This window comes from Megalops cyprinoides, chromosome 17 (genome assembly GCF_013368585.1).
Source record: "Megalops cyprinoides isolate fMegCyp1 chromosome 17, fMegCyp1.pri, whole genome shotgun sequence".
Taxonomy (NCBI): Eukaryota; Metazoa; Chordata; class Actinopteri; order Elopiformes; family Megalopidae; genus Megalops; species Megalops cyprinoides.
This window is the reverse complement of record NC_050599.1, coordinates 12,233,241-12,355,405: the sequence shown is the minus strand read 5'-3', so window position 1 is coordinate 12,355,405 and position 122,165 is coordinate 12,233,241. Positions and strand designations below refer to the sequence as shown.

At 42.7% G+C, this 122,165-nt stretch overlaps 5 protein-coding genes across 5 annotated transcripts; 2 read left to right on the top strand and 3 right to left on the bottom strand.

Moving 5' to 3' along the window:
• Nucleotides 1-11,748: 11,748 nt before the first annotated feature.
• cd164 (CD164 molecule, sialomucin) lies at nt 11,749-25,130 on the bottom strand. The gene is made up of 6 exons (XM_036550474.1): nt 24,777-25,130; nt 23,236-23,307; nt 17,552-17,659; nt 16,736-16,840; nt 16,532-16,618; nt 11,749-15,612 (listed from the first exon to the last, which is right to left on the bottom strand). The coding sequence occupies exons 1-6, from the start codon at nt 24,844-24,846 to the stop codon at nt 15,434-15,436; spliced, it is 621 nt and encodes a 206-aa protein (XP_036406367.1). The 5' UTR covers nt 24,847-25,130; the 3' UTR covers nt 11,749-15,433.
• A 2,239-nt stretch (nt 25,131-27,369) lies between these two features.
• ppil6 (peptidylprolyl isomerase (cyclophilin)-like 6) lies at nt 27,370-31,823 on the bottom strand. The gene is made up of 8 exons (XM_036550645.1): nt 31,737-31,823; nt 31,266-31,361; nt 30,794-30,982; nt 30,375-30,437; nt 30,134-30,281; nt 29,116-29,175; nt 27,721-27,856; nt 27,370-27,481 (listed from the first exon to the last, which is right to left on the bottom strand). Exons 1-8 carry the CDS (start codon nt 31,812-31,814, stop codon nt 27,370-27,372), a joined length of 882 nt encoding a protein of 293 aa, XP_036406538.1. The 5' UTR covers nt 31,815-31,823.
• Nucleotides 31,824-33,860: 2,037 nt separating this feature from the next.
• ak9 (adenylate kinase 9) lies at nt 33,861-49,972 on the bottom strand. Its single transcript, XM_036550247.1, has 34 exons — nt 49,880-49,972; nt 49,256-49,319; nt 49,108-49,160; nt 48,764-48,860; nt 48,529-48,641; nt 48,096-48,281; nt 47,398-47,520; nt 47,228-47,302; nt 46,968-47,069; nt 46,530-46,669; nt 45,853-46,169; nt 44,913-45,043; nt 44,399-44,543; nt 43,997-44,111; nt 43,494-43,570; nt 42,339-42,536; nt 41,985-42,112; nt 41,660-41,866; nt 41,026-41,310; nt 40,656-40,774; nt 40,268-40,487; nt 40,079-40,147; nt 39,441-39,659; nt 38,957-39,175; nt 38,395-38,608; nt 38,009-38,210; nt 37,107-37,253; nt 36,611-36,828; nt 36,223-36,419; nt 35,775-35,944; nt 35,353-35,451; nt 35,167-35,269; nt 34,175-34,289; nt 33,861-34,063 (listed from the first exon to the last, which is right to left on the bottom strand). The coding sequence occupies exons 1-34, from the start codon at nt 49,970-49,972 to the stop codon at nt 33,861-33,863; spliced, it is 5,163 nt and encodes a 1,720-aa protein (XP_036406140.1).
• Nucleotides 49,973-50,456: 484 nt separating this feature from the next.
• Nucleotides 50,457-103,864, top strand: fig4a (FIG4 phosphoinositide 5-phosphatase a). The gene is made up of 24 exons (XM_036550181.1): nt 50,457-50,529; nt 51,768-51,897; nt 54,917-55,015; nt 56,002-56,125; nt 58,121-58,277; nt 58,618-58,668; nt 59,568-59,731; nt 60,124-60,252; nt 63,668-63,768; nt 64,637-64,799; nt 67,745-67,842; nt 70,202-70,335; nt 71,495-71,611; nt 72,244-72,289; nt 72,626-72,774; nt 73,323-73,489; nt 80,115-80,253; nt 82,203-82,261; nt 83,150-83,297; nt 84,282-84,365; nt 85,085-85,280; nt 91,021-91,106; nt 94,206-94,292; nt 103,583-103,864. Exons 2-24 carry the CDS (start codon nt 51,835-51,837, stop codon nt 103,758-103,760), a joined length of 2,739 nt encoding a protein of 912 aa, XP_036406074.1. The 5' UTR covers nt 50,457-50,529; nt 51,768-51,834; the 3' UTR covers nt 103,761-103,864.
• A 4,590-nt stretch (nt 103,865-108,454) lies between these two features.
• Nucleotides 108,455-109,887, top strand: LOC118792688 (G-protein coupled receptor 6). Its single transcript, XM_036550589.1, has 2 exons — nt 108,455-108,522; nt 108,884-109,887. Exon 2 carries the CDS (start codon nt 108,904-108,906, stop codon nt 109,885-109,887), a length of 984 nt encoding a protein of 327 aa, XP_036406482.1. The 5' UTR covers nt 108,455-108,522; nt 108,884-108,903.
• Nucleotides 109,888-122,165: the final 12,278 nt, after the last annotated feature.

The window sequence follows — 122,165 nt, the reverse complement described above, 5'->3', positions numbered from 1 at the left end:
ACTTAATAAAAACGTATTTAAAGTTTGTGATTTAGTGGATGTTCAGGAATGATTAGAAATATCTGTAGTCTCACTAAGGATATTGTATACATATTTGCAATTCCCAGTGCGACTGAAATAATGTGACTGGACTTGTAATCATGGTAAATTTGCTACCCTTCTTATTTTGGCAATAGAGTAGCCAAACCGCACAACAAAATTATGATTTAATATACATTGTAAAGGCACTCAACATAGTCAGGGTTTCACAGAATGAGTAAGTTGACCCCTGTATCCGATTGGTGCATACTTCAAATCAACGCCCCTCTGAAAATCTAGTCTACGTGATTCAGTCCTCTTAAGGTTTTGCACAAGTGGTGGGATTCTGAATTGCGTAATTGGCATCCAAATGGTATTTGGATAGAAACAATGTGGCAGTGTTCCAAGCTGTCACAGCAGAGTGTTCAGCTGCTGGAGAGTTAATGTTGGGGGAAAAAAACACCCGGCATACTTTCTCATAGTTCTTGGAATCCCTGTATTATGTAATTTGCCAAGAAACACCAAATTATATTTCACTAACTTTGCTGTTAAAATAATGAACATTTGGGCTTTTTTGTCCTGCATTATCTATGAAAAGGGAAAAGAATTTTGTTGAGCATTGTCAGGTCAGGCAGACATAGAGCAATATTCTTGAAACCATTTTCATTAAAATTCACTCAATACAGATGCTTTCAATGTTGCTATATGGCAGTAGTTTTGCTTTTGAAATGAGTCTGTGTGTGAGAAATTTCACTGAATAACCACAGTTTCTCTCCTGTAGGTGGTGCTCTTTAGCCCAGCACAATACTGAATGTCAGTGAAAGTACAGCCTTAATGTATGCTATACTTTGCATATAAGAGACTGTCAAAATGCAGACCATCTTGGGCAGCCTGTAGAATTTATCAGATTTTTAATTCTATTTTTTTAATCAGCCATGTGTGGTCAGCTGCTACTAGTTGGCACAGTGTAAATATGTGCACAGCAGTAGTTGAGCAGGTTTTGTTGAATTTCCAGGGTCATTGAGAAGTTCCATAAGGTGATGTAAGGTGAGGGAAGGTTTAGCATTAAGACACTGGCTTCGAGATAACTACAGACAAAAGTAGTGGGCTTGTTGGCAAGTTTCCTTACAGCTTGTTTATAGAAACTGTGAGCCATTTCTGTGAGGTCCAGATTGATCATTTGCTATTTATGTAAGGTGTGGTGCCAGAATTTTGTACAGTGCCTTCAGTTGTGCTGTTAAAAGCTCTGTTCGTGAGGTTTTTTTGTTTTTTTTTATCAGCTGGCCTTTTTCTTGTGTTGGGTCAGTGGTGAAGGTAGACTGCACTCTTAAGCACAATGTTTTGAGCACCGTCTGAAAGGTACAGGCATTAAATTAAGTGCATGCTGTAGAATAGTATGAACTGACTGTGATAAGCATGGAATGGAGTCTTTTGCTTACAAATCACATCTACAGTATTTTTATTTTTTCTTTATTTTTCTGTTCCAGAACTCCATTAGAGACTTCCACTGTATTAGCCAAGTGTTAAATAATTCATTGAGAGAAAAGTAGTCACGACTTGCACCGCAGAAGATTAAACTAAGTGAAAATATGAAGCCATTTATGACATCTAGGGCCTTGATAATGTTTCAAAACAATGGATTTTATTTTTGTCAGTGTTACATATTGGAACTGAACTCAATGGAACCGAGGAGCTGCAGTTGGAAATTTAAAGTCTGGTTCAATTCCACAACTTCTTCATTAGCAAAATAATTGTTTTTCATTTATGGTCACTGTAGTGTGTGTGTGTGTGTGTGTTCGTGTGCACATGATCTGAACAGGTGATCGATCGATGTAATTACTGGACTGTAAGTACTGCAGTGAAACTTATGGAAACTCAACAGGGTGACAGTCTGAAACAGCAATTTAGTTAATATGAGGATTGCGCTCAGCAGGGTAGCTGTTTGCAAATCAGCAGTCGTCTGATTCTTGCCACCTGGCTGATGAGGCTGGCTGTGGCGTTTTAGCTGTCTGCTGAAATGGAGGGATAAGGGCACCCTGGGATATCACCAGCAGCTTCAAAAAACTGAAAACCACTGTGAGGTACAGCTGATGTGGTTAGTGAAATTGTTCAATTCAGCGCCTTTGCAAAGGCAGATCTACCACAATTTTTGGTTTATCTTTGCACATTTGCATTCACAGTGAATGAGCGCACAGGTCAAAGGTCGCCCTGGGTAAGAGCACACAGAGAAGACCCAGCGGTGCACGCTGCTGGGGTGCACCGGTCTCCGGTGGAGCTAACTCTCGAGCAGATGGAACCATGTGAAAAGTAACGGCAGGGGTTGAAAAGAGGGAACCCCGCTGAGGAGCGTACCGGGTACAGAAACTCTCTGATCCAAGGCAAACAAATGTGGACAAAAATAGCCCTTCCGCAAGTCCCCGAGGGAGGCTGTCGGAAAAAAGCAGATCTGGTGGTGTCTGCTATCGGGCCCAGGAAAGATGTGCAGGCGAAAAGATGATGACAGGCATTAGTCTGAATTATTCCCGAGTGGAAAGTTCCCTTTGGTCCGGGTTTTTTAATCACTTGTTGAAGCGTGCAAGCACACCAAGGCATAATCCTATGGCCAACAGTCTGCAGTCACGTACAGTATGATGACGTGTTTTCCTTTCAGGGGAACTGCACTGTAAATCAAGTAATCGCATGGTTAATTACACATCAAAGGGTGAACCTTAAACAAGTGGTACCGGTGCATGTTTGAATCAGAATCGAACCTCATCAACACGTCATTATGAAGTTTTGTTGCTTTATTGGCAAGTTATTTTTTCTTTTGGGATCAGTCAGTTTCCAACAAATTTACTTTTCCAACAAATACATTTACTGCATGTGTGTTTGCATGCATGGAAAGATGGATATTAAGACGGATGGATATTTTACAGAAGCTGATAGTGTGTAGCTAGATTAATTAATTTTAATAATGGTTTACTGTGCTAGTAAATGTGTTGCTGTGCTGGTCAAACAAAGAGCAATGATTAGAATACAAGTGGAACCTACTAAAAGGTTATCTGGTCTTACTCTATGGTGATTGCACACATTGCTTAAATATCACACTCCTTTCCAGGTCATACATCACTTGGTTGACAGGTGTCTAATGATGTCTGTAATTGTATTGTAATTTATTGAAAAAGACAACAAATGACAAATGAAAATTGTAAAATGATATATAAATTCATACTAGCTATCTTCCTCTGCCTTATGAGGTAAGCTGCCATTATGTCTCCACTACGTTATAATATATATTCAGTGGTTTCAGGATAGCTGATGAAGAGGTGTTCCAGGGGTCTGTGGCTGTAACACAGCAACAAGATGTAACTCATGTATTGTAGTAAGGCAGTGGAACAGATGTCAATCTAAATATGGTAAATGCTAAATGTATTTCTTGTACTGTATTAAAATGTGTGATTGGCAACAGTTGGTGGCATAATGCATTAAAAAACATGCATATTATTGTCATTTAGTAGACATTCTTACCCAGATAAACTTACATAAGTCACAATTGTACATGTTACCTATTTATACAGCTGGATCTATACAGAAGTGTCCCAGCAGGGAATTGAACTTGCAACCTTTTGACTACAAGCACTGCACCTTGCCACACTGCTGCCCCAAACAAACTAACATGAAAACGATGGTTATGTATTTGACCACCACATGACCTCTTCTGTCCCTCTCAGATGGAATATTTGAAGTGTTGAAATCCTGCCTGTAACTTGTGCACTAGCTTGAGTTCCTCCCATACCCCCCCAACCCCCCACCCCCTGAATGCACTAGGCCCTGATCCAGGCCACCAGGGCTGCCAGTGAAAGGGTGACCCTGGAACAGAGGCTGCTTTTGCAGGTCTGGGAGAAATGCCACATCCTGGCTGCTCCTGAGGCCTGCACAGAGTACCCAATCCCAGAAGGATGTGGACTTCCTCTGTAAACACAAAACATGTAATATCGTAGGAAAGCCACAGACATCTTTATGGCTGCGGGCTGAAACTGCAAACAGCTTTTTTGAGAGGAATTTTTAGGGTTGCATCCTGCTGGGTCAAGGGCAAGTACAGCGCAAAACACAGCGTTCAAGTCGGTCTTTGCTAAAAATGTTGTTTTTTCAAGTCCTGGAAAAGCAAAGTAACATAAGATCTGATGTTTCTGTTTTTATTTTTGTGGTTCCCGATCCTCCTTTAATTGTTTGTATTCTCAGCACGATTTATTTGACTAACTGGTGTTTGCAGGGTTCAGCTTCATGATAGCATGTGCTGCCAGACAACATTTACCTCTTGTGTCTCCATTGCTTTCAGAGGACCCATTCTTCAAAACATTGGCTTATTAGGGCTGGAGTCTGTTCAGAAAACACAGGGCAAGCACACACAGTCTTTCCTTTCATCAGGATCTATCTCATACAATAAATAGAGCAGACTGTAAGACTAGAAGACTGATAGATGCAATTTTCTACTATTTTCTGCGGCAAGTATTGGACAACTGACAATTGTCTGTGGTGGTGTCATGTGAACAGATACACTTACCCTCTACACTCAGCAGCAGTGTAAACATAGTAATTTCCTGTGACTCGGGAGCAGGTAGTGGAGGTCAAAAAGGGGGTTCTTTGTAGAATTCTGTTGCAATATACGCATTTAAGTTGAACGTTTAGTTGATCTGTCTTGTGAGAAATGCCAAGATACTTGTGAAAATACAGGAGAGCTGAAGAACACAACCTGTCACTACTGGACGTAGAGGTGATTCTGGCTGCAGGGATAGTGTGCACTCATTCCAGTCACTGCTCTGCTGGGTCACCAGTCTGTCATGCGGCACTCCTGCTTCAAGTTAGGATAAACACAGAGAAGGATGGGTAATAGGGACTCAAAGGAGCCTGATCTTGGATCTTCAAATGCACTGACACCTTTCAATGAATTCATTTGAAAAGCTGTTCACAGTAGAACTAATAGACTCACAGCAATGACTTCATCTGTGTATTACTGAATAATTATGTATACAATGACCCAGACTTGTCAAAGATGTCAATTTGAGAGATACTGAGGTACCAGGCTGCAGGATCACTGCTCTGTCAGCACTAAAGTGACACCGCAACATCCATCCCACGCAAATTTTTCCCTCCGTGTGTCAGAGCTACAGAGGCCAGTGACACAGGGCGCGTGGCCGTGCCACTTCCCTGTGAATCTTGTGACAGAGACGCAGACAGGAGCCTGTGTCAGAGCGACGGGACGCGCAGAGATAGCAACGCCCTGAGTCACAAGCCACCGGGGTGAGGAGGCCGAACCCCTTGAGCTTCCTGCCCCACCCTGGGGAACGTGCTTGGCAGAAAGCAACATTTTTGCTTAACCTGTGGTTCACTCACTGCATCTCTTAGCTGGTAATCATGTACAAATCCCCAGAGGAGAGACACTGGTTTCCTAAAGCTACTGTCCACTGCAGAAATCAAACATTGGTGTTTAAAAAAAGTCCTATGATGTCTGAGACAACACCGGATTAGAATGCGCTGCCTCAGCTGACCAGATTGTTTCATTCCAAATCTGAGAGACCCTCGAGTCTGCTATTCTCCGAATGACGGGCACACTGAGGCTCTGAATCCCTGGCTTTGTTTCTACAGCTAACTGGATTACAGCGGCTGCTGGAGAAATCGAATTATTCAAATTAAACCTGAGTCTTCTCACCGATGACACAGACAAAGGCAGACAGTGTTCTGGTGGACGGCCCTTCTCTGTTTGCGTGAAGATGCATTGTGCTGTGGATCACAGGCCTGCTAGCCACTAGGCCGGGCCCTTCGGTGGACCCCAAAGGAAGGTGTCTTCACGCCTTGAAATGGTTCATTACTTGGTCTATTTTTCTCACTCAGACAAACCCTTTGACCCACCTGAACCCCAGGCGGCTTCACAGCTCACCACTGACTGACGCAGGTCACAAGAGAACCAGCACCGCCACAGTACGTACGGCCCCTTGGGTTTCATTTTTCATAGTTAGCATGACTAATTGCATTAACCTCTGTCACAAGAGAACATTGCAAAGAGGATATGTTGTCCTCTAGTTTCCATATGCACAATCTGTGTTGATGACATGGCATTTCTATGTATAACCATTTCAAGTTCAGTTAGCAGTCACTGTGCAAGTAAATGTTATATCATTAATAAATATTGTTCTAGATATAATTAATAGTAATTAGCCAGCATAGGATAAAATCGTTGTGGTTTTCTGTTTTGTTTCCTTTTTTCCCTGTTGTATAGATTTTGAATACATAACGTAAGATCACTAAACAAGAACAGACTTGTAAAATGATTGGGCAACCTACTGCCAACCTAAGTGGAACACAAGTACATAGTGTTTTCGATGGTGTGGAACAAATTCTTTTGTTTCAAATGTTCTAATTCCCGTAATCCTATCATCTACCACTACAGCAAAGCAGGAGTCCAGGAAAAAAAAAGAAAAGAAAAAAGTTTCAGCGGCAGTGCATCAAGGGCACAAAAACAGTGCACGGTCTGTGTTGTTTCCCTTTTCCAGGCAGACTGGTGATTACTTTTTGCAATGTTAGCAGGACTTACCATGACCCAAAACAAGCCACGTTTCCTGTTAGTCCGACAAGGATGGGCGCAGTGCCTTTCATAATGTGTATCTGACAGGAGACGAGGAGCACTAGGAAGATGGGGGAAAATGTGTGAAGGCAGGGGAGTAGGTGTTCCCCATGGCTCCGAATCAGGACCTCATGCAGACGTTTTCTTAAACCGTTGTTCCATTCACTGTTGTGGTGGCATCAGAATGTCTTGGAGCATCACCAAGCCATTCCAAAAACTTATCTAAGTCCCCAGTCCTGCGCAATCTCCCCTCAACCCCTCAAGATTCATTGTCGATAACACCATCACTGAGTCCCCTCACCTCTTTTTCATGAATGCACCTTTTAAGTCTTTAATGCTTTCTCTCTCTCCGGGGTCTTTGAACAGTTGTGGAACCTGGAGGAACTGTGAAAGAAAAGCAGCTTTACAGAAATGACTGTATCAACCACAGAAGCAACAGTCAGCTGTCTTGAAATGCACAGGTAGTTGTCTTGGGATGCGTGGTTAGTTGTACTAATGCAAGCAGGTAAGTCAGTGTAAATGTGTGGGTAAGGTAGTTCCAGACCAGAGAGAATGAATCTTTGTCCACTCTGTTTTCAAACAGGACCAATACCTAACATTACAATTACAATTGCCTCAACGGTACAACAATGAATGGGAAAATATCAGCATGTCCACTTAGGCAAAAACAAGACAAAAATAGTCTTGGTTTCAATTCTCAGCTCTTTCTGATTCTGGAAAAAAATCCATTGTGAGGTATTTCAGGAAAATATTATTGGACCTTTTCATAAAGATGGGACACATTAGCTTTATCTTTGCCTTCCAGTGCTACTGTGCACACGCTTAAAATTTATAGGCCAGACATGAAAAAAAATCCAATATGAGTTCCCTTTTTAATATCATGTTGTGAGTATAACAATTAAAGAGAGTATTGTTTTCCTTCATCTCCTGCTGCTTGTCAAACAGAACCCATAATAATCCGCCAGTTGGCCCCGGCAACCTTCAGCCAGCTTATTTTTAGAAACCGCTCTGCTCTCCTTGTAATGTGTTGCTGTGGTGCACTGAAATTAGAGTGGGCGAGTTAACTTTGAACAGCGTGTCACCATTCTCCATGTTCAAGTGGAGAGTTAGAGACATGCTCTGACATTCATGCCATCAACAGGATGTAAAATAAATCGTATACATGGGCACAAAGAAGATCATAATAACAGTGGGGAGAATCTCAGCAAGCACAGGACACTGGTAAAGCTGACACACCGATGAGTTGGAACTTATTTAAATAACTTGTTTATTTAACCAGCTGGCCAGTTCTCCATGAATGCACACCAAATGGAATGTGTTCAGTGTGTGGTGTGAGGATGGTGCATGGTGTTTGTTAGTAGTCATGTTTTGAGTCTTCAGAATGTTGAGTGTGTACAGTGCATGCTCCCAGCTCTGACTTAGCCGGGTGCAACAGGAGTGAGTGATGTGTGCATTGTGTATATAATATTATATAATATAATGTGTGTGTAGCTCTGACAGTGTGTGGGCAAAGTTATCTCTGTGGGGAGTATACAAAGCCAACCCAGTTACAGGTAGAGAAAGTGTTCTTGATTTCCCAGGGCTCTCAGTGCCAAGAGCTCATATGATTATGCACACAAATACACACACGCATGCACACAAATACACAGACACACACATGGACAAGCACACATGTAGTCACATGCATACACATACCCACTCTCACATGCACACACACACGTGCACACACACACACAAAACCTGCTTGCTAATACAAGATAAAGCCACCTACGCACAATTTCTCTTTATCTGTGCTGCAGTGGTAATAATCTCGTTTTACTGTAGGTATAATTTGTTTGTTGGGATCTATTTCTGGAGCAAGTACACTGTCTCTCATTGCAGGCTGTGATAAACATGTCCATTAAAAGGTCACTGATGATAGGGATGGTTATACATGGACGGCACTCCACAAAGCATGCAGCTTCAGAAAGTAGAGCACCACTCAGTCCTGGAGAACATTTTGCAGGACCCTGAGGCAAGTTCAGAGGGCAAAACTTTTTATTTGCAGCTTCACCGATGCAAGATGGAATCTGGAGCTAGAGGTTGTGGGGTTTCAGCCAGCTTTGTGCTTGACTTCCCATCTGCACCTAGGTGAAATTTTACACTGCCCTTTGACTGCTGAACAATGTCCACATGTTCTCCCGCCCGCCTCCAGACCAGGGAGGGAAACAGCCGGGCCAGCCAGCTGCATTAGCGGAAGAGTGATGCAACAGACACACACTCAGGACGGTGGAGGATGCAGGATTCCCAGAGATACTTACATAACACCTTAAATATTCTATGGATATGAAGCATTAATTACGTGAACAGTAACTTCCTTTGATGAGAATGGAGCTACTCTTACGCTCATATAATGAAGTCATAAAAATGGTGTTTCTATAAAGCTCCTATTCGCTGGAAAATCTTTCGCCATTCACCAGAGACACTGCATTGTGCCCTAGGTGACTCTTTCTTTTTTTTTTTTTGGAGGATTTGCTCCATCTGAAAGACGCACCTGTGTAATCTGACACTGTGAGGCAGGGACAGGTTTTCAGAGGGAGCTGTAGCAGCTCTAGCAGTTAACCGCACAGCCTGTTCTGTCCCCGGTGAAAGACGAGAATCCAATTTCTGCAAAAGCGCAGCCTGGAACTCTGGCAGCAGAGCCAAGTCTGCAGCAGCCTCTGGCTGTGCTTTTGACAGGGCTGACCATTTACAGGACCTGGTCCATTCTGTTCTACAGGAAGTGATGCAAAAGTGACCACGAAGCAGGGGTTTGCACAACAGTGCAGAAATACTATGACAATGTCAGACTCTTCATTTCATTTTAAATTTCACTTTCAATTCACGTCATCAGTGCTTCTCACACAAGTCATCCTGGTTTCAAGGAAAGGGTAAGTGTTGTGATCCTTGTTGAGACAGGCATCCCAATGCACCAGAAATCTTAAGCCTGTACAATAAAAATGTTTCACTGTCAGAACCTTCCAACATCTAACAGCCACCTCAGAATGGATGAACGAACCACTGTTGAAATACTGTGTTCTTGAGGTGGTCATGAAGATGACTTAATTGGTCAGTCAACAAACACGCAGTCTACGCCTGTCTCTTACACCGAGGCGGCCATAGTTCCTCTGGGAGGTCCAGAAGCAAAAGTGTCCTCATCCTCCAAATTCATACTGAGGCTCATCCGTGTTTCTCTTGTGTCAGGGAGTAATACTGTAAGAGCAGAATTTTGCCGGTGCAACTGTGCAACAGTGTTACTATGACTACAGTTGTGTTGTGGGATATAAGAACAAAATCAGAATTAATGTGCAATATTCTGCCCTGTATTGCTCAGTGTTTCTGGGTTTCAAATAAAGCCCTTTTGCACAGCAGAGTAAGCTCAAGCATTTCATAAAGGATCCTCATAACATTCTGTATTATTCATTTATTTTATTTGTAACTGTGGAAAGAGTGAGTTACGGTAAAAGACATTTCAGTAGGCAACAGGATGCAAAATATTGAGATCTACCACAGAAACCTCAGGCAAACAGCTAAAGACATCACTCTGGGCAGAGCCGATGGTTGAGAGTGTAAGCTTCTAGAGAGGTCTGCAGGTTGTGTAAGACGACATCAGCATGAATTAACACAGCGTGAAAAGGTTTCTCCTCCTTCATTTCAGAACCTCCATCTTCACAGCAGTTAATTAACCAGTGCGGCAAACACGCTCTGTCCACCAGACAAAGGAGAAGACTCAATAAGGCAGCAATAAGCAATAACAAGGTTACACCACGTAATGCAGAGTCATTGAAATGGCCTCTTTTGTAATAAACGTAATTGAATCACATGCAGCCCCTGGGTCTGTACTGTATGTCTTTGTAAAAGGTCTGCTTGTAAGACAGGCCCCGCGTGGGAGCAGAGAGCAGAGTTTTCAGGCTGTTATACTGCATTCATTCTTGCCACTGACATCAGAGTGGGCTTAGGGCATGATGCCATTTCTGCGTTTTGCTTAATGAGCAGGACAAGGAGTCCGTGCACACCACTTCAGGGGCACCTACGTGTGACTGCAACTGATTGCTCCTCATTCTCTCTGTGAAATGAGATCCACCACAGACAGTGCGTCTCAACATGAAGCTCTGGAGCATAAATGATCTTTATTGGCAACACTGACGCAGTTTGGCCTGTGCCTTTGTTAGCGAACGAAACCTCACCCTCACAATGAGAGGTAGAGCTGGACTTGTTCCAATCGAACTACAGACACAGTATCACACTGTGTCACAGTGAAAGGGGGGGGGGGGGGGGGGGGGGGGGGGGTGGGGGTAAGCAGAGAATACATTCTGTGGAAACAGTTGTGGGTCCAGCACAGCAGCAGACCAGAATCGGTTTTCAGGAAACCCCTGCAGTGTTCCTGGGCCTCTCCACACTGCAGAAAGGAGTCTCACCAATGCACCCCTCTGAAGACCTATACATAAAGGGCCTCATTGAAACTCCCTGGCTAAACAAGTGCTAAACAAGAACCATTTCCACCTTAATGGTTTAATAAGAGCTCTTGTTTACATTTCCAAGCTGGTATTCTTTTGAAGAAATTTAAAGTCAAATTTAAATCCATTATTCTCATTGGACACATTTCTTGGGGTTTTGTCTCAAATACAAAAAAATGCATGTTGAATTTATAGAGCCGCTTTTCAAATTCTTCATAAAGCTATGAAAAATGACATTGATGAAGGTACTACTGCTTTGTGCTGGTAGGAGCTCAGTCACACAGATCCAGGCCAGAGGGATCCATAATGAGCCTTTATGATAGAAGCCCTGCTAGGTTTCACCTTCCTTCAGCAACTGGAAATCACAAAACCAGTGAATAAAGTTTACATTAGCCCACAGTTTACACTAGTTTGAAGGGAGAGACCTTTTTCACAGAACATGATCACGACACTAAGCCCAAGGCTGCAAAGCAAATGACATCAGCAAAGCTGTTTCACCTGCAATAAGTTAAATTATGAAAGGCATTTAACATTACCGTTCACTGAACTGGATAGTTAGTGTGCATACAGCATTGTACACACGTCATGGGTGATGTTTCTGAATTCATTACATAGCTCAACACATGGGTCAGGGCAAAATGAGCAACAAGAGTAGTCATTTTAACAATATCCAAATCTTTATTATTGATTTTAACATCTTCAATCTTTAACTGCGAAACTAGAAAAACAAAAGGCAAAAACAAGACTCATGAAAAGGTACACTTAAAAAGCATAAAACATTAAGGCAGGCTTTGTGGCTACATATGCAATGGCAAGTGTCTAAATTTGAGCACGTGTGGGGGTCAAAGCTACACCAGGCTAACAGCACTACTTTAAGCCTGACCTCCACCTTGGTTGAGCAAAGGTTGAAACAACATTTGCTTACACTAGAAAACAAGAGAACAACAAGGGAAAAAATAGAATTTGTTTTAATATCTGTGGAAAATGTGACTGTCCCATTCAGGCTCTTGGGTACAGTGAAGAAAGGCATACACTACATTGCAAAACCAGCAGCTTAAATTCACTTCAGAAAGGCTGAGTGTTTGTGAGGGTATGAGACAGTTTGAATCCCTTTGCGTTTCTACTGGTGTGTCGTGTTTATCCGGAGACAACTGAAAGTGAGAGGCTGCTGAACCGATTAAGGCACTTTTGATCTGACTATGGACTACGCTCATTCAATGTGCACGTGACATTCTTTATTTCAGTGTAGAAGTGAGAAGAGCACGTTAACACTATCCAGCATTTAGCTTGCAGGCTCTGAAGAATGAGAACTATTTAGTTGTTGTCATGGAAGTCTATTACCCAAGAGGGCACATACAAACTTCCACTCCACCACTTTATATTCCTTGCTGTTGGTTTTCACTTGCCAACATCTGTGAGTAAAATTACTGGTACAAATATCTTGGAATGCCAGCTATAGTTTTAACATGCTGACCAATCAGACTTGAGCCAACACTGTTTGAGATAACAAACACATTGGTTTATACATATCGGTGATGGTGAACTTGTTCTACCTCGGATATTAGAAATCATGCAGATATTTTTCTGAAGGCTGCAAAAGAAACACAGCAGTTTCTGGTGCATGCTTGGTATTGCTCAAGCATTTCAACACTTGCACAGCATCTGTAATGCCTAATATAGCTCTACCTCGAAGAACAATGAAAACTCTGAAGTGCCAGTGTTTTGGCTGTGGACTCTGATGCATATATGGAATTTAAACTAAGGCAGTGTGTTAACTGTACTTGCCGTAGACTGACTCTTTGGATGTAGCATAATGCTGCTCTTACGCAAAAATGGAGGAAAATCTATTTGAAATTGTGTCTTCAGTTAAGTAATAACAAACAATACAACTCTGCCTTTTCTGGCACAAAGACACCATGCACTAACATGTATATTATATTGGTGTTCATTCTAGGCAACATTTTTCATTTGGCAACTTAATTTGCAAAGAATTACCCATCAGGCATTAGTGAAATTTTGGCCACACAGTGAATACATAATAAGAACAATACAATGCAAAGCCTGGTCAATGCTCCACTTTACATGCTTAGCTGTGACCTTACGCTTGAAAGCATTTTTATTGATGAAAATTGGTATGCTAAAATGTTTGAAGCCCAAAAACATCCACAGTTGAAATCTTACAATTCAAAAACATCTAACGTGCTTCTTTGCACAAAAAGAAAGGAAAAAAACAAAACAAAACAAACCTGAGCCGATTGTCTCAACACTAAGACGAACCAAGAGACCACTCCATCAACAGGCTCCCCAAAGGATCCTTCATCTGGCCATTTCACAATCATATCCAGAAAAATGTTTAAAACAAAAAAAAGAACATGAGAAAAACCAATAAATGAACCTAAAGCTCAACCATGGGCCTCTGACCGTTTTTATCTACCGACCACCTTGTCAGTTACGAACTCTGTGGCTAACTGAGAGGAACAGAGGACTTCCTTAACAAATTAACTACAAAAATCCACAACTCTAAAGAGACAGGTTCACATACATTAAGTTTTTTTCCCAAGAAAGCTTTTAACATTAAATGATAACTTGAAGGTCAATTTCAGGGAAGTTGCTCAGAACCTTATTTTAGAGGTTAAATTTAGTGGAAAAGCAAACAATTAAAAATACGGTAAATACCTTCGGTAGAAAACCAAGCAACTACACACATCAGCATGTTCTTACGTTTACCATGAAGCCAACAGGTCTACTGTGAAGACAATTTTACAATCATCTGACCAATGTGGCAAGTTGCTGTAGTTTTGAGAAACGCAGAGAAATGTCTTGACACTTTTCATCATTCAAGCGGCTGAGAGTCGCAGGGGCAGCAAACAGCCAATACAACAAAGAACCTCGACCTCTGTCATGCCACGAACTCTCTCAAAGGAACACAGAACTCCACGCAAATGTGCCTAGACGATGCAGAGGAAACGTGCTCGGCTCTGGTTAACGAGAGTCCATGGGCATCCAAAAAAAAAAAAAAAAAAATCCCACAAAGGTACACTATTATGTTAATCAACAATACAACAATCAGTCCAGCTGGGATCTACTCACCGATATCAGCACAGCGATACAGCGTCACCAGGATTCCGCGTTCTAGAACACTAACTCAACAAAGGGGCAATGATTCCTCAGGAGCTGGGGGCCCCTCTCCTAATTACCTGCCTGGCTGGCACCCCCCTAAGGCACTTTTCTCCCATCATTGTCCACATCAAGAAGGTGCATGCTCTTCGAGTACTTCCCAGACAGGGCCGCACACAGAGCCAGTTCGGGTGCAGACTGCGCCCCACCCTCCTCCACACACAAGCCGAACTGACACACGCCAGTGCCTGCGAGGCTTCTTTTCATCTGTTTGGTGTCAAAAAGTTTACAAACACTCGCCGTGATCGGTTTGCAAGGGGGTCACTACTTTTAAATAATGGGAAAACGGGAAATGCTGAATTTGCTTATTGCGTCGAGGCAGTCTCTAGTGGGCTAACGGCAAGAGGCCTAAACCGGGGCTCCTGCAACCCATGTGAACTAAACGCTGCATTTGGAGCTAGCCTCCTGAGCAGGAGGATATATCTTACATCACCAAAAAAGCCTCCTCTATTAGATCATTTTCTTCCTAATTGGAATTCGGGTTGGGAGGATGGAGAATTGCTTTTCAATATAAAATGTCACTTTGCAGTCTGATGAAAACTATCAATTTGCATAGAAATCGCAAAGCCTTTCGAAGGTGACAAAAGCCTTACAAGCAATGCTGCATCTTCCATATTCAAACACATTAGATTTCAGGGAAGTTCAAACAGTGTTTCCGAAGCAATTTAAGGCTCAGAGACAAGGACACTGTGCTCCAAAGCTGCTGTATTCAGCCGTTTATTATGCAGCTTTCCACACCAACCCCCTCAGGCTTTTATGCAAATGACTCTTAAATGAAGTGCTGAAGGGACGGTCCGCTGGGGAGCAAATATAAGCGTTTCGGTCAGCACTTGTTCATTTTAAGTTGGGGCCTCTGCAGTCAGACAGGGTACTGGAGAGGCTGGGTTGAAAGGAGACGCAATCTATTCTGCCAATCAGCTTAAGTATCTCTGCTCTAGAGCCAGTCATGATGTCACCATAGTCTGACAGCCTTGCCTTGCATGTGCAGCTTGTGGAAAGACTGCATCCAGGTCGTGACCTACCTCAGAGCTAAGGTCAGATCCACAGGCTGCACACGGCACGGCGTCAGGACAGCAAGCGCTCGGAAACACTGTTTGAAAGGAGTGGGACAGTTTGCGTAGGGCAGGACTGGCTGCTGGGGGAGATGGCCGCAGGGCCGCGATTAGAGGGTGTGGTAGTTGCGGTCCTTGGACTTGCAGAACTTGTAGAGGAAGAAGACCACCGCCTGCAGTCCCAGCACCAGCACGATGCCGCCGATGAAGCTGGCCGCATCGAAGGTGGACTTCTTCTGCGGGGCCGCAGTGGGCTGCACTGCGGGTGTGGTGGTGGTGCTGCTGCTGTCTGCGGGGAGGGAGAAAGCAATGGCCCGAATTAGACACTCGATACCTCAACTTCAGTGATGCTCATGCCACACAATAGCACCACGGAGCTTCCATCCCAAGGCCAATTACTTCAGGGACTTACAGGTTATAACCACATCCATTCCTGACAAATTACCTTTTTGATGAACATGCCCACATCTGGGCTCCCGAGTGGCGTACAAGCACTTGCTTCAAGCACATGTTGAGCCCTCCAGCTCGAGTTCCAAACCAGGCATTTCATATGCCAACAATGATGGGCAGTCCACACTGAACAAATTGACCCACTAATGTGGGTGTGTACGGTGGTCAGGATCCCCTGTCCCTCTGCTCTCAGCATGCTGGGATTCACATGGGTGCCTAGGAGGATAACCTATCCTCTGGTGGTGTTTGCCTCCTGCTGCACTGTGGGACTTGTAGTGTGCAACAATGGTTGCAGCAGGCATAGGCCAGCATCAATGGACTGCACACACCTCACCCTGTACTCCTTCAATGCTTATGTTGTACATACAGTAGTATACACTTGAATAGGTGGATATTTAATTCAGGAAATTCAGGTACCTTGCTTGAGTGTGCAATCTGCCACATGCAACCCTCTGGTAAAAAGATTATTCCCCAACAACTATTCCACACACCCAGATTCCACTCACAAATTCTCTCTGTTCGTGCTGAACATAACCACCACTGCTGTCGTTGTGGTTGTCCTTCTACTGAGTGTCAAAGACAGGCCTTTGGCCAGACGTCAAATTCAGATTAGTGACGTAACCAGGCTAGAGCATGAAGCCTCCAAACCTTAGATAGCAACGCAAAAGCACTCAAACCGTACATCTACTCAATAAAATCACATCAAAGTCACGTTGTCTCATTTGCCGCACTGGAGACGAACACAGCTGCCAGCTCACTTGTGGTGGGAGAGACTGTTGTTACAGTGCCATTCTGAGTTGGAGCAACGCTGGGACCCGCTGCGGTTGTAGATGCATTTGCAGAACCTAAAAGACAACACAGCATAAATTTTGTGTTGTGCCGAGTTTGACAAGTCGTTCAAAAGCGCAGAATCACTTCTTTTTTTTTTACACACTGGTAAGTAAAAGCCTTCTGGATGTTACCTGTGGTTGGAGCTATGGTGGTGCCATTGACTGTGGTCACATGGACGGTGGGGGTAGCATGGCCAGTGGGGGCAACTGAGGCAGTGGTGGTGTCAGTTACAAGTTCTGAAAAAGGACAGATCTCAGCACAAGCAGAGGACTGATGGTGTCCAGTCCCATCCATTCAGAGCCTGCTGCTCCACCTACATCAGCATGGGGGAAGCAGAGGATTCCTACAACCTCTCTATTTGATTAACCGATTAATTAAAATCTGCATTTTTATTTCACATGACCATCTGCTAGCAGGCCAGCTTGTTTTTTTTTATTGTGTGTGAAGTGGAATGTACAGAAAGCTAGTGAGCTAGTGATCAATATGTGGCTAATCATTAGCAATTTGGGACTTGAGCAAGTCTCATTATCTTTTACAACCACAGAACTGTCATAAGCACAGGCACCAGTATGTTCACTTGCAATGGCACGCGTAGCCTCATGTACTGGATGTACTCAGAACAAAGCCCAGTTTATTATCTACATAATAATAAAAAAAAGCTATGCTGTGTGAACAGCCATATTCACTACTCATTCTGATCAGGACTAGTCTGATTTAAGATGGCTCCAACAAGGTTTTGATACTGTCATGACTGTGTACAATGCTGTTGTGACCAAAGGGGCTTTTTTAAAATCTGTATTTGTTATAAGAATAAATATGTAAGGCAACAGGTGTCATTTCCCATACTCACAGTGGTGTTAGGCCTTTAACCTGTTATGATGTGCACAAATAAACAGCAGCAGCAACAAAACTCATTAGAAAGCAAAGAGTTCTGTTAAATATCTTACCTGCACATGAGCCATTTGCTACCCGCTCACAGGACTCCGCAGTAGTATTCCCAAGTGCCTCGCTGGCATTCACACAAGAACCAGTCAGGTAATCAGAATTTGTTGAATCTACATAAAAAACACAAAACATATTCATTTCAGAAAAGAAACAAAACCCTCCTCCCTTATTAAGTTCAAATACAAATACACTGATCATTCAAATACATTCACCACTAAAATAGCCCTTACATTTTCCACCCATGTGGATTGAATCTAATAATCATTGAGTCATCCCCTGGGCCACAAACCCTGCCCACTCAGCAATAATCCAGCTCTTTGGTGGGCCTGTCTGTGATTCATTTCCCGGGACCAGGCAGCTCTGTTGACAAGCACAAGCTAACCACAACTAGATGCGTCACACATTAAAAAAAAAATAAAAAAAACGGTGGCCTCTGTCAAGCAGATCAGATAACACAGCACGCAGTTAAACTGCGTAAGGATCCAGGGAAGGAAGGTCACATCACAGAGTCTCACAGTCTGTTTGCTATTTACAAGTTTATGACCTGGTTCTGAAAATGTTTAACCTAAAAGCAAGACAAGACCAAACAAATCATCTGAAGTTTTCATTTTTTTTATTTCAATCTTCAACCTCAGTTACTGCAGCTCAAAGTGTATTACTTTTGTTTCCTACAGGTCAAGAAATACCAGGAAATTTATCTAAGTGTGTGTATGCACATCATACTCACTTTATTACACACAATGCTTTGGTATCAGCTATATTTCCCATGATATTTTGACATTTTACTTGGAGATCAGGGTCTCCTTCTATATAACAGAGACTCCTAACATGTAAGACTGAATCTTGGAAAAAAAAATGGCACCATGGCCAAGAAGTTGATTATTCATAAAAGATAATAAGGAGAAGCCATAAATGTTTGATGCAGAAGTCATTTGCTCATCTGTAAAATTTGTCATATGACAAGTACTCACTCCAAACTCGCTAAGTACCCAAAATCAGCAAAGACAAAGAGCAGGGGAGACGCAAGCCAGCGCCTACCGGATCGAGGCGGCACACTCAGACTCACCGGACTGCGGCAGCCACACCAGGCATCAGTGACATTTCACATGACCTGCCTGATACTCCAGCTGTTTTCTTCCCACTCTATATTATCTGTCAGTTACAGATTTACAGACCTTGGGCAGAGGACCCCTTTTGGGGGGGGGGGGGGGGGGCTTCAACAGGGTCATTTACATGAATGATGAAATGATGAAAATGATGAAAGAAAGGAAAAAAAAACAGGGTCATTTACACACCCAAACCCTGAATATATTAAACAAGTTACCGGGGCTGTCAGTATTATCGTCTTAACTCATGCGATTAATTAAAAAGTGAATCAGGTCATGTTTCTTTTAATTGCAATTAATCACAGTTCACACTCCCTGCCTAGCTACCACAGTTAATTACTCCCAGCACAATGACTGATTTTGCTGGCTTAGGTGGAAGGGAGACAGAGTGGCCAGCTAGTGGAATGAAAAAAATACAATACACAGAGAAAAATCACTTAAAGTACAGGGCCTATCAACAGAAAGTTGAATTTACAACAAAAGATCTAACAGATGGAAATCAGGATTAAAAACAAGCTCACTTACAAGCTCAATTTCCAAGCCAAATGTCAGTCTCAGTGAAGCATATCAAGGCTGCAGCACCTACTTGTACAACATACTGCAACACACTTTTCCTGCTCCAAATCAAATTACCAGTATTTCTCCTTACCCAAAAGTAATATCAACCAATTAATCACCACACTTCTGTTCTTTTATACTGGAAGTCCCTTTGGATAAGAGTGTCTGCAAAATGAATATCATGTAATGTAATGTAATCAAACTACATATAATAATCTAACTAATGCCCTGGATACTGACTGACTATAGGCTGCACGGCATTATGGAAGATAAGGTTAAGTTGTAGTGCTAGTGCTCTCTCCTCAATGATCAGACTCATGGCAGTACCAGTACACATGAAAAATACCGGTCATGCTTTGGAGGACACTGGAGCAGTTCCCCACTGCATTTTCCTGGGTGTTTTTCCAGAGGCAGGCAGGGATAATGGGAACAAAACACAAGGGTCTGCACTGCCAACTAACTAGGACCTAAGCAAGGGTGTCTGGCCAGAACACTTGGGTTAGGCTTGTCTTGAAAAGCAACCCAGTCTACCATAACCAATGAGAAAATACTGAGAGCTCAGTGTTCTGTAACTGTAAAGTAACATGTGCAAATATAATTATGTTTCTCAGTTATATGGTGTTCTGTACAAATCTGTATTGGTGTATAAAAGCTCTGTTGCAATGCACTTCTTGGCCACACCTACAGAATCTTTTGCTGTAACCAGCTCCTTGGCGTATCTGATGGCAGTGACGTGTGTGGGAGTTCTCCTAACACAGTGCTGTGAAAGGTAGCAAAGTCATACATTCCGCTACGTGTCATCTCCCCAAACCAGAGAGGTGTGCGTGCCAGGCCTTGAAGCTCAGGGTCATACGAGACGTCCAATCTGCCACAAACTTACATACTTGGTTTACTACCCGAATTCAAAATTTCACTTCCGATCAACCCATCATCCTGACAGCCAGAAAGTTTCAAGCCTCAGGGCTATCAAATCTGCTTCACAGGGTAGGCCCACACAAGGCAATGGGTAATGCAACTCTCAACATGAACATACTCAGACCTGCAAGATAAAGTTCCTCTGAATGGGTTTACTACATGTGCTTATAATAACAAATAGCCCCATAGGTTCTTCTTTAAAAACAACAAAAGCGTTAAATTGATTACTATACCAGAGAGTGAATACTACCACTGCTAAAACTCCCAGTAAGCTACTTGTAGAATCTTGAGATCACAACGAAGGGAAATGTTTGCAGCTCACTGGGACACGGTTATGTGGCATGTCTCAAACCACAGCAAATGCTATCCCTGCTACTGTTTAAAGCCCTTTGTTGCCACTCCTCAATACAGCTGGGCACCTCTCCCACTACGATATCAAAGCAGCATTCACCCAGGCCAGAAGGGAGGGCATGTTAATTATTCTCAGTCTCAAAACACTTAGTCATTCTCAGCTTCTTAGACACTGCAGAGTAAGCCATTGACCCAAACTTTTATCACATGTGAATTCCTGTTCTCTCATTTTACCTTTTTTTCTAGTTGACATAAAGGAAATCTAGTTTTTGTCAATGCTAGTGATGAAGCTACATAGGGAAGAAAAAAGTGACTGACCACCCTAAGTGTCTCCTCGTGTTCGAACAATGGCTTTTCAATGTAAAATGCACTTTAGAGAAGGACTCTGAAGTGCCAGAGCTAATGTTGGTATAAGCTAAATGTGTCAACTGCCACACACAGCACAAGAGTAATGGTGTTTTAGCAGGACCTGTGAGCCAACACCAGGCACCCCAGCTTTTAAGGTCTGCACTTTCCAACCATGAAAACATCAGTAAACATGATACATTAGCTCTCTAAAGCATTTCAATTGAGCCTATTCACAGAGTAAGGTCTAACAGCAAAGCACATTGTCCTTAACAGTGGTTAACAAATTAAGCAAGCTTCTACCTTTTCATTTTTAATAAAACCTTCTTTGTTTCTTTTAAATCGCAGCACTGGTGCTGTTGTGTAAATTAACTCCACCATAGCTTCAATGTTCACAATTAAGACAAACGTTAACTTGGTCAAATAGTGACCAAGGCGCTTCACTGAAGGTTTTTTTTTTTTGATGATTACGTCCCTGACACAATCTGCACTGCAGTAAAACTGAGCAATCACATGACACACAGAGAGCTATCCTGACTGATTTCAAAACTTCAGAATAGGGTGTCATTCCATCACATGTCCAGCTAGAGGAAGGCTTTACAGTAAGACACTGCTTTGTGATGCAACACCAGTCAAAGGGAAATAACTGTTGAAAACAATAAGGATTTCCATGCATGACCAACAGCTGATGCTGGTGTTCCGTATAACAGTGCCTGATGACCCTGAATACTTCATCAAACAGGCATGGTTCCAGAGAGGGAGGGAAAGGCAGCCAGTTCTCCTTGGGTTTCTTTCTGCGACAGCTGCCAGGCCTGGTGCATGTGCAGCAGCGCTGTGCGCAGAACCTCCCCCCCCAGCCCCCGTTCCCTCTCCGTTTGGTTGATGTTAGACACAACGAGGGGATACGCATTCCTCTCCCAGCTGGAGACGCACTGACAGGAACGATTCTCCGCTCCGCTCACACTTTGCCTTTCCCCTTCCACTTTCTTTAAGGATACGAGCCATTTCCTGGTATTCATCCACTTGTTTCCTCTCCAGCCAGTGGAGAGGTTCCTCTTCAGGCTCCGCATTATCCCTGTGTTGACCGCTGTTGGGTCATTCCAGAGCGCATATGCCTCAGAAAGCTTATACTGACCCTGTGGCACCACGCTTGTTATGACCATGGGGCTCCTCTAAAAGCCACTTTTAAAAGCTGCAAAAGCTACCTGGACTATCCACAAGCTTCTGCCGTGCAGGCCTTTCTGAACATTTCATTTCACTGCCTGTTCAGACGAGCCATTTTATAGTCTGAAATAGTACAACAGCTGCTGCACCAAGTTTGAAATGGGCCTTCTGTGTGTACATTAAAAGGCCATCCAGAACTACACATTGTAGTCCTGATCAGTGGGTCTACCTTCCAATTGTCGTGGGCACTGAAACTGTAATCAAATTTTATGAAAAAAAAATGTGTTTGAAAATGAACTGAAGAAATATTTGGTTGCTCTATGCACACCACTAACACCAATGGCCCTCACTGATCTATAAATGTCTATGATTTGTGTATGTCTAACCAAACGTACTGTACACAACAACCACAGTGCCATTCACTGAATCAAGTGTCAAATCACTGATTAAACTAGTTAGAGTAAACTAAGCCAAACACAGAATCTGTACTCTTGGAACTGTGGCTGTTTACTCCACCTGAAATGCATTTGGGCTAGGGCTAGCTAGTTTGAACAAAAAAAAAGCAATTTCTTCTGCTTTGTCTCTGAAAATGTACATGCAAACACTCTACTTGAAACATGCATAAAAAATAAGGGACATTAATATCTTGTTTTGCAGGTCGTAGTAGAAAATATGACATGCAAAGCAAGAGACCTGGGGCACATGAAGGCTTTCATCTGAGTAGTCAAATAAGAATGCTTCCATGCACAATGTCAAAATGGATAATATTTCTGTTATTTTCATCAAGTCTTTTCACATGGGCTCAGGATCAACAGCAAAAAATGTATATGCCTACAAAACATTGAAATTCAGAATCTTTTTAGTCAATTTTTTGAAACTGCTAATGTGGACAGAGCACTGTAAACCAGTTTTACACAACATCTCTCAGATCAGGGCTTTCAGACTTCTTCAAATAGACAGTGTACAGACAAATCACTGCCTTATCTAGCTGGCTCTGACACCTCTGCCACTCCAACCCATCTTAAATTGCTGCAAATGACTAGCATTGTGACCTTCGGATAATATGGCGAAAGCAAGGCAGTTTTTCATTTTGGAAAGGTTTTACCCCTTGAAGAAAAACCTCCATATTCAACAAAAAACACAGAAACATGATTTCCCCACAAGCACTCAACATCATTTAAACCAAATGCACCACTTACATTGGGAAATATCACCCATGTATACAACAATAATGCCATAGTACTTACTTTTGCACTGCAGCCAGTTACACTGATTGTTCCTCTGACATTCCCCGCAGGTGGACAGCAAAGAGCATCCTCCTGAAAGAGGGAGAAACACATGGGCTGACTGAGCACCAGCAATCTCAGAGGTCAGCTCCTAAGGTATTACCCCACTTAATGACAAATTCTGAAACAAACAACATTAACAAGCATTTAACATGCCAACCTTAATCCTAATTTAACTCTGACCTCACTGCATTTTTTTTATTTTGCATTCAATACAGTAAAATCAAATCTTAATTATGTCTAAACCATTTGAAATATAACATCTTATTTCTGAAGAGCTGTTTCAATGATTGTTACATGTGAACTACTCCTAGCTCTAGGGCATAATCATGATGGCATATGCCAAGTTAGAACATATTTTGTAGTTCACACTGTGGCTTGTATACAAGTTTACAAACTCTTTCACACATTGTGTAAACCGTATACTTTCTAGAAGCACTATCACATGGTGGAGATTGTTGGTTGATTAATCACTGAACCGCACATTAAGTGGAATCCAGTTAACAACGAAACAATGACTGATACCTCTGTGACAGAAATAAACCCCAACAATTTCCGGTTGAACTATGGTTATGTGTTCCAAATTTGAGTTTTTAAATAAGCAAAAAATCTGCCGGTTTAACAGGAGTGTTTGTGGGAAATGAAGTTCGGAGCAGGTTTGCAGCTTCAGCGGTATCTTGGGTCTGGACTTCACCTCCCGTCCCGCCATCCCAGAATGAACTCTCCCCAGGTGTTTTTTTCCGCACAGCGCATGTATATTACGTCAAACGAGGCATGTAAAAAAAATATTGCCCGCTATTTGTGCAATTTTCGTCACCATATCCGTTGGATAATCTTCAGAGCATAATAAAATTCAAAACGAATTAAGAAATCTGACATGATTAGTAAACAGCGTTACAAGCGTCAGGGAATCATAGTTAGGTATTAACGTTACATAATACTAGCTTCCTAGCAGGCTATTTGCTGGGAAATTGAAATTTTAAGATAGCTCGCTAACCAGCTAATCTGCTATATCGATAGGTATGCATGCCTGTTTGGCAGTCAAGGCAGTCTGTTAAACAAATTCATGTGTTTAAAATGCATCCAGGGACCAATCAATAGTAGAAACAGCACGGAATCTAAATTAGCAAATATAACATTATTTCTTAAAATTATTTGCTTGCTAGTTATCCTATTCGCAATGGCAGGCTGGCTGGCTAACAAAACTACCAACCAGACTCGCGAACGGTAACCTAAACCATGCAACGTAGCTTGTTAGACCTCGCTAGCTTTATTTTTTTTCCCCAAACAAAATCTCAAACAAAATACAGTTTGGCACTGTAATTCATGTTATATCAAGCTTGCTAATAAGACCGTTAGCAAATCGATATTGGGGAAAAACCATAAAAGAATGCGAGATTAGCTGTCACGGCGAGCGAATGCTCTCTGGCTAGCTATCGTACGCTAGCAGAGAAAAAAATAGTTAGCAAGCTAGCACGAAGCTGGCCAACACATCAACTTACCCGTTTCTACAGCACTCGTACTTCCAAGCACGGCAAGTGCAAATGTCATAACGAAAAGTCTCCAGTACATCTTCCTAATTTTCTCGTCTCCTTCTTCCAACAAGACCTAACAAGTGCCGAAAAGTGTGAGAGAGCCAAATTTCTGCTGTATACGGGGTTTCTGTGGGTCTACTTCCTGCTGTACAGGTCATGTGGCAGTGCTACTGGTACGGGGAGGAGGCTCGCTGGATTTCTAGGTGCATGTTTTATGATTAACTGGCTCGCCCTGGAATTTGCACATACTAACTAGCGTTTGAAGACGCTTCCTCAGGTCGGTGTTTTATTGAGCTGTTGGGTGCAAATGGGGAAACGGAGGAAATAATAGACATGCAAAATCGTTTTCGTCATGGGCAGTGGAGTTTACTTGAGGCCTCCCTTGAAAAGGTTTTTTTTAATCATCTAATATGTTAACATTAATTATTAATGTTGTGTAAACGTATTTTAAAACATTTAGCCGTACGCTTTATTTTAATACGTTATAGAGAGATGAATCATTTTAAAGGGAGATAGGACATAATGAATGCAGGATTAATTTGCTTCGATTCGACTGTTTGAGGTCATGATGGGCCTACGCGTTTAGTTACCTTCCTTTCCATGTAGATCTTATTACTCGGCCATATCCCAGCTCCCCACAAATCACAAGTGCGCATTGCCAACTGTAGATAAATTATAACACATAAAAATGTAACGAGGTAAAATGAGGCAATTTGACATGGTGGATTGGGTCCTGGGATTGTAACCAGTTTACAGACTTGAATCCTGGTAGGGGCATTGATATTTTTCCCTTTGTCATGGTATTTTGAATAGCTTTAGTCAGCAGTACAAACCAACAATATTTGAAATAATGAATGATGTAAGTTGCCCAATAAGAGGATGTCTGTGAGAAAGTTAATGTAATATTCCTATCCTATAACTGTTTAAGGTAAAGGAAAGGAAGGGAACCTATCAGCCCTATGATTGCTTGGTGTTTCAGAACAGAAGGTGACAGTCCAACCTTAGGAGGCAACTATCTGTCTAATGTTTCTCCTAATATATTACTGCATGTTAGTTTAACACAAAAAGATGAATGTCACGATGCAAGGAAATAAAGGATGACAGCCAAGCAGAGCTGAGCTTTCAGTCGCAGTTTCATCACTAAGAAAACCTCACTGCACACTCATACCAACCCACTAATGCTGCAGTACTATCAATTCATTTTTCCAGGCCATGTCATATATATATTTCATAGCCCCTTTCCTGGCAATGGAGTGATCTGAAATTAAACTTTCTGACTGATGTATTTCTTCTCACTTACTAGTACAGTCTGCACAGACATTTCCAATCACTATAAAGACAATGCAGTTATTTTGTAATTGTATACCCAGAACATGTGCTTTGTTTTATTTGAATGAAATCTGATTACAGTATTGGGACAACAGTGTTGTCAGTTGATGTTCAGAACAATTGTGGAAAATCAATTGCAATGAAATACAAAGAGGGGCATTTCCTGTTCCAGAGAGAAGGTGCATTTTAAACACCTGACATCTGTTAACCATGTTTTGTAAACTTTCATGTGTAGATCCTGTAAGTCCACATTTTTTTATTGTGGCTGCCTGCTATTATTCCCACAGTGCATTGCACCACTATGTAACTATCAGTCTCAGGTGAACAGATTTTGCACCACTGATTTCTTTGTATATAATATTTTGCTCACAAATCCAGGAAGAGGCCATTCATAACCTTTACTCCAGATTTGTAACATAAATAGTACAGCATTAACTTAATCATCTTTGGTTCCCATAATCTGAGCTCTGTGAAATGAGAAACAACATACAGTTTATGTAAACAAAGCTTTTAAAGGATTATCGCTTTCAGGCATTTTAGGTCACATCAGTGTACAATAATTCTCTTTATAACAATATTTTCAAGAATACATCAGCTGATGATACAGTGTGATGGGATCAAAAATTCTCTACAGGAAGATACTAAACTCCACTGTAGTTTTATTATAAATTATATCTGAACATCAGTACAGTATGTGCCTCACTATTTCACAACAGTAGGCTACTTACCATTCATAAGGTGATGTAAGCTCATAAAAAGGTTAAATAGTTGGGGGATGCAAAATGTTGATGTTTTTAATCATCTATAAATTGCCTAATTTTGACTAGTCAGAATTCCAATTTAAGATATCTATAACTGAATTTTGACTAGGGTAATGACATTCTGACTAGTAGAAAGTATGCCTCAAGATATCAATATATATTTGTGTCTAATCATAATTGTATTTCAGATCTCCATAATTGCATTTAGATATGTTGTCATAATTACATAATATATGAATATAACACACACAGATACAAGTATACATGCAGTTTTCCCTTTTCCTCATCATCCTTTTTTCCTTGTGACAAAGTTATCAATTTTAGCAAACTATTAACAAGTGGTTTCATTTAAAACCACATCCCAAAGGAAATAAAAAATAAAGTTCTGGATTATATATGCTGTAAATGTAGCTTTTTGGTTTCATGTCATAAATTTTCAGTACCAAAAAAAGAAAACAATAATTTTGATGTCAAGGTAGAAATACCCCACAGTCAATGACTTTGCATTCCTCTTCAGGTCTCTCATTGTAGGTGGGTACAAGCTCCAGTTTCTTTAGGACTTCTGTGCCTTCAACCACTTGTCTAGAAAGACATGGTAGAAATGATATCCATTTAGCATTTTTCCATTATTGATTATTCCCACTAGAGGTTGGTAATTATTTAGTATAGACTTCAAATTACACTTAAATCTCACATATTTGGAGGGTAACTGTAAACCATAGGTCTTACAGCTTCTAATTCACAGAAATGAACACATTTACAGATTCAAAATAGGATTCTCCTTTTAGCAGCAGGGTGATTGGTGTTGTGGACATACACACCCAAAGGCCACATATTTCCTGTCCATCCAGAGTGCAGGCTGCAGAGTGATGTAGAACTGTGATCCATTGGTGTGAGCTCCTTGATTGGCCATCCCTAAGATACCTCTCTTACTATGAGAAACTGCAAAGCTTTCATCTGGTAGAACAAATGAAACCACAGAATTCATATGTGAATACACGAAAGGAATCATCACCAATGAAGTACACTGACTGTACAAGTGTTTGGCAGCCTTAGAGGGTATTTTTCATCTGAAAAATATCTGCAGTTTACTTCACAATGACAACAAACCTGCATTTTTCATGATTAATAAGCTTACCAGCCTTAGCAAAGCTCACCTATCAGCAGCCAATTCCTTTTGACTAACTGTGTGTAATGTGGTACTTGTGCTTCACATTAAATCATTTTAATTTCATTCATAGAATATTGGGTTACATCAACTCATTCTGATGATAAAATGATCAGATACTGATTTAACTCCACTAAAACCAATACTTTTTATATAAAACTAAAACTCTTTCATGAGCACTGCTAAAAGGCTGAGCACTGCAATTAGATATTAGCAGATAGAAAATGAATTAGCTGCTAATGTGTGATCTTTACTGCCAATGGAATGCACAATCATCTTACAATCAAAGGTTCAGAGTAATTATCAAATAAAGGCAAGCTCTCTGCCTTGCCGATTTGTTGCTCATCCACCACCACCTATAACATTCTTACTTCACAGGTTCCTGCATGCATTCATGTTTCTGAGAAAATATGCCTCTCTCTCATGGAATTAGTTTTCAACAAATTCAGTTAGTACTGACCATATCTGTCAAACATTGCTTCTAGATTATTCTTGACCATACCTCAAAATCGTAAGTGATACTACTTGAAAACCTTGTGGTTCCCTGTAATCTGTAGTTCAAGTTTTGCATAGGATATGTAACTGGCTATGCCAAATATACACCAGGCCAGTGGCCATTACAAGTTGTTATTAATGCCTAGACCCTTGATTTGTGTTTCATATGTTTTAAAAAAACTCGTGTCCATAACATAAATATCCAATCATATCCAGTGAAACTTAAAATAAAAGTTTTCATGGGGATTAAAAAAAAACACTGTAATGTTGACAACAGTATTTGAGGAAATGTACTCAGCTCTCTGAAAACTTAGTCAACTGTCTTTTTTCCTCTTCCCCTTCCCCCAACAAAAATGAAGAAAAAGGTCAAGTTGGTATATGGCAGGGCTTTAAGATTAACTTCAAGAAAACATAGAGGAGGGGCAGATCATGGTCCACCAAGCCATTCCTATCACTGTAGTATTGTAAACTGTGTTAGTCACATTGATAAGAACATGTGTTAAGCAAATGTAATACAACCAGCTGTGATACATAACACAACACAGCACAGTACCTTCAAATGTTGGCCCATAAATGGACTCTCCACCATTTCCTCTGGCTCCTGGTGAAATATCTGCAAGAAGAGTTCCCCCAAAGATAAGCTTAACTGCTAGCATGAGAGTCCAGTATTAGCACTTTGTCTCACACATAAAATCTTATCATCTACATTTAACCCAAAACAAGATGCCATTTTTGCGATAAAATACTAATGTTGACAACAGCTGTGCCATTTATCACCTCTAAAATTATTATATAATACATTATATTTTTGGTATTCTTTCATTCACATTACATTTATTCATTTGGTAGATGCCCTTACCCAGACTGATGTACAAAAAGTGAATTCATTCAAGTTAGGCATGTAGCTCTATAATACTGAATCATCAGTGCCATACTTGTAATACAGCTCTGTTGTGGGAAACATTGTATACTAACATAGACTACTGTCAGCATTTATACCCACCAAGCTTGTAACGCTGCAAGTTTCATTCGCTGTTAAGTTTTGACGACAAAGCTTATGGCAGCAGCAAGGCTTTATACTGCCACCTGGCTTTTGCCTTGCTTATTCCTTGCTTATATTATGCTCAAGTTTTGCTACAACCTTTTACTACAGTCTTTGGAGGGAGAGGGGTCAGAGTTGGGGAAGCCAAGATATAGTCTGAATAGATTGGCTTTCAGTCTGTGCCAGAAAAGGAACAGTAACTCCACTGTTCTGACTGTTGGTGGAGAGCTCATTCCCCCACTTGAGGGCCAAAGAAGAAAAGGGACTTTCACACAAGGTTGACAAACTACATCTTGTGGATTTCTTTAGACCAACAGCTGTGCACAATGCCGGACTTCAAGATACAACTATGTAGTTTTGAATGATGATATGCTTTCACTTTATTTTTGTCTTGATAGAATTGTTTTTTTGTTTTTCCTCCTGCATGTGGACATCTTGCATGTTTTAATTTACATAATTTGGGATCTCTGGTACTTACTAAAGTATTGTAACAGCATTATGAATAGACATGGACCTCTCAACAGCTTACCTCCACCCTGAATCCAGCCATTGGAGACCATTCGATGAAATACAGACCCCTTGTAGGATAATGTGATGTCATTCTTGGACAAACTTGTCTCTCCTGTACAGAGTGCCTGGAAATTCTTGCATGTTTTTGGACAGACATCTGTAAACAGCTAAATGCAAAAACCAATGTCAGTTCTCTGATGGTCACATTTACAGACATTCTGTTTTTTTTTTTTTTTTTAAACAAATCTTTATGGCCTCACCTCAAACAGTAACCTTCCAACCGGCTCTCCTTTGATTTCAATATCCATGAATACAAATGTGTGCTGCATGAAGACGACAGAGGAAACAGTAGATATTTTCCTATTTTGACAATCATTTCAAGGATTCTGAACATCTGTTCTAAATGCCAAATTCAAACAGGTTTTGAAATGCAAATATTGAACAGAATATGAGCAGTTTGCCATTTATTCGTGCCTTAGCCTTTTAATGTTCAACGTGAACGCTACATTTTTCAATAAAAATGACTGACGTTTGCTGGGGCCAACTAAAATAAGAACCTTGAAATCTGTTATACGATTGTGTGTTGAATGATAGTATTTCACCTGCAACACTGAAATGAGGACTACACTAATTTGCATTACTTGCTGTTTGGGAAACGTTTCTGGAGAGGAGTACTTGCCCCTGTACTTCGAAGATGTTTGGAGTAGTAGTCTTCCGTCAGAGCCAAGTACAGCGAAAGTGGCCTAAAGAAGGTGAAGTCCCAGTGTTTCTGAGCCCAGCTTGACAAGTCTTTCTCGTCTCCAAGAAGCCGAAAATTCACAAAACACATCAGGTGGCCGGCGTATTCCCACACCGCACCTTTCAGCTCCTGGTGAAAAACATTGCCATGCAGTGCCAACAGCTTTAGCCACTTGCTTGCGACTTCCTTCGCATAACGCACTAACGAAGTAGTCGTAACTCTACCAAATATAATATATATAAATATATTCAATATAATATGCTAGCAACATGTATTAATGTAGAGTGAAGTGGAACAATTTCGCTGATAGCCATCAAACGATTGGTAAAGTTAATTAGCAAGCTGTTATGGACTAGGATGGTTTGCTTAACAGTGATGTTCGTGTAGCGTTACTGATGTCGGCACTGCCCACCTTTTTCTTGTTGCTTAAATATTCATGCCAGTCACACTCCAGTAATGGACGAATGCTTACATCTGAGAACGATGAGGGGAACTTCTGTCTCAGTCCCTGTTGACGAGAGGCAATGATTGACTAAGTTACTTGGCTACCATAAGCGGTATCCTAAGCAGTACTTGTAGAGGTGGCCGTAGCGACATAGTTAGCAAGCAAGTCCTTTACAAAGGACTAACGCTGGGTAGTTAGGTGGCTAGCCTGCCAATTCAGTAATTAACGGTCTTGCTCGCTAGCTGGAAAAAGTATAACAACCCCACAACTTTTCATATATCACCAGAGAGCGTCGGCCTAGTTAACGGTGCGTTACATTAACTAGTCTATATAATCGAGGTTAGACAACTAGATTATCTAGACTCTTCTAGCCAGAGTGCTAGACGTTATGTTAAACAAACAATATTATGTCCAGTTTAACGTTAGCTGGCTCGTTACCTCTGCCGTTGCTTTGGCGATTTGAAAGTTATGCGCTTTCAGTAGACCAACTATCTCAAGTTGTACTTTAGAGGCCATGGCATGTTCGTACTCATTGATGTTACAGTTTGGCGGCTTGTATGTTGCGGTTCCATGCGACAAACTTGTGGTCTCTATGGTAACAAGGGGTTGCTTTGGGGGCGCTGATCTGCGCAGAGCTCGTAGCAAAACCAAAGATTGTGCATTGCTACAAGATGTAACACTCCAATTAATTTTTGGCTTCATGTTGATGTGAAAACGTGTTATGACTGAGAATAACTTATTTGAAGCAAATCAGAATTATTTACGCACAACTGTTAACACTGTTTAATGTCATATTGACAAGTTTATGACCGTTGGTGCAACATCAGTTCAAAGAAGAAAAATATGGAATTAACATCAAATTAACATTACATCCACATAACTGTTATTGTATATTTATTGTTAATGTTCTACGTCCCCATACCTTATGTTCCTGCTGTTGATTCATCATGAATTCAATGAGCAAACTAACGGTGGAACATTACATTTCAACACTAAATAAATGTTTTCTTTGACATTATCAGTGTCCACTTACAGTTCAGAATGTCCCTTTACACTTCTCTCTCTGACCAATGCACAGGACAGAAAGCCCTGCATCTCGTAGATGCAACTGTGCTGTGCTGTTCTGATGTACCAGTCATGTGGTTAAGTGCCTGACAGTACTCTATCTGACACACAGTGTACATTTTGTAGTTTGATCAAAGCTTTGTAAGTGAAATTAACACTGCAGGTGCCGTGCTGTGCGGTCAAAACTATGGGGAAGAACATTATGTGGAGCCAGCCGAAGAGGTTCCTGTGGACTGTTGTCCTGGACTGTGACTTAATCGCTGAACACATTCAGAAGGACACGGGGTGGGCAGGGTTCAGTAAGTGTGGTGGGTTGGAGAAGAGAGGGTAGGCTTTCTTCTGTATGCATTAAGGTATGCTCTGATAAATTGATAATGGAAGCTTTCAAAAGAGGGAGAAAGCACCCAATACAGAAATGTATGAACTTGGCAGAAATCCATTAGTGCTCATAGATGAACTCACAGAACTGCTCTGCTTGCATTACGTAAAGCCAGGATGGACACAATATGTGTACGTCATGGTTATCTAAAGTCTTTTGTCCAATGTGACTACTAGGTTTAGGGTTGTGTAAGACTGATTAGGAAATATTTAATCAGAGCATTGAACTCCTCCCTTCTATGGCAATGTGGTAATGTGTGACGATAAGAACTGTTTGAGGAAACATTCACGTTTTCTCCATAGGGAAGGAGAAAAAGAGGGAGGAGGCCAAATGAGAAGGAAGAACCACAGAGCAGGTCAATGAGGATGAGGAGGCCAATATGGCCAATACCTTCTAGCAAATAGGGAAAATTACCACAGAGTAAGATCCTCAATTGTTATTGTAACCAGTGCAGAGGTCAGTGGGTCAGAGTCAGAATGGCTGATCTGTACCCATAATGCAACACTGTCAGGGTACTGCTTTGTACAGCTGATGATAATTCCGGGGGTTTAGCGCCCAGTACATCCAGCAGATGGTAGTTCAGGGCTTTAGTGCCCCATACTCACAAACCCAAAGGACAAAGAAATACAAAGTGTTTCAAATCGCTGAAAGTAAATACAAATAAATATATTTGAAATGTCTGGTAAGGGCATGGGAGGGGATGGAATTGAATGAGATTGTATAACACATTTAAAGCAGCAGTCATTTGCAATACGTTTTTCCTTTTATTTGTACATATGCAGAATCACTAGATGAATATCTAGTGATTTAATGACAAGAGGATGTACGTCATGATCTTGAAATGTCTCAGAACATGATGTATGTTTGAACACCTATACATTGCCTGTGTGTATGAGTGTGAACGCAATCTTTAAAAGTTTGTTTAGCTTTTAAAATGATTAATCTAGAAAGAAATTACATAAAAGTGAAAGACTGATAATATAAAAACATTAAACGTGTCTAGAAAACAATTTTCCAATAAAGCAATAAAGATATAATAAGAGATAATAAAGACAGCATATCAGTTAATATACCAATATATCAGTTAAGAAAGGGAGAGAATAATGAACCTCATCATGCTATACAGACTGAGCCCCTGTGCCTTTCAATGCCAGGAACCTGTGAAGTTTTTGATCAAAGTCAATGGGCTTCTCTTCAGGTTCCTTGAATTTCTGCGTCATGGTTGATCCCAGGTAAGCTATAAGTTCACAGCTTTCCACAAAGCTGTCCAGTTTCTTCTTGTACTTCTTGCGAACGTAGTCAGGGTTTCTGGGATTAAATGCTAAAGGAACGAAATTGGATTATTATTTATTTATTTAGATTCAAAACCTGAGCTGTAAAATAAAAGCAGGCCTTTCCCCTGCGTTCACCAACATAAAAGCTGTTCACATACCCTTCAAATGATAAGCAAGGTAAAGAAGACCAGATGTCTTGACATTGAGGTATGGAAATTTCGGTTTCAAACATCCAACTGCTGTCATAGCTTTTATTACTTCTCTTGCCACTCCCTGTTAAAAGGCACAAAAACATAATTGAAAAGGAACAGCCTTTCACGGTAACAGCATGATAATGTATGTAACTATATATGTGGGACTGATATGGCCTCAGCATTATGTTAATAGTAAAAATGAAATCATTTCTGTTTTTCAGCAGAATTTATTAGACCCCACAGTAATAAAGCATAGACGACATAAGAAAACCGTAAACACAGACACTGTAAACGACAGAATTTCGAATCGACTTATTGAAAAAAGGCAGAAAAACAGATGAGGTCTGAATCAAGAGCAAATTAAGAATGCAGTACCTTCGTTCTGTCTATTATCACCTACAGAAGCTAAACGATTAGAGGAACATCCAGTTCAGGAAGGTTTTAGTTCCAAAATGGATTTTCTTCAGAGAACAATACCCATTCTTTCTTATAATGGCATTGACATCATGGACAGCTTAAGAACACAGGAATGTGGAAGAAGAAGATTTCCTGGCCTCTTCGTGTCAACTAATGTGTGGGAGTTCTGAAGCAAAATGGGTGTGCTTCTCTCAGGTGGTTGCTTTTTAACAGGGAGAGCTTTTTCTGTGAGCAAGCACACACACCCATGCACACCCTCACTCATATCCACGCCAACCTATTTTATTTAATTTATGGAACATATTGAGTATAATTATTATTATCAAAAATGTACCACCACTAGTCCCAGCTCTGTTGAGATACTTTTGAAGTGATTACCCTGGTAATGACAGCTCTGCTGCAATAAATGCTCTGCTTAACTGTGATCCCTGACATCTGTACTAATATCTGTAATACAATTTAGATGCCATGGGGGAAAGCTTCCATCCACATTTATGTAATTATCTGTTGTCATATGAGCCCTAGCAACAGAATCTCACCTGCTCCATGTACCCCAGCATTGGCAGTGAGGTGAGCAGCACAGGTTCCTTCATTGGTGGGAGTTTATGTGGGAGCTTCTGGTTCCAGTAAGTCTCAGGTGACCTATTGATGCACATACAAAGCTAAGCTCAGATCAGCACTCCAAGGTATTTGCTGCTACATTGGGCCAGGTTCACAAACGTTACCTCAAGAACTTCTGCTGCTTTTCCTCATCCTCAAAAATGTAGATCCTCTCCCTGTATTCAGCAGCATACTCCGAGTTTCCACGCACAAGAGCTTCATATCTAAGAACAATCACACCGTTCAAAAGTTTAACCGCATAGTGTGCTTGTTCAGTTCAGCTTTCTACTACTTCTCATTACTCGGAAGGCCCGAGCCATTCAAAGAAATCACATTTATTGCGTAAAAAATGCATTATGCATTACGCAAGGGATCACTGATGACCATCTTACTCATCTGTTGGTCAAGATATGTGGATAATGATAAGAAGCTAAGTGGGTTACAACAAGGGCTGTTGCTCTTATCATATAAATAATTCACAATATCTCAGGGAATATCTTACTATTTTTCACCGTTGCCATGCATTACAGTGTGCCCACAGTTGTACCTTTGCTGTCCATCCAGGAAGGTGACTGGGCAGTACCCCTTCATTTCAACCTGCTGGGGGAACCTGGCCTTCACCTGTGGAGCAGTCAGCTTTTTTGGCAGCATGTGAGGGGGGGGGAGAGGATGGGGGCAGCCCGGGGGCACATACTGCTCCGGGCTCTCCAGGAATTTCTTTTAGGAGAAAAAGAACATTATGACATTATAGTAATCATTAATGGAAATGTAGGTTTGTGTCTGCCTTTAGTGTCAAGCAGGAGTAACACACTCTGGACCAGGACGGCCACCATTTCCAGCTTTTTTTAAACACTCTCAGAACTGGAGGAAGGAAGCTAAGGTGATCAAGGCAATGGTTTGTTTAGTCAGATGGTTAGGTAACTCAGAAAACAAAAGCCTGTAAAAACACTGACACCACCGGGTCCATTGCTGAAAGGCTCTAAATCGGGATGTACCTCTAAGGACTCCTTGGATGCCATTTTGTAGTAGCGCCCCCGGAACTCCGCCGCAAGCTCCAGGGACAGTGTGTGAGAACAGTCCACCAGCTGGTGGTGGAGGGCCAAGCTGACCGGGCAGTACTGGCCAAACTCTCCCAGTCTGGACTGAAGTTCTTTAGGAGTGATACACAGCCGGTCAATGCTGGCTGCCTGCCCTGAACAGATGAGAAGAAGATGAGACAAAAAGCACCATAGTGTGAGATGCAGAGTGTGCAAATTCTCCCCTTCCTGAACAAAAAACACATGCCCGGATGAGCTAAAGTGAAGGTATATTTCTCATAATAACATGATTCTTAGTGAAATGAAGATGAACATTAATAAATGGTAGGCCCCGGGTACGTCTTACCTGACCTTATCCTTTCCAGGTAAGTCTCAACGTGTCTCATACTTGTTCTGGTCTCCTCTAGAACTTTACTCCACACCCACCACTTGCTCCTAAGTCCATCTACTGAGACCCAGTTCTGGTACAGCTCCTGATAGTGCTCTCTCACATCCACCACCTCCCGCTTGTAATTAGAGTTACGGATGTTGAGAATTTGGGGACTGTCATGCAGTGGGTAGGGTCTGTACGTGAAACACAGACTATGGGTGTCATTCACTCACACACCATTTGTTGATTATACACAGAAAATGGAACGCATTTCACCCAGTATCGACTGATAAAACTATGGGCTGCCCTAAACAAGTTGACATGCAGCTGAAACTTTAAAAAATTAGTCAAACTGGCATGGTTTGATGCTTTAGGGAAAACACTGATTGTTTCATCCACCTGTTGAACACATGGTTTGCTTACATGGTGCAGAAAGATGATAAGACAGTAGACAGGTGAATATAATTCTCACCTGGAAAGCTTCATTTTATCTGCAAGCCCCCTCTTTAGAACTTCCACTGTGTCCAGTTGCAGCTCAATCACCCTCACTGGTATAATACCGTGAGTTTCCATTAGGTCTGCTTGCTTCTTTGTCATGGGGTAACCATCGAGGATGAATCTGCGAAGAGACACACCATATCGAACACATAGTAAGACCATCACAGTCTAGGTTAAGACAGTGTGGCCAAGGCATCAAGGCTTTGTGATATTCTGACTTAAAGCTCATATATGCTTCCGTCCTCTTCATCCTTTCATCTTTTACTCCCCCCTAGAGGACAGCTGAGGTCAATGACAAAAGTTAAAAGGCATCTAAGGTTAATGCAGAACCAAAAAATATTTGGTTGGAATTACCAAGCTATTTTAAATCATCCTTAAAGACTGCGGAAATGGTGTATGCTTAGCACATCCAACTGAACACTAATTCTTGGGTTAATCTGCAGATACTTATTGCCTTAGTCCAGAAACCATACAATGTGCTGCATGCTCCGATTAGAAATATTATGTGATAAATAATAACTGTGAGGTCATTTTCTCATGTTTGTTGGAACAGTCCTAGTGTCCTACTTGGATCGCTACAAAGCCAAAGCATACAGATTATTGGTACCAGATACCATACAATGTGCAGCAGGCTGCAATTAGAAATATTATGTGATAAATAATAACTGTGAGGTCACTTTCTCATGCTTGTTGGAACAGTCCTAGTGTCCTAGTTGGAGCGATACAGAGCCAAAGCATACGGATTATTTATGGAACTGAAAGGCCCAGATGGCTCCTCCAAGTAAAGTCATAAGCTAAAAATGGACCACTCAATAAACACCATTGCATAAGAAAGTGAAGAATGCCTTCAAATGGGAGGACTGGATAAACTCTTACCCTCTAGTGCTGCAGACAGGGTTCATCAAGGCTACATCCAAGCAATGCACAGCAAGTTCGTCTGGGACAGTCAAGCCTTGAGACAGATGTTTCAGCATCTGAGTGGCCAACTCAGTCTGTGTCTGACTGGTCAACACTGACCTCATGGCCTCTCCAATTGAGAGCCGTTGGAGGCCATATTCACTGGCAAACCTCTTGGCAACTGGACAGAAAAACAGCATAAAATGGAAAGAGCAAAAGAAATGTTTCACTTCTAAAGATGTCCATACACCAGGGGAAAAGAAATGTACAAATCTACTTTTACAGTTATCTGTAAAGTCTGGTCACACGATGCCAAGTTGAAAATCAATTTCACATATTCAGAATAAATTTCACATATGCTCTACCTGTGGTTTTTCCAGATTTAGGTGGACCAATGACTGCAATTTTGATCGGAAGGGACGGTTTGGGTTTGGGCTGCCGTAGATATTTTATGGGGTTGAGCATAAATTTGTTGCGAGTCTCTTTGGACAAAAAGAAATATATGAACTGGTGGAAGAGCACAGGAAAGGTGGGGATCAGGGGACCCTGGACTGGCTGAATCAGGTCTCCTTCACTGTACTGCAAAGATGAAAGAAGTCTTCAGTTACCACACGTGAAGTATAGACAGAAGATGCCAGATCTGACAGGAATCCTAGTTAAGCCAACCTCAAGGCAATTTAAACAAGCATACAGTAGATGTGAGAAAAAAACAGACCAACCTGGACCATCATTTAATCCATCAAGCAACTAACTGAAATTGTGCCTTATGAATGGAATATGAGAAACCATAAATAAACAGGTACAGCTGAGGGAAAGGAGCCAACACAGAAGGCTGTCCAATCATATTTCCCCACATCCAGGGCAGTGATGTATTCAATGAGAGAGGGCAGATATGAAGACAGTGAAAACGGACACTAAAATCCTCACCCTAACAGGGTCCCAGCACCCAAAGGCACTGTGGTATTTGTAGTTGAGATGTAGAAGCTTGCGTGCGAGGCTGGCACTCAGTGGCTGACACTTCTCAAAGAGAGCCTCTCTGTCATCCACTAGGGCCCTCAGTTTCTGACGCATCTGATAGCTGACGACATGGGGCTTTCGCCCAGCACTGACTGAGATCCTGGGAATCTGATGGTCCGCTAAGAGGTCCTAAAAGAAGAAACAAGAGCTAATATCACATCCATAATATGATTTAGTCCACCAGATTTAGCTTAAAAGATGATACAGTATGTCTACTGTATACCGTCCATGATTGTTTTTACTCTTGTCTTTCTGTGCCCAACTGGGTGTCTTGAAAAACAGCCTTTTCAAATGTTTGTCAAAACAGACTTTCTCCATAAATTGTTGTTCACATGTAACGAACACCAAAGTGCACTATTAAAGCAAGTGGATGAGCTTGTTCAGTGCCCTGTACCATCGTCCTCTGGAGGTTGTTGTCATCATTCTCGAATCTCTCCTCTATCTCCATCTCTAGACGCTCCTCTGCGGCAGCCTCTGTTTCTTCGTCCTCCCCCTCCTCCTCTTCCTCTGGGGGAAACTCCTCCAGCAGGAGGGCCTCGATCTCATCTTCTATCTCCTCCATCTCCCTGTTAGTCTCATCGTCCTCTTCATCATCTTCTTCTTCCTGCTCCTCCTGCGCGACATTCACAGCAAAGGACGAGTTACCATCGGTAAACCACAAACAAAAACAGAAGAAAGGCTGTGATCCAGCGCTGATCAAAACCAGTTTACAGTTCAGCTTTAATAATGCAAATAATAATGATTAGGAATCTCAACTTGACTAACTTTACATTACATACATTACATTACACATCATTCCCTACTTATTCCATGTATGTATCCTGGACTACTGTTGTTGTTTGTTGTAATACTACTGTTGCATGGTATTTGTTGTCACTTTGACATTGTGTGCAAGCACTATGAGAGACATTGGAACTGTAGTCAAATTCCTTGTATTTGTAAAAGCACGCTTGGCAAATAAAGTCCAATTCTGATTCTGATTCTGATTTTGACATAATGGGGAAATTTGCTTTTAAAACAAATATCCCTTACCTTTGCTGGCAGTTGTTTACCAGTATGTTCAGCCCAAAGTTCAGCTCTTCTTTTGGCAATCGCTTCCTCCTACGTTCAAACAAGGGGCAATTCTCAGCTGTTTGATAATTGGTGGTGTTCAAGTGTTTTACAGATGTTGATTTTGCCTGGGCCTCGCAATGCCTGGCCCTGCCATGGCTCCATGCTCACCCTGATCTTACGCTTGATCTCCCGCACTTTCCTCTGGAGCTCCAGCCTCCGGTCCCTCCTCTCTCTCCAGCGCTCCAGCCTCGGGGGCAGCTGACGCTTCAGCACGTCCGTCACCTCCACAGACATGACCAGCGCCGCGTCCGGGAAGAGGCAGCGCTGCACCAGGTACTGCACCTCCTCCTGGTTCTGGGGAAACCCCTCCAGGATGAAACCTGTGGACCTGCGGGGGAAAGCAAGCCAAGCTCATCAGCTACACTGCACAGCTTCAGTCATGGGAAATATGTGGCAGGACCCTTCTTTCTTATGCAAGCAAGGCAGGGTTACAAATAAATGGGTAAATGGGTCTTTCTTTGGCAGCTGAAAGGATGACAGACCTATCTCCTATTACCTGTAAGGCTCCTCCTCCCACCATTGAGGGAGGACCATGTCCAAAACCTCTGGGGGCAGAGGTTCGCCATTAGACAGGTATGACTTGATCGCCTCCTCCTCGGGAGTCAGCACAGTGTCCTATCCAACACGGAAAAGATCGTTCAAGGGATCATTACAAAGATGACAGAACATGTGCAAGCACATTTTTTTATAATTCTCATACCTTCAGTGGAAATCTTCACTGTATCAATATGTATACAATTTACACAATGACACATTTATGAATATTAATATGAAGCAGAAGCATGTTGGACTACAGATATGTAATAATGCCTGCATACTTTTATGGTGATAGAGGCAGGAAATAGCTAGAGATCAGTGTTCTACACCTCTGCAGTGGCTTCCTGTGGGCTGTTCTTGCCACTGTCTGAGGTCTCCAAGTCAGTAGGGGGCACCACATCCTCAGCCTGTAGCAGGGTCTCCATAGACAACTCTTCTGTAGGCTCCGTATCATCAGCATATGGGATCTGCGTCAGAGTCTTACTGATGATCAGTTCCTGAAGTCGTTCACGAAACTGGATGTGGAAAATGCCCAGTTCATTGGCCAGCCATCGGCCGTGTGTGGTTTTCCCAGAACCACGAGTGCCTAGTAACAATATCCTCAGAGCTGGAGCCTTGGGCATCAAGGATATGAGAAAAAAGCCATTCATGAATATACATTGAGTCATTTCATACAATTAGTTTGACCAGTTATGCAATCATTCTTTTTGGCATTTCCAAATCAGTAAGTCATTTTGGATTCAACGTTTTAGTCAATACTGACTAATTTTGGCACAATACTATGAATTAAAGCAAAAAGCCCCAAGACATCTACATTATATAACTTGCTACTAATACATCATGACTTTCTTGGTTTAGGAACAAGGATTATCATGAGTGGCTTTTTGAGTTTTTTGAGATGTTATAGCGAAATGACTAAAATCCATCATGTATGTAATATTTACTTGATCTGTGTTTTCTTACCTTCAGGAGCTGGGTGTGGGAGACATACTCCTCTGGGTTGTGCAGAAATTTGTCACGGGCCTCTGTGCTGGAAAGGTAGTAAGCCCTCTCTCGGTACTTTGCAGCGCAGTCATCCGTACACGGCATAAGGATGCCGCTCTCCTTCAGAATCACTGGGCAAAAGTGCTGAAAGGCTCCTAATAACCTCTTGGAGGAGGCTGTCTCTTCCTTCAAACAGCAGAAATATAGTGAGCAGGAATTGGGCAATCACTTTATGTAAAAAGGTGTTAATAAATCTCTATGTCTATGTCTTGCATGTTAAAGATAGCAGGTGGACATGTGTCACCTCCGACTCTTGCTCCTCCTCATCCTCCATCTCCTCTGCCCTCTCCCAGTCTGTCATGGCCTGGGCATCCTCCTCTTCCTCATCCAGGTCTGCTCCAGTCAGCTCCCAGGCAGCATACTTAAAAGGCCCTGCCAACAGGCAGTCAGTGCAAGCCGTTCTATGCCACATGTCAAAACTGACAAAAATCAAAACTGACATGCACAGATACATACAAACACACAGACATATTGGCACATACAGACACAAAGAAACACACAGACACATATACACACACAAATGCACGCATACAGAGAGAAAGAAACACTGGGACAGACACACACTAATCAAGTCTAATCTGATCTAGCAGCCACTCACTCTCCATCTGGTAGACAACCTCGCTCAGAAGATCCTCTGGTGTTTTTCCTGATATTTCTACTATGCTGTAACTTCCAGTGATGGAGGACTGCGTGCTCTCCCAGTCCAGCCAAAATTGTTTCACCTGCTGTCTGAAGACGTTCATCTCTGGCCCATCCGGATAGCCATTCTCCCACACTGTTGGCAACGTTACTTCTCCTACAAGTCCAGGCATGGGATGTGAACTTCAATGATATTCTTACAGTTTATTTTGGCAAAACACTACAAGATATCAGAATATTTCAAACTTCCTTTGTTTTACAGATCTTCTATACAATATGCATTTCTAAAACAGTAATATTCATACTGCCTTACCTTCATCTTTTATTCCAGTGACAGCTGACTCAGCTCCATTGCCATCATCATTGTCTGACCTGGCTAAGCTGTCTGTGATAAAAGGGGTGTAAGTGGCCAATTTGAACACTTGTTACACGCTTCCAAGCGTTCCTAATGATCCATGTGAATTGGGACACCAGAGGAGGTAAGTGAAGCAAACGGGTTACTGGAGGATCAGAACTCACAAATTACTCTCCATAGTTACACAATAAAAAAATGGGTCAGAGGTAAATGGAGTCCATCAATTTTGGCCTACCCCTATCCCCCTGTGAAGGACATCTCGACACAATTCTCCATTTCACAGCATACAGTGTGATCCCCATTCTGCCTCCTTACACGAGTTACCTTCCCAGAATCATGATAAAGTTTCACACAGAGGGAAAGAAGAAAGGAAGAAACAACCAAGAACAAACAGCTACGCGAATGAAAAATCTAGCTTGATCCTCAAACCTATACATTGCTGTCTATAAGCATGAATTACACCCATGCCTGCTTATATAGGACAGGATTGCAGATCACTGTGTCTGAGCAGGATGAAGAGACTCCATGCACTACTGTGAAGTGGCATAGTTAATCATTTGCATGGCTGGTCAGGTAGCTACCTTTACATTTTTTTAATACAATGCCCTATATATTCGTAGGAGTAGGCTACATAGGACTTCTTCTCATCTGATTATATCTTGTGCTACACACACTCCCTTTGTGAAGACTGGGGTACAGGTTGTGACCCAGTTTTATCAGTGTGATTAAGTCCACTGAGTTACAGGACTGCAGTGATACCTTCTGTCTCCTCTGGCACAGCCTCCAGTTTGGTGGGACCTCCAGCAGCCTTAGACTCAGAACCCTGCAAGTGCTGCCTGTGGGATCCACAAAAAAGAGAATCAAAGCAAAACATTCTCAAACATAGTAACAAGGATGGGGCTAAAATTCACACCACACCTTATTATCAACCTAACCCTGAGGGTACTGAATATGTCTGTCCCTGTCTTTCTGTTTGTCTGCGAGTATAGCTCCTAAATCCTTCTTTCCTTTAAAATCATCATGCATGGAGGAGTCGATTCATGGACACAGTCTTCAACAGGTCCCCCCTCTGCAAATTGGGCCTACTGTAGTGATGAAAATCAATCAATATATCACAGATGTGAGGCCACGGGGCATCTTCAATTACATAAATTGCCCCCAGAAAGGAGCTGACTCAAAGGGGCGAAGGTGCACCCGCTCGGTCTGTGAATTTCTCAGAATCCCGGGCGGTATGTTCCACCCCCTCACCCCGTCTCACTCACATTGCCTCCTGCATCTCCAGCGCTTTCTGTCTTTCCTCCTCTCTAATCCTTTTTCTGATTGCAGCGTCAACCTCTTCTTTGTGGCACTCGTAGATCCGCATCAGTAATGTTTTTCCTAATGGACATGTTAGACCATTAATGTAACAGTACTGGCGGAATAGAGTGATGACAGCAGCTTATGAACTACACATGAACAAACTTCAAAAACATTTCAGAAGCATCGCCAGACATTATGGTCATACTAGATACGTAAAACAATTAGATATTGAAGTATTTTGGGCTAACTAGGTTCCCAATAAGACAGAGAACAGTAGGCGATGACATGCAGGGTCCTTGAAAAGCTGTCAACTGCAAAGATATCACCGTCATTGTCCAAGTGTATTGGACCTGAAATCCACCTACCCTCTCCATCACTGTCCTTCAAGCAGAATATCATGTCTGGCATGAGCTCGGCCTCCTGTGCTGATGCCAGCTGAGTCCAGTTTTTTGGAAAGCCATCCAGCACCCATCCTCGTTTTGTCTGATCTTCAGCTGCAGAGGATTCAATCTGGAATAATACATTATTACATTACATTAATGTCATTTTAGTAGACACTCTTATCCAGAGCGACTTACAAATTTTACATGTCATCCATTTATAGAGCTGGAAATTTACTGAGGCAATTGTGGGCTAAGTACCTTGTCCAAGGGTACAGCAGCAGTGCCCCAGCTGGGAATCGAACCAGAAACCTTCCAGTTACGAGCCCTGCTCCTTACCACTATATTACACTGCCGCCCCACAAAGTTCTTTGAACCTTGAGCTCCCGAATCTCTGCACCATGTATATATTGTCTGTCATGCTTTGACACGTCTAACTGCCATCTGGTCTCCCATGATTGAGAATCTTGGTGTAAGCTGAGCATGTGTATGGGCATACCTCTTTAATGTGCTTCTCCAGCACCTCTGCGTACAGCTCTGGGGTAGGCGGGATGGCAGTCAGCTCTGCCTCTTTCAGAGCATCCCTCACCATAGACTGCACCAAGGGATGCTGGGACGTCACCTCCAACCCTGCAACAACAGCAGAGCTAACTTCATCGCTACACCCATTTAAAAGACGCCAAGATAGAACTAGACAACTCTGACCATTTTGAATGTGGAGATGAGTAATACTTTCCTACAAGAAATTGGCCAATTAAGGCCTCCAGTAATGACAAAGGGAAGGGAGGTGTATTTAGAGGGTGAATTAATCTTGTGGTCTGTGAATGATGCTAGGTTCCTCACGTAGGCCCTACAGTTGGACTGGCGCATATGGATACGGCTTCATTCTGAGAAAATAAGCTTCCTGTGCATCCTCTGTGTACAGGGTCACTGTTAATACTGACTCTCATTGTTGGAGGATAAACCCCATTGTATCCAGCACAAGGACAGTATACTGCAACATGACAGTAACAAAATAGCTATGACTTTGAAAATAAAGTGGGAGCAGCTACTTTTCTCTAAGAGACTACTCACCTTCTTCACTCTTCACACTGGAGGACAGTACACCTGCATCTGCTGCGTCTGTTGAAAATAGGACACAATTCGCAAAAAATCATGTGTTCAGCGTGTGTTCAGAATTTGCCCTCAGACAAATGAACACAGATGAATACAGAGAAACAGACTGTGGACTCACTCAAATCATCCTGTTTTCCAGTAAGGCCTTGATCAGACGCACTGCTGCCAGGCTCACCTTTCTCGCCTATGTTTGACAAATCGTTCTCTGCAAGATTACAAATTTACAGTGAAATGTTTCAATTTTGCACTGTGGTATTAAATGTTTCTGAGCTGATCCTAAACCCTACATGTGTTCTTCACTGGCAACCTGCAGCCTCGGTCACCTGTTCTGTTCGAGGATTCCAGCTGCATCTTGACTTTTTCGATTGCGGCAGCCGTTGCCTCCTCCCGAACTTTCTCCAGCATTGTCTCTTGGGCCTGGGCAATCCTTGGCTTCATCAGGGCCTCCATGTCCACCACCTTAGAGCCGTAGTGACTGGCGATTAAATGGCAAAGCGTCGTCTTCCCTGACAGCGAGGGGCCCACCACGGCTACTTTGCACGGGGGTCGCGGCATTGGAGGGAGGAGGTAGCGGCGTGGGTTTACCAGAAACTTCTGCAGGGCTTCCTGGGAGGACAGGATGTAAATCTTATCCAGGAATCTAAAGGAGACAGACATTTAATCAGTGAATTATCACTATCATTAACAAAAATGTTGGTACTTTTGTTTCAAGTTACTTTACATTATTATGTTATTGTCATTTAGCAGATGTTCTTACCCAGAGCAACTTACATAGGTTACAGTTATGTTATCCATTTATACAGCTGAATATATACTGAGGCAATTCTGGGTTAAGTATCTTTCCCAAGGGTACATCAGCAGTGCCCCACAGGGCACTGAACTAGAAACCTTTCAGTTATGAGCCTTTCTCCCTACCACTATGCTACACTGCTGTCCAGTTGACAGAAAGTCGTCAAAACCATGTGTCTGCAGGGTTGCTCATAAAGACAATGCACTTAACCCAACAGAAAACTCTTGTTTCCCCTTGGTGATCTTCCCTTCTTTGAGGGCTACAGGACAGGCATGCCCCCAGCGGCTCCGCCTCCACCTAAACCCGGGGGCCACAGTCTTACTGCCAGAGAGAGTGCGCAGCAGCTCCTCCTACAGGTTAGCAGGAGAACACACAGATGTATCATGGATTAAACCAGTCAGGGCTGTAACACAATCTGAAACTGCAAATGTACCTCACATTTCAAAGATTATTATGCTTGTTAGCCGATGAAATTACTACCAGTAAAGTGTACAGTTACTGAAAGCTATGCTGTGTACATTGCATATATGTATAGTGTGTTGTCTTTGCTTGTCAGATTATCCTATATTCTCTAATACGTCTGGAAGTGGTAACATCGTCTGTAGTTTCATAAACTGTGGAGTAACTGAACACATCAAAGCTGCTCACGGTGTCCATCTCATCTGAGGCCTCCTCCTCCTCCGTCTGCATCAGTCGGATGGGCACCGCAGCTCTCCTTATCGCCATGGACTCCAAACGGGACATCACCGACTGCCCCGTGGACACAGTGTGGTCACCGTTGTGGAGGGAACCGTTAAACGAGGGCTGGTTAATGGCTAGCAAATGGTTTCATTGAAAACATAGGGTAGGTGATCTATCAAATGCATTGCTGTAAAATATAGGGTCTGATGCCAGGACCCAAGTCTCACCACAAAAAGCTCTCCAGGGTCGCTGTTTCCGTCCAGCTCGAAAACACAGAGGGGATCATGGCCCACCATATAATCCTGGAGACCAACAAAAAAAGGTTACAGCTAAATAACAGTAATCACAAAATCCATTTACATTAAAGACATAATTTTACCTGTTCTTAATGCCTTACCTCTAAAAGCCTGAGCATGGTGTCTTTGTACAGAAGAATCCTTTTATGAGCATTTTCTGGGATGTTTTCTGGCAATCGGACAAGTTGTGAGATCAGTTCACTCTGAAGTTCTTTGTCTTCAATCTATAATAATTAAATAAAATACATTAATACATTGCCTTTAAGCAAGTCTAAAAATAAGAATTTGAAGTGTCACACAGCATTTTGAATAAAATCCAAGACCACTGAATGAGACCAACAAGACACTATTTGTACCTACAACAAAATGGTGTCTATTTCATCTGCAGCAAACCACAAAAATCTTCAGTACTATATAGATATGAGCTCTGCCCTACCAACAGATAACAATAGACTTGTCTTTTTGTTTAACTGAACGGGGTCCATCTGTTTTAACTAAGATGAACTAACAGGTTAAAATGACTCTGCAACTATGTGATTCGAACCCTGTTTGTTTTAAACCATATGCTCTAAGCAGTAATCTCTTTCTGTGTTTTTAGTAGGAATTTTTGTGTTTTTTGTTTTTCACTTTTATCCAAAGGTGAACAGATTATTAAGATTCCTGTCAATTTTTAATCACAGACAGTGATCTTATGGCTCCAAAGCAAGGAAAGGGTCCTTAAAATATATAAATACACAGTGAAACAAATGACTATTGCTGATTCAGGGCGACAACACATTCCAAGACTCTATAGGATCACCTCCTCTTCTGCCTCCTCTATCGGCTCTTCTTCCTCTTCTTCCTCCTCCTCATCCTCCTCTCCATAGCTCCTTTTCTTTTGTGTGCCCTTTTTGATGGGGTCCCACTCTTCCTTCTGGAAGACCCGGCCTGTCTCAGGATGCTGCCGCTGGCCACTGAGCCGTTGCACCAGGTCTCGGTCAGCACACTAAAGGCAGCATGGGAATCATGGGCCATCACAACACTGATCCAACACAAGGAAGTACCACAGCTCACTTCGGTCTTCCTATCATAAAACACTTAGCAGGTGATTTCTCATATGTAATGGACCATATCATTATGTGTGCTACTTTCATGCAGTATGTTAGCAAAAGGATTTGCAACCAAATGAAACATTAAGAAAAATGGTGATACACAGGAGAACAATAGTGAAAGGCATGAGAGGGGAGATGCACCTTAATATTTATGATGAAATCTGGTGACAGTGCTAGTTTTTTTATAAGCTCTATCTGTTCCGATATCTTCAGGTAGTCCTCCGACAGTGAGGGAAGGCAGCTCAGAACATATCCTAAGAAGCAATATTCCTGTTATTGCAAAACAGTGGCAAACTTTCTGCTCAAATTCATGAGCAGCATTTTTGAATGATTTTCAGAAGTGATTGAAAATACTGTGAAACAAAGATTTGAATACCGTAATGTTCCACCTCAGGTGACTGGAGCTTATTAAGAATCAATCTGAAAACCATTTCCTCAGGAAGACTCTTCCCCTCATTAAGAATCTCTAAAATCTAGAACACAGAACAAGTATGCAGTGCATGAAACACACAAATACTTACAGCAAAATTAGATCACGACAATGTCAAGGTTGTTCAATTTACTTATTTAACATTAAAAGGCAGTTACAGTTACAATTTTGCTTTTTGCATGGGCTCACTATTTATTGATTCTATTTTGCTAATATTCAACACAGAACCAAACTGAATCCTTCAGCACGCTTACCACAGCATCAAACATGTATGTGTTAATGTTACTAACCTTTAATCCTTCCTCTGTTTGATTTGAAATGTGATAACTGAGGAGTTCTGTATCTGAAAATAATTTATAAAGACAGGTAAAATACATAGGCAATGTCTAATACATTCATGCGGTGAATAACAAACAATGGTATCAATAGGATACTTACCATCAATAAGTATACACTTCCAAGACTGGGATATTTTTTTGGCAAGTGTTGATTTTCCCAGTCCCTTTGTGAAAAAGACAGTAAGCAGTATTTAACTCATAGCATTTCCTTTGAAACAAAATCAACTATATTCTCTGAGGCAAAGTAAAGCATGTAAATTTGCCCACTTTACACAAAACGAAATGGCTTGATAGGGTGTAGGCCTATATATTATACACCCATAATATAAAATATTATATAGTAGGAAAGGTTCTTATATCCTTATAATGACCTTGGTGACTGTTGAGAACCAAGTAAGCTTTATGTTTAAAAGTTGAGATCATTTTTAACACAGCCATCTAAGGTAAACACATAGGTGGATCTCTCTCTTGGTCTGTCATGCACGCAGGAAAAAAACAGCCTACGTAATAAAACGCTCCATAACAGAATTAATTCCCCAGAATGTGTCCACAATAAACTCCTGACATCTGGCTCCAAACATGGGGAAAATTTAAGTCAATACCCACTCAAAGGGTTGTATGTGTCAAGTTGATGGAAGCCAATTTCTTGATTTGTGGATGACTTATTTCTCCAGTTACCCAGATAAAAAGAGAAAAAAAAGCACAAATGATATTGACAACTTACTGGCTTTCCAATAATGATGAAACAAGCTGGTTTTTCAAGAAGACGCTCTCTCTCTGCCTCATCCTCAATGAGGTTGTCAGCAAGAGAGATCATATCCGAGTTTCCTTCAGGTACAACGGAGCACATTTTTTCCTAAAATGAAAGACAGACAGACAAGACTTCATAAAAAGACACGAGTGAAACCAGCTTGTTAGTTATTAGTTCTTAGCTAGTTAATTAGTCAACTACAGTAGATAACGTTAACAAGTCTAGCTAAATACCTAGTCATTGTCAGTGCTCAAAATATGTCTTTCCTCCTTTATGCGCTTTGATGGCCTGAGGCAAGCAAAACATATAGGATTGTTCACTAGATTCAAAATAAAACCAGTATACCAGTGAATCTGTTAGGTTCGCTTACCATTTATTTAAACAGAAAGCTATTGTAGCTAGTCGGCTAAGTGCTTTACTCTTTTCGACTCAGCGTGTTGAGCGGTAACCATAGCGATACTTCATACAAACTAATCTCCCGTCGCCGTCGAGTTGCTCGTTCTGTTTGGCCTTTACGGCGACCCGTCTCAGCTGCACTCCATGACAGTCACCTGATCGAAACAAACGCACAGGCTGCTTTTGTACAATTTCGTGGGCTGTGCCAAAATACACTACCCTTGATGGTAAGTTCGGTTTGTTGATAGTTTTATTTGAGTTAGAACTATTATGCTGTTCTCTTAAAATAGGTTTTCCAGTGCACATTTCTTAGCTGAAGTTATGCCTCCTCAGTTTATTTTAAATTCGCGTTGTGTCATGGTAAAGTGCTCGCCATTTCTTCGATCAATACTCAGTGTGCTGGCCAGGTGCAAAATAATAGTGGAAAATTAGCTAAGTTATCCAGATAGGTTGTTAGTCTATCTTATTTTCCTTACTGGGAAGTAATAAGGTAACATTACTGTCGTGGCCGTATTGGAGAATTTTGTTTTAGATTTTCCTGATAGCTGGCATCCGGATAACTAGCTATATTTCTACCGGTAAGGCAAAATTTCACGTGTATCTGTAACTTCTGAGAGGTGATCATTTGAAGCAGTTCGTTTTTTTGTTGCATAACCATTTTTATGAAAAACACAAAATCGCCACAGAACCACCATCTTGGCTACATTTCAGGGGTGCTCACGTGCCCCATATCAGTGGCTGTTGAAGTTCGCGGTCTAATGTCCAAAATAGTAATGATCAGTGTGCTCATGTGGTCGGGACATGATGTGGACATGGGTGTCATATAGAGAAAATGCATTGACTTTAGTATTATTATTAGTATTATCTAGTGTAATGATTGACATATGACAAAGGTATGACGATTAAGAGGTCAGGAAAAAGCAAGGAAAATTTGTAAACTGGCAATTTAAGTTTGGGTCAGTTGTACTCAGTTGTACTCTTGAATCATATGATTTCACATGGAATGTCAAAGCTGCATCACTGTAACATCCATCACAGCTAGTACTGTGTTTGTTCTCCAGATTTTGAGTTTGTTATGATAGCTTTGCTCTTGCCTATGACTAGCCACCCACAGTGTCATTTACTTCAGGTAGCGTATGACCAGAGGTGGACACCCCGGCTTCAGAAAGTAAAAGTCCTGCCACGTATTTGTTCCACCCATGCACTACACCAGCTGAATTTAACTAGCACAACTCTTCAGCCGGGTAGAGGAGCTAATTAGTGAAATCACCTTGTTTAGTGAATGGCTAGAACAAATACATAGTAGGACTTTTTACTTTTCTGAAGGATGTCCACCTCTGCGTATGCCCCAGTGTTATCTGAGTGACTAGCTGGCTAATCAATGAAAATGGAATGCACCACAAAGTGATTCTGCACAGTAGCTAGAGGCATTTAACAGTAGGAGCTCTGCTTGCTTCTTCACCAGAATGGGCTTTTGAAGGTCTCTGTTCCACGGACTGGATGGTGTGTGCTGACATCACCGATTCACCACCATGCCGTCGACAGCTGCCATCGTCAGCGGCGTGCAGAAACTGGTCCTGTATGAGACAAGAGCGGTAAGTAACAGCTTTACCGAAAAAATAACTGCGTCTGAAGGCAGTTCCGTATAAAAGAATTGTCATTCATATGACCCTTGAGGGTTGGGTGTACAGTCCACTGTATTTACTTGTGCAGTTTTACTGCAACATGCATTTTTGGATTTCAGTGTTTCCTCATAGGCAAAGCATGCCATGCCTGCACAGAACATGACTGTGCATAGCTTGTCGGTGAATAGGTAGTAGCTGTATGCATACTGGGGTTCATTATTAAAGCACTAGATGGCAGTATCTAAAAAGATGGAGTCTCAAGCTTCAAAGATATTCATGACTACCAATCACTTTGTCGAGTATCACATATAGCATGTAACAGTTTAATCAGCAATAATCTCTGTGTATGTCTGCAGCAGAAATCTCTAGTCATGATGTGCAGCTGCTGATTTCGGTTTTCGGACACTTCTGCTTATGAACTTCACTAGACCACTAATGATTTGATATTTTCAGAACGCTCCAGGCAATATGTGCCTTTGAAATGTGTCAACTCTCACTAAGATCCACTTCAGCAAAGTATGAAATGAACACTTTATGACAGACCATAAACTGCTAAATAAATACATTCATTCAGCCTCTAAACAGTATTGAGTATGACTCTTTGGGGGTGGGGGGCAGAATCATGTGAGTCATCATTAGCCACACAATGACCAGCTATGCACTGTTAACAATACAGTGATAACACGCATTGCAAGTAACCATCAAAGACAATTTACTCAATATATAAAAAAGCTCCAGCAATTTGTGACATACATATGCACATTTTAGTTCCTACTTTAGTGAGGTTGTGTCACATGTCTAGTCTACTGTAATCCACACAAAAATCACAACACATGCTTTCACTTATTTTTAGATATTATTATTTAATTTTTACTTTTGTGGCTTTTGTTTCAGGAAAAAGGATAGCCGCCAGAATGTGAGGAAGACATGTCTTCTCTCTCTTAAAAATGCATTTACTACAGATTTAAATGGATTGACTTGAACTGAGTTACAGTTGATTACCATTTCTTCTGTTCAGTTCAAACTCTTTTAAAGTGGTCAATATCTATGTGTAAAGCTGATGTTTTTTTTGCTTGGTTACAAGCTTATAGTTACCCTATTGACAGAAGCTAGCTGATATGCAGTGTATTTATCTGCCACACATGATTTTCACTACAGCAGGCTCGGCGTTCCTCTTTCACGTTCCTCTTCACACAGCAAAGGCAGTGTAAGCCCATAAACTTTGGCCCCAGATCAGCCTTGCTGTTTAGTATCTTATTGTTAAGGTGTGGACTCGAAAGGGAAATCTGATCCTGTTCCAGCACGTAGGGGCTTTCTCGCTGGATTACGCTGTGGCCCTCTGGTCTGACCCATGCTTAACATTAAAAAAATCTTACACAGCAATACTTTATTAAGGCAGTTTGAAATGATGATGAAACTGCAGGATTTAGGACACATTTTTGACAGGGTGTTGCAAATTCACAGCTAGGTGGGTCAGTTGGTGTTTATACAAGCAGGGAAAACATAATGTGCTTTGAGAATTAAACTATATGTGATGTGCATGCTTTTATGTTGCTAGAGCAACAAAGAAGAAAGTAACTGAACACATGCATTGGAACAGACAATGATAGCTCCCGTACGGTCAAACATTATCTTTGCAGTCCATAGGTGATGGTCTTTGATAAGACCACACAATCTACTGAAGTTGGAAGATGATTAAAGAAAAACCACTGCAATGCGGAACCTTTTTCATGCAGAAATACTCCATGGCCTCAATTAGGAAAGCGATTATTTCCCTTTGCTCCATTCTGCCAGTGATGATTGATAATTGTACCCTTTAAGAGTAGTCCTGGGAATTCATTTACAATGCTATGGTTAGTGTGTCATTGATTGTTATCTTTCTTGCTGTTGCTGTAACAGTTTTTCTTCTTGGTAATTAACCTACTTTTTCTCTTTGTGCTTCAGTGTCACACTTTTTTTCTGTTAGTAAGGTGCTAAATGGGTTTTGCATAGTCTGTTAATAGGATTACAGAGAAGGTGTGGATGATGAGTTTATGCATCTGACATTGGAAAACAGTGCTTTATTATGAGGGACTAGAGACCATTTGTGTATTTGGTACTTGTGTTTGTGAACTGTTACCTCACGTTATGCCCGGTGACATATCCACTTTCTGATAGAAAGTGTTTTGAGTGTGACATTTGTTTTTGCAGTGTTCTTGCAGGGTAGGAGACATTACACTTCCTATTTGTATAGATACATATAAATATTTTGAAGATTGATTGACATTGTTTTGGCTTTCGTATGATCCTGAAATTAAGATCACTCAATCTAGGTTAATACACAATGCATGTATTAATCCAACTGGCTATTTTTTTCATAATGTACTACGTTATCGTTGGTACCAGATCAGAAAGATTCACCAAGTGAAAACTTAAGGCCACATTTTTCCTGCATTGATGTTTGATCTTGACATTTAAAATGAAACAGAGCTACATCTTTTCTGTTTTCAAATGTCTTTTTGTTCCAGAAAGTCACTATTCCCTTGTCCTTGCTGTGTGCAGCTCTTGGCAATGTAAATTCTCCAAAATGCCATGCTGTGTAAAACCATATAGGATAACTGTGGGTTTACTGCACTTACCATAGTCTACAATGGATATACTGCCGCTTTACCTCTGTAAAGTGTTCCTTATAACACCTCCAAGCAAAAACTCAAATAACTATTTGGGTACATAATTTGGTACCCACTTAATAGCAGGGTCAAAGACATAAAGGTGTTAACTACTTTTGAAAATGGTCTTGTTCACCACACAGGCCTAAACTTCATCCTCTTTCTTTGTTTTGCTTATGTGTCATACCTTTTGAAGTCAGCTTGGTTAAGCTATTTGCATGTTAACTGTATTAGATATGGTGTAGTTGGTTAGGAAAAACAAATGTTGAAGACAAATGTATTAATGCTGTTAAATTGAGCCTTTAGCATTATGTCAACTCACACGGTTTGTTTTATTTCAGCGGTATTTTCTGGTTGGGAGTAATCACGCGCAAACAAAACACCGCGTTTTGAAAATCGATCGCACAGAACCTAAGGACTTGGTGATTATTGATGACAAAGTAAGTATGCGGTTGTTGCAATGCATTTGGTGTGTCCAACACTTATGTAACATGCTTCAGGGAATATTACACAATATTCCAGCTTCGTGTGAATATAAATGGCCAGCCATGCTCTTCGTGATGGCAGAGCAACTCTGAATCTCATTACTAGTCAATCTAATAGACCATCTGTTTTCCCACTTCATATGCATGAGGATATTATGATTGTTATAATGGAACATCAGGATTGTCCTCCACATAGCTTTGCTTTGTACAAGAAAATGTATCTCAAGGGCTGTTATGTGATGGTTGAAGCAACTTCTGTTTGCTGTTCTTTACCTAAGAAGGATATATTTTAGACAGTGACATCCTGTATTGTATTTAGGTAACTATGGTTGTGTGATATGTAATATAACTTACATTTTATTCAATTATTGACTAACAGAAACACTTAATTGTCAGCAAAACATGTTTGAACATGTTTGAAGGCAATGCTATATAACAGTATATACAACAAGATCTTCAATCCAGGTAGACTGGAGTGACAAATATAAATTGACTTAAAATTGACTGAAGAGCTCATGTGTGTGTGTGTGTGTGCATGTGGGTGTGTTTGTGTTCACATGCATGGGCATGTGTGTGTGGTTGTTTTTATAATTACTGGCCCTTTCCAGGAATTTCACAAAGCTGTCCTAGTTTTACTGCCTCCGCTCTGAGCCAGAGGGATATCAATATGTGACAAAATGAAAGGAGCAGAAGACAGGGCAACTGATCAGCTGGAAGATGGAGGGGAGGATGATAGCATAGATCATAGAGAGAGGGGCCCTCAGGAACCCTCTGGGGGAAAAAAAATCTCCCACTGATCAAATCTCTGGGGGATAAAAGTGCCACATCTATATGCAAGGTTTATGTTAATGCTGGATGTTACACACTGAGCATGCAGTGGTTAATGGTGATTCATAGATTTAATTTTGCATTTCACACAATGCTTTCCTCATAATTCCCAGCATGTTTACAATCAACAAGAAGTGCGAGAGCTCCTGGGACGCCTGGACCTGGGGAATCGGACCAAAATTGGCCAGAAGGGGTCTTCGGGTTTGTCACGGGCAGTGTCTGCCTATGGCATCGTCGGTAAGATTCGCCCATGTTTCTCACATTTCCCATCCTTCTTCCCTCTCTGATGATGCTGTTCAAAAATGTCCCCTGGTACTAGAGTCACCTGTAAAGGAAAGGACGTTTTGTGGAGCACTGAGGTTGAATTTACAAGGACTTCAGCTTCTGGTTGACTATAAGTGATAATCGTCATTTTGATTTGCAGTTACTGGTTCATTCAGATTAGTGTTGACATGCCTAGTAGTCTGCCTGGCTGCCTAAACCTGCATTATTGCTTGATTTAGTAACACTCAGCTATTAAAAGTCAGGTGTTAAGATGATGGGTGTGGTTTTTGTCTCAACTATTTGAACAAGAGGTGCATTAAGACAGCATGTCAGAGAGTACAGCTTAAGAGATTCAATGCCAGTATTTTTTGAGCAGCTTATGTCCTGACATTGTTTAGGCTAAAATGAAATCTATTTTTTCTGCTCTATTCTTCTAAGTGTTATCTAAGATGAAGCTGACTCGTCATTTGGCTCTTTTTTTTTTGTAACCGGAGTCAAGGAAAATTGAAGAGGCAACTGGAAAATTGAGGAGACATTCATTTTCAGTCTTCACGTCATCCAAGTCAGAAAGCTTAGCAAATTTGCTGAAATGTCAGACTGTATGATTGAGGTGACTATGAATAGTGAGCGAATAAATGAATCACGCTGCACAAGTGCGGTTCCAGACAAACTCGTCACCCTCATCTCTAAAGCCCAGATTTAATGTATGAGAGGCGCAAGACTGATCAACCTCTTTGTTTTGTTTTTTTTTTTTGTGTGTTTTTCTTGTTTTGTTTGCATGTGTTCCAAAAGAAACATCTCCTGGCCACGATTTTGATACCAATGTTCAGGGAAGCATGTTTTCTAGTTTCGACAGGGTGGGCGTAATTGCGTTCACGGCGTTCTGGCCGATTGTGTGTCCCCTTGTCAGCAATGACCTACATGCAGTGACTGGGAGAAGTCACAGCTCCTGGAGTAATTTAACCCGCTATCAAGCTCGCTGCCCCCCTGTGATGTCGGTACAGTTAGTTTCCCCATTGTCGTTCCCGGCTTGGATTATCTGCAATGGAAATAAGACGCAGGACAAAAACAGCCCTCCAAACAGAGTGTGGAAGTTGAATAGGAGTGAGGGGGAAGGACCGGTCCCGGGCGTGCCAACTCCAGAGAGCCTCGCCGATTAGCTGCCGGCGATGCTGACGTGTGTCCCTGGCATATTTCTCACTGCCAGAAATTAGTCTAAGAGATGTGGTTTTTACGGATCTATTTCGGTCCTAGAAATTGACTGTGGCCAAAACAACATAGAAGAGACTGAACAAACATGTAAAAATAAAGTAAAAGGACATTGACCCAACAATTAGGTTTGTTCCACATGACATCAGACCCATTTTTCGCATCCGTGTCTTGTCCCCAATAGATTTTCAGTGGGTTGACCCACAATGTACATAATACCACTGAGGCAAAATTTCACATTTGTACCTGAATTTTTTTTTGTGATTTGATTAATTGAAGGAGCTAGCTTTGGCTAATGATTTTTTTCTCCTGAGACTTTGTCACATACACATGATTCAGTATTTGTGTGTATCCCTTGATTATCTAATCCTCTCCTGAGCTAGATCAAGCTTAAAAGTAGTGTTTAATGTTTGCTTTTATGCCTCAAGACTGCTTGCAGTAAAGTTCTTCATTTTATCTGGAAAGCTACTGATAGTTGTGTATAGTATCCCACCAAAAATTTGAGTGGAAGATCTTCTGTTATTTTCTGTTATATCTTCTGCAGTTTATTCACTTTTTAGAAAATGCTTTTTCACTCAGTTGGAATGCCTCCAGATCCAGATCTTCATAAACTGAGCAACTGATTTTGAAAGTCTTCATGACTAAGAGGCATCTGCCTACCTTGTTTAGCATCCAGGATACATGTTTGGACGCTTGGTGTGTTTACTGGACTCTGGAGAGTAATGAACTGGCACCTGTGTTTTTGTCTCCGGATTGCAGGTTTTGTCCGTTTCCTGGAGGGCTATTACATCATCCTGATCACGAAACGGAGAAAGATGGCTGACATCGGGGGACACTCAATATATAAGATAGAGGACACAAATATGATCTACATTCCCAATGACTCTGTGCGGGTCACCCATCCGGATGAAGCCAGGTAACACAACCCTGAGATTAGACATCTGCATATAAGAATGAACCTTCAGTGTTGAAACAGAAACAGGACACAAGCAGGAAGTCACACTGGAACCAGGTTATAGTGACCTGAGAGTCATTTATGCCACTCCTGTGTGGGTGCTGTGAAGTGATGACACCCTGACCTGAAAAACAAGTGACCTCTGGTTAGTCAATCTTGTTATGAAAGTGCTGTGCTGTGCAGTCACTGTGTGTTGTGAAATGGGGGGCATGTTTCAGATAAGCAATACACAATTACTGCAGCAAAAAAAAAAAAAAAAAAAAATCAATCAGTGGATGCTAATGAACTGTGAACTCCATAGATACGTGAGGATCTTCCAGAATGTGGATCTGTCCAGTAACTTTTACTTCAGGTAAGCTTGTGTCTTGTGTCAAACAGGATGTTGTGGGTTTGGTTTGGTCCTGTTGTAATGCTCCATGCTGTCATCAGTTCTGAATACCTCGTCTCTGGTTATTGTGATGGGACCTTGGAGCTCACCTCCTAAGACTTAACTTGTTCAAGGCGCTTCCTGGCTTTGTAATACTGCTCGTCACGACTGTGTTATCAGCCACGTGTATCTTCCATGTTACAGTAATCCAGGGGACATTTATCCAGTGCTGCTTCACAGAGTCAGAGACTTGTACGTCCTTCCTTAACATGTCTGATTCCTGGGGTTGTTCCATAAGTGGTGTTTACTGATTCATGTGGACTTGGACCTCATGAATATTTTTCTCAGCTCATGTTGTCTCATTGGAGTTTGCTGGTAAATGACACCTAGTACTAGTTTCCTCTCACAAAAACAAGGACCTGTATGTAGAGGAGTGGTTGTAGAGCAGCAACCAAATGCATAGTGTATAACAGCATGTTTTGTCTGTGGTAACCTGAGATGAAATAAATAATATGTCATCCTTGGTTTCTGTTGGTAGTATTCATTACCTTCCATAGACGTTTGCAGTCCTTATAATGTACTTTTAAAATTGCCTTTCTTAAAATTGTCTTTTATTGCATTTGCATTTAAAATCTTTCAGTTGCACAGCCGGGTGGCTCATCACTAACAAATTTTATATATGCACTTAATATAGAACACAAACTGAATATTCTCTTGCAGTTTACAGATTGTTTAAAACTGATCTCTCAGCTGCAGATCTTCAGTTCTGTTCTTAAACAAGAGTAGATTCTTTGTAAAATGTTTTCCAGGAGAGGCTGTTAGGGTTTTGGCTTGAAAGCAGGAGCGTGCTGTTCTCTCACTGCTTTGTCGACCTGTGGTTGTAGCTACAGCTATGACCTCAGTCACTCCCTGCAGTATAACCTGACCCTCCTGAACATGCCCTTTGACCTGGGCAAGGGGGAGTCGGAGGAGGAGGAGGAGGAGGTCCACGAACAGAGCCGGCAGGACAGTTTCGACATCTTTGAGGATGAGGGCCTTCCCACTCAAGGTACACTAGAGAGACAATATTATTTTATTTACTCCCTTACCAGGCACGCACTGTGTATACAACAGGAGCTGTGTAACTTACATAGCTGGGTACTTAACAGAAGCAGGTCAGGTACAGTACCCTACGATTCCAACCTCGATACCTGGATACACTCTGAACTAAAGTGGATCAAAGAACTAAAGCATACTAAAAGCTGCATTAGATTCTTCCTCTGAGCAGGAGTAATTTAAGACAGTTTGTGTGTAACAGTGTTAAAGAGTAGAGAAGAGTAAAGAGAGACGAGTTGGCTGCAATTGATGTGATGAAAATGCATGTGTGTGGGAGGCCTGAGTTTCTTAGGAATGCTGCATGTATATTAACTCATGGCTTTGTGTTGTATTGTATCCCCTCAGTTGTTCTTGGGATTAGGAATGAACCATATGCCAAGTATGTGTGGAACGGGAAACTTCTGGAAAAGATCAAAGACATCGTCCACCCTGACTGGCTGATGTACATCATCCATGGATTCTGTGGCCAGTCCAGTATCCTTAATCTGCACCCTTGTTTGGTCTGTGCCTTTCCTGTAAATCTGTACTGCTCCTGTTTACCCAGAGCAGCTGTTTCAACATCCAAAAGTAAAACCCAGGTCCAGGAAAGGCAGAATTACCCCCTCTGTCACCCTTCCCGCTAAGAGATCTTCCCACGCATTTAATGAGTTAGTTCCATTCCCACTGAAGTTGGTAGACCTGCCTAATTGGTCATAATCTGGATACTACGATTCAAGAGCAGATGCGTTTGCCACTGCCTTGGTCTCGGCTTCTTGTCAGTAGGATTCATTTTGATTTATTTTGAAAATTACATTATGTTGTTGTCATTTACAAGATGCTCTTATCCAGGTCGACTTACATAAGTTACAGTTTTTCACGTTACCCATTTATACAGCTGGATATTTACTGAGGCAATTGTGGGTAAAGTAACTTGCCCAAGGATACAGCCGCGGTACCCCAGCAGGGAATCAAACCAGCAACCTTTTGGTTACAAACCCTGCTCCTTACACTATGCCACAATGGCTGGAAGCTTCTTGTAAGCTCCTCTTCTTCTGCTGGATGTAATGGTGACTGCAACTTTATCTTCCTCAGCTGTCCTCATACTGGGGTAGATTCACCGCTGTGTGGGCTCCTTGCGTCTGTCTCACACCCAGCATGCACTTCACATGGGGGGATTGTAGCAGGTCAAGACGGGCACAACCCCTTGGCACAAAGGAGGTGGGATTCGCATTTAGAAAATTGCTGATCGGTTCTCATGTCCACGACTCACTTTGATTAGGGGAAGTAAAGCCAAGCCGGGCAGCGCAGGATGAGAGGACATATGTGCAAAGTGTGTCAGTGTGTTTCCTTGGGAACTGTGACACGCTGTCCTAGATGAGCTGAACATGACATGTCTCGGAGAGCACGTTCTGTGTACTTCTGTGCAATATACAGCAGTGGAGTATTTGATGGGCTTTTAAGATTTAGAGAGACCGCCAACATCCCCCTGAAACTGGACTCTCGGATGTTGTTTGTTTGCCTAACAACCAACAGACTCTTTCAGGCTTTGTAGCTCTTTAACAGTATAATTGGACCAGTGCCATAAGAAGCAAAATATATTTCAGTTCTTCACAAAGTGCTGAGCTGTGTTGTGTGGAGATTTCTTGTGTGTAGAGAGTGAAGTGTATTAATATACAGATATGTGAACATTTGTTCTCAGGCTGTCGTCCACTGGCATAACACTCCTTCTCCAACACATCTCCCATGGGCCCTCAGTAGAGCTATGCAAAAGCATGGTGTTCTAAATAAGTATACCAATTATACTTTTGTTGAGTGCATTAATTCCCTTTGCAATAAAGCTGCGCTTCTGCTGTTTGCGAAATGGACTGTACTGATTACATAGGTAACGGCCCTTCTCGATACAATTGACCCAGTTTGTATGGTGACATAATGCACTCATTTGCAAGTTGTCTGGCAAGCGCTTAGTGAGTCTTCCCTGCCTTAGATCTCATTGACAAATTATGCTTTTAGCACCAATTTCACTTTTTAAAGCACCTTTACTACAAATCTGGGTGAAATTTAGAAGAATTGAGCCTGGGTTTAGCATATTCATTTGTGCTGTGTGCTGGTCTCTGCAAGTAGTAATAGATAGCTCTTGCGGGCACCTCACCAGCTGCACACAGATATCAGCAGTTCTTGAAATATCATGTGTTCCTGTTTAAAGTGAGAAATCGTAAGTGGTGAGGGGCTGCCAACAGAAAATCAAACGTAGCCATTCGATACAATATTGCACCAGAAACACAAAAACAACTGTAAGCTGTCGCCATTTCCTGTAGAACCACAGCAAAATGCATATTGTGGCGGCGGTGTAGCATATTGGTAAGGTGCAGGGCTTGTAAAAGGTTGCCGGTTTGATTCCCCGCTGGGACACTGCTGCTGTACCCTTGGGCAAGGTACTTAACCCACAGTTGCCTCATTACATATCCAGCTGTGTAAGTGAATAACATGTAAAAATTGTAACGTATCTAAGTCACACTGGATAAGAGCGACATTACTGCTAAATTGTAATGTAGACTGTCGTGGAATAAGGGCAATATAGTGCAAAAGACAGGAGCACCAGGTTGACAGTGCCATGCTTGACAGGTGGAAGGCAAGGAATTTCCTGAGCTGTGGCCGGAGCGCAAGGGTTTATTTGATCCATCCGCAGGCACTTAGCACGACAAACAACGGAAGCCCGATAAGGGGAAAGAAATAGCCGTGTAGCCAGACAGAAACGGCCAGTGACTCTGTGTGTCCTGGAGTTACGGTAAGTGCTTTATGACCTTATAGAGCAGCGTCAATGACCGGTGGATGGCACCTTATGGCTCCAAAGTCATTGCATTGTCGTAAGGTGGTGGACAGGGCGCCATTCCCCGTTTCGAAACTCAGCGTGTCAGCCGCGCTGTCAGCTCTGCGGCAGTCCACTTGTAATCTGTCAGCTTTGCTTGCAGGAGATGTTCTTGTGATTTTTGAGAATTGTGGTCGACATGGGTCCTTTGGCGTAGCCACCTGAGCTGTGTGTATGCCACAGGGTTCTGAAGGTCACTAGCCCACCTCAGAAGTACCTTAATACATTTAGGAATTCGTTTTACTCAATCTACACTTTCATGACGTTTGTTTTTTCAGTGGTAAATCAATGGAGTGTGTATCTATAGGATTTCACACTGGCTTTTACTGTAATGGTGATCTTTAAGGCATCCTGACATGCAATTTTCCATCAGGCCTTTGACAGTGAGAAGTGAGAGCGAAGCCTTTTTTTGTAGCACACCATCTGAACTTGTCATGAATTTAGCTCAGCAGTTTATAAATCCAAATGTGCTGGCCCTGTTCTATGAGTAAATATGGCTCTTACATGAAAAGACACATTGGATATATGAACTGTGAGTAACTGTAAGTGACACTTTTTCATCCAGAAACATTCAGTGACAAAGAGATCAGTACAACTTTGCCTGTTGTCTCCCACAGCGGTTTAAAGGTAAAGTGTCATTCTTACTGTACTAGTGTAGAAACTAGTATACAGGAGAAACTAGAAACTAGTATACAATATCTACATGATACAAGGTCAGCTTTGTTTCTTTCCTCCAAAAAAAACCTGATAAAGCCAACATAGACTTTTGCTTATTCTAGTTATTTGTCACTTATGATGATGATTTTAATAAAAGCTCCCGAACTGAGTTTTTGATTTTTGGTCATGTATTGTGCATTTATATAATGTACTGTACTGCATACATTTGTGCAATTGACATAGCTGGGGTTGCTCTCATGTGGTGTAGTCTGTGGTGGAAAAAGTCCCACCATATTATTGCCTGTAGGCAGTGCTTCTGCAGGGCTTTTTTTCTCCATGGGAAAGCATCACGTTTGAGTGATCCTTCCTTAACCCAGGCGTTTTAAGAGCTGCTCATCTACGGCAGGCCTGTCCATGTCACCCTCATCGCCAGGAGATCCAGCAAATTTGCAGGGACCCGCTTCCTGAAGAGAGGAGCCAACTGCGAGGTATCGGAGTCTTCATTTCGGTTGCTCTGGCAACGGCCCATGAGGCCGCTCATTTCATAATGTCACAATCCGCGGAAGGTCAGGGAGTGCGTGGCACCCTGCGAGCCGGGCTAGGACACTCGCCTCCTCCGTCCCCTCATTTTCCAGAAGCTCCGCGGAAAAAAAAAAAAAACGGCCACCGATGCCATTCCGGGCAAGATAAGGCTAAATAAGTTCAGCCTCACAGTGAGATTAGAAATGTTTTTGTCATGTTGCTCACTGTTTTTGAGAATAAATAGATGAGCTCTTGCTGACAGTTAAGTTTGATGTAATTCCATAGCCCATTCAGGAGGACATGTCGGCTGCAGAGGCGTGGCAACAGAATGCATTAGATGTAGTTTTAAATAGACCTCTCCTGTCTTCTGTCTTGCGTTTTAATGGACCTGTGAGTAGAGAAAGTATGTAAATAAGTAAATAAATCAGGAAAAATACTCATATCTATTTTTATGATTTAGTCAATTTCATACTTAATTTAAAACATAGAATTTGATTATTGCATTTATTTCAGTATTCATTTAATTGTTAAAGTCAAAAATAAGGTTAAAATTATTGTACTATTTATTTCAACATTTAGCAGTGTATTTTTCATTGTGATTCATTCATAGTGATTCTTTTCCTTTGTGTCTAACTTTTGTAATGAGATGTAGATGACTCAGATGAACAGGCTATTGTAGAGACCATATTCAGCAGAAAGGCATTTTAACCGCAGCAAAGCACTGTCATTCATAAAGAAAATTGTATAATTGCATTCTATGATTAGATACCAGTGATTTTGAAGGTTAGGCAATAAAGCACGTTGCTTATGAAATCCCGATGGGGTCTCCAACAGGGCGACGTGGCCAATGAGGTGGAAACGGAGCAGATCATCCATGATGCCTCAGTCATGTCCTTCACCGCGGGGAGTTACTCTTCCTATGTGCAGGTCAGGGGCTCTGTCCCCTTGTACTGGTCTCAGGACATCTCCACCATGATGCCCAAACCGCCCATCCGCTGTAAGTAACCTGTTCCGCTCAATCATTGGTCGCCCACTTAGGATATGGCCCAGGGGTGAGGTATTGCTTAAGGGTAAGCACGCTGCTTGAGGGTGCCACGGTAATGGATTCTGCAAGCGATTCAGGCCTGAAACCTCAATTGACCAGCACACACACCACTATGCGCTCTCAGTTGTTCAGAGTGTGTACGGCATCCCCCACCCTGCCCGTGCAGTTCTTCAGAGGCCTGTGAAGGAAAAAAAATAAAAATTGAATGACCTGAAAATCTTTACAAAGAAGCCCGTAATTCGCTCCTGATTAAAATGTACCTGTATGCAGACGTCGGGGATTGGAGCGGAGTGTAAAGAAAGGGTTTCTTCAGGCGAGAGCTGTGTGAGGAGATGAAAGGGAGTCATTCCGAGCTTATCCGCTTCTTCAGATGATGAAGGCGAGAGGGGAACCGGAGACCCGCGCGCAATGTGTCGGGGCGGCCGGGATTGAAAAGGAGAAACCCGGCGTGTGCCGGAGGCCCGTGTTTGTGTTCCATTATCCGTTTTCTGCTGGCCTCCAGTCGAGTCCTGAGTTTAATTTACGATTCAGAGCATAACTGACCTGGGTGTCCTGGTGCCACCCTGGTGTCCGCTCGTCAACATCCCACCCCTCTGCCCTTCAAACTCCACCATGCTTTCTGCTTTTCCGGCCTCAACACAGCATGCAGCTGTGCTCATGGGGGAGCTGCTTCAGAATGTTAAGATTTTGTAATTACTATATTAGCTTTATTACAGTGGGGAACAATAAAATACAGTAATATAAAGTACTGTATACAATATGAAGTGCTGTTTAATGTTTAGGACATGGCTTTCAGCGCATATTATATAGCTTGTCATCTATCTGTAATCTAGAGTGAGTCCGTCCATGTGTTGAATTTAGTCTTGATGATTTTAGGGTCTCTGGCCCCATTACAGATCCTGGCAGCCCCTCCTACTGTTTGTTAAACAATGCTTCTTAGTGTGACATTGTGTGCTTTTTGGTTCTGTTGGCGTAATTCGGTCCCCTTTCACTTACAGTGATCAAGTATTTTCAGTATTCGTATCAGGAGGAAAATCAGGAACTAGCTGAAAATCAGGAGCTAGTTTTTTCCCTTCCCTGCACTTTTTGTTGAGCTTTGAGGCCTATATCTTTGTTATTACCATGGTGATCATCGTTAAAGCTTTCATTATTATGGTTAGCATAACACTTGACACGTACCAAACTTTGAAGAGTTCCGAAATTGAGTCTTTTTTCCTCTCTGTCCATAATTTCAGTGTGAAAAGACCTGAAAACTAGGTCACTGGCTACCTCCGTACTTCATGATCTGTTCTTCTATGCATAGTTTGCGTGGAATTTCCATGATTCATTTAGCCCACTATTCTAATGCTGGATAATGACCTCTAGTAATCTATAGTAATAATACTTAGATGAGAAACATATTCCTGTTTCATAACTCCCGTAGTCCTTACAGGATGAATAAAAGTAAGAACTGGCGCTTTTGACTCTCAACAAAGCTATTCACCTACATCCAATGAAAATTCCCAATATTGTGTAAGCAGCCTGGTAAGTGTGCTACCAGTACAGAAAGTCTATGCGAGAATGGCCTTGCCTCTACATTATTGATGAATTTCATAGCGTGATGACCTGATTATGTCTGAGAGGAAATAACAGTTTGCTTGTTATACTCGCGATTAATCTGCGGCATTTCATTTTAAAGCCGTGTGAATGGCTTTAAAAACAGGGATACTCTGAGGAGGGATGGATGTGTTCAGATAAGAACAAGCTGGTCATTTTTTTTTTAATCAGGAAAGGATAGAAGAATGGTCATTTACAACCACACAGGAGATGTGAAGATTGCATGGGAAATTCTTTCTAGGCTGGAATATATGCAGAAAAGGTTAAAACTGCAGGAACTGCTTTGTTAATAGGTATAAATAAAGAGTCCTTTTTAGAGCTTTTGTCAAATTGAGGCACATAAATTTATGCGTCCAGCCATAATGGTACAAAAGCGGTGTGTAAGGACAGAGCTTCTCATACAATCTGCAGGTTTCCTGCTTGACCATCGCTCTTCAGAGTATTCCTGTTTTTGTGTTGATCAATGCTCTATGAAATTCATCCGTGATGTAGAGTCAAGGCCTGTAGGCCTTCTGCACTGCTAACACATAACAGGCTACTTACACAACGTTAGGCACCCTTTTTCTTGTGTGTAGCTAGTCTATGTAAATGAAATGTTTTGTTGAGAGTCAAAAGAGCTAATTCTTATTTTCATTCATCCCGCCAGGACAATGGAAGTCTTATGAAACAGTAATAGGTTTCTCAATAAGCATTGTTTCTCTCAGGTTCCTCTCAAGAATTATTACTGTAACTCAATGTGTGATTATCAGTGATTATCCAGCATTCGAATAGCAGACTCAAAGAAACATTGAAATTCCACACAAACTGCATGTTAATCACATCAGAGAGAGGTGGCGAGTGACCTATATTTTTTAGGTCTTTTAATGCTGAAGTTCTGAAATCTCTTGATTTCTGAACTCTGCTGAATTAGGTATGTGCTACATGTTGTGCTAACCACAACACTGAAAGCTCTAATGATGCTTTTATGTTGAATTGACAAAGAAAATACAGGCTGCTTTCATCTGATCAGATGATTTGCCCTGCTTACACCGAGATTTTATTAATGTATCTATTTAAAGTACTGTAGGCCATTTTTTTAAGCTATGCATTTTCCCACTCTGACTTGTGTTTAATTGTGACCTCACCTTTGTCATTTAACTCACTGTTGTCATGTAACTCACTGCTGTGCACTATGCAATGGTGTGCGCATGACAAATGTCAGACAGACTCTTAAGAAATGTTTCCCCTCAGTAATCTCTCGAAGTTGAGACTTTCCATGGCGTGCCTCTGAGCTCAGCCTTTCTGTGTGCCTGGTATTTCAGTGGACCAGGCGGACCCCTATGCCCACGTCGCCGCCCTGCACTTTGACCAGATGCTCCAGCGCTTCGGGTCTCCCATAATCATCCTCAACCTCGTCAAGGTACGGTGGCCCTCCAGCGACCATGCTGCGCCCTTGTGCCCTCCGCCTGGCCCTGTGTGCTTATATAACTGTGATGATAAATCACCTTGTGCATCTGCTCTCCGTAAAGCAAATATAAGCTCTCTCTCCCAACATTGTCTTATTGTTATGGTTCTACTGAAAGAAAAAAAAATTTCAAGCAGGCTATGAAGAAATTGACTTTATTTTTGAGGGCTTGAAGTAAGGTAAACGTGAAGTGTACTCTTTAAAGGGATGTTGGTGTTGTTCGTATGCAGGCTGAGAAGACGTGTTCAGCCATCATGGTGAGCATGAAGAATAACAGTGGCTTTGTAACACACTCACTCCTGAGAGTTTAAAATCGAACTGTGTTTTATTTAAAGTGAGGTACATTTTATTTATTTGTATATTTACTTATTGATTTATGCATTTATTGAACAGAGATATTGCACAGCTCTTCAGCCACACCAGAGTCAGCTCAGAAGTTAATTTACATCTGTAGTCCCTGGACAGCACATAAAAATAAATACAAATATGCATATTATATATAGTTCCACCAGCATAATCAGAAATATTTCAAAAGCAGGTTCAAAATTTGACATTTTGTACCTGCCTTTTTAATTTTGTTAACGATGCAGGCTATGTCTGTTCTTTTTTTTCCTGATTGGCTTTCATTTCTAATGAATAATGGTAGCATACTGAAGATTCTTATCAATCTTTCCGACCGTTGATTGGGCTCGGATGCGGATCCTTGATCTTTTTATCAGCGGTGTCTCGACAGAGGAGCCGTCCGCCTGATTAAATTGGCCGCGTTGCTAAATCACTGCGGCCGGCGGAACAACGGTCTGCCTTTCTCAGTAATTGTCCCCGGTTTCACGGCAGAGGCTCTTCCCGCGGTAGGCACAGGTGTCTGTCTGCTGCGGCGCTAGGGCAGCGAGGGAGATGGGGATCTGAGGGGCGACGGCAGCTGTCTGAGCCGCAAGGGGGGCACCACGCACCCCCCCCGGCGTCTCCCCATCAATATTCACAGCCTGGTGTTAAAGGCTGCTGCCAGCCCGCTCGAATGCATGCTCACGTTGAGTCTCGCCTTCAGCTGGGGAGTGCCGAGAGACTGGGACTGGCTCACAAGGGACAGCCATGTGACTGTAGAGTGGGGTCCAAGCTCTCCCCCCTACCCCCCTGCTCCAATATTTGACAGGAAGAGAGAGAGGGGGACGCGGACCATAATAAGTGAAAAAAAAAAAAAAAAACCCGATTGTGCTTGGTCTGGCGGGCGAGCGATTTGCACAGGCCCCGGCCGGTCCCCCGAGCTGTCCGCACATGGCCAGGACATGCGTGCTAAGCCCCGCCGCACTTCATTATGTGTAAATTACCTCGTTAACATGTAGATAAGTCTATCTGTGCTAATCTATCCACTGAGGACCCCCGTCATTACTGCGCGCCTCTGTTCTCTCAGGAATGATTTAAATGTTAATTAAGGTTTCTCGCGGCTGCCGCACCTCGCCTGTCCGCGGAGGGGCTGTGAGCGACAGGCTGCCATAAATTGCCCTGTAATGCTCTGGTAATTGAACGCTGGCAGCCGCGACGGGCGAAGAAGCTGATTGATGCGTGTATGCAGATATGAAAGGTCAGCCCAGCCGCGGCGAAGCCTCTGTTTTCTTTTTTTTTTTTTTTTTTTTTTTTTGATTTTCCCCTCTATAAGTTAAAGCTTGTGATGATCAGAAGGCTCCTCTGTGAGATGAAAGCCAGGGTTGGTGGGCGAGGCGGATGGCCGGGGTAATGACCGGCTCTCCACATCAAATGGAATTGTAACCCTGCGAGGGAAGCGAGGGCCAATCATTCTGTCAAATCGTTTTTTTTCTAATGCAGCAAAATTTGTGTGTAAAATCTACAAGAAACATCAAAAGGTGGATGGGTTCACTGTTCTGCATAGTGTTGAATCAGGTGTGTAAGTCACGGTTGTGTGGCAATCCCTCTCCCTCTTGCCCTGAAAAGTGAATTCAGCAGTGTCATATAAACACATGTTTGCAATCACTCATTTCAGTTGCCGAGCCAACAGTGTCTTTCGGTTCTTCTCCCTCAGTTCACACACGTGACAGCGATATACTGTTGTGTGTTGTTTGTTCTTTCATCTCTTTCTTTGAGAATTTGTTTTCTGAGCAAATGACAGAAAATGAAATAATATATACCCTAAAAGCCAGAATATGGACATTCTTTCTCTCTCTGCCGTTATACACGTGCAATTGCTTTGGGCACCAAGCCACTCTTGACTTTTTTCCACAACATATTAGGCTTTTGTAGGCTTACGGTAAGCTTATAGTAGGCATTTGTGCATGACTTTTGTTTGTGGTCTGAAACGCAGAAACGAGAGAAACGGAAACATGAGAAGATTCTGAGCGAAGAGCTCTACCCTGCGATCATCAACCTCAACCAGTTCCTTCCCCCAGACCACTGCATTGACTACATTGCTTGGGACATGGCCCGCTACACCAAGAGGTAAGGAACCTGAGAACTGTAGCCAAACTGGCTACAGCTTCTCATCACGTTAAAGCCTAGTACACTTTAACACTTTAACCCGTAACTGGCCTTACTCTTGTTGGCGTAACTCTTAACTGGCCTTGCTATAAGTTTGCTGTGATTGGCTTAACGGCAGATCGAGTAGGATTACTACTACTAATTGCCCTTACTGGCTGCAAATGGATAACAAACAGTCTTTTATTGTTTTGGCTAGCACCTTTTCAGTGTTCAGGACTGAAAAAACATTCAGTAATTTAGTGTTCCCACAAAATACAGCTTTCTCCAGCTTCTTCTCTAAGTATTTACTGTCGAAAAACAATAAAAAGCAGCAGAAAGAACTGTGAAGTAAGAACAATAAAATCTAACAAAAAAGAAAAAAGAAAAATGACCTGAAAATACACACCGGACAGAAGCGGAAGATGAGGAATTTATTGAGCTGTGGCAAGAGCCTGAGTTTATCTCATCCGTTCCTGAATAGCTAACACAACAAACAGCAGAGGCATGACCAGTGGAAAGAAATAGCTGGGTAGTTTGAAAGATACAGTGACATTGTGTGCCCTGATAACGCTGTGGTAAGCGCTTTACAATCTTATACGTTAGTCTTGTAGACTGTTAGGTGACACCATGTAACCTGGGAGCTATCACTGAGGCCTTGTAATGTGTATCAGGAGCATGGACTTTGGAGAACTGGGAAATGTGTTCCGGATTAAACCACTGTGACCCATGACCCATATCAGTGTTTTCCATACATTCCATTGTAATAGCTGGATATTTTTGCTCAACTACTCCAGCTCGGATTCAAATCTGCAGTTTTCCAGTCACAAGCCTCACTCCCAAACCACTACTTAACCCCGCCACTCAAGGGTGGCCAAACGTCTGCATCCACGGCAACGCTCCAAAGTGGGCAGTGCACGGATCAGATCATCCTTCACAGCTGCTCACCTTTCATCTTATCTTCGCCCCCGGGCCTCCAGCTGTGATCCCTGAACCTTCTGTGAGCTGTGCATTTCCTCCTCAGCAGATGATTTGTTTAGAGATGCAGTGTCATGTTTTTTCCACCCTGTTGTTTTAGAAAGCATCAAGCGCACCCTCAGAGTAACTGTATTACGTGTATCCTTAATCTCGACTTTGCCTCTAGTACACTGTGCAATGTGCTGGACCGGCTCAGCCTCATAGCAGAGAGCGTGGTCAAAAGGACGGGCTTCTTCGTCAACCGGTCTGACTTCTACAGCCACGCCCTGCGGCCGGACGAAAGGTGAGCGGCCCCTGCTCACGTCGGATTTTCCCCTGTGTGGGACAGACAGACAGACGCTGTGGGTGAAGTGATTCATGGTGTTTTGGTGTAGGAACCTCCGTGGTGAGGTTTTCTCGCTTATTAGTTGATAAGGAATGGTCTTAGCGATGTGCCATTGGGTGTTCACTGACCTTGCATCCCCGATCAAAAGAAAAAGCATATTTGGTACTTCTATGCAATACCTCAAGTGTACAATTAGGATGATCGTTCCTGTCTGTGTGGGTCCCTGACAAATTGTGAAACATATGCACGCATGCGTTGCTGTTGTTTCTGTGTCCTTAACGGACACATTGACACTTACACCCTCTTAAGCGCTGACTAGTCTAGATGCAGATCATGCCAGGCTGTTCAAATCTCTCATCACTTGGTCATCTTATCTTTCCTTGCTTCCCTGTTTGGCTTAACATTTGAACTCCCATCTAGTGCTGCGGTTTTAAAGGTACTCGTATGAAGCATTGCAGTGTAGGGTAGCAGTCAGTAGTTAAGTGTAGCAGCTGATTCTGCTCTTCTGATAGCAGTGTAAACTGTATGCTGTGAAACTTAATGAGTTGTGTAACTCTGTGTGTTAAATGCTGCTGTGTTTTGGTCATTAGGTGGGGGGATTTGGGAGGATACGTCACTTCACATGGCCGTATGCAGGTAGGCAATGCCAATGCCTGGACACAGAAAGATGCATTGATGTCACATTGATGGTGACAATAATATCGCGTTTTGTATTAATGTTAATTGAATAATCAACATTAATACAGAATTGAATTTATTGATTGAATAATATTGATTGATTGCATAATATTGATTTTTGTATTATTGTTAAAAAAAACCCATTCCCACAGCATCAAGCAGTGTAAAGCCCTACGGCAACTATAATGAGAAGAGTTAAGAGGTTGTCTGAGAGGTGCGCTACCTCTGTAAGGCATGCAGGCCAGGGACCATTCGGTGAGGTAATAAATGCTTCCTGTCTGCTATTCTGGACAGACGGGGGTGCTGCGGACTAACTGTGTGGACTGCCTGGACCGCACGAACACTGCCCAGTTCATGGTGGGGAAGTGTGCTCTGGCATACCAGCTGTACGCTCTGGGCATGATCGACAAACCCAAACTACAGTTTGACACTGACTGTGTCAGGTAATAGCTTACACTAAACCTTTCACTGAGCAGAATAACAGTTTTATTTTGCCTGTACATTACATTATACATTACATTACATTATTGCAATATAGCAGACACTCTTGTCTAGAATGACTGACAGTTTTGTCCATTTATATTGCTGGGTATTGAGGCAAGTACCTTGCCCAAGTATACAACAGCACTATTCTTGTGGGGAATCAAACTAGCAACCTTTCAGTTATGAGCCTTGCTCCATATCACTGTGCCACACTGCTGCCCTGTGTAAACCTGAAAATGGAAGAAATGAAAGGAAAGGAAATGACTAGTTCCTTCAGTACAGCAGGAAGCCCCCCTCTGAAAAATGGTGGTGTACCCTAGAATTTGATGTGTGGCATCTCGTATGAGCTCCATCCTCTTTTTAGGAGCTCCATTTTGGATGCCTAGAGAATGGGTTTGCCCACAGGTGCTGTGTTTATCTATATGCACATGGGGAGTATTTGTATATAGTTGCACTGTAATACAGAAAACGCCCCCTTGAACATGTGCCTCTTGTGCCCGTGTCCCAGGTTGTTTGAGGAGTTGTACGAGGACCATGGGGACACCCTCTCCCTGCAGTATGGGGGCTCACAGCTGGTGCACAGGGTGAAGACCTACCGAAAAATCGCCCCCTGGACTCAGCACTCCAAAGACATCATGCAGACCCTATCCCGCTACTACAGCAATGCTTTCTCCGGTACCCCCCTTCTGTTACATAAGAACCTGATGAACCCAGAGCGTTCCAATCTGTCATCTCTCTCTCTGTCTCACACACGCTCTGAATAATCAATAACGAGTTTCAATCTGCTGTATGGAATAAGCCTCGTGTTTAATGAGGCAATGCATCAAACTAACGGTCGCCCTAGCTATGACAGCACTCACCATTTGGATTTACATTAGAGAAAAATTATGGCACAGATTACGCCGATACAGTGCTGCGCGAAACTTTTCAGCTTGTCTCGTCCATTTTTCTCCCGCTATGCGGCGTGGCTGTCGTTGATCATCTGGTGTGCAGAAATTGCCTCTTGCTTCTACAGTACGTAGGCACGAATGTTGTGACCAATAGAGAATAATGTACATGTACAGAATAATAACTCTTGTAAATGATAGACTGTACTTTGTGTAAGTTTATTTCTGTGGGGGGGGGGGGGGGGGGGTGGGGGTTAAAAAATCTAGTGCGCAACCTGTAAATGCATTCCAAGCATTCATTTTTTTATTTCCCTAACTCTGAAAATCCAAACCCACTCACAACAAGAACTTATGTAAGTTATCGTTAGAAAATCTCCTGGCCTGAGCATGCAGTATTCTCTGTCTATTACAGGAGCGTGACAGAGATGTGAAGCATCCTCTGAGTCTTCTAAATTGTTCTGCAATCTGCAATTGTTCTGTACTCTTCACGCACACTGCCAAGTCTCCTGGTGTCATTAGTTTCATTTATTGCAAAGCAATAAACCAACATTTGAAAATCCGCGTTAGATGCTTTGCTTAAATTGGATGTGTTCAACCTTTCAGGCATTTCCCCACTGATTATCTCCTGATATTATGAGTTAGGAAAAAAAATTTGATTAGCATATTCCTGTAATACATAATGGGTTTCAAGTGACCGGGGTGAGTAGGAAAAGACTGTCTCTCCTCTGAGCAATAACAGTGAATCACATGACTGGCTCCCACATGACACTCTTGCAGCAGCTAATGTGGTGACAAATTATATTATGACGGAAATGGATATGTTTATTTGGGCCCGGCGCTGAATTAATTTCTGCTTCACAGTCACTGTATGAGAACTGCGCAGTCATCTGCGTAGGCTTGGGCGCATTTGCATCACATAAATTTCCAACTTCCCACAGAGAGCCTGAAACCCTCGGGCCCCAGGGCCTTCTTCATGTCCAGAAGCTGCCCTTTTGCAAAGTAATCCCTGGTTAAATATTCGCTGCTGATGACACGCAGCCGGAGAGTTCTCAGGCGGATGCGAGAGCCGCCGCCGGAGAGTTGAGAGTAGTTGGATGGGCCCGCCTCCGGCTTCGGCCCTGCACTCTCTTATGCGGGTGGTGAAAACACGGAGCCGCTCCAGGTCTGAGTCCTGCATGTAGCGGCCGCTTTGAAACGGGAGGTGTTTGAAAACGGCCGTGTTTTCTGTCAGTGAGCAGAATCTGTGTGACTGTTATCGCGTCTCACCCTGTCATTGGTGTGGGAGGGTTCATGATGAGAGGGTCATTTTGGGAGGGGGGGGGCATTTCCTCATGACTAAGAGGGCAGACAGAGAGAGGATGCAGAACAGTGCGGTATGAGGGCAGTAGAAGGAGGCCGAAGGCGATATCGAAGCTCTTAAAAGCTGCTTTCTCATTTCATCCAGAAAAAAGACGGCACACTCAGTTGCAGAGCCTTCCACCTGAACAGTTGAATGGATCCGCGGTTTCACATTGTAGTTAGGCACGAAAGATTTGTGTGACTCTTTAGTCACAGTTGAGGGTGGCGAGCGTTGAAAAATCCAATGAGCCAAAACCAACCAGTCAGCTCAGATGTCAGCATGGTTAGCAGCAGTGTGGGCGTCACTGATTTGAACCTTTACCAACATTTCCGACATATTCAACCGAGGCAAAGGATGGTTTTACCTAAACCAAAGCAGCTGTGGGCACCGCTGTACTTGATGCTCTACTGGCCGTTTTATTGTGGCAGTTGTTATAATCACTGAGGTGTTGTTACGTAAGAGGTGTGTAAGAGGTGACAACCCTCTGCTATCAGCCAGTCTTATAATTGAATGTTCAGCTCTTCCTGTCCCTGCTGTCCAGTACACAAAGTAGTAGTGTTAAAGACAGGGCCAGCTGAAAATGATGGCTCTGTCCATAATTCAGTTTTTCTTCCAACAGCAGTACATTCCTGTCTGTTAGCTGTAATATCAGCTCATTCATCTTCAGCGGTGATGGTGAACAAGCTGACAGGAGTGGCATAGCAAGTACTCCTTTGCCTGTGTTGTAAGTGCCATCACGCATTTTGAGAATCCATTAGCAGGTAGAGTATACAACTTATTCTAGCAGTCTGGAAAGACACCAGTAGAGTCTGTCAAGATCCACATCCCAATTATTTATGCCTTCATACGCATGTCTGTCTGTTGAATCCTACCGTATTGTTCTGTATGGCGATTTAAGACACTTCATCTATTTAGCCTGAAGAAGGCTGGACTTAAGATTTGAGTGAGGTTTGAAAGGGAATTAATAAAGTGCATAGCAGAAGATAGCTCAAGCTGTCAGCAGAACTGGAGCATATGTGGAAATTATGTAAAAATAAAAGTGCCTACTAAGAATTGTTTTTTCCACCCAGTTTTCCCTGCACAGAATAACCTACCAGGACTCACATGGTGAGTGAAGTCCTATGGAGCTCTCAAGATCAGGCTTGACAAAGGACTAGACACTCCATAGCAGCAGTTCACAAACAGTTTACAATATGCCCCCCTCTTTTATGCTTTACAAACATTAAAAAATGAACATAGGGATGCATCTTGTCCTGTGTTTGGGTGTCTGCCTCCTGGTGGGTTATGGTACTTGTGTGAAAAGTAGACACGTGTTAGCTTGTGTACTGGAGGGTTGCATGTGTCTGGGTGCCCGCTTGGGTGCGGAGGTTGTTACGGTGGGGTGACCTTGATGTTCAGTTTGCATTCATGAGTAGTGGGGTAGGAGGCTCACCGTTGGAGGCAGAGGGTCTGATAAAGAAATGTCTTGATCATGAAAGTAATGGAGATGTAAAGGAAAGTAATGGAAAGCCAGAAATGCGTCTGTTTTGTTATGTTCAATTTTAGCTTAGCAAGCAATCTGTCTAACTAGCTAACTGTAGTACTGTATCTCCCTCTGCATTTGTGCAGGTACAGCTAGAACATGATAGGTAATTGGAGGGCAGAAATAAACAGAAAAAATGACAACAAGATCAATGCTTGACACAGGTGTTGTGTCCTGGCAACAGACATTGTGTACAGATTTTCGGAGTGTCACATTACAGTTTATTACTACTTGTGTTCATATTATATAGGGACAATTTTATTGGTTTTTCACAACCTGCAGTTTTGGGAACCACTCCTCAGTAGACTACTAGATAGGCTGAAGGGCGTGCCCTGCCCGTTAATGTTTCTGATGTTTTCGTAGCACTAGCGAAATTCGGGCTCCGGCCAGACAGAATGGGACAGGGAGCCATCAACCCCCGTGCTCCCGCTCTGGCTCTTGAGGAGGTGTATCTTCCCAGCAGTGGCGCCTGGGCCACAATTATGGAAGCAGACACGCCAAATGTCTCCTGTCACTGTGCCCTGCGAGAGGGCCCCATTTCTGCTGATTATTCCCGGTGATTACGCTTCTTAGATCTGCCACATTATCACATTCGGGGCCGGGCGGCTGCCCATGTTTGCTCTGAGAGTTCCTTCCAGGGTGCAAGCTTTTGTGTTGCAAAATGGAGAACTGAAAGCCCAAGTTCTAAGTACCGTTATTATTATAATGAAATTGAATAGGGAAAAAAGGCCTTCCTGAGAGGGTTACTGTGTGATTCTCATTAGGTGGGATAATGGGGAAAGAGGACAGCGTATCAGCCTTGAACTACTTTGTGCCACAGTCTGTTTTAGATTATTTTTTCTTGGCCACTAATGCTAAAACTTAAGGGAGGTTCAAGGTTGTGCAACATGTGCATTAATTGTAACTGCATACCTTAATCAAGAACCTCTCTTATAATTAACATGGTGGTTTGGAGGTGGATCTCTACTTTGGAATGATGTAATGCTGATGTAATGCTTACCAATGTAAGTGGTAAGATTGGAAAAGAGGCATCTCAATAGATCAGGCGGTGGGAGTTGCACGGACTGTTATGCATTTAGCTCACCTGTAAGAATCATACCATAAATGCATATTCAGTGCAGACCACTAATGGTCAGGCTGTTTCTGTGAGTTAAGACAATATATTTTAACACTGGGGTGCTCTGTGCTACAAGATGACAGCTGAATGCACCTTTGCAAAAACACTCATGTTTTAATATAAACAAATCCAATAGAATTATACGCTGAAATTATGCATCTTCAGAATGATGGAAATGATGGACTCGCAACAATGCATCAGCCTTTGAATACTGAACAGCTGTTAGCCTCAAAATAACACTCTCACATAACACTGAACAAGGTCTGACAATAAACAGGTCTCACATATTCCATTTGGATGTTACTATTCAGTGATCTGCTAATCATAACCATGACACTTAGTGACTGCTTCTTTCATCTGTAAGGCCATTAACTGTGCCATTGGGTGTGGTTAGTCTGCGGTCAGTACAGAATTAAACAACAGGAAATCCTTCTGAGGGGGGGACAGGAAATATAATCTCATACTTGAAGCGCGAAAAGGGAAACGATTCTTCAGCTGTTGACAGACTTTCCCTGGGACTGATATGTTGACAAATACATCCCTGCTGTAAGCCTTTTCCATGTCCTTGGGTACTGTATGCATGTGTGTACGTGCAGAAATGGCGCACCAATGGAAACATTGCCTTCTGACTGTTATTTTTACCCCCCTGGCTGCCGGTGGGTTTGCTCTTTGTGTGAACCACGGGATGCTCCTGTCCTCCCAGCTACCTTTAGGGTTTGCCGTTAGGCCGAGGAGGCCGAGGTGAGCGCTCACCGTGAAATACGCCCGAGCGAAAGGAAATGAGATCTCTGCCGTGGTCACGCTTTGTGACTAGGACTGGTTCATGTGTTCTCAGGTGCACACGGTCATCCGGTGTTGCCCGAAATATTAAAGTCTTTTTTTTAAACTCGGGGCAGGCTTTTCATATTGCACATGCTATGTTAACATAAAGGCTTATTTGTGTCAACATTTAAGGTTGTTTCCTTGATGGTACTGCTTTGAAAAAGGTAGACTGATCTAATTGCCTGTTTCCTTCCGGGGATATGGGTGGGTAGGTCAGCCAGCATTTCCTTGTCTCACTGCTCTCAGGCACCATGCTATTATTTAGGTGCTGCGGCACCGATGACGACAGAGTAGCACCTATCCTCTAATGAGTGTCCGCTCTACAACACTGATGTCATGACAGTTGGCAATTCCAAAACATAGTTGCATTCAGGGCAAAAAGCATTGAAGAATGGGTTACTGATATATCCAGAAAACAAAAGAAACAAACAAACATTTGAACAGGAAGCAATCTGTTTGCATTTTGGAATCAGAGCAATGTAACCTGTGTGCATGGTTAGAAAAATGAAATTAACTTCGTAGACGGCCATATTAAAGAATGAGTTAATCACATTGCTTAGGAAACATCCCGCAATTGACGGGAGTAATTAATCTCCGAAGAATAAACAGGAAGTTTTCAGGTGAAGAAAATTGGTCAGGATCAAATTATTTTATTTACGAACCCATTTGGCACCTGCACACCCCTGTGAATCTCACTCAAGGGTCCCCCATTAACGCCGGGGGCGTTAATGCCTGCAGCCTCTCAGTGGCCACATATGTCATTGCACATGGATTCCCACATTAATCAGGAGTCCTGCGTGTAGCGTGCATGTGAGCTGCTTTCTGCGTGCTTCTTGGAATTGCTCTGCAATCATTCAGAATGACTGCAGACTTATGAGCAACTTTCAGCGGCTGGAGGAACCCACACTCCCATGCAGCTGCTGAAGTGGCAATGATTGAACGTGCACGATGGAACCGTGTGGCAAATCGATTTAACCTTAAAGGCATTTCAATGAAATGTCGATGAAGCGTGGCCACTAAACGTCACCCCGAGGAGATCCGGCGAAGGCTAAAGTGTAGATCTACGTGTATTTCTGCATGCGGTTTGCATGGAACTGTCTACCAGTTCTCCTCCGTGTAAAATTGGCATGGCTTTGCTCGTGCCTGAATCCCTTTTTGCTGATTTAATTAATGAATGCGTACAAAAAATTGCCCCCAGAAATTACAGTAGAGAGCCTGTAATTACAGTCTTTATTTACTTCTTAATCATGTGCCTTTGAAGGCAGCGCGGCACGTGTCTCTCCGGACGAGAGAAACTGAAAGGATAAAAGTGGATAATAACCTGTCTCAGCCACCACAGAGGCAAGAAAGCATGTGCAGCATGCTGTGTGTGGATGTCTCAGACAGGGGCCCAGCTCCTGTGTGTGGACATGTCTCCGATACCAGTGGGTTCAGAGTAGAGCGTTCGTTGTTGCTGTTAATGAGCTGGACTGGAGTGGCGTAATCTTTGTCACAGGTGGAGTTTTGGTGCTAATGTTTGAGCCTCACTCTTTTTCTCTTCTTCTGTCTCTCTCTCTCTCTCTCTCTCTGTTTCTTTCTCTCTGGATCTTTCTGTCTGTGTCTCTCTCTAACAGATGCAGACAGACAGGACGCCATCAACCTTTTCCTCCAGGTGTTCCAGCCGTCCGAGGCCAAACCCCACCTGTGGGAGCTGCCCACAGACTTCTACCTGCACCAGAAGAACAGCATGGAGCTTCTCCATGAGAGACGCAGGTGAGGGGAGGGGCTTTCTCTCTTTGTGTTGTTCTCTGTAATATATGTTTGTTATGTTTTGCTTTTTTTTCCTCTTTACAAATAGACGCATACAGTTTCATTTCCAAAGAGGCTGGGGTGGGGTGGGGGTGGCTTAAATGAGGCAAGTGTTGAAAAGGCCCCATTTGCTGTCATAGAAAGAGTAATAGCATAATAGTAATAGTCTGAGGAAAAAGTGTGTGACTGCCATTCGAAGCCAGTGTGACAGACATTATCACAAGACAGCCACGATTTTGGGCCTCTTTTTTTCTGGTCCCTCCTTTTTCCTCTATCATGGGTAGAAGGTTCTGGCCTGTAGGAGACCTCTGTCTCTGGAGTGAGGGACAGACATGCCTCTGTACCTGCGTGTTGGGCCGGTCTTTGGCGGAGTCCTCACTGAGGTCGCACCGAGCCCCAGGCCAAATGGCTCTCGCGTTTGAGCAATCAGCACGTCCCGGCTCTCAGACAGCCACAGTGACCCCTCACTTGCACTCCGCACTGCTCGGCAGACACGGGCGATGTCATCCTTTGGTCATCACGCGGAGGTCTGATCACCTCAAGAGCTAACACTCACCCAAGTTCAGTTTCCCAGCTGTCTGTCTGCTGCTGTGACCTACTTATCAAACTAACCTCCAGCCGACCATGTCCCCTGTTTCCAGCATTATTTTCCTTCCTTTCAACAAATTTGCGTCAAGTCTCACCCAGCACCTCCTCCCCCCCTTCCTGCTTTTGCACCCACTTCTCATCAGTGTTCTTTTATTAATGTTGAAAATGTTTTATTTCTCCCCTTTGCAAAATCACTGTGTGGAACGCCTCGGTAGGAGGTGTTAGTCTTTTGACCCAGTTTTGATGTGCTTTCCTAGCTTGTAAATCTCTTTGTGGAATTACTTGCATAATGGAAACCCAACCACGCTATCAAGAGAAAAATAAAAGAATTGATAGGAGTTTAGCATCATAAGAAAATTGGAATGGCAGCATTATTAAAGCAATTCTGTCAGCGCAATATGCTCTCTGAATATTGAACTCTGAGGGTTCATAAAATATAATTCTGTACAAATGAATTAAGAGTTGAGTTTTTCTTGCGCAATTAGGTACATTTACACTTTGTCACTCAGCAGACGTTCTTATACCGAGCGACAGAGCCTTTGTGTGAGAGCCTTTAACAGTACCTTGACATTTTTGAAGCGCAGCTGACGCTCTCGTGAAAGGCAGCTCCTGAAGTCAAGCAGAAAAGCGCAGCAGACCAAATGACACAAAACGTTACACAAAGAAGAACACAAGCGCCAGTGCCAACCACAGGGCCAAAACCACACATGTACGCTTGGCGCAACATGCAAGAGCAGCACAATATACCCAATAGAAGGACTTTACTGTTCCAACCCAACACCGGCTCATACCCCGAATTGAAACTTCCACATATAATGGATAGGATTAGGGGCATATAGTTAATGAACAATCACAATATGGGATAGTGATGTGAAGGGGTCTCCCCCAGTGGACTCCTGTTGATAGACTTCCTTGTCTTTGTATGACCAAGTCTTCATCCAGCGAGGCTGAGAGGCAAGGCTGCCGCTACTGTGCAGACATATGCAGTAAACGCCCTGTTCATTTAATGAGCAGATGAGCATCCAGCTGGGAGGGGGAAGCCAAAACTACCGGCTAATTAGACTATCAGTGAAAATGCGAGCATGAAACTAATCAAGGCAAAAAAATAAACTGTGTTTCAATGCTATTGTTGTAATCTCATTTATATGGGTTATGATGGGCAAAGATTTTTAGGCAAGTTGTAAATGTTGTTAATATCTTAGTTTTACGTACATCTTCTGTTTTTGCAATAGTTCAGATATGCAACAGTGTATGAACCAAGACATTGCTACAGTTAAACATATTGTTCATTCCCTTTTGCCTTTTCTTATTGTTTTGTTCCCTAGTTACACATATTGGTGGTCTGAGGGGATACTGTCCTACCTGCCTCTACCATATGACGAAGGTATTAACATTTTAAAAACTATCAAGGTTATATTTATGTATGTGACATATGTTTATATATATGTCACATACAGCGTGACCTTCTAGGTTTGGGATTTTAATTTCTATTTTATACCATAAAGACAAATTAAGTTATTTTGGGTATGTGGGCAGTACATTTTTATTTGTTCTGTGATTATTTTAAACATTTAAACTGGTAAAAAAAATAATGAAGGCCATTCCAGCTTTATCGTTCAATGGAGTGAAAAACCTGCAAGGGCTCAACCCGCTATGCATTGGACGTGCTGTTACCATGCGTATGAAAGGACAGGGAACAGGAACTGTTACATGGCTTCTGGCTTTCCTTTTTTCTCCCAGTAACACAAAAACCAAAGTAACAAAGAACAGATAGCGGACAGTGGATGAGTGTTTTGCCCTCCGGGAATAAAAACAGCATTTCTCTAGTAACCCAATAATCTATTACAGAATTACAGGAATCACTCCTGTTTCTGAATATATGCAGCTGGATTGTAAGTGGTACATCAAAGCATGTTAGCAGTATTGGATATATCCTTTTGTAGGAAACAATGTGTTTCATTGGGAGAGGAACAGCGCTGCGTCAGGCAGTTACCAGGATGGGGAAAATCACACCCACAGCTGAAATATTTACTGGAGATAGAACAGAGGATAATAATAATGTTCCGTGTGTGTGTGTGTGTTTAACCTTTAAATACATGTTTATAGACACTGCCATTATGGGTTAGAGGGGTGTTACATATATGGATAGTTAAGTTGCTCTTAGGAGGTTTGTGTGACTGAAGGTCCCAAAAATCTTGGCCTGTTGTGATATTGAGGAACTGTGTGTGTGTGTGTGTGTGTGTGTGTGTGTGTGTGTGTTTCTGTGTTTCAGTTCCTTGTGAGGACAACGTGAATAAGGTGGCAGTGAAGAAGTTGACCCGATATGACGAGAGCATCGACATCTACTCTGAATTCTTCAAGCCCTATGAGCTGAGTTCCTTTGACGACACCTTCTGCATGGCCATGACCAACTCCGCACGGTACGGCCGCCTGTGATGTTAACCTGCTGGAACGGCAGGTCCTTGCCTCATGGCTCATAGGGAGGGACCGATCTTTCGGACCCCACGTCCTCCCTGCATGTGCCTTTTCTCAGACATGCAGGCAGCTGAAGCTGGATCTGATGGCATTCCGCTGGCCCTGTCTTGAATAATTTCGTCTCCTCTGTTTTGAGCTGTCAGCAGATGAAGCCTAGCATCAGCCCTCATTCACGGCCTGTTTGTGAAGAACACTTACTCCCGTTATGCGGTTGATTACGAATATAGGGATATAGAGATATAGGGATATAGGGATATAGGGGTATGGGGGGGGGAGGGGAATAATTGACAGTGATTTGCTGGCTTTTTAAACTCGAACGCGAAATGTCAGCGGTGGCGCTTGCTGAAAGGCTTCATCGCGTTAAATGAAGCGGCGCCCGTCCCCTTCCAGTTCGCCGCGCGCGGTGGATGCTGCGTTAATGTTGTACTTCCACCCACTGACCTGTGGCTGGTCACCGTTTATTGACCGTTTGTGGTCTCGGCCCATGTTCCTCGCTGCCGGGGCCCTCAGGTTTTAACTAGATTTATTGAATGAGCCAGATCCCCGTGTTCTTACTCTGTGCCCTGTCACATGCCGCCTTCATAAAAAACCTCGGATCCTTCTGTCAGGGATTCGGTAAAAAGGCTGTAATGTTTGCGAAGAAAATGGGGAGAAGTGAAAAGATGCAGGTGCCAGAAAGCCTCATTCGGTTCATATTAAGGCCAGTTTATTTAAGAGTTGTATGCATCATCTTTGGTAATCTTTGCGTTATGTGCTTTCTGATTGGCTTGCATTAATCGGAGCAAAGTTCGTCTCAATTCTAAAAGTTTTTTTAAATTGTTGTATTGCCCCCAGTGATCCCAAAAAGAGGATATCAGGTTGAAATTGTCTGTTTTTGCACTGTTCTTTTGGTAAATTCTGTATTTCTTGTATTTCTGTTGGTTTTGAAGGGAGTTCATGCCAAAGACGGTGGGGATCGACCCAAGCCCTTTTACTGTACGGAAGCCTGAGGAGACTGGGAAATCCGTTTTGGGGTAAGACCAGTTTTTGCAACCACGAAAGGCTCTGTGCACTGCACAGGGATGCCGATCTGCCATTAGGCACATGATTACAAACTCACATGGCCAGCACTGCTTCTCAATGAATTATTCAGTCTCTCGTATCCCTTTCACCATGAATATATGAGCCCCGTGATTCACTTTGCTCTACACGAGAGCAGATGTTTGATAAATTTCATAGCCGTGGATTGTTTTGCTCCTGTTTACCGGGACCTCTCTCTCAGCATACTGGTGTGGCTGTTTGGACTGCTACATTTGGCATACATTTCACTTTGATTTCACTATTGCATCACACCACCAGAATTTTCATTGGTGTAACATAATTTACGAGGAGATTCATCACTTTTCTAATTGAGCTTTTCCTGGATGAGAGTCCAGCTCTCCTTTCCCGAATTGCGCATTCAGGAGTGGGGGTACAGTACGAGAAAGACATTCCTCTCCATTTTAGCAATGAGCCCTGGATGGGGTGACACTGACACTCTGACACAGGGCCAAACACATGCAGTGCCCCATCACACGTCTGTACAGTTAGGAGAAACGAGAAGTGAGTGATGGAGGGGGGGGGGGGGGGGCAACATCTTTGAATTCCAACCCCCGAGTGTTCCTGCGAACAGACTGCTTACACTGTTAGAGGTGGCTGATGATGTCACCGCTCTGTCCTGACGCGGTGCGTCTGCTGCCGTTTGGCCCCACAGCAACAAGGCCAACAAGGAGGAGGCGGTGCTGCAGCGCAAGACGGCGGCGAGCGCCCCGCCTCCGCCCAGCGAGGAGGCCATCTCCAGCAGCTCCGAGGACGACTCCGAGGAGGACAAGGAGGACGACGGCACCGTCTCCCAGCGCTCCACGCCCGTCAAGCTGGCCGACTCGGGAGACAGCGCCCGCATGCAGGAGGTAGGAGAGGCGCGGTGCGTCTCACCACGGCAGGAGATCGTCTGCTACACACACACACACACGCAGTCAATGGCTAACAGGTAGTAGTGAAGTGGCTGCCAATTGGAGGATAGGCGGTACTCCACTGATGTCATTTGAGCAACTCGCAGGTCCCTGGTATATCGCGGGGTTCCTGAGAGCGGTGAGATGAGGAAACCATGGCTGACCTTCTCATCTCTATTCCCAGCGGAACAGACAATTTGTTACCCCGCTGTGGGCTCCCTGTCATTGTTGGCAGAGAACCAACCTGGGTTGTACCATAAGCATTTCCTGCATGTTCCAAGTTCCTTCATTATGATGGCCATTGTGATGTCACATTTTCTTGCATGTCACATTTCATCTAAGTATCTGTGGAGGGTGTGCGCACTCAGTATACAAACATTTATGGGGAAAATGCAATTCCGGTCGACTGTAATAGCCCATCAGACTGTTGCATACACTCTACATAGTATGTAATTGCTCACATTTTGCTGCACTGATCTTCCCTACCCCTGTTTTGTTTGCCCTTGGTAAGGTGCATGGTCTTCTGAGCACGTGCAATAATCAGGAGTCCACTGCATGCCGTGGTGCACACCTTGATTTCCTGCATAGGGTGCTGGTCATGTCATATCAGTACTAAACCATGATAAATTTTTTAGCATGCAATTGATGGTGGTCTGTTACTCGATGCTTTACTTTACTTTACTGGCATTTAGCAGACGCTCTTATCCAGAACGACTTATATCAGTTACAGTTTTTTTTTTTTTTTTACAATGTTGCCCAAGGGTACAGCTGCAGTGCCCCAGCTGGGAATCAAACCAGCTTTCAGTTACAGGTCATATTCCTTAACCACTATGCTATACTGCTGCCCACGCTGCAAGTATAACGTCAGCTCATATTACTGTTTGTATTCAAGAAGTCACTTGTCAGTTGCTTCTGCTTACAGGAAATTACTGCCTTGGCATGATAATGCTTTGTCCTTCCCTAGAAATTATTGTCTAGAATAATTCAGGTAGAGCTATATTTGGCTCACTTGCTAATGTGAATAACTCTTAGGTGTCATTTCTGTTCAGAAGTCAGTCTTCAGACATCTGCAGTTCTGAGGAGGAATATGAGCAATCCAGCTATCTGGCTGTCTTGCTGTGTAGTAACGGCTGGGTGCAGCACAAGAAGGGAGAGATACGAATGGGCAACTTTAAGGAGCTACTTTGGGCTTTGTGCGTTCCTGCTGTGATTACTGTGATGAACAGTATGTGAGAGAGGTGGACAGGAGGAATGCAGTAGGTCTGAAGCAGCTGCAGGCGGAGAGAGAAGTCATTCACTGAAGGCTGAAGACAAAAAGCTGTTAACACAGCGGCAAGAAAGGGCAACGGCACGGGAAGGAGAATAAGCAGCAGCAGCAGGCAGCAAGCGGTTCTCCGCTTTAAAAATTTCCCCTTTTGTGCATGACGAACTTCAATACCTGAGCCGCGTGGCAGCATAATAGTCCCAGCGAAACAGAATTGTAAGCACAAGGGCTCTGTCATTGTTTCAGCCGCGGTCGAAAGTGCAGCAGCGGCTCAAACTGTTTTTATGTCTCTGCGTGACTCAAGGTTGCTGTGGGTTGCCATGGCAACAAAAAGTGTGCGAATATTTTTCTGTAAGGGAAGGGGGGGGTTGGGGGGGGGGGGGGGGGGCGCCCTTGCTGAGAGATGTGAATTTTAAGTGTGGTGTCGGCACTCGGCAGCGACGGCGGCACATGTTCAGCTCTCCCAGGATCGACGCTGACGTGATGGGTCTATTTCTGTGCCACATGGGCTTCTACCGTGCCGTGGTACCGATTCATCACGTGCGCGCGGCACGCCTGCGGAAAGGCCCGCTGCACGGCTGCCGCTTCCTCGGCCCCGCGCACGGCGGAACACCTCGCGGCGTCGCTCAGCCTGAACGCAAATGAAGATCCAGCTAGCTGAGCCTTGTTTGGTATTCTGGTGTTAACCTTAATTGTCCAGGAACTGGCTGTGTTTGAGTTATCGAGTGGCTGAGAGTTCCCGCTGTAGATAAATGAGCACCAATGTTGTCGCAGATCAAACTTGCAAACGACGCTCTTCTGAGTTGAGGATATTGCCAGCTTTGTAAAAACAGTGCATATAAGTCAAGACTCACCAAGAGCTCTGATTTGCCTGAAGTCTGTTGCAATCCCATGGGCTCTTTGATCACGTTGCAATTGACTTTCACCACAACTGTTGATGGGTAATTATACAGCTTCCACTTCCTCACTCAAACACTTAAATGGCAGCGCTGAATCTCCAAGCGAATCTCTGAATAGATAATTGTGACCATAGCGCCAAAGATAGATAATACCCTTTGCCTTTCTGCAGTTTATATATGTATATGAGAAGTGACTTAGGTGAGTCATATAAATGCAATTCATTATCATTACATATCCGCTAGGGGCTATCTGAGAGGAAGCTCCCAGCTATCAAAAACATGTTGTTCTAGTTGCCTTCCATTTATTTCTGTATTTTCCGACCTAGGTCTTTGGAAGAGAATTGTTTTCTCCTCTTGTCTCTTGTTTTTTTTTTTTTTTTTTGTTTTTCAGATGAAATATTTGAGCTGACTGGTAGTTCACGTGTCCACGGTGAGCACGTGTCTGCAGTCTGAGGTGGACTGGACTGCAAAATGGCGGGGGAAAAAAAGAGGAGGACTGATGAAATATTTAAAGATCTGATCATTACCTGGTTGACTGTATAATTACAGTCGTGTGTGTGGAATATGCTTTTCTTTTCAGTGATTGATTTTTTTTTTTTCACCCCCATATCAGACAGTAGTACAGATCAGATCAATAGGGTAACTACAAAAATGAAATGAGATGTTAGGAGTGTATTACTACATTTAATAGCCCAAAGGGGAAATGGAGATAAACTGCATTCAACAGGTTTTTTTTAACTTGCATATTGTTGCATAGCGCAACACTTTTGATTCAACATTATTTTGTTACGCAGATATAAAGCACTACATTATGTAGTGTACAGTACATAATGTAATTACATTATGTTACACAAACATAAAGACCTATATATGTTGTGTGGGCCCAGCACAGACAGACTGTTTTTATTGTATTGGTTTGGCTAAGCCAAAACACTTGACATTGTGATTGAAGTACTACAGGTTGGATTCAGGGTGTTGTGGGCTTTGTTTTTCTGAGAAACAGACATTTTGTGCACGGCTCCATCTTTTGATGGTGGGTCAAATGACAACGGTCAAAAAAATGGGATGCAAATGCAACAGGATGGGATTGAATGTCCCTCTCTGCACTGAGACATCGAACTGAATACGTGAGGACTGAATATACAACCAGGATAATTACCATGACAACAACATGTGCTGAATTCGTGCCCGGCCCGCGTGTGTGCATTATTCACCACTACCGCAGTGTGTGAATCCCCGCAGACAGATTTGTACTGTGCATCAGACACGTGTCCCCCCGTCCTGCCATGAGACAGATCCCAGAGCTTGCAGAGGGTGAGCATTGTGTCAGATTTGTAATAACTCGCACTGTTAGACAAGCAGTCGCATCGATTTAAGATGTGGCTTCCCTTGTGACTTTAACTGCATTGAACACCAAATATCTGTCTTCAGCCATTGGCTTAGACGTGGACTATATTGTCATTGCTTACATTTTAGGGTAATTTTATAGAGTTTCAATGATTTGTAAACTCGATAAGTAAAACTGGCACAGAGATTACAGTGGGTCCTCAGCAAACCACTGTTCTTTTTCAGTCCTTGTACAGAACCACACTTGAATTTGGCTATTAGGCTTTCAACCCAAAGGGCATGATAATTTGTCTCACTTACTTCGTTGTAGTCTGCAGACATGCATAAATGTCTGTGTTACTGTGGCTGAAAATCACCAGCCACTCGGTTTGAAAGCTTTGTGTTTTCCCGCGGCTTCCACAGTTAGCTAGCTCGCACTTAAATTCCCAAGCCAAACCATTTATTTATAATAGCTGTATGCAGTTATGCTCGGTTTCTGTTCTGTGTTGTATAACATTGGAGACTCACACAGCGTAACAGTGAAGTCCACCATGGACTTTGTTATTTTCAGTTGTCTGGGGGGTTTCAATCTGTCCAAATGTCTTTTTTTGTGTCAAACCAGTCAAAACCCAGATTGGTACCCCTCATGCCCCTTGAGGACTCTAGATGTAAAATTGGTTTATTATGGGTCCTGTCACTTCCCATTTACGGCCACCTATTCTAGCACACTGGCTGGTCAGGTGCTGAGTTCTGTCTGGAGTCTGCTTATTGTGCAGCGAGCTTTGGAGGCCTCGTAGACCATAATGGAATACATTTGCATTTTTTTAAAACTGCAAAGATCACCAGTAGGAGTACAAGGTGCTTACAAAGTAAGATCTTCCACCGGTGTAACTGTGACAGCTATGATAGGTGAACGGGGGTGAAGCCAGCCTCAAACAGTGCAAACGTGCATCAAACATGCATACGGACTGTGAGCTCCTCACCTTGCAGTTTCAAAGTAAACGTTACTTTCAGCTCATGCTGGACAGTTGAATGCAAACAGCTCATTGTAGCTATCCATTTTGTGAGTAATCTGTTTTCTGCAGACACCTCTTAAATTAAAGACATCATTTCTACAGGCTAATAGCAGTCAGGAGGTTGCTGACTGCAACAGACTTTCAGTTCCAGTGGCTACATGTAGGAATACAATTTTCAGGTTCATATCTATTGCCAAGATGGCAATCTGTCGGGCAGTCCATAAGGAATAGACTGTTTAGGTCATATGTTCTATGGCCGTGTGGACACTTTCTATACGTCAGCTCATTTCTGTATGGTTATTTTGCATTTGATCATGCTTTGATTGCTCTAATTTTAATGGCTTTGTATGGGTGTATGGGTACATGGACTCCATGTACTTCTGTGTCCTTGTATGTACTGTGTAATTTGGGTAATGTTCATGGTCTGCTTATTACGTATGCATAGACGTTTTGTCCCTCTCTGCATATAATGCATGCATACAGGCATTGTAGGCTCTCAGGATGATCTGGTGACCCAGAGCTCAGCTTAATTAAATATGATTTGTAAATGTTGAAATTCCAAATATCAAAAGTATGTCAAAATAAAGTGTCGTTCATTTCAATCTGAATTTTGTGTATGCCCATTGGCAACTTACTGCTGTTCTTCAATGAGCACTGCAACAACCTGAAGAAAACTTGTATTTACTGAATTTTCAGAAGGAAAAGTTTGCATTGCATATACTCCTGGGCATTTTAATGTATTGTTCAGATTAGAGAACAATTTTAGGATCTATCTCTTTGTCTTTTGTTAGGTTACTTTGAAGATGTGTGATTCGTAAGATATATTGACATAAAATGTAGCAGTTTTAGCCTCTCTCGGTGAAAATTATGGGCTGAATCCATGACTGATTGTGTGTGCCCACACAGGCACGCATATGTTTGCATAAACTAAGCCTTAGGAAGTGAAAGCTACTGCGTAAGTATTGAATCGAAGTGGTAGTTTTTTGTCATCATATTTTGCGAGTATAACCTCCACACAAACCTGTCTGTCTGCCAAAAGTCACAGTACAGCTTGTGCTGAGGTGAACTGTCGCTTCCTCATAAGGACGGGAGCGTTATTACAGGCAGCAACCAGTCATCAGCCAATCTATTGACCGGCTGTGTTTCGGTTTCAATGTGAACTGAAGTGGGGGGTGTTTTCTCGCCCCTTGCAGGATGTGCCGCACCACCCGATGAAGGAGACGTATGGCCTCAATCTGTCCGAATTTCCTGCAGAAGACGACATGATGATCTACCGCAGGTGAGGCAACACGGCGTTGGCGCAGCATGTGGCGTTATGATTGACCAGACAGTGGTGGATTCTGGGTTGTTTGTGAAAGTCTTCACCTTTTGTTTATTTATTCATGACTTGCACAACACACCACCTCTCAGGCTATTGAAATGATTGGCACGCACTGTTCAATGTTAGAGTTCGTACTGAAGAGGTACCTATTTATCTGTAATGTGCTGTTCGGGGCGCATTGTAACATCACGGCTAATATGGGTTTTGGTGCTTCACATGGCGGGAGTGCATTTTCAGGACCCATGGCCAGAAAATCAAGAGGCTGTTTCATTTTCAATACTCTGAATATCACCCAGCGTTGGGCAAAGTAGTGAGATGTACAAGAAGCCGGTTCTGTGATTGCAATTCATCTGTAACATTGCAATTGTAATTAGCTTGACTCTTCCTTTTTCTGCTCAGCATGTTCCTCCAAATTAAGTACTGTAACTTTGATAGAGGCCTTGGAGCATAAAAATTGAGCTTTTGTCAGTATTAATGAAAAGTGAAATGGTGTTTTTCAGTGTAAAGTAAGGAAGAATCTCAAAACGAAAGCAAAGTCTGAATGAAAAGCCACTGTTTTAGTGCCTACTTCTATGTTCAGAGAGGTAAACTGAAATATTCCCTCGCAGTGCCAAATGTATTTTCCTAGAGTTTCTAATCAGTTTTTTATTATAATTATATTTGTTAAAATATAAATTAATTAATTCTGTTAAGTAGGAATACATTACATTACATTTATTCGTTTGGCAGACGCTTTTATCCAAAGCAAGTGAGGCAGAGTACAACACAAGCAAAATCACAATATAAGTGCTGCATGACCAAGTTTCAACTTTTTATTTTTAAAGGAAAACAGAGTTGAGGACATAAGATGGTAAGATAGGATAGATGGTGGTGATTCGGGTGATCAGGTGAGTGCGGAAGAGATGTGCCTTCAGATGTTTCTTAAAAATAGTGAGGGATTCAGCAGAATTGATGATGTGTGGAAGGGCATTCCACCACCGGGAGAACGGCATAGTATGTTCTGTGAAGTAGGAGTAGTAGTATGTTTGTGTTATTATTCAGTAATGCACATGTGTTACCTAATCAGTATTCCTACTGTGTGTCACTGTCATAAAATGCATGCCGCAATCTGCATCCTGAGAGGATTCATACAATGTTTATTCACTTATAAATAGCTTACATGTCCATTTGTACAGCTGGATATTTACTGAAGCAATCTGGATTAAGTACAACACGGGCACAGTGGTGCGGGGATGAAAAGGGAGCTTCATGCTTCTGTTGTAGTCTTAAGTAAAAGAATCAGCCTGATTCTCTGCACAATATCCGGTTGTATAAGAGGTGATGTGTAAATGCAAGCTATGTACTGTACGTATGCTTTGGACAAGGATGTCTGCTAAGTAGGTAAATACTATACCATTAAGAGAAATCCAGTGTTCTGACCTGTGCTGATACTAATACATTATCTGCATAAGGAAAATTATATGAGCCATTTACGTACAGTAGTTGGTACCAGAAAGCAAAGACGAGGACAAGCATGGTTAATAAAAGTTATAAACTGGAAAGGATGATTGAATTGGCTGAATAAGATTCATAAGACTCATAAATTCATACTTGAGACTTCAAAAAGTAAACCTTTCTCTGAATCCAGGGTTTTTAGAGAATATTTGAACTTCATACATATTTGAGGGGAAACCCTATCAGATGTACTTAATGAGTACATTTGATAAGAGACAAGAAAGTTTAAGATAAGAAACAGTAAGAAATAAGTACAGTCTTCTAAATAAAAAAACAATACAGTTAATAACAACACTAAATTGAAAGGCTCCACAAACACCTCTGCAGGATTTATGTTGAAAAATGAAGAGCGTTTAATAAAGAAGTTCACTGCTGTTGTGAGAGGTTTTTTTGTTTTGTTTTTAGACAGAGTAAACTACTGGTCTCTCTGCACTTTATGGCAGGTGTAAATGATGCTAACCAGTAGCACCCGGTCAGAGTTACTGTAATAAAATGCCTCATTGGGAAGGCTCCGCCACCATCCGGCTCTTCGGTGCCAATCACAGCTATGTGTCACGAGGCCATTTCAATCATTAGCCAAAGATCACAAGCCTCTGTTATTAATGGACCACATTCAGAAATCTCCAGTTGCCTGTCATTGTCTGTTACTGAAAATCCTCAGAGTTGTGACTGTATAGCCTCTATTTATTGCTTCAGCCTTGTCATTTTAGCTAGATTAAAAGCACAAGACTCCAGGCTGCAGTCAGAATGTTAGTTATAGCAATAACTGGTGTGTACCTTCCTCATGGTGTGAGCTGGGGTCAGTCCTATAGAACCCTTGGTGATGTGTATGTTGTGGTTCCTTTGAAATGTATGGCCTAAGTGGTGCACCTGTTTCATCCATTTTGCTGTGCCATAAGATGTAATGCACTTTGTCACCAGAGGCCCTAGTAGTCCATTACAGCTATCCCTTCTACGGCCATAGCTCCTTGGATTTGTGGGTAAACTGAGGTCTCGGGCCCTGAAATGAATGTCTCTGCAAATGAAATGAATCCCTTACTCTCAAAGATCCTTCTAGTACGCTCTGTGTGCAATCTGAAGCCATCAAAAATAGATCTGAGAGATGACCTTCCAAGGAAATGGACATGGTACCTCCTGGTGAACAATCAATAATGGGTTTAGCTGAAATGGGACTTTCAGATTTCCCCTGTGTAAAACGGGTCTTGTCATATTCTATTTATAATTTCATATGAGTCGTCCCTTTTTAGGTTGTTCTTCTGGTTATCCTTTCAAAAACAATTGACGTGCATGCAACGGAAACGTGACAGATTACGAAGAACTGACACACGTATCGCAAAAGCAACGACTCATTTATATTTTCATGTTTAAGTCATGAGTTGTTTTTTTTTTGGGGGGGGGAGGACTTGTACAGTTTGGAATGGAAATAATGGTTTCTTCCAGGGTAGTTAATTGTTGTGTTTGTTCCCGTGTTCATGTGAGTTGTGTTAAACAGTAACGCCGGGTTCTGCCTGGTGTCCTCAGTATTCGGTTGCTATGTGCCTGATGTGTCTGGTATGTCTACAGGTTTGTCCATCTTGGTCAGAACCAGCATAAAGTGGAGAGGACGGGCCAGGTGTCCGACCCCAAACACCTGGAAAATGTCATCAACTTGTGAGTGCCCCCGGCTTATCTTTTACTGCATCTGTGTTTGTTTGGGGTGGAGCCTGTGCAATAAGATCGCTCTGTGTGTGCACAAAGAGGGGAGGCAATTATGACGTGCCCCCCTGGACAGCGGTGAATCACTCAGCAGCCGTGTGCCGTGGCTCAGGACACATGGCCTTTCTGGGTCTTTCTGAGGGGAACCATCTGGAAAGTAACACCTCTCCCGGTTCCCCGCTGCTGTTAGCTTTTGCTCGGACTCCACCTCAAACAGCACCCTAGCACACCTATCTGCTACCTATTTTTACAGTTATGTGCCATTCCGTTGCCTTCTGTGCCACAAATATACAGTGCAAATATTTGACTCTGAAATGTGTTGAGCTGTGTGGTCACTTCTGAAGCCACAGAGGTATCACGTGGACACAACCCTTGAAGTTCCACCTCGGACTCAAAGCTGTAACCTGGACACCGGTCGAGCTCAGTGGCCTCTGCTCCATCCCGCTATGTCTTTGTGTTAACACGTGCCCAGATCTGAGAGCTTGTCACTAACATCTGCTTTTTTTTATTAATGTTTGCTGCCTCAGTCAGTTATAACACACCCTGTTAATAAATCCTCTCACATCAAAGTCCACATACGCAGTGGGAGTTCAGCAGAAGGGCTTTTGCTGCCAGACACTCAACATTGTGTGAAATTAGTTGAAGAGGAATTTGCTGAAATACCAAGAATTTAAAGCACATTGTGCTTTGGAGTAAATATTCAGCATTATGTTTGGTGTTGATCAACTAAAACTCAATCTTAGCTAGCAGTCACTGTTCAACATGTTTTTATATTGCCCCAGTCCATGATTATTTAAATAACTGCTTTGCTTGGACACATCTAACCATTGTCCCTGGTCTTTAGAAGGGGGGTGGGATCTGTGAAAGTCTGTAAAGATGCTAATAAAGGTGCTGTGAATGGAGTGGGAGCGCTCGGTGTGCATGTGCGGGCACGTGTGCGTGCACGGCTCGCGCGTATGTGTGAGTAGCGGCATTCAGACGTGTGACTCACGTGTTCGGGCGCCGTGTCAGGGGACCGCTGTTCTTTTCTTCCCTGTGCGAGCTCAGTCGGGATTTGCTGCCTGCTTAATTGCTTGGTAATGGCTGCCCTTTGTCTTCTGATGTCTTCTGGTGCCTTGGAAAGAGGCAGTGCACTCTGCCTGCCGAATGATTACACCCAGCTCCATCAGGGCCCCTGCTGCTGAGCTCAGAGAGGTGTAGGAGTAGCTCCGTAGCAGCTTTTGGAACGTTTGCCCATTAATGAATGGAGAGAGGCTTGTGGTTAAGTGAGGTGTTTATGTGAAAAGAGTTGGGAAGTAAGGAACAAACATGCTTTCGCCTCCGAAAACTATAACCAGTACTGGTGGGGCGTTCTGGAGCAGGAATGTATACCAGATATCACCCAGGTGGGTGCTACACATCAGCAGTCATCAGGGTATCTACTTGGAGACTGACTTCGATAAGCAAATTGCTTTTCATATGAAACAAGGAATTTTGGTTTTGTATGGTGCTGCACTCTGGTTAGGCTACAAAAGCATTTAAAACAGGTGTTTTCTCAGTGTCAAAAACTGAGTGCCTGTTTGACATAGCCTCTATATGTAAATCCAAGAATAGGCTGAGATTAGGCTGTAATATACTCCACTTTTATATTAATAATAACCCTAATTATTTTACCCTCACTTACTTGGTCCTACGTTTATAACACTGCTGTCTGAGAGGAATGGTCATCGGAAGGTATGGAAGCGCAGCATATCCTTCGTAACACAGAAATAAGCGCTGCTCTCATGCAGGCGCTGTCCACGGCGACACATGCTAAAGCCACGTGCCTCCGTGTCCAGTCACAGCCTTTGAACACCTCCGGGGGGAAATATGGATTTTGTTGCATCCTGTGTACTCCACATACATTACTCACTTGTTCCCTGCAGCACGTCGGCTTTTCAATCAGACTTGGGCTAATGCGTCTCTCGAGTTCTGGTCCCAAGGTAATCATGGGCGGGGGTGGGGGTGGGGGGGGGGGGGGACCAAGGACGGCCCCAGCGGAATCGGGAAGCACGGACGCGTCTCGATAGTCCTGGCAGTGCAGTCCTTGGGAAATAAATGAGAAATCTCGACTGCTCGTGCCCCCCCCCCCCCCCCCCCAGCTCAGAACCTGCCATTTCATTTTCATCTAGTGGAGCAACAGAAAGAATCGGAGTGAAACTCAGCAGTACAGGATGTATCCCTCTGCCCCTTCTTGTGACCACAGGTGATCAGGATTGATCGTTCAGCAGCCGGGTCCACATGGACACTGACTGCTGAACGACCCGCTGAGCTCCCTGTAGGACATACAGGTAATGCACATGACGAGCTTTCCCAGGCCTCTTAGCTCACATTACCTTACATTGCATTCATTTAGCAGGCGCTCTTATCCAGAGCGACTTCCACTCCTCCTGTCACTGGAGTCAGCGGACACCAGTCAACCCCTCAGTCATTTTCCCACATGCTTCACAGTCAGGCTGATGCATTGCTCATGGTACCCTCTTCTTTTATCCTGTCTCCGGTTAGCGTGCAGCGTCTTGTACTCTAATAGCTTATTTTATGCAGCGCTCTTCATTGTGTGGCACAGACTTGGAAAGGATTTACTGTCATTACTAGAATAAGAACTTTCTGTCTGTTCTGGGCACGTTTGCTGTGTTGAAAACTCAAAACACACACTTTTTGAAAGATGTAGCACTGGTTGTTATGACAACCGTCTTGTTACTTCTGGTTGTCTCTGAGGCGACTTGGATGCATATTGACTGCATTTACTTAAAAATACAGTGAGAATAGTAATGCCATATAATGAATAGGTTTTTTTTTTTTTAATCTCACTGTAGCTCAGTTGCCTGTTCCTATTATGTGGACAAGTACTGTGTTGAAATGATGCAATAGTGGGGTGCTCCTCATTGTGTCTAGTTTAACAGTCTCTGAAAACGTCTGAAATGTTCTTGAATAATGGAATGCATCATTATAGCTGGCTAACCGCAGGTTAATTGATTTGTTGAAATGTTCAAAAGGTACTGTTTTTTGAGAAGGAAGAAATAGGAGAGAGTTCCCCTTTTTGCAGGTGCATATGGAAATGATTGAGTGGTGAGCATGTTGATAAAGCATCGAGTCTGAATGGATGAAAACACTTTGTTCCTTTGCTCAGTCTAAAATGGTATGCACCATTTTGTTACAACTGCTTTTAGGTGCTACATTTAACTGCGGTGTTTGAGGCATCCATATTTTCTGAGGTGTCCACAGGTGGTCGTCAATCTAGTTTCAAATAAACAAGTGTCAACAGAAATGATCTTGGGGGACAAACTGACAATTTTGAAAATGAATAGGTTTGAAAAATTGCATATGGAAAGACAGCCTTTCTAAGAATTTTGAGGGTGAATAAATAAATATATAAATAGATAAACAAACATTTGCAATTTGGAGTGAAAACAGTGTTCAGAGCAGTGCATTGTATTGTAAGTGGGTGGCCAGCTCTGAAATCAAATGAAAAATGTGAGGTTAGTTGCTCTGAAGAGAACAGGAGCAACACAATCCTCCCCAATGCATTTCATAATACTGCACAAAAAAAATAATACTGATAAAATTTGAATTTGTAAATTTAAAATTTGTAAATTCTTAATTTGAATTTAGCTAAAATTGGAGCCATTTTTTGCGGTTCTGCTTGTTCAGCAAAGATATTCAAAATATTCAGTTTCTCTTCTTTTTGCTAGAGAGATCATTATCTCAGATAAGTGACTGTTCTGAGGATGGAGCCAGTTCCTGGCAGATGTCCCTGAATGCGGTACACTCGCCTAAATATCCCCTCTGGTATGCAGAACAAAAATGCAATAATTGGGTGTGATTTTAACAAGGTTTTGTTACTATCCACCATGCAGGAGATCAACTTTAAAAAATCTCGCCAATATTAACAATATTTAAGCTAAGAAATCATTAAATTAATTTAGAATTTTTTTAGCAGAGCCTATCTTCATTTATTCATGTACCGAAGCTTTGCTCATTAGAGAGGATTGTTACATAGTATTGTAATATTTCTGAATAAATATTGACAGTTTTCCTTCACCACCACCACCCGTGGGTGTGTGCAGTATGTGTGTCTGAACTGGTCTGAACTTGTCTGAACTGGTTTAGGAGAGCTCACTGCAGTTGGGTACTGTTTGATAGGCACAGTAAGCATGCCTGTTTGTGGCTTCAGCAGCACAGACAGTGGAAAATCTGTCGGAGGAGGACAGGTTGATGTAAAAACCCAGGCTCTTTCTGAGGGGCTGGTGTCATCTTTCAGCCCTCCGAAAAGAGGCAAAAGGTCACGTCACAGTAAAACCCTGTCTGGGACTGCCAGCACTCTGATCAGCCGCGTCACGTATTCACCGCTTTGCATTCAACAAAATGAGATCCTGACAAGTTTCATCAAGCCTCCCGGCACGGCAGACGCAGCTCACCTGTAAATGAGTTTTTTCCCTGAATACCTGTAGCTCAGCGGTGTGCCATGAGACCGATAGCATCCATCCATCAGCGGTGATGATCACTTCTCACCCACAGGAAGGGAACAGCACGTCAGCTCCACTGTCCTTCAGACTGGATGTCCGGGTACCGCTTATGCCAGCAGGAATAAAATACATCTGATATTGTTACTCATAGATTGCATTTACGCAAAGATTTATGTAGGATTTGTGCAAGATCACACAATGATTCATCACCCCAGTTAAACGGGTTCAGTGGAATGTCCAGATTGTTTGCCTTGCATTGAGGTTGCTGGGTCAATACCAAGGGGGTAATTGGGGTAATTGGGACAGCAGCCTTGGGTTTTTGGCTGGGGTCCCACCCAGGAGGAGGGGAGGGAGCCATCTGAGCCCACACGGCCTCTGTCCCCTTCCCAGCCCCTTCCCCACACGCCTTCTGTCACTTGAATTTCCTTAGTTTGTTTATGAATTATAGATCAATGTTCTGCCTCCTTAGAGAAGATCGCCAGGAGCCTGCCGCAGCTTTGCTGTATCCACGGTGCCCAGGACTGCTGCTATGGACAGCCCCTCTGTGGCACGCGATAGCACGCTATTTTTTTTTCCCTGTGGCCAGGGTATTGATGGGAAGGGGAGGGTGGGAAAACTCTCCCTCGTTCCTAGAGCTGGAGGAAGCAGGTCCATAGGGGGCGCCTTGTGGGGGGGGCGGGAGGGCGGAAGCTCCCGGCATGTCTGGGATCAGGGGCTCAGGCAGGAAACACCTGCCATTTAATGCCCTACACCTTTGCTGCCTTTAGCCAGGGCCCCATGTTGCCCCGGCCTACACCCCAGAGAACCCTGAGCCACACCCCCAGGCCCCACCAAGACATACATTGACCAGACAGACATTGACCTCTCAGCAATTCCATCACGCACGCCAGGGAAAGGTGAGAGCCACGTTACAGAACCCACGTCAGCAGCATAGTGAGCACAGCACTGCTACGTTTCTAATCTTCCTAACCTAGAGGGGCTCATTATACCTTATTTCATTGAAAGTGGGGAAAGGTTCCCAAAGCACAGGGAAAGGGAGGGGGGAATTTGCAGTGAATTCTGTAGACGAGTCTGCGCATCCGTGCTTTCCGCGTGTCCCCGCAGGCTTCGGTGCGGTCAAGCTGTACCTGAATTCAATCAGCGGCAAACCGCTCCGGAATGAACCACATCGGCCGTTAATTAGTTTGCGGGAAACGATTTGTCTGAACGTTACTTGCGCGCGCAAGCTGCCGTGCGCAGCATCGGGTCTTGATGAAATCGAGAGTCATGAGACGGCGTTGCAGAGTGTTTTTGCATTGCCGTCTCCCCGCCGCTCAGCGTGGCTTTCTCTGAAGCTCATCGTATAGTGGGTCTCGGAGATAAAGGGCAAAGAGCACTGAAAATAGATGGGAGACCTTTTTGCAACATGATGCATCTACTTATAAAGCTTATGATTCCAAATTATACGTATGTCTTTATATGAATAGTGTGGCAGCAAAGTACAACTGAATGGACATATTTTTTTATTATTTTTCTTCTTGTGGGCGAACTGTAGCATATTACTGAAAAACAAGATGATGATGCTTTCAACTACTCTGTGTCTGCTTCAACATTTACAGTAGTTACTACTTAAATATGACTTACTCTTTATAAATCTTATTTAATTGTTTTCATGCCCGACCTGTAGCATAGCCAATTGAAATGAAAAAGACAGAGCAGCCACTTTCATGAAAAACAGTCCAGCAGGAACTCCACAGAGCAGGAGACCATAGCTGGGGTTGCAGTTTGCAAACCGCTTATCGCACCTGCCTGTGCACACTTGTGCTTCCAGTGGTGCAGAGAGCACAGCACCTGTTCGCAGGTGGCGAAATGTGATATGGTCAGGTGCATCATCCCTCATCCTGAGTACAGGTGTGCTGTGGCACCAGCTCAAGGAACCTCAACATCCCTGAGTGCTCAGCTCTAAAAGTGAAGGGTTCTGGTGGTTCTGTCATGGTGTGGGGTGCACTTGTTCCCTTAAAGGCATGGTCACTGACAATCATTAGTTAACGGTATTGAGTGATCACCTTCATCCCATGTTACAGCATGTTCATCCAGCAAAAAGGTGTCTTTCGTTATGGCAAAGCCCCCTTTCCCTGAGCATTAGTAGTCACCCCCTGGTTTGAGGAGCGTGACACTGAAATTGTCCATATGTCACGGCCTTCTCAGTCATCAGATCTGAACCCAACCGAGCGTTTATGGGACATTGTGGTACGATGCCCGAGACAGCATTTTCCACTTCAATAAACTGAGTTGATTGACTTTCTCATAGAGGAGTAGTGTCACTATCCTGCTGCAGAAATGCTGACTCTATGCCATGGTACATACAGACCGTATTGGGCGGCACATGGTGACCCAATGCCCCATTAAGTGACTTTACATAGATTCATCTGTTTCCTTGTCCACTCCCTGTATGAACAGATTCCTAGTCATTTCATTTTATTATGTGAAGTCAAGTATTATTTTGGATGCTTCATTTAGACAAGTGTTATCTTTACTAATTGATGTGTTTTGCATGGAGCCTTTGGAACACCTATTTTTTCTGAAACGCCAACCCTGTATATCATCATTGGAAAAATAGTAGCCACCCCATCTCCATTGCTTTGGTGACATCCTAGGTTTCTAGATGTCTAGGTAAATGTCCGGTTTGATTGATCAATACTCTGCCCACCCCAGCCCAACCAAACCCAGAATCACAGGACAAGCCACAGCTTATAGTTTTAAAATGTGGTTTCTGTGCCCTTTGATGCCGATGGACAGGCAGAGGCAGCCATGTTGCCTGTTTGTACCTTGTTGGCAGCTTTGGGAGTTTCCTAGAAGACGTTATGTTTTACATTTAGCAATGCAATAAAAATGGTGAAACGATGAAACCTATCCTGGTTGGTTTACTCTGTGTAGCAAGCCACAGCTTGCGGCAAACATTTCACCTAAAAGGTCTGATTAGAAAAGGCCTATGTAGGCTAATCAAAAAAATCCTACCTTCTCTATCGAGAAATACACATAAGTAATTGTTGACACAAAATATAGTTGTGTCCTTGGCAACATAATGAAAGCTAATTAAGGAGATGTGAGTGTAGCTATAACAGAAAACACACTATTAGGTGACTAATTTGTCTCAAAGCAGTTTTTTTCTCCCTACAAAAATATTCAGCTTTAATAGTTTTGCTTTCCTGTGTATCATTAGCATCAGCATTCCAGTCGTGCTTTTGACCATTTTTGGCTTTTTTTGCTGCTGCTGCTGTTGTTGTTGTTGTTGTTGTTTTTTTTTTTTTTGCTTTGCATGAATCATCCCCATGCTATACAGGTGATAGGCCTGTGTTGGTGTCGTCTCCCTTCACGGTAATGTCACAACCACGCCAGTAAACAGTTCATGAATCATAAAACTTTGGAGGACTATCAGCCCCCTAGCCTACCTTCCTCAAAAACAAGGAGGCCGTGGCTTTACGAGCGACCGCCGTTGTGTGTAATTTTAGAACGGTAAGTAAAGTAGAAAGGCTGCCATTAATTGCATGGCGCTGCCTTAGCAAACACACAATGACCAGTTCAGTCAGCATGATGTTCTTTCTTCTATAAAAGGAAAATATTCTGATGCCCTCCACATGCTTCAGTCTGGCCTTCTGGCCAAGGCTAATCCTACTAATTGTGGCACCAAGGCCGCTTTGGGACAGAATGAGAAAAATACCGTATAGTCACTCTGTACACCTCCGCCACTTTGTACGGGAGGTTGCCAGAGTCGCCGGAGCATGTGACCCCGGCATGACTGGACACAGTGCACTGCTGTCTCGTTCGACGGCAGTAGATATTTAGTTTAACACATGCTACATTTTTTCCCCCCCCTTTCTCAGTACCATATTCTTCCTTGGCTTATTCCTTGTAGTGTGGCTTCATCTCCACGGGAAGACTTGAGTAATCACAGCGTGATATTGGTAGGGGGCGGAAGAGGGGGGGCAGGTCATGAAGAACTGTGAAACTTCTGTGTGCTTTCGGAAATGAGAGAATTTCCCAGAACAACAAAGAGCAGCATAAACAGCAACAGACTGTTAAAGCCATCGGTGGCTCATCTATTTTTTTTTTTTTTTGCTTTACTTTTTTTAATTTATTGCCATAACAGGCTGACTTTGAAAGGGGCTGATTTTCATAACCTTTGCAAGCTGTAGTCTTATGTGTTGCTTGATGTTTATAGAAGCTACTTTAGTAAAGTGTCTGGCTTTAAGCTACGACTACAATGGATTCAAAATAAGACTTCAAACCTGCAACTCTCAGTCTCTAGTGCTCTAACAACTACACAATAATCCTAACCCTTGAACCCTGACCACTAAGAAGCGGTATTGTCCCACATGGTTACATACTGCCATATTTGCTGTCAGCCTCTCTCCAGTCTTCTCCTTGGCGTTGTGTGCTGTTCAAAAGGTACAAAAGTCTGTTTTCTGGAAGAAAAGAAACATCAGCAGTTTATTTTACAGATGCCATTTCACAGATATGCATATCAAATTAGTACACAGCATTGTTTTTTGTCTTGTCAATATGTATTTGAAAAAGAATTGCAGGGAAACTGTTTGGTGTATTAGCTTATAACATGCACACATGATAACAGCAGCCCTTTTTTAATTAACTTGACGTGTCGAAGCCATTTGCCTTGCTTTTATGTCCTCGTAGACCTCCTCATAGAACCTGTCTCTGCGCTGGTTCATTTGACATGGTCTAATCGCTCCCTCTGTCCCTCCCACCCCTGTTGCGCTCCAGGAGCCCGGTCTCCTACTTCACGGAGGACAGCATCTATGAGGTGCAGCTGCCCAAAGTGGACAAGACGAGCCGGGAGCTGTTCGAGAGCCACATCCAGACGGGGCAGGGCCTGGTGAGGACGCTGTGCCGGGAGGATGTCCTCATGTACCGCGAGTACATCAAGAACAGATACATGTAGGGAGGCCGGCGTGCCAGGTCCCGGCTTCACCCCTGTCTGCCCGGCAGGAGAGGGCAGGAGGCAGCAGGCCCTGAGGGGCTGCTCCAGCAGAAAACCTCACTCTAGGAGCGCAGTTACATGCAGAAATTGGACTGTGACTGTCGTGTCTTTTTTTTTTTTTGCCAGTCATTTTGGCTATGGAGAAGGAGATAGGGGTATGAAGATTCAGTGGAGACCTCACTTTTTGTCTTTTTTCTTCTGAGTTGATATTGCAAAATAAATGTGTCCTTTGATCAACACTGTCCTCATTTAATATCAGCAGCAATGTCCGTGTGCACTGAGTCGAGTCCGAGTTCACACTGTTCAAGTGCAACAGAAATGAAACTGTGCTTCACGGGGCTTGCATGAGTGGTGCATTACAATACCTCATATTACAATACTTTATACAGGCAGTGGTACAGTTATAAATGACCTAATTTATATTTACAGGGATGTATGAGCTGTATTGGATAGCCTTTATCCACTACTGGCTCTATTGATTATTTTGTTTTGATTTATTGATTTGACTCTTGTGATGAATGTAAACCAGTAACTGTGCACCTGTGGGTCACTGTGACACAAAATGAAGCAAAAAAAAAAAAAACAAAAAAATCCTTCCCTTTGCCAGTATGTCTGTGATGACACAGAGACTTTCCACTTGGGGAAAAACAGGTAGAAGCCGCTTTTTACTCTATGGACCCTGCTCCACACAATACTAAAGTGAGCATTAAACGGAATTCTGTTGACTCATAGGCAGCAGGTGTCAGCCAATGTGAGGCGCTGTTGAGCTCAAAGCCTTTTAGATTGGTGGTAGAATGGTTGCCATGGAAATCGAGGCCGTAGCCATCAGTCCAGTGAGAGTTTTATTAGGTGATCTTCAAGTATAGATCTGTATGTGATGCATAAACTGCACGTGAGGAGTCTGAAGAGTGCCACCGATCCAGAGCGTCCACCCCCTTGCCCCCCGTATAAGCCCAAGCCCTGGAACACATGCATCTCCTAACATGCCACACTTGCGCCAGATGTTGGAGGTGTCGCTCTTGCCTTAAGGAGATCTGAAAAGTAAAGGCGACCTGTGTTTTCATCCTAACGTGTCAGGGTGATTTTCTTCTTTTTTTTTTTAACCCACCAGCTGAGCCCTGTGTCATACCCATGAGAAGCTTTCCTTGTTTATGGGCCAGGCCAGGAGAGATGGGACATGCTCGTCTGCTCCCTCTTTCAATATCTTTCTAACAAGCGTCTCTGATCTCTCCCCATCCTCCCTCTTGCCCCGGCAGTCAGTAAAATCAGCGATGGCTGCTCGTGGAGCACGCACTCCCGACCGACTGCAGCCATAGTGCAGTATTGGGCCACATAAGAGTGACCTCAGCACTGGTCATTTTTAGCTCCCCAAAGCGAACCCCCCGAAAAGGGACATAAATATCAGCAGGGAGGGTCAGGTTTTTACATAAACCGCCAGTTCGCTTGATGTTTGTCTCCTCTAAACCCTGCTCTCATGTAAATGCCGCTTGTTTTGGTGTCTGGATCAACATGTCCTACGTTCAATTATGAAGTGTTAGTAATGACCCGCTCAGCCTCACATTCAAGGAATTTGTTTAAAAAATCGATGAAACGCAAACCCTGTGACTCTGCCTGCCCTCGCCACAGACTGGTTTGGTAGGTTGTATATGTTTATTGTCAACTGCTAACGAATGAAAAGGAGAATGTTTTTAATGCTCGTGTTAGATCCACATTCCTCTCCCTCTCTCTCTCTCGGGGAAATACAAGAAGCAACCAGGGTTGCTAGGATACTGCAAGGCAGATAGTGACCATAATATTTCATAGCTCAAACACTGCACCGACTTGAACTCTGCAGTTCAGTTATTTAGATGAGCGGTACTCTCCATATTTAATCATAATTTGAATACGTAGGGATAAAAACATGCTGGAGAATCGACTTGTGAAATGTACACAACACGGAAAAAGTAGAAATGTCCCATTTTAAATTAAGCAGTGTTAAAAACTACATATTGGAAGGAAAAAAAATGTACTGATTCGATCATTTTTTTTCTGCGCAAAAATGGGTAAAAATGTCTTAATATTACTAATATATGTAAATATGTTCACAAATAATGCATGTTCAAGTCTACTACATTCAAGAAAGCGTGAGGGTCACATTTCTGGATGCATTGCACTTATCGCCTCTTCAGTGGGTGGCTTTAACAGTTACGACACCTGTTCCAGGCATAGGCCTTATGGGTCTAAGTTCAAAACTGTCTGTATGACCAGGAGCCCACTTCAGCAGAACAAACTGGGGATGGGGGTAGGTAAGTCGACCACGGTCCCCGCGTTACGTCTCTCTGGGTAGCCTGTGACCTGTTTGGGTGCCTATGAGTTACCCAGATAGTCTCAGGAGGATGTGTCTGTTCCATCATCTGTCTCTCGGTGCACTGTGGGACTTGTAGTGTGGGACATAGTCATGGCGGACGTGTATGTGCAGCGGAGTATTGCATTTGCCTCACTCGGTGCTCCTGCACAATTCAAGCTACAGTGATTGTCTGACACTTTGTTTTGGCCTTTGTCAGTAGCAATGCTCCATGCCATACATTTGACGAGACACCTTCCCTGGGTGCTTCGCTGACTCATTTGCATATGCTTGTTCCTTTTGTACATGCCTCCAACTGCGTTTGGCAGAGGGAGCTGGTCCTTCTCAGCCCACTTACAGCATTAGGGCACATGTGGGGCTCTGACTGCCTCATACATCTACACCCCCCTTTCAGACTGACTATGCAAATATTACATAACAAACCTTGTGTAGCACAAAGCACAAAGGAGTTCCTTTCACTGCCTCATGCAAGGTTGCTTTTCCTTTTTACTCCCTAAAACCGATTTGATTTTTATTATTTTTATTGTTGTTTTTCTTTTTTACACCATTGAGAAATCAGCACATCAGGCAGCAAATTTTCCTGAGACAGGAGGTGGGTCCACACCTCTCCACTCATCTGTCATGTCTAAAAAGGCTGATTTGTTAGGTCTAAAGCACTGCTTTTAGGCAAACATCCCCTTTGGCGAGTGTGGCCAGGATGACAAGGGGGGCCTCAGAGTGAAACTGTCCCTGGCTCATTGTTGACTGTGGAACATCCTGTTAATTGCAACAGGATCTTTCCACCCACCCTGCAGCGAGAGGGTCGAGGAACGACAGGTTCCTGCAAAGGGAAGAGGAGCTGAAGAGTGACGAGCCGTGTTTCGAGATGGAATGAGACGACGCTCTTCACAGAAGAGTGAAAGGCAGACTGCACTTGTTAAGACGCGTGCAAATATCGCATGTCCCCAACGGTGACATTATGGACTGGCCTTGAATAGACACACCAGCAGGTTCAGGTACATTAAGGACATTGTGCTGCAAGAGCAGGTGCTTCTCTTATCCAGGAAGAGTTGCATGCGTATCCTGCATTTTGCATGCTGTCCAGTGGTGCATCCGGAGGTTTGCTACAGCAAATTCAAGTTTGGTATGTTTGGTTAACAGACCACGAGGTTATTTGTTTTGCCTATGTTTCCTTATGCTGAGTGACCTAAATGACTTGTGTTAGATATATTGCCAGTTTACACAGACATTGCATTCCAGTACCTTTCTTGATGGCATGACAGCAAAACCTCACCTATGATCTGAACCAACAACCTGGTAGATACAATCCAAGTTTCCTGGGCAGGATACCACAAGACTTGTTAAAGCAGTATCACTTTTTAAAAGGCACCAGCTATAATCTCTATTGCATTATATCCTGATTTAAGTGGCTGAACACATATAGCACTGTGGCCCCACACTGACAAAAGCACATTCATCCTTCAGGAGTAGGAGGTGGGAGTACAACAATCAACTTTTCTACATGAAAATATTTCCTTAAATTAACTGTGTATCAATGAGCAAAGCCAAACTCATGCATTTCAACTTGTATTTCTGCTAACCACAATGAATGAAATTATGTTTAGATGTACTTGTATACTAGCTGTAAATAAGCTGGACCTAAAGTCTTTACTGTGTGTTTTCGCTGTAAGCAGCACTGATTGTGTAGTTCAGGTGATGTTCCTGTTTTAAGAGGACTGAATCTCATTCCTCAGACTAGAAACCATTGTTTATTAAGTTAATTAGCATGGCATTCAAATTTGATGTGATTGTACATGTTAACAATACATGATCGGATGGGAAAGATATGAGATGAAATTAGTATAGTATGCATGTATCTAAAAGAGAGAGAATCGTGGATTAATTCCATCTCTCAAAATATAGCTGCTATCTTCTTATCTCTCGAATTTTGCTGTGCTTTTCCTTTATGTTGATACCAAACATTGCTTTTTCAGGTTATCCTCACGTAGATATTTCCACAGCATATTTGCCAGAATACTAAGTGAGGATGTCTACGTTTGACTTCTTGAGACAGCAAATGCAATCATCATTATATCGATATCCTGCATCGAAAGAATGGGTCTATTGCCTTGTCAGCCACAACTATTTCTCGAAGCATGTGATCGCGGGGCGACTTTTCTCTGTGTAACGGTTTTGACGTCACAAGGGTTTATTAGCAGTCCGTGCGCTGCCACCAACACCAGTTAGACTCCACTCTCGCCCCCCTGCTAAATGCTCCGCATCGCAGGTGCCCGCTCTTTCTCTCTCATGCGAGGGAAATATCACCGAGATAAAGGCTTTGCCTGAGGGTTTAAAGAAAGCTGCTGCTTTTAAGTCTTCACTTTCCATGTGCAAACTAAGGTAAGAACGCTTCTGCGTTGTATGCGATATGCATGTGTCTATATTTATGTTTTCTCTGGCATCCACGTACGCATTCGCCGGGGATTTATGTGCTTCTTTCTAAGGCGCCTGAGTTTTCAGCACCACGGCTAGCGCCTCATTCGTGGATGCATATAGCAAAAATCATTGATGTGGCTGGCGGCACTGCTCAGGGGTTGTTTTGCTGGTACTAATATTAACTCTGCATCTATATTAACTGTATATTTGTTAGGAATTGGACAGATGTGAATGTATGTAAATGCAGACGCGAACCAAATATTTTAAGATTTGTGCACGCAATCAAGGAAGAGTAACGCGGTTACAACTGCTTTATTTTCTGTAGGAGTAAATAATTGTGGAGATATGAACGAAAGCCTGGAGGCAAATGGAACGGCAGTGGCAGTCCCTTGGATTGAGGCCACCGACGGCAACCGCAGTTTGGAGCTATCCTCCGAGACTCTGGACTTCCCCATTAACCCCTGGGACATAATGCTGTGCATGTCGGGGACTGTGATCGCCTGCGAGAACGCCATCGTCGTAGCCATCATATTTTACACGCCAACTTTGCGAACACCCATGTTTGTTCTCATCGGAAGCCTCGCCACCGCGGATCTCTTGGCAGGGATGGGATTGATATTAAACTTTGTGTTCCAGTACTTAATTTCCTCAGAGACTATCAGCCTCATCACTGTAGGGTTTCTCGTTGCTTCTTTCACCGCATCTATCAGCAGTCTGTTGGCCATCACAGTCGACCGCTATTTCTCTCTGTACAATGCCTTGACTTACTTCTCAGAAAAGACGGTACTGTATATTCACATCATGCTATTCGTTACATGGGGAGTTTCGCTCTGCTTAGGACTTTTGCCCGTTCTGGGATGGAACTGCCTGGCGGAGCCATCAACCTGCAGTATCGTCAAGCCGTTGACCAAGAGTAACGTGATTTTGTTGGCAATTTCGTTTTTCGCCATATTTATCATTATGCTAACCCTGTATTTCAAGATCTGCAAGATTGTATGCAGACATGCCCATCAAATCGCTCTCCAGCAACATTTTTTCACCACTTCACACTATGTGGCCACAAAGAAGGGTGTCTCGACACTTGCCATCATTTTGGGGACGTTTGGGGCGAGCTGGCTTCCCTTTGCCATTTACTGCCTTGTGGGTGAGCACGACTACCCGTCTGTGTACACCTACGCTACCCTTTTACCAGCGACCTACAATTCAATGATCAATCCAATCATTTATGCCTACAGGAACACGGAGATTCAGCGATCACTGTATGTCCTTTTTTGTGGCTGCTTTCAAACTAATGTGTCTTATCGGTCGAGATCTCCAAGTGAAGTCTAAGTGGTGTGTTTTTACTTGTTTTTTTTTTTTTTTTTGCACAGTGACAATCTGCTTTCTGTTGATTGTGTCTGCTACCCTTGAGAGAATTCTTCGCTAACTGTACAGTATATAAGGCATTGGCACTTTACTGGGTCTCGGTACAGCTAAGAGTCCACTTTAAATACTGTGAACAAGGTATTTTCGTTGTAAAAACTGCATTATGAATGTATTTATACAAACAACTTAAAAAGAAGCACTTTATTTTGTGTATTAAAATGCCAAAGCAGTGTTGCATAGGCCTATATGTTAAAAGTTACCACTTTGTATTTGTCAGTACTGTTGGTCATTTTCTATTTTGTAAAATTGTCTATGATGTGCATTTTATACAAGGTGAGAACATGAATAAAAAGTAAAACCCTGAGATCGTCTCACGTGTATCATTGCCAGAAGTGGGGCTGAGTCCTGTGCGCTCAGGCGGCAAATGCGCTTCAGGTTTTGTTTGGATAAGTTAATGGTAAGTACCCCGCCGCGTTCGAAGGGCTTCAGTTTGTGTCCAGTCTCATTTGGAGATGTCTGTCTAAAGAAGAAAGAAGCTGAGAGAGTCTGGGTGGGAGGTCTGGAGAACAGACGCAATTTGGTCAATTGCTTTGGCGGCTGCAACCGATGAGGAGTAATTTTCATTTACCAAAAAAAAAAGAAGACAAAATAATGACATAACCAACACATGTTGCATGTTTACATAGACTCTCGCGTGGCTATATTTTCTGAGCATTGCAATGGCAGTAAACAGTAATTAATCAACAACTAAAACATTTACATCTGATGGGATTATTCGCAGATGCGTTAAATATGAGATGCTATGAATTATAAAACCATATACAGAAATTGAAATGTTTTGATGTTTTTTTTTTAATCTGCGTATAGATTGTAACTTAGCTTTACAGTTCAACTATTACAGGGTGCACGCTACCCCTTGAATCAAACTGAATTTAGATACCGGTTTCCTTGTCCTACCATACGAAAATTTCCTGCAGTATAATGGTACTAACTTCCCTTACTGACCACTATGACTACGTAAAAATCATTATTGCTCCGCAGCGATAGTATAGTAGTTGACTGTTCTATAGTTTCTCAGTAGATATCTCCGATTTGCCAGTGCTGGCGAGCTTTTTGTTACAACGACACTAGTTCAGTTTAGCTTAATAGTTTATTTAGCAGGGACCATGTACGACTCATTTACACCAGGTCTAGCTTTGTAGCTCATTTGCATCTTCATTCCTCGGGTCGAGGAACGTCACAAAACAAAAATCCCGTTAGTCTGGCTATACAAGACCACAAAACGAACTTCGCTGTGCCCATTGGCATTACTGACTCAGACTTACTGCCACTGTTCGAGAGAAGAAACTGCGCACCGCACGCTCTGCGCGGTCAACTGTCAATCTCTGCAACCTACCGAGGAAAGTTGGTGGGGCGGGGGAAGGCTTACCCAGCAACCACAGCTCAGAGCCCACCTACACACCCTAACAACCTTTGTTCAGAGTGTGGGGGTGCTGAAGAGCGGATGATAAATGGGATAGACCCATTATAAGGGACCGCCGATGTGCTAGAAATTCATTATATAGCATATACTGTACGTGCACACTTAAACTTCACAGCTTCTTTGAAGCCGCTGTCTTTAAAATATATCTTTCATATAGTCTCACGACAGGGAATTATTTATTTAATAATTAAGATGTAAGCCACTGGACATTGTAGGGGCCATTTTTGTCTCCATGATAACAAAGCCACGTCTAGTTAATGGTATAAGCAAATGCCATTTGAAGGTCTAAGGGATGTAAAATGAATGATCAGATACAGCATATTAAACCGAGTGCATTATTATATAGATACATCAAAAGATTACTGTATATCTACATCAGATAAACCTATTTGTAGGCAATCCAGGGAGCGAGCAACATAAATAAGCTATTGTAAAAGAATTATCATTCATGACCAGGAGAAATCTCATACGAATACAGGATTATCTGACTTTCTGCACGCTGGAATCTGCCCACAGGGGTTATTTCTAGAAAGGGCATGAATCCGGCTTGTGTCCTCCAAGCTGATGTGGCTGTGCCAACTCAATGAGACTCGTGTCAGTTATCCTGCAATGTGTTTAAACAGACATTAATACCAGGTTATAATGCTGAATGTTCATTATGATAAGGGGATTACACAGAGTTTCTCTTGCCCTGATTAAGGAAAGATCCCCTCCCTGCTTCACTGTTGGTACATATGTCCCCATCCCATTAGAGAGTTACATGTTTCATTCCACTAGAAGACACTTTCCAGCTGCAATATCACAGCAATAGCTGCATTGTTTATAGTGACACACTTACACGAGACCGAACAGCAATATCCGATTTGTGTGTTAATGCTACCATGCTAATGCAATGGATATTACTAAATGCACTGAAGTATGTGTTGACTAAAATTTCTTGTGAGTTCTAAATATGCGTTGCTTCCGTAGAAAGATTTTTGTGGGTTTTTCTGGCCTGTTGTGTCACTGTTGTTGGAGGAAGCAGTACAGTTCACGCAGTACAGTTTCCAGTCCCATAATCTAACTGCTGTAGTTTCAGGCAGCTTCACAACGTCTGAATCATTAACCTTTCTTCGCAAACGGGTCTAAACTCCTGTAGAATGGACACTGAGAGCTTGCCTGCCGTCCTGTAGTAAGAATGGCAGTTGTAGAAAAGAGCAATAAAACATTTCGTTCAAAAGCAATGAGAAGATTCTTTAAAAATTCATCAGCGGTGTCTCATCTGAGGGTGCCATTGTCTATGTTTAATGTTTTATTCAGCGTCACTGTGCTTTCTCTATGTATGGAAACAACAGAGCCAAGGGCAGACAGTTGGTTTACCATCGTCAATGCAATTCATTAATATATTAGCACCATCATCAGCAGTGGTAGCACTTGTAGGTGTAGTATTACTGTTATTTGTAGCAATAGTGCATATTAATGTTTCATAATATTTTATGTTATTATTTGTTTGGCATACACCCTTATCCAAGGCAACTTAGATATCTTGTACATTACAGCTACTGTAGATACTTACAACAGCAATTTAATGTTAGTACCTTGTGTATTTGTACAGGGCCATTCCTGGCTAAACCTGGGATTTGAACTTGCAACTCCTTAATCACAAGTTCATTAATCACTAGAATACACTGCTTCATAATGTTCATTGACATCATTGATATATTGATCTTCAGTTCATGACGTACACAGGTATGGATTTGAGGGCTAACACTGGTGTGTCCATTGTAATCATAATTATAAGAGAATTTAATCTGTGGTCTAAATAAGCAAGATGATAAGTGAAATTAAATGTAAACGAAAAGGATATAGTTGCTTCTTGAGGTCCCTAATTTATTCACTGTTTCACTCTTCATTTAAAACTATTCAAAATCCAGGTGTATGAGCAGTTGGTTTGCCACTATCAATGCAATTTTCCAATGGAGGATAAAGCTTATTTCATCATTGGCTTGGGGCTATATCACTTTAAGAAAAATACAAGGATTAAAACAACTGCCATAAACAGTAATGAATCTCAGCCAGCCCGAAGAAGTCATTAATCTTGTATTGGCACCATTAAGTTCTGTGTGACCTGGTGAGGTGACTCCTCCTGTTTGCGTCTCACTTGTTAATTGTGTTTACTCCACTTCCAGACAGTTTCCTCTCCTGGGATCAAGATATCTGTTGTAGAACTCCACACTCTAATCAATTGCAATCTAGAAAACTTCGGCCAAATTATCTATACCCTTGCACCTTGCATCCTTTTTTCCGATGTTACAAAGATTCATGCAGTCACATTTACCCTTAAACACTAATGCCCCACAATCACTGTTTTTAAATGACTAAAACCAAGAGATTTCTCCTGGGGAGGTTCAGGGATTTAAATGTTAAATTTAAATCCCCTTCAAATCCCCTTAAATGTTCGGAAAGACAGTCAGCAATGGCTGGACTCAGTTTACTATGTTTAAACTGGTGGCAGTGACCATGCCTGCCATATAAACCGGCAGCTTTGTTAGTTTCACCCCTATACAAGCTCTGCTGTTCGTCTACAAACACAGTTGTGTGTACTCTGCGCCTGTTAAACAGCATCTCTGTCCCCCAGCCCCTGCTGGATCTCTGTGAATCTCTGAGGCCCCCGTGGCCAGTGTGTATCATCTGTGTGTTTCATAAGATTGTATGTTATTATTTTTGGCTCATCCAAGGCAACTTAGATACAGCTATTACAGCTACAGTTACATTACAGTTACAGCTATTATGGATATTTACAATAGTAATCTGATGTTAGTACCTTGTGTAAGTATACGATTTTGTTCCTGGTACAGCCTTGGATTTGAACTAACTCCTTAAGCAACCCCTTAATCAAGTTCTTTAACCACTAGAATACACGGAAAAGGAAAATAAAGGGAAACTTTCACAGGAGGCACCGTTTTGGCAAGAAAGAAAGCAACCTATATGGGATATTTATATGTAAATGTCAGCCCTTAATGATGCTTAGATGTCTAACACCTTAGTTCTCTTAAACAAGCAACTGTCAAATTATCAGGGGTGATTTACAGACACCCACATCCCCTCCTCCCTACAACAGGTGATTTAGGGTGACATGCAACACAAAAGGAGCAGGAGATTTCCAGGACCCCGGGTGAGAACCCCTCCCGTGCAACACTGCTTATGTCATTATTCACAGGCTGTGTTCTGCGTATGATCAGAACAGCCCATCTCAATGCAATCATTTTCATCAGCTGGAAGCATGACTGATTCTTTTATTCAGATATGTATGTGGTCATGGAAAGCAAGACATGTCATGCAGTTCTTTTTCATCTTTATGTTAGCGAAGGCTTAATAGGAAGTGGGTGTTAGCAGGGACCTCCCACAGGCAAGCATGATATCCGTGTGCTCACGGTTACCGGAGTTCACATGCTGTATTGAAATGAACTGAAGGAGTTTGGTGTGGGACACAGTTTGCAAATTTGTCCGCAGATTTATTTGACAGGGCGGTTACGTCACAGTGTTCCCGACTGTTTCTCAGTACATCCTCCATCCCGAAGATGAATTTTTGCGAAGCCCTCAGAAGATCCCTCTGCGGACCTGGAATGAACCGCTCCATTTGATGTCAAACCTCCTCGCACGAATATCTCCGCTCCCCCAAGTAAGTGCTTTGGGTATTGGGGAGGGCTCTGGTGGAGATAGGTTTGAGGACTGATCTGCCTCAGTCCTCAGCCTTCAAAGGACCCCCCCCCCCCACCCCACCCCCTCCCCTTTCCCTCCCACACTGGGACACAGTCCGCTTCAACGCAGACAGAGGTCCTAATTAAAGCATGGCAGAGTGTCTGCTCTTACACTAGCTTTTTGCTGTCATTTTTTGCTGGTGGAAAATCCTCTCTGTTGCTTAATGTGACAGAGACAGATTGGCAAACAGAATCTGAGTGAATGCTTTGTGTCCTACTCTGATCTCCAGTCCACCTGACATTCTAGGGTGCATGTGTTCATGTTTCGTGGGTTTCACTGGATATTGTCATCTAGCACCTCTGTGCTGTTTTGAGACTTTTTTTTTCAGAGCCATGAGCTGAATTCAAAACAGCTGTAAGAATCACATATGAAAGGAGTGCACTTCATAACAGAGAGCTTTGTGCCTGAAGCTGTCAAAAGAGAGCCATCCTTGTCTAGCCTTTCATATACAGTATTTATTTCTGGGCAGCTTGCCCTTGACTGGATAGTCATCGCTGCTCAAAATGTTCGACCGTGTCTGTAGCTTCTGATGTATATATAAAAAATAAAATAATTAAATAATTAAATCTGTTTTGGGGAGAGCTCAGATGAAGAGCATTCTCATTATTTTATAATCCCAAGTGCATGGACTTGAAATGAGACCAGTTAGCGGTACCAGGTATTCATCAAAAATAACACACCAACAGAATTAAGAGGGCTGCCTTGTCTTTCACCTTTCCTTCCTTCAGTTCTGACAAGAATAGGATTGAGGCTTGTATCTCTCCAACACTATTATATCTTTTTTTTCCACAAATGCAAGCTATTAAATGGATATGGTTTTCACTGGTGCTGTAGATAAATTAGCACATATGGGGGTGTTGTTGAGTTTCAACACAGATTGTTTTTAACTTATTGTGTTACTATGACAACCTATCAGCACATTTATTTTATTAAAAAGCATATCTTAGTGGGTATCTCAATTATGGAAATCCAAGACGAACACACAGTGTAACACATTGAATATGCCATTGGTGTTTATTTTGACACTTATATATCCCTAGGTCAAGAAATTCTAAGATAACTTAAATTAATTTTAGAATTTGATTTGAGTTTTTATTTATTTATTTTTTTGAGTATTTATTGTGAAAATGTTCAACATGACATGACAGGGAAGCAGGTTTGCTGGGATCTCAGCTTGACTTGGAGTCCACTCATCCAGAGAGGAAAGCACATCAGCACGGCTGGCGGACAGCACTCAGAGGCCCTCCTCTTTGGACCTTCTGGAGCAGTAGAGGCCAGTCCTGGTCATGGGGGCGAGGACAGCGAAACCCCGGATCCAGCCGGGGACAGGGTCAGTTTCAGGTAGAAGACCTTTGAATACTTCCCAGGAGGCAGACCTGCAGGTAGGCGGGGAGGAGCGAGAGACAGAGAGAGGGGAGGAAGGTGGGAGATGCACACAGCTGATACAGCGGGAAGGAGAGGTTAGTGGGCAGTCTATATGCATCATTTACTGGTTTGGATTGATTTGGGTAGGAATTTCTTGCCCTCCCAAACTTCAGTTACCAAACTTCCATTTATTGTGGCGTTTCATCTTATCTTTTCATATCCTCTGCAAAACACTACAGAACTGTCTGAACAGGGGAACAGTGGAGAGAGGGTAGCGTCTGATTTCAAGTGTCTGCCTCAGAACGCTTGGCCTTCCGCTCTCATTACAGGTGAGCCGAGCGCTGTAAATTCAAATACTGACTGGGGTTTTGAGTGCATGATTTCCTCTCCCAGCGTATCCAGAGAGAGCTGGCACCAGTCTACCTGAAGAGGGAAGCCGCTTATGAACCTGGACTGGTAACCATAGAAATAGAATGACTTGTCTCCTGAACAGTGAACCACAGAAAGTATGCAATAGCAGGGTTTATTCACTAAGGTTTATTCACTTCAAATGGAGCTATCATCTTAGTTATGGTAAAGTAGTGATTCTGTGTCTGTTAGGGCTCCAAAAGAAGCTTATAAAAATGAGTCCCTGTGATAGCACTACTTTTTTATAACATCATAAACCCCATTCCAAACCAGGAAGAGGAGAGGGTAAAGGTAACAGAGAAGTCACTATGTTATGACAGAAACTGTATTTGCCTTTGTGTGTCTCTCTAATCTACCAGTATGCCTCAAAGGAGCACAGACACAACGGTTTGTTGGAGGTTTGAATTCAAAGGGATAAAAGTCTCTGGCTGCACTTGTTCGATCTGAAGCATGCAGATTTTCTCATCCCACATTTCTTTTAATTATTTTTCTTCTCTCTCTTGCATAATGAAGTTCATTAATGTACCTCTGCATGTGAAAAAGTAATATATCCCATCAAGACATCTAAGTTATAAATGAATATCCTGACTACAAAATATGGGAAATATATTGAAGGATACAGTGCATATCAAAAATGCCAGTGTCACTTTCTTTGTCATATACACATGTATGTTTTCTTCAGACTTCAGAGCAATACAAGCCTGCATTACAGTACATCATTTATCGTTTGTTTATTACAAAACAAGCAAAACACAAATGATGCACTGCAAACCCAGGGAGAGTGCTGGGTTAAGGCCAAGTCCACTTCCAGTGAGCCCTGCAAGGGACATCTAATGAGCGTGCTTTCCGTCTTCATCAAGACATCAAAGTTATACATCAAAATCCTGACTGTAAAATACGGGAACTATACTGAAGCATGTAGCACAAATGAAAAATGTGGCGATCGCTCAAAGTATTGTCACTTTGTCATTTATGCATATGTGTTTTTCCACTCCTAGTGCATCACAGCCAGAGGTGGACACCCCGGCTTCAGAAAGTAAAAGTCCTGCCACACATTTGTTCTAGCCATTCATTACACCAGCTGAATTTAATTAGCACAACTCTTCAGCCAGGTAGAGGAGCTAATTAGTGAAATCACCTTGTTTAGTGAATGGCTAGTACAAATACGTGGCCGGACGTTTACTTTCTGAAGCCGGGGTGTCCACCTCTGATCACAGAGCATGCAGTGGCTGAGGGTACTGTGATGCAGGAGCAGCTGTGATCCTCTGGGAGGAGGAGGGTGGGCTCCACAGCGCCGGGTGCCCTGTCTGTGTGTCACGTGGTGCCGGGAAGCGCAGCGGGCGGCTCATTTATTCAGGGGCATGGCAGGGGAAGGGGAGGCAAATAAAAGCCGTATTGTTCCTGGGTACTTATTAACCACTCCGCCTCCCGGAGCCATGAGACCGGCCGTGCGCGTGGCCCGGGCGTCCGCGGTCCCTCCGACAGGGACCGCAAGCACACGACGCCGAGTGCAGCGAAGCGGCGGGGAATCTTCTCGCTCGTGGCAAGGTGGGAGGAGACAGTGAGGTGCACTCTATCATAAACTGACAATAGGTACAGCTAGAGCATAGGATCCATCAGCCGAGCAGCTTTTCAAAGTGGTGAGCCAACATGGATATTTGGCAGGCTGTTTTAAACTGAAGGTGTGCTGTAGAGGTTGTGTATGAGTTTTAAGGGATTTCACATTTACAGCATTCCAGCCTGGCCATATGTGCAGATGTTGCCTCTGCAATGGCTTGGGTAGGATCCCTGGGTTTTACTCTCTGAAGGGACTGGGTTGCTCCCTGAAAATGAAAATAAGCAAAACGCAAACGATGTGCTGCAATCCCAGGGAATGAGTGAGGTTAGGCAGAGTCTTAGTGAGTCTTGCAAGGGCCATCTAATGAGTGAATTTAATTTCACAAAAAAACAAGAATATAACGCATCTGACACATGCAACAATTCAATTCCCTGTTCAAGTACACAGATGTGTGAGATGCATGCAAAAAGCTAAAACGTGGAATCCTTCATTAATAACATGTTTGGTATTGCCCAAATGGACACACCAAAATCTATATGTAAAATGATGAAAATTATTGATCATCTGTAGGAACATAAAATAATAACCAAAATGTATGTGATGCACATTAATTTGAAATGGTGTTCTTCCCAGCACCAGTATTTGTTGCTTCTCTTTGCTATTCTCTCATTTTCAAAATATTACCAACTCACATGTCATATTTACTTTCCCTATGTGTTTAAAATGGCTTTGCTGATTTTATGAAACATATGGTTCAGTGCGATGTATGATAAAATAGATTTTGAGTGAAAAATAGTGATAAAAATAAGCAATAGACACTGAAAAAGATTAATATGATAAATTAAAAGCTTGGTAAAACTGTCCTCTTGGAGGTCTTATACACATAACATGTACATATTATATACTTTTGTATGATGTCTTTTGCATTTAAAATCCTGACCTATGCAACCGTAAGAAATCAAAAGATAACCATTTGAACCAAAGTCCTGAAATAACTTGAAATTATGAAATAACAGACCCCTAAATATAATATAATACTGTTTTATTATATTTATTCCACAAGCCACTACAGAAAGCTGATTGATTTGGCCTGTGGTTTGATGGAAATGGCCTGATTTTATACACTTCCAGTCAGACCTCTTCTCACTCTGTCACGTCAAAACAGCCCCAATGAAGCCCAACTCACACTCAATTTGGAGTTGTGACCATCTCTTTAATGTGTTGAATGTACCTGTTTACAAGCACCTCAGATTACCCAGGTTGACTTGGCAAGAAAAAAAAACAAAAAACACTGGAACATGAGATAATGCTATTGTCACAAAATGGTTGTCATTGACCTAATTTCTCCCCTTCTAAGTTAAATGGTATGTGGGAGCAAGTGTCACATGATCTCTGGGGCTTTTGGGGCCAACAAACAAAGACAGGCGAGATTGCATCTTCATTGTGGCCACTTGTCTTTTGTTGTTTGACTTGTACACTGACCAGCAGCTACACTCCTGGACTATGTTACAGTCTTCACAGGAGCGGCTCGCCAGATCTAATCATATATTTTCTCTTTCATGTGCTTGTCAGCCGGGTTATATCGGAAAAGCATATAAACAGGTGTATACTACTGGCCTCTAGTGGTTTTATTGCTGATGAGAAAATCTGGCCTTTACGCGCTGCGCTATATTGCAGTACCGCCAGCAGGGGGCACGTCTGACACAGTTTGAAATACTCTGCTGAAGTTGATAGTGAAAACAGAGAAGGCATTCTGAAAATTCAAGTAAAATTGCCTTTACAATTGATGTTTTCTGGTAAGCTACAAATAAAGCATACAAAGAACTTACCTATAAACCAATGTTTTAATGATCTGGTCCTTACTATTCACGTTTCTTTTCACTCTTGTATGTCGGTCCAGTGTCATAGCTATAACTTTGTGCACTTTAATGATGACAACGTGATTGGGTTGAATGGGTCTGATTATAAAGAAGGGATTGAAATTTTAGTTTTGAACTTAAAACAGTTTTTGTGATTGTTAAGTCATAACTGAAATGATTCTGTTTATGAATAGAGCTCATTGTATATAAGCAGGTAAAAAGGAATGAGCTGCTGTTGGGATGTAGATGAGTTGTGCAGAGCTATCAAAAACATATTAAGGATAATTATCAAATAAAGTTCTCTGATGTGTCACCACAGTTTGGGACCCAAGACAAATTCATTAATTCCAGAGAATTTCTGCAAAATATTTAACACAAGTAATACTCAACCTTACATCTTATACACAATAATTCATGGGTGATGCCCATATCCTAAATTCTTATTTTATGAATGAAGAGCATCTGTGTTCATGGTGAATTAGGGCATTTTATTACTGATAGCATAACACTGATGCACATTGTTTTCAGTTGGTTCCAGTTCGGTAGTTTTCAGTTCACTGTAGAATTCTACTAAAAATTGGCCTGTCATCATAATACAAAATAACTTTTATCCTTCGGGATCAAAACCCGCCTTGGACAGAAACAGGAATTGCACTGTCACATTCTTATCTGCAATAACAAACCTTGACTTAATTCTGAGAGATATTTGGGTATGTTGCTTTGTCACGAGTCTAACTTGCAGGAGATACATGAATGGCTCATTATCATTGAACCCGTGTTCCTTTTGCGCTATAACACAAAAAAAGGAATATTTCAATAAGCCAATGATCCCATAGAACATTACATTTGCACATTTATGCAATGTGCAAGTTGTATTTCTGTTACAGTATTACAAAATGTGAGAAAACAAGGTAATTGTTGGATGCATCATTGGTACTGAAATGATGCACTAGGATATTCTGGTTGTAGGGACTAGGACTATTACACACAGACATGAATCGACTAAAACACCTCCTTCACCGTTTTAATTTGCTTTTTTTGGACGCATCTGCTCACCGTCTAATTGATTCAAGCTATTGTATCCGATCTCTGAAGAGCGCCATGCAAAACACTTGAGCCGGCCGCGTGTTTTTGTCGGTTATTACCAGACCAGAGCCCTTCCCGTAATTCTGTGTTTTCACACGCGGCTCTGCCTCCGCTCCTGCATTTCCCATCACGGCGCACATTAAACAGTAATTGCATTCTGCTGCACCGCTGCTCCATTGTTCGCATACGCTGTAACGGATCATTAACCGGACAAGAGAGGACCCACTGCAGCTAAAACACAGTGACTTGTGCAGACACGTACACTGTTTTCCTGAAATGGCGTACTAGTAACTAGCAATTAGGAACAGTGCTTGACTGTCTAAGTAACTCTCATAACACTCAGTACATATTCTTTGTTCTCTAAACTGTGGAGGTGATGCGGTATCTTTGTACACTACAGGTGTTCTCTAAAATCCCCTAAACTCGGGAAAAGTGGGTGATTTTACATACGAATTATTCACCAATCAGCCTTGTAAGCTTTCCCTGGGCTTTATTTTCAAATTCATGATTATATGCATTTGGTCTTGTTTGGCTTTCAACTAGTGTTCTTATGGTATTAACCACAACAGCTCCAAATGGACGTAATTCATTCAAAGTCAGGAACAAAATAAGTAAATTAAGAGTTAAGGATTGTTTAAGTATAAACAAGTAATTGCAGTACTTGTCCTGCATTAGAGCCATACACTTGCTCACCAGAGATTCATACTGAGTCTAGTTTTAGATATTATGAATGTTCACAACA

Coding starts and splice junctions, on each gene's coding strand:
- LOC118792688 (XM_036550589.1), top strand. CDS start 108,904: ATGAACGAAAGCCTGGAGGCAAATGGAACGGCAGTGGCAGTCCCTTGG.
- fig4a (XM_036550181.1), top strand. CDS start 51,835: ATGCCGTCGACAGCTGCCATCGTCAGCGGCGTGCAGAAACTGGTCCTG. Junction 56,126..58,120: donor GTCTGCCTATGGCATCGTCG/GTAAGATTCGCC, acceptor TCCGGATTGCAG/GTTTTGTCCGTTTCCTGGAG. Junction 73,490..80,114: donor CTACAGCAATGCTTTCTCCG/GTACCCCCCTTC, acceptor TCTCTCTAACAG/ATGCAGACAGACAGGACGCC.
- ppil6 (XM_036550645.1), bottom strand. CDS start 31,814: ATGGCCTCTAAAGTACAACTTGAGATAGTTGGTCTACTGAAAGCGCAT. Junction 30,282..30,374: donor TTGGAAGGTTACTGTTTGAG/GTGAGGCCATAA, acceptor TTTTGCATTTAG/CTGTTTACAGATGTCTGTCC. Junction 29,176..30,133: donor TGGCTGGATTCAGGGTGGAG/GTAAGCTGTTGA, acceptor CTCTTCTTGCAG/ATATTTCACCAGGAGCCAGA.
- cd164 (XM_036550474.1), bottom strand. CDS start 24,846: ATGTACTGGAGACTTTTCGTTATGACATTTGCACTTGCCGTGCTTGGA. Junction 23,308..24,776: donor TACGAGTGCTGTAGAAACGG/GTAAGTTGATGT, acceptor TCCCTCTTTCAG/GAGGATGCTCTTTGCTGTCC. Junction 15,613..16,531: donor AACAGTCTCTCCCACCACAA/GTGAGCTGGCAG, acceptor CCCTCCCCGCAG/ACAGCAGCAGCACCACCACC.
- ak9 (XM_036550247.1), bottom strand. CDS start 49,972: ATGATCTCTCTTGCTGACAACCTCATTGAGGATGAGGCAGAGAGAGAG. Junction 42,537..43,493: donor TGTGCCAGAGGAGACAGAAG/GTATCACTGCAG, acceptor CTGGACTTGTAG/GAGAAGTAACGTTGCCAACA. Junction 36,420..36,610: donor CCTGGAAAGGATAAGGTCAG/GTAAGACGTACC, acceptor TCATCTGTTCAG/GGCAGGCAGCCAGCATTGAC.